Genomic DNA, 144,179 nt, shown 5'->3' on the forward strand with positions numbered 1-144,179 from the left:
TTGCCTCCCACCTCACTCTCTGGCCTGCACCTCTCAGTTCTCCCATCCCCAAAGTCCTCACTGCTTAGGGAAGTGATGGTGCCGATGAGCAGACGCAGAGCCTCGTGCCCCTTCACGGGCGATGTGTCTTGCTAGCATACCCACTCGAGTCTGCCAAGAGCTGACTCGTGTGGCCCTCACAGGATCGGGTGACAGTGTTGAGTCTAAGTCCCAGTGGACCACAGTAAGAGCACATAACCATAATTACAGCATGTGCCAACACTGAACTAAAACAACCAGACCCGCAAGCAAATGGTCCCCATGTCTGAGTTAATTGTAGTGAAAAGAAATGAGGGGGCTGAGCTGGCTGGCTATCAGTTCTCATAACCAGTTTGCACCTGGATGCTTTGAACAAGTCACTTCAGAAGGAATGTTCAGAGGAACTATTAATTATAATCATTAAACATAATTACAACAATTAAAATTTTAAGATAAACGTGGACTTAATCATTATTCAACCTGATTGGCACAGATCAGCCGTGAGACTAAGTTCTGACCCAGAGAATCAAGATTTTAAGTAGCAGATCACAGAATACAAGATCAAAGCCCTGGTCCCATGCTCCCTGTTACAAACAAAAACTAACTCTGAGAAACCAAACGGTTAGACACACATGTGCATGTGTGTACACACACACACTTCTCTCCCTCAGTGTCAAGAGCAGGTGTGCTTTTCCGTATCTGCACTCAATCTTGACAACTAGGCCACTCAGCATGACCTCATAACTCAGTGTTCTTTGCTCCGGGATGAACTGAAGTGAATGTCTAACTTGTTGTAATCAGCTCTTTGAAATGCTAACTAAAGCACAATTTAGTATCCTGCCCAACAGGTCACAGGCACAGAAGGAGGCCAAGACCAGAACATTCTCCCACGGCAATTACAACCAAATCCTAGAAGCGTATCTTCATGTGCCCACGTGGGGAGACAGCACATCATTTCAGAGACTAAAGGTGACCAGGAGCAAGCCTGCGCTGCCGGGGGCGTCACAGCTATTAGGAAAAGAGGCAGAGGCAGGGACCGACACAGACTGGAGGAAGCCATTCCCTTGAATGTTTTAGAGCATGTGGATTTCTCTGTGGAAGAATCACACTTGTGGTGCTCTTAGACACACCTGCTGTCTTCATAACCCATCGTGGTGGAGGCTGTGATAAACTATCCCTACCTCACTAGGCTCAAAGGCGGCTGGGACTCCAGAGTCTGTGGTGTAACATATCACCTATGAAAACAGGCGGATGACTTTCTCTGATTTGCTATCCAGTTTTCCTTTATCTCTCCTTGGGGTATGTGGAGACTTACTGCAGTTGTTTATGGTTTGTTTCAATCCAGACTCCACACTCCTCAGGATTATAGAGTTAAGATTCTCTTTCTTTCCCTAAATCCTCTCACAGGCACATGCTGCCTCCATAACAACAGCTTCCCAGTGGGCTTGTTCTCCTGCCATTGCCCGTAATGATGACAGGATCCTGCCTACCAAATGCCTAAGTGCCTCTGACGGGAGGGAGAAAAAGAACATGTTATTTTTCCTGCGCTCAGCCTCAGCTGTGGGCTCTGCAGACACCAACGACATCTTTTTCTTAGGCTGCTTCAAAGGTGACAGGAGACTAACCCAGAGCAAGAGCACAGGGGAGCCTGACACCTGGGAAGTAGTGCCCTCTAACCTGCCCCGTGGGGCTGGAGAGATGGTTGACTGGGTTAGAGTGATCACTGCTCTTCCAAGGGTTCGGTTCCCAGCGCTCACATCAGGTGGCTCACAACCATCTGCTACTCCAGCTCCAGAGGAGCCGACACCTTTCCTCTGTGGGTACCGCCCCCCTCCACATGTGAGACAGACTCTCTCTACCCCCTACACACACACACACACACACACACACACACACACACACGCACGCACGCACGCACGCACGCACGCAGGGGAGAAGGATAAAAATAAATCTTTAACTTGTCCCAGAGTCAGGCTCTGAGGTCATCACCAGGAAAACTTGACTAGGTTTATGGAAGTGAGTGGCTTTGGGAAGCCAGGTCAGTAGGGTGGTCACTGGACATCTCACAGAAGAAAGCTACGCACCAGGGGTCGGGGACTCCCTCCAGAGCTCTGGGATGGGGTGGGGGACTCCCTCCAGAGCTCTGGGATGGGGTGGGGGACTCCCTCCAGAGCTCTGGGATGGGGTCGGGGACTCCCTCCAGAGCTCTGGGGTAAGGAGGAACCACTGAACAAATTGAGTGAAGCATATGCAGGTGACCGCATCACAAGTCCCATCTGGAGCCAGAGTGGAGGCATCATGATGATAAACAGACATGAAGTGACAGGTAAGAGAAGCGATGCAGAATGGCAGGTTGATAGGCGGAAGTGATTACCGTCAAACAAACCCATAAACTCAGTTAGCAAGTCTGAGAGGGCTTCCCTACCCCAGGTTCTTAGTCGGAAACATGACCCACAGTTCTCAGTGAGTAACCGCTGGGGGTGGGGGTGGGGGGGTGTTGATGTCATGTTCTCGGGCGAATGAGCCATTTTCAGGTACAATTTCTTTTTTCTTCTCTCTTCTGGGTAGGGACGCAGCTTGAATGTGGAAATACAAGAACAGAATAAGCTGGGGACAAAGAGAAGAAAGAGCCCTTTCTTCTTGACCAATGGCAGCTTTGGCTCGGTTTTCTTTTGGAAAATCCCCATTTCCTGAAGCCAGGAACTCCAGAGAGGTGCAGCTTCACAAGGCAGAGGACATTGAGGGCAGAAGAGGAGAGGACTTGACTCTATGCTGCAATGTCTACAGTGCTTCCACGGGGAGTGTGTGTTGTGGCACCCTCAGCAGGGAGGCAGTGTAGCGCTGTGGTTACGAGGTTGTATCCCAGGGCACCAATAATTAGGTACAACTCAAGATCACCGTTTTCCAGCTGTGTACCGTCTAAACAACTTGACCAGCCACCTTCGGCTTCAGTTAACCCAGCTATAAACTGCAAGTTTCTGTCTATCTCAGATGGGATTACTATAAAGACTTAATGAGTCAATAATGGTTTTTTTTTCTGGCCATTTTCAATGGTAGAAAGATCATAGCATGGTCCTGAGATCCACTCTGAGTTTCTCGATGATCATCTGCTTTTCCACTGGTGGCATGATGTCAGTTAAGAAGAAATAAAGGAGGAAACAAAGTTATTTGTAGGGTTCCTGGATTCTTAGAGGATCCTTCCTGCCTATGACAGAAACCATTGTAACCATGTCTGAACTGTCCATTCATTATTGTCTGAGGCCTGCTGGTAGAATCTGAGCATTTGGGTGTTGTATAGCAATTTCCTCTGAACTGAAAAATTCCATCATGGAGGGAAGTTCATTAGTACTCAGGAAATAGTGTGTGTGTGTGTGTGTGTGTGTGTGTGTGTGTGTGTGTGTGTGTGCGTGTGTGTGTGTGTGTGTTCATGTTCATGTGTTTGCTACATGCAGGTAATGCTGGTGGCCAGGATGAGCCACCTGGTGTGGATGCTAGGAACTGAACTCCTCTGCAAGAGCAACAAATGCTCTTAACTGCTGAGCCATCTCTCCAGCCCCCAATACTTAGGAAGGTTTTATTGTTGCTGTTTTGTTTTCTGAGACAGGGCTTTATTATGTAGCCCTGGATGTCCTGGTATTCACTCTATAGACCAGGCTGGCCTTGAACTCACAAAAATTTGCCTTAAAGGTAGGCTATTTAAGACTTAGGAAATAAACAACTCAGAAGTCTCAGGAAGTCCCTGAAACTTATCAGATTCACAAGGCTCCTCCCTCCCATGGTTATAGAAGCAGTAGGGACTGCTGAGGAGAAGAGACTCTCTCATCTGTCGAGCTGGCTACAAGTTGTGCAGAAAGGTCCAAGGCCCCAGCTTTTGTGAGTTTTCATTCATGCTGGGGTAGGCTTTGGTGAGAAAGCTGCCTTTAAGTCATCCCTACTTCTATAATTACCCTTCACCCATACTCTCATAAGAAACCCCAATAAGCTCATTTGCTACCAAACTGGACTTTGGTAGTGTTGCTGCCTTGATCTGTCACCAGTTCCCTTTCTGGAGTGAGTAGACTTTTGTTCATGTCTCCCCAGAAATAGTTTCACACCACATCAAGTTTCTAATTTTTAAAGCACTGATAAAGGCAAATTCCTAGATGAATGATGCTTAGGTCAGAGCAAGCTAGACTGACACCATGAGTAACCTTGATGATAGAGAAATCAAGAAAGTTCGGGGAATTGATCTGAATCACTGATATGTACCTCTCAAGTCAACAGTTACTTCCTTTCTTGATAATCCAAAGAAGTGAGGAACTTGACAAGATCCACGGGAATTTATCCTTAGTGGCTGGGTCTTTTAGTAGCTGTTATAACTACACAGATAACTGGATTTTTGCCACTTTAAGCTTCATGGTCTTTTCTTTTTGCAATCTTCAATATCCTGTCATTTTCCAAATCTCTGGCTAGTCCTGCATATTCTCCCAGGTCACCTTCCTCCTCCAGGCACACTCCGAGGACTTCTTTGTTATAGGCCCAGCAGTAGCTCTTGTTCCTGTCTGTGAGGGTTTGAATGAGACATGTCCCCCGTAAGCTCATGAATTAGGACATTTGGTCCCCAGTTGGTGGTGCTGTTTGAGGGGTTATGGAATCCTTAAGAGCCTTGCTAGAGAAAGTACATCACTGAGGACAGGCTTTGAGGATATGTAGCCTAACCCAGCTTCCTGTTCCCGCTGTCTACTACCTGTGTGTGGACGACATTCGATTTCTCTGATTCCTCACTGCCAGTCCAGCCTCATGTTCTATGCTTTCCCCGCCACAGTGAACTCTCTCCCTCTGGAACTATAAGTAGATATAAATTCTTATCCTTTAACTTGCTATTTGTCGGGTTCTTTTATCACAACCTCAGGAAAACAACTAATGCGCCGTCCGCCAGGGAGCTATACCAACCTCTGGCTCTAGCCTCAGACCCACTCTCTGCCGCCACGATAGGTCACATGACCCAGACTTGAGTATTCCTCTGGTTACAGAGATTGCCAGATGAGCGGTTCCTGCCTCAATCAGGGACGCCTGGATTGTATCGCGGTGTGACAAAGCCAAGGGGACCTGAGTCTGGGGCTGTTGGTGACTTTTAGGCACTGGGACACAGAAACTGACTGAAAGGAGACATGGGAGGAAGATTCCGGTGGTTCTAAGAGCTTCCTGGACTCGTGAACTGTAACATGTTTCTTTACATCAGGCTGAACAGCTCCTGTTAATTGTTTTAGGGTTGCTAATATTGTAGATGTTTCTAGGGGATGTTGTCCAGCATGGTTCCCGATTTCTCTTTCCAGCCTCATTTTCCCCTCTAAGCTGTGCCCCACTTTCTACTCTGTGCTAGCAGTCCCTAAGCTCATCTAAGCTGCCCACCTTTATGTGGTCTTGACCTGTGGTGCTACCTTCCTGTGTGCCCAGACATGCCCCCACTTCCTGCTCCACCCAAGTCAATCACTAAACCCCACCTCGACTTCTTTCATGGTTTCTTTTATTATTATTATTATTATTATTATTATTATTATTCATTTTATGTGCATTGGTGTTTTGCCATGGGTGTCGGGTCCCCTGGAACTGGAGTTACAGTTGTGAGCTGCCATGTAGGTGCTGGGAATTGAACCCAGTCCTCTGGAAGAGCAGCCAGTGCTCTTAACCACTGAGCCATCTCTCCAGCCCCTCTTTCATGGATTCTTACAGAAGCCCCTTCTACTTCTCCCCTGCCCATCTGGGGGGTTTTGCTCCGTTTGTTTGTTTTTATGTGACCTCAACTCAATTCTTCAGTTCTCAATTCTGCTGACATTTTATAACATTTTATCCTCGGGGATAGCCTGGTAACATCAGCCTCAGGCTTTGCCCTGGGGCTTTAATGTGGAGACACATGTCTCACATTCTTGTATTCCAAAACCCAGCATCTGCCCACAGACCTCAGCCCTCTGCCCCCAGGCTCTGCTGTCCCTCTGCTTTCCAGTTTACCATCATCTGAATGTTGGTGTGCCCTGAAAATTCATGTCTTGGAACCTTTTGCAGGGTACAGTAATATCAGGGGGAGGTGGGAGGGGTTTTCTGGAGGTGATTACGTCAAAAGGTCTCATTCTCATGAATTATATAAAGAATCAGTGCCCTTATGAAAACGTGAGGGGGGGTGCCTGTCCTCCCCTACTATGTGAGGATACAAGTCACCGTCTATGAAGCCCAGAACTAGGCTTTGAAAACCCCTGAATCTGTGGGCACCTCCATCTTCACTGCTGGCCTTCTCCGCCTCTGGCACTGGGACTTCTGTTACTGTAAACTATGCAGTCTAAGGGTGCCTTCCCTTCTTCCTCCCGTCCTCCTGTCCATCCTGTCCCTCTTTCCCTCCTCTCCAGTCTCTCCTTCTTGTGTATAGGCTGCCAAGTGAGCACTAAGGTATTTTGTTAGAGTGGCCCAAATGGACAAAGACATAGCTTAAACTCTTCTTTCCTGGGAAGACCCTTCTCTGATGACCTGGGCAGAAGAGAGTACCCCAGAGGGTCCTGAGCAGCTTTTATGTTGTAAGCAAAGCTTTAAGGACATGGGGACCTGCAGTGTGCTAGGAAGCCTGTGTGTTACCAAAGCCAAAGCAGTCCTCCAGCACGTTCTCAGTCCCTCAGTGGGACAAGCCAGTGTAGCCCATGCCTCAGTCCTGCTCTTTCCTCCTAAGACTTGAGTGTTTGCCCTTTCTCCCTGACTCGCTAGCTGTACACTCCATAGCCTCCTAATGGTGGAGAGGAGTAGCCATTCTGTGTGCTGTTACAATATGCTAAGTTAAACGATAATGGTTTAAGATGATAGGTACAACCAGTTAAGCATTATACATGGTTCTGTAACATATCTCCACTTACTGAGAGTTACTCTCTGCCTCGAGAGCTTTCCTTGAACAAAGACTCAGGAGAAGATGAAGCATCATCATCAAAGGCAAAAGTGACTGGACAGACTTCCAAACATCAGTGAACTAGGCTATTAGAAAATGTTGACAAGTAAATACAGAAACAAGATTGAAATGTACTGCACATGGGCTCTCAAGTTGGCTGTTTCATTAATTTTTTTTTCACTCGCTCGAGGGATTTTCAGACTCCTAGGTAATTTTCTGAGTAGAAGATACCTGTTTGGAGCTGGTAAGATGGCTCAGCGGTTAGGAATATGTACTGATCTCGCAGAGGACCTGAGTTTGGTTTCCAGCACTCATTTTGGGAAGCTTACAACCATCTGCAGGACTCTCTTCAGGACATCCAGCTCAGTTTTCCTGACCTCCACATGCATCTGTTCTCTCTCTCTCTCTCTCTCTCTCTCTCTCTCTCTCTCTCTCTCTCTCTTGAAAAATAAAATGAATCTTTTAAAAATGCCTTTTAGAAGGACTGACCAGTGCAGGCTTACATTTTTTTGCTTGGGAGGGAGTAGAAGAAAATTTTTCAATAAACAACACTATTAAAATTGTTTCCTCTCTACTCCATATGCTGACAGAAAAGCATTCAGACCATTAAAACCCAAGTAGGAAAGACGATATATTTCACAGGAGAGGAACTTTTTATTTTAGTCTGCACATCTGTAGTCTAGTACAGAACCCAGCAGCTGCTAGGCATTCGAGTATCTGTTGAGTGGATTTCTATATATCAAATACAGTGAGAAGTCTCAGAAATTGAGAATTAAGGCATTCTTGCAGAAAGTGCTACCCTACAAAATTTTAAGCCACATGGTGTTATATTAATAAAAGTGCAGGTTAAAGGTTCCTTTTGAGTGGATTTTTTTAAACTAAGATCATAACTGAGATTCATTTGTAATTTATCTCTCATCATTGCATGTACACAATAAAATGTTAACTATTGATCATTATGAAAGTGTGTTGATCAGACACTCTACTAAGCCTTGAGTTTGAAAAAAAAAAAAAAAAACCCTAAGACTTAGACTAGAAGATGTTTCTCTAAAATTTAAAATGAGGGTTTTTAAGCCACATGCCCTTAATCTCAGCACTTAGGTTGTAAAGGCAAGTAGATCTCTGTGAGTTGGAGGCCAGCCTGGTCTACACTTAGTTCCAGGCTAGCCAGGGCTATCTAATAAGAACTTGTCTCAAACTAAGTAACTAACTAACTAACAAATAAATAAGTAAAAATAGTGTTTTTCCAAATCTCGGTGCTATGTGATAATTGACAGACTGAGTGACCAAGGTGGCGAGCAGAAGCATGTGGGACAGTCAGGGTAACAGATTCTTATTGTACAGGTTTCCAGCTAATTTTGATGGAAACAAATTTTGGTTGGATAGTACATAATTATTTTCACAAGAAGCCATCACCACAACTGCCAGTTTCTCCATGACTAACCCTGCCAGATGTTTCTTTGGTTTTGCTGAGTCACTTTTCCCCCCCACTCAGAACTCTGTGTTCTCACTAACTCCGAATTCCCTCTGGCTTTTTTCTCGTATTTTGCCTTTTACCTACATTTTGAGGGGGGAGGGGTGGTGGTTAAATTGTTCTTTTTTACCATTTCCCATGCATATAGCAGGTTTTTTTAAATTGCTCTCAATTTTACCTTTTATCATAAATCTTAACCTGTCCTTTTCCTAGGAAGACAGACATTTTGAGGAAATTACGCTAAACAGCTGTTCAGCCTGGTCCCATGACTGGGCAGATTCTGAATCACCCTAGAGTGTAGGCTGTTAGAAAAATGAACAGCTCCCAAACTTCTCCATTCTGCTCTGGAACTACCTCTCCTCCAGTTAGAAGTCCTGGAAGCCAGAAAGAGCCTCAACCACCTAGAGACCATTGGGGCTGGGGCTGGAGCTGGGGCTGGCTGCAGAGCGGGGCGGCGCCTTTTGATTTACATAGATTTGCATTTTCTCACCAATCCGACCATCTCACCGCCTGGCTGCTCCACAGGGAAACTTCAGTGACAGAGTCCATCTCTTGAATGTTAATCCAAACTTGCAGCTACATGCATCTCTGCACAGCAATCTTCGTTGATTTAAACACATAGCACCTCCCAAGAGCTGGTAACTGTGCTAAGGACTAAAGCGGGGGGACGTGATTTCCCCCACCACCACCAAAAAAGCTTGAATGGGGAAGATTGACAGGTGAGTGCATAATCAAAAGTTCATGAAGTACTGGATGAAATGGGTAAAGCTGTTAGCGTGCTCTATAAAGGTGCATAGGAAGGACTGAAAGAGTGTCCTGGCCGTTTGCAAACTCCTCATCAGCCACATTTCACCACTGCTTATGTAAAAGGAAATCAAGCTCTCTACGTGTCTTCATGCATGTGTGTTTTAAGGAATAGCCAACAGGATATTTCTGCCTACCAACAATGAGTTCCTCAAACTGCACGTGTTTTCCACGCCACTGCAGGACACTTTTGAGTGTCCGTGAATGGAAAAATTAATCATTCTTTCAACAGTTTGCTTGATGCAATCTTCATTTGCCCGATCAGGAGTAGCCGGCAAGAGAGAAAGCCCCTGGAGATGAGGAATAGATAGAGCTATGTTGTGCAGTTTGGCCCGTGAATCCACACGGACCCGCTGGCCTCAGGATTGGTACTGTAAAAGGATATCTAAGAGGTTCTGCCCTGTCTGTTCTCAGACACAATCAGGAAGCCTAATCAAAGGCACTGTGAGTGTGACAGCAGGTTAGTAACTTTTTACACTCCTCAGAGCCTACGAGCTTTCCTAAGCTTGACTTTACTAAAGGAAGTGAAAAAAAAAGTGTATGAAGCAGTGTTTTGCAACCTCGTGAGGGATTAAACGACCCTTTCACAGGAGTCCCCTAAAACCACAGGAAAACACGGATATTTACATTACGATTCATAACAGTAGCAAAATTACAGTTATGAAAGTAGTAAAGAAAATAATGTTATGGTTGGGGGTCACCACAACATGAAACTGTATTAAAGGGCTGCAGGATTAGGAAGGGTGAGAACCCCTGGTGTAAAGGAAGGAATAAGCTGAAGAGTTGACAAGGAATGAGGAGAAGAACTCTTTTGGCAAGATGCTGGACAAACACTACCAATATGACAAGTGACATTCTCAGACCTGACCAACTTCATAGTAAAACCTAGAAAAGGAAGCCAGGAAATAAGAACACCCAAGCTTGCAAGTGACACACCTGTTTGGGGGCTAGCCTCAGTGACAGAGGTGTGCTTGGAATGGGTGGGTTCCTGGGGCCATTCCCAGCATCTAGAATGGAAAACAAACAAACAAAACTGGAAGTCCGAATGTTATTTATTTTTCGGTTTCATTTTTTGTTTCTCTGTATTTGGGAGGAATTCCCTCTAAACCCACAGCTGTCTTCCTCAACGTGAGAACCATCCTTCCTGGAACCCCCTGGCTACAGAAGTCATGCTCAAATTCTCCCAGGCTTTAAGCTGCAGTCCCTCAGTCACCCTCGGAAGCTGGGAACGGGAACCTGGACGGGGTGGGTATGGGGAGGGGATGCCAAGTGGCCTTTAGATCTAATCCAGGGCACTTGTCCATGGCAGACACGTGTATTTACTGCACCGCCCTGCACAATGTACCAAGGGACTGGCCGAATGTTCTGCTAACTACTGGGTGCTCAGGCAGGGCCTAGAACTGCCCTGATCTATTCAGAAAGGTCCAGGGACCCTGATCCATCTTCTGCTAGGGGCGCAGACTACATGGAAAACACAGGGAAAGTAAGGCTCCCTTGACTTTCAACTCAGGTCCCTCCAACGCGACTCCTTTCTTCTTCGAAAGCCACTCAGGCTGGTCATCCAGGGATCGGCGGGACAGCCTGGGTCTCTGCAGCACCTGGATCCGCCTGGGCCGAAGGGGCAGCTCGGTGCTCAGCGGCGCGGTTGAATCACGGGTGAGTCACCCCTTTCGGGGTCTCGGAGTTTCCTACGGGAGGAGGCGGGGCAGGGGTGTGGATTGACCGGGAGCCGCCCACCGCGAAGGCGAGTGACCCGGGCTGGGGGGCGGGGAGTCGCTGGCCTCCGCGGAGGCGGCGCCGGGTGGAGAGGCGCCGGTGGCCGCGCGAGGCCCTTTATAACGCGCCCCGCGCGGACCCCGGCAGCCTGGGTATAGCCGGTACCCATCTCCCTCTCCCTCCGATCGCTTCCCCGTAGCGCAGCCTCCGCGCCGCCGCCGAAGCCTCGCGACCTCCCGCCACCAGCCCTTGGACATGGCGATCCCCGTGCGCCCGCGCCTCCTAGCGGCCCTCGCGCCCACCTTTCTCGGCTGCCTCCTTGCCCAGGTGACCGTGGCTGCAGGTGAGTGGCACTGGTCATGGGGATCTCGTGGCGCACCGGAGACAGAGAACAGATCTGGCTGGCTGGGGGCTGCTGTGGCTCCTTAGGGACGGACCCCAATGTGTTCCGTCGCACCTGTGGACGGGATAAGCTGCACTTGTCCTGAGGGTTTGAATGAACGTAGGGTGGAAGGTAGTTGGTGCCGGATCCCCCCGGCTTTTGTCGCCGCTGGAAATGCCTGCTTTATGCGTCCACCGCGGTTGCATAATGATCTGGGGTTCCCACTTTGACTTTGAGGAAAGAGCTTCCTAGGAAGTTGTGCCCTTGAAGGTGGCGGGCCCATGGGTCCGCCTCTGTCCAAGTTGGCGTGCTTTCCCTGGCTTTCATTTTATCTTTGACAAGGTGTGCGCCTTCCCGCAATGAGTAGCTGCTCTTGTGGCCTTTAGTTTTAGATCTGATAGAAGCAATCCTGTTGTAAACTCGGGCAAGACAGAGTGCATAGCCCTCATCTGCCCGATGTTTGAGGTGAGGCTGAGACGGAAACCGGAGGACTTGCAAAAAGAGACGTTAGTAACAGAGTATTTTAATGGAATGGCATCCCACCATGTGACAGGTGCCACGTGGGCCGCCCGTCTACCTTGCTCTCCGTGGGAGTTTCAGAGTAGAGATATTTTAGATTACAATCGGAAAGGTCAAGTTTGGCTTTTTTCGTTTATGTGCATTCCGGACTCGCCCCACTTGTGTGGGACGTACCCTCTTTTGAACTTACTCAATCAAATCCCTCTTTGCTGCCTCTACTTTGAGCTTGACCACGTCAGAAGGGTCTGGGACTCTCCAGCCCTGTGAGTGGACCTTGGGTGCTCCTTCCATGTCGTTATAAAGTGGGCTTTCCCTTGAACAGTTCAAACAAGAACTTCAGGGTCTTTAGCCGTTTCCACGGACTGCGGTGTGGATGTTGCCAGGAGGACGAAATGGGTCTAGAAAAAAATTGGACGGACACACACACACACACACACACACACACGCACACACGCACACACACTCTTCTTTATAAGTCAGCAACGTTTTTGTAACTGACATTTAAAACATGCTCTTTTTAAGGCTGGGAAAGTGTTTCGTGAGCACAGAAGTACATGCAATTACAGTTCTTTTGTGTTGTTTATAGGTACTCCACAGAAAGCATTTAATTTAACCTGGGAATCAGTGAATTTCAAGACAATTTTGGAGTGGAAACCCAAACCCGTCGATTATGTCTACAATGTGGAGATAAGGTAAGCTAAGTTAAAGACAAAAAGATAATATTTTTGGCTCTTCCAGCTCTTGTGCGCTAACACCGACTCTTTAAAGCCGATGTTAGGTGAGGCTATTTAGCAAATGATAGCGTTTTCATGGTGATATGCCGGCCACTGTCATGTCCCATCAAGGTGGAAACATTTCCATACTTTAAATGGATAGGACAGGAGCTGGGGACGTACCTCAGTCCGTTGAGTACTTACTTAGCACACTTAAAGACCTGGGTTAGATCTCCAGTGATGCATAGAATTGGCGTGGTATCACTCAGGAGATGTGTACGATTAAAAATCCACAGTCAGTCTTAGCTGTATATGGAGTTCCAGGTCATCCTGCAATACATGGGATCCTGTATCAAAATAAATAAACAATAAAAAACAAATAAATAAAATGAGATAATGTCTAGTTATTTGGGGCAAATTACAGGAAAACTATTGAGTGCATAAGCTTTAGAGGGGTGAGCCTGCTCACACAGGCATTTATAGTATGCTTTGGCATCAATGGTGGCTAATCTCCTGTAAGCACCAATGTGCCTTTCCGGTTGCTAGCTGTCTGTGTCTAGACTGGGCTGAGGTAGGAGGGATTTCAAAGTCTACACTGCCCTGAAGCGGTGTTTGATTCACTCATCTATGGACTCTGTGAATCAAATTTTGGTTGTACTCATGGTCTTGGTGGAGGCCAAGTTCCTGACTCACTGAGCTGCTTAGAAAACACTGCTGGATGGTCTATATCCTTTGCTGTCTGAGGGCTGTTGGGCTCCTTCAAGCCTGTCCACTGATTGACAGCTCTCAGGAACAAGTAATTCAGCACTTGAAATCTAAGTATCAGGGTGTGCCACGTTTTCCTCCGATGGTTTTCACGTATTCTTGGCAAGCCTTTGGTTTCTGATAGGGCCAAGGAGATGTGCAAGGAACTTGGGAAATCGAGGCTGCCTGGTGTGGAAATTATTTTAATAGCGATGCTGTAGAGACGTAAGAGTATCACTGGCAAAAGTCAAGCGTGTTTTTGCCTCTGTGTTCTGCTGCTCCAGCTTGTGCCGAACCTTTTGCAGTACTAGGATGCAACTCTCAGGTGTGGGTCTTTCAGAGGACTCTCTTGGTTTTCAAAATGAGCTTCATAACTATTGCCAAACCAAAAGCAAAAAGAACTTGAGTGTGAGCATGCACGCATATATGCATGTGTAGCTGTGCATAGATATATGCAGATAAAGACATTTCCTAATATGTAATTACCGTTGTGGTCCAACTTATCAGTTCAAAGGCTGGTGATATGGTTCCGTGGTAGGGTCCTTTTCTACCATATACAAAGGCTTGGATCCCATCCATAATCAATTGAGTTGAACTGGTAATGGTGGAACACACCTGTAATCCCTGCACACCTTGGTCGTATGAAGCACAAGAATTACGAGTTCAAGGCTACATATACATTCAAAGCCAACTGGAGCTACATAGTGAGACTCTGACTCGAAACAAACTAGACCTTGCCAATTCATATTCTAACAGTTGAGAGCTGTTAAAGTAATTAATTTCCTTTGTATAAACCTGGCATTTACCTTAGGAAGCACTTTCTTTCTAGATATGAAGATTAGATTTGGAGAGGAATTATTATCTTCTAAATATATAGTCTTAATTGGAACAGCATTGGAAATGTAGCTTAGATTGACTTGATTTTTGAAATATTAGCCTTTACCAGCTCTAAGTTTGGGGGAATTTTAAGGTGGCCATTATTGAGATGAATAGAGCTCATGATCTGCAAACACCATAGCTCAGGGCACAGCTTAGGAATGCTCTCAGACTTGGGTATCCTACGAGTCAGGTCACCCTCCTCAGGCCCTTGCTGCTCAGCTGGCTGATCCTGGAAGCATTTCCATCGGTCAGTGCCTGAGACCTGAGCTAGCCTTCACTCTTCCCAGGGGAAAGGGGATTCCAGGACTAAGGGAATCATAGCAGTCATTTTTCTCGATGAGACTGTTGCTCTGGGAAGCCAGGGACCTACCCTGACTGCTGCTGGTGAGTGCGAGGCTGCCTGGAACTGAGGTGTGCCACATCCTCAGGAGACTCTGTCAGTTTGATGCAAGGTTGGGAGGAGGGCCTCGCTCAGCTCATCACTGCTTCTCCTGGATCTCCTTTATTTTCTCATCTCCTCCCTAAGGAGGCAGCACCTTAACCAGGGGACCCTGTTCCCCACCTCCACCCATGCTGTTGAAGCTTGGCTGTGTGGTGCTGGCCCAAGGGCAGCTCTGGGGTACCAAAGCCCCTTGGCTGAGTCTCCACAGCATCTTCTCTGAAAATAGGCTCAGCGGTAGCTGGGAAGTATCAGAGGCCCAGCCTCAGCACCACGCCATAACTTGTGCCATCCAGCCCATAGTGTGTGCTGAATTCTGGAGCTGAATTTAGAAGCGTCCAGACACAGCCTCTAACTCAATTAGTGAATGTCTGTTTTCTGTTTGAACTCCTCAGGAAACTAGGAGGGACTTTTATTTCCAAATTTGGGGAGTTTTTCACTAACCTAGAGGGACCTTGAAGACTTTTAAAGTGGTTGTGCTCTTAGCAGCACCCAGAGGACCTCGCTGGAGAGCTGTCCTCTCGCTGACCTGCTGTCACGGGATGATGCAGCCCCTGCTCTAAAGTTTTTTCAGAGAGTACATGTTCCTACTTGTGAGCTGGGTGGAACAAAACACCACATCTCTCAGCTGTATGTCCTCACCCAGAGCCTAGCCCCCCAACGACCTGTTTGTCTTATCGGTGGAAAGAAGCCATCAAGAAGCTCACCACTGGCTTTTGATATGGAAAAGATGTGATCAAGGTGCATTTTAGTCATTCTGGATCCAAACAGCCTCTATACTTATCATAGAAGAAAATAAAAAAAAAAAAATACAAGAAGCTAAAATGTTCCCATTTTAATGCTAGTATGTAACTTTGAGGATAAAGGACATATGTACCCGGGTTCTTTCAATCTGGTTATGTTTTTGAAGAATCCACATTTGTGCCTCTTCTGTGTGGATTTAGATAATTGAATCTCTATGTAACACCCCTGCTCATTGAATCATATTCTATGTCTATGTTGGGTAATAAAGTCTATCAATAATAGATTCCCTACGTAATTATATTCTGCCATGATCATCGTGGATGGTTAGTCAACCACCGACTCTCATATATCCCAGATATTATGCTGGTCCCTTTGCACATGTTAACCCCATTTGGTATAATCTCTTTAAGGCGGTGCTGGATTCTTTTTAATGTGTGTGGTCGTAGGAAGTGTGTATTCACCTGGAACGGGCAACAGCCTCATACTCAGCACACACCGAAGCCACGCTGCTTGGTAGAGAGATGAAAATCAGAACTCTTGGTCCAAAGAGAGCCCTCATATTCAGAGCTCTCATAGCAGTGGGGTGGGGAAAAGAAAGAAAGATCTGTCCTCTGCCCTCAGAGGCTCAGACTTTGTTAAACCTGCATTGGCTCTCTCAGATCTTTGGAGAGGTGTGTTCTCGTTCTTGTAGTCCCAGTTAGCGTGTGGTGTGGTAAGGCAAACAAACCTAGCTCTACCACCGGTTACTGAGTGACTTTGAAAGTTGCTTTAGTGTCTCTGACCTTCTGTGCTCACATGCATTTTTAAAGGGGGCTGGAGAGATGGCTCAGTGGGTAAGAGCACTGGCTGCTCTCCCAGCACCCACATGGCAGCTCACAACTGTCTGTAAGCTCCAGTTCCAGAGGATCTGACACCCTCACACAGACAGACATACAGGCCAAACACCAATGCATATTAAATAAAATTAATTGATTAATTTAAAAAATCCAGCAGAGCCAGTGAACTTGCATTTATGTATCAAATGCTCAGAGTGGGAAATGCCTCTTCAGGTTTCCCTGTAGCTGCCAGTTGGCAGCACAGAGCACTCTGCTAGGAGGCCAGTCATCCTGGTGGACACTCGACCCTAACATCCCATTTCTTTTTCTCCTTCCTTCCTTTAGCTCTGGATCTAGTAACTGGAAAATCAAATGCTTCTTAACCCCAAACACTGAGTGTGACCTCACAGATGAAATCGTACAAGATGTGCGCCAGATTTATCACGCAAGGGTCCTATCTGTCCCACCAAATAACACTTATTTGGGGAACCCACCACTTACAAATGCCCCAGAATTTTTACCTTACCGAGACAGTAAGTAGCTTGCCTTGTAATGCCTTCATTCTTCATCTAGTCTTCTGTATATTCTTGTGCTTTGTGACCCCTACTGGCCATTAGATTAAACATATGTCTCTGTACACAGAGAGATAGATACGCATCTAATAAACAAGCTCCCGCTCTCTGCAGATGTGACGGGAGGTCCACAGAACGTGAACTTGTGTGTTGATCACTGTGCCATCTACGGTCTACCCTCAGTTCCTACCAGTAACCAGCTGGAGGTTGCACCAAGGCTAGGGTTGTTTGTGGTTTTTCCTCGGGATACTCTATCAAGATATTCGTCACACGATGGATTTTTCTATCCCTTCATCAGATCAGAGGTCCTAGTTGAGGATTTTCCCCAAACAAGCACAGGTCCGCAGGGAAGCTCGCTTGTGCCTATAATCTGGTGCGTTGGTTCCTCAACCAGCTGAGCTTCATTTGATCCCTAGATGAGCCAGTACGTGCCAGCTCTGGGCCAGCCTCCCTCGTGCTGGGTTTGAACCTGTGGCATGCATCCTTCCCCACCTTAGTCCCAGTGTGCTAGCCTCATAAGGAAGTGCAGAGAATTCCCCCCAAGTAGGAGATCTGCGAGGAGGCGGGGGAGGCTGTCAGGACTGTGGTTCAGAAGTAGACATTTCATAAGCACATGCAGCATAGGAGGAAGACCGAACTCCACTCCCTTTGCAAGGCCTGCTGGGTCAAACAAAAGCGTTGTATTTTTGGTGTTCCCATCTGTACCCCTCTGACAGCACTGTGACATGGATGGGTAAGGGACGATTGACCAGAATTTTACTTCTGGTATTTGCTCGGATGGTCTCATTACCCAGGTGAATGTGGCCGAATTCCTAGGGTCTCCATTGACAAGGCCCTCTCTCCAGACTCCTTTGTGTTTTTACCCGTGTGTTTCTGCTTCATCTTCATGCAGGCTCACTGACAATCATTCTCCCCCAGCCATGATTATCCCTTATAGTTCCTGAGCTTTCAGTAAGCCAGGCCAAATCCTTTGTGGTACATGGCAGAGCATATATGCACGTACATGTGCACGCGTGTGCGCGCGCACACACACACACACACACACACACACACACACACACACACACACCTCTTGGGCTTCCCAGCCCCTAATTTATTGTAGCTAAAATATGGCAGCTTGCAAAACTGCATTGGATGATGCACATTCCGTCATCCACACATGGCCACCAAACTCTAGAAATATGGCTAATGCTGCCAAGATGAAATATATGCCAGTTTTTGAAAATGTAAAATATCCATAAAGTGTGGATATTGATTGCATGTTAAAATGCCAATTTATTAATGGACCTATTGAAGTTTATTATTAGAATTAATTCCACCAGCTCCTTTTCAGATTTTCTAATGATGAAAGCTCTCCTTGTATTTCTAAAGGATGGCACTGTCATGTGCTGTCTTGGACTCAGCTCTAGGACCCCCCCCCCCCACTCCTGCTCCTGAGCTGATTCTGTACAAATGTTCTATCTGAACGATGGAGGAGCTGTCCATTATGACAACTAAGTGATCTTTTCTTTGTATTGATTGTAATTTCCAGCCAAGGTAATTTATTTTTTTTCCATCTCAGCAAAACTCGGACAGCCAGTAATTAAGAATTTTAAACAAGTTGGTCGGAAACTGAACGTGACAGTAGAAGACCCACGTACGCTGGTCAGACGGAATGGCACCTTCCTCACCCTACGGGACATTTTTGGCAAGGACTTGAATTACACACTCTTTTATCGGAAAGACACAAGCACAGGAAAGGTGAGAAATTTCTCATTCATTTTTATGCCTTTTTTTATAGACCCTTGATTCTCCATGGCCTGCTGCTTTCTTTCCTAGTTCAAATACAGAGGACTAGGGGTTGTCACGGTGATACGGACAACAGGTCCTCGCTCTCCTGTCACCTTTGAGTTAGTTGCCTTGTGCCCTTGGGCAGGTCCTTTCAGACATTCCAGTTTCTCCACCAAGGAGCTGGACCAGATAATCTCCGAGGGCTGGGGGGTGTGCACACATGTGTGCATGTATGCATGCTGCTTTGTGATGCTGGGGATTGTTACCCAGGGCCTTGTACACCAGACAAATTCCCTACCACTGTTACATCCCTGGCCCTCAACTGCAGCCTCTTCAGTGATTCTGTTTTGTTTTGTTTTTTCCGTTATAGAAAAAGGGGTTGAACTGAGTTGGATGTACCTAAGTTGTACCTTTTAGCCTTGGGGAAGGCATCCTTAGCAGTTATCAGGAGTTACTGGTCGGCCCAGTAACTTCTAATCCTCCTATGTCAATGATGTCTGCATAGACTTTGGTTCGATCCCAGGTTTCACCCTCCTCAGTGACTAAATAAGGGGAAAGAATTCGTGCTGAGCCTCGACGGAATAAGCACTCTTTATCTTTTCACAGAAAGCTGCCACTATAAGCACTAATAATTTTTTCATTGATGTGGATCAAGGAGGAAGCTACTGCTTCTTTGTCCAAGCTCTGATTAACTCCAGGAAAATTAACCAAAAGAGCCCAGAAAGCATCACTGAGTGCACAGACCAATGGAGAAGTATAATGGGAGGTGAGTGGCCATGACTGTCAGTGGCCTGGTGGGCCGCCCCACGTCGGAGCCAACATGGACTTCTTTGGTTCAAACATTCTGGGAGAAATGACTTTAGGGTGTTTTAGGGTTTCTTTTGGGTGATTCCATGTGGCCCCCTTGGTTAGCAAGTACTTTTCTGGGCACTCGCAATGGGTCCAATTCTGTTGGGCATTGGGTATGCAGAGCACAGTTAGGACTAAGTCTCAGGTCATGGCCATCTCTGCCTGTGTTTTCGGACACTATGATCTGGGGCAGTGGCTTCTGGACCAGCTAGCTCTGGACATGGCAGATATTTCAGCGCACCTGTGATGGCCTGTTGTTACAGGGTGTGTGTGTGTGTGTGTGTGTGTGAACACACACTCTGGGTGTTCAGTGTCATTCCTGAAAGCCTGTGGCTATCCCTCTGGGCCCCACAGAGAAGGGGCTCTGCATGCTATCAGGGAAGAAGAAGCAGGGGACAAGAGCAGTGGCCTGGCCCCTGTTAAGTTTCAAGTCATTATGTTAAGGCAAGTAAGCCAGACTCAGAAAGACTAATACCACAGTTTTCTCTTATATGTGGAAACCTAGATTTAAAATTATATACATGTGTGCATTTTGTGTGTGTGTGTGTGTGTGTGTGTGTGTGTGTGTGTGTGTGTGTGTGTGTGTGTAGGTCATGGAACTAGAAAGAGGACCATGAGAGAGAAGGGAGAGCTATAAGGGGGAAGGGCAATGGAATAGATGTGATAAGAAAGTACAGGGGTGGCCTATCTAGGGGGAGGGATTGAAGAAAGACAAAGGGATAAAAGCATAAGGGATGAATGAGAACAAAGTCTAATTACATGTATTTACGAAAATGCCATCATTAAACCCATTACTTTATATGCTAACCTAAAAATAATATTTTAAAATGCAAGAATACATTGAAGTATTCTGCCTTCTTACTCCTATTGACAGAAAGTTCTTTCCATTGGGCCCACACCCCTCTGGGCCAGCTCCTGAACCACAAGCCTCCAGATTCCCTTTCCTAAGCCCTACTCTAATTCTGCAGCCTCACCTCTATCCTCTGAGGTATTTCCTCTAGAAAGCCTCCTCATCTCCTGCATCACATTGGATCTCCTCTTTGCCCTTCCTATTCATCTTCTACTATGATCTCAGCCACCAAACTCAGGGTCTCTTTTGGCCACATTTCCAATGCCTGTTCTTACATCTGACTCCAGGGGGTCTTCTCTATCCTAGGAACATAGGGTGACTCATTTAACGCTATAGCCGTTGTCAGTTTCTCTCAAGCATATGAGGTTGGGTAAATTCTTTTTTAATCTAAAAATGGTAGAAAGAGTAGAAGAAATAGACTTCAAATTTCAAAAAAGCAGGATGGTGTAATTTGGGGTCACGCCCACCTGTGAGTGGGATTTGAGCCTCCAAATTGACTTTGTGTCTTTTTTTTTTTTTTTCAGAAACACTCATCATTGTGGGAGCAGTGGTGTTCGTGGTCACCGTCTTTATCATCCTCCTGTCCATATATCTGTGCAAGCGTAGACAGGGCAGAGCTGGGCAGAAAAGGAAGGAGACCTCCCCACTGCGAGTGGCGTAGAGGAAAGAGGCTGAAGCCACTAACTACCGAACGATCTGCATAGCACTGTTACCAAGACCTGATGGGAACAGAGGATGTGGAGCATGGAGCTTGAAGATTCTGCTTCAAAAAGGCTCCCTGTGACCTGATATTCCAGCCAACACTCTGATTCCAACACTAGCATTTGTCACTTTAAAATGTACTGAACGGTACAGACTGGTGAACACTACAGCGTCTTTTGCACAAATGCTTTAGATTGTATATTCTACACTCAGGAAGACACTAGGTCACTGGGGGACTTTTGGAAGAGCCTTGGAGAAGGGCTTTCATAGGCTGTAGAGCAAGTGGGAACTGGTGGACTTTTCTAACAGCTGTCCTTTTGTAAAGTGGTATGTGGTTTATTTGTCTCCCCTTCTAGGTACTTTTGGAAGTTCAAAGCAAGTGGTAGACTTTCATATTAATGTGTTAAATGCAGGATATTTCTGCTTGGGGCATCTTTCTGATATGTGTTACAATTTAGCACTTTAACCAACAATGGTGGGGATTAAACATTGATAGCCAATTCTATTTTTATAAGACTACTATATAAAGAAACTACATTGAGTTTTATGACTTAAGGTACTTTAAAGTGTCTATGGTTAACCTTGCATATATTTATATAAATTTTAAAGGTTTATGGGTTTTTCTATGTATATAGCTTCTATTTGTATATATTGAAATAATTTATTTAATATACTTTTATATAAATAAAGGTCATTGGGAATTGAGACTATTACATTTACATCTTCCATTTATTATTTACTACTTGGTATTTGCATTAGGTGACTTTGCTGCAGTAACACATGATCCTAAAACTCTTAGTGGCTTACAACAGTGTGTAGTTTTCACTGACACCACATTTGTGAGTCTTGGTAGGCGATGGCTCCTTGTAGTGTCTTCTCATTGCAAGACCCCAAACAAAGCAGAGATCTCTATTTGGATCAGAGCAAAGGTGAATACACACACACACACACACACACACACACACACACACACACACACACACCAAAAACCAAACACCAAACACCAAACAAATAAACCCAGGTTGCTGCACCTTCAATGTTTAAGCCACTTTTTAAAAATCACTATTTAGGTTATAATATAATCACATCAATTCCTCCCCTTGACCCTTGGTCTCATTCAAACTCGTGGTCTTGAAACTTCTGGTCCATACTTTGGTTCACATGGCCAAACAAGTCATGTGACCAAGCCTGATAAGATTTGACCTTCTGAGAAGGACCAGAAGTCACAAATTGATGGGCAGGGATATAATCTTACAGACAAGGAAGAAAATGCTGAAATCCAGCACAGACGAGAGATTTCTTCCCATAGTCACTTGCACTGTGGATAAGGCTAAGAGGAAGAAAACTGCCCTTGACTATTAATTATCTTGACAAAAATTAGATCCAAAAGGGAGTGAGAGAGATGGAACAAAGTCTCTAGACTGAGAGCTCTTTGTGGGAGACCACTGAGTTTAGCTCTTGGTTTAGACCTCATTTGAGGAGACTAAGACAAGGACTTGGTCATGCTGAGGTGACCTGGTGACTTATAAAGTGGAGAAACTGAGGGAGACCTTCACATGCAGCAAACTCTGCTGTACAGAAAGAAGACTGGAAGCGGATGAAGATGAAGGTCTTAGTTGCCTGAACCACAAACCTGCTTTGGCTTCCCTCTGGAAGGCTGGGGAGCTGCCAGCGGCCCATCTAACCTGGCAGGCTTTACTTATTTACTCAATAACTAACATGCTCAGTTGCCCACTGCAGGGGCCGAGCCTGCTTGCACCCCTGCAACGTTTATTAGAGCAGCAAAGGGCATGCGCAGCAGTCCAGAGAGAGAAGGGCCAGGCTTGGGTTCACGTCCTCAGAGAAGGGTGCCTTTGCCCTTATCTTGAGTTCCTGCTCACATGTCTTGCCGGGGACAAAGAGCTCCATGTACCACATGAAGGGCAAAGCAGGCTGCAGGAGCTTGTGCCTGGCCCTGCCTTTCTCTGCCAGGAATAATTACAGCATTATGTAATTCCCTTCCTTCATAATCTAAGGAATTTGAATTATCCACAGACTGAAAGCAGATCTGGATATAAATAAGGTACCTAGCTGTTCATAGAGGGAGGAAGGCTTCCCAGATCTGGTGAGGCAGTAATGCAAGGATCAGAGGGCTCCACTCCAAACGGTCACCACTGCGCACAGCCACACCACACCCCTTCTTATTGCTGACACTAAACAGCTGCTCCTTGATCAGCACGGCGATGGGCTCCACAGCTGAAACCAGACACCAGGATTTGCTGCCCTCTAGTGGACCAAACTGAAACCTCCTTACCTTACTACCCACTGATAAAGCTTACTACTAACTAATAAAAAGCACTTCCGTGCTTTCTACAGATACTTTTTCCCTCTTAAATTAGTTTGGCATATACGTAAGGAACTAGAATTTGTGAACTCTGAGGACAGTGACAGCTGATGGCTCTTAGTCTGACTACCTACCTCCTAAATAAATAATAATCTTGCTCCATCAGAAAAAAAAAAAAACTTGTTTCCAAATACCTACACGGTCTAGGACATCTGCATTATGTTCCTCCCACAGTTGGCTTCCTTTTTTTTTTTCCATTTAATCTTGGATTTAATACTGTGGGATTAATCCCATTTAAGGAGAGAAGCTCTCAAATGACTATCATGTAAATGTGTTTATTGCAGCAGGAACCCTCTCTTAATTTTACACAAAAGGATGATCTAACTGAGTGGTGCACATAGATGATCTGGGTAGCAAGATAAGAAGACAGTTTTGGGATGTGACACAGACTTCTGGAACATGCTTTACCACAAGTCCCCACCATGGACTTTTCACTGGACCTATTGTAACTAATTATTTCAGCAAGCTGGAGCGGGGTTTTCTGTTCTCTGTGATCAGGTTTCCTGTTCCTTGTAGTAAAAAACACCCAAACTAACACTATATAATCATTAATATGAAGGATAAGAATAAAGGAAGAAGCCACCCATGGTGATTTAAATGAGAATGGCCCCCATAGGTTCATGTGTTCCAATGCTTGGTTCCCAGTTGGTAGAACTGTTTGGGAAGGATTAGGAGGTGTGGCCTTGCTGGAGTAGGGTGTCACTTGTGGTGGGCTCTGAGGCTTAAATAGCCCAGCTCATGCCTTTCTGGGTTAACTCTCTCTCTCTCCTCCATGCTTGTACATCAAGACAAGCTGTCAGCTACTGTTCCAGCTCCATGCCTGCCTGCCTGCTACCATGCTTCGCACCATGATGAGACCGAGCCACAGATTAAATAGTGCTTTGTCACAGCAAATGAAAAGAAACTAAGACAGCACCTATAATGAAAACTTAAGAGGCAGAGCACTCCTAATGTAAATAAATTCCATTTCCATGAGCTCACAACTCTAAAGACTTTGCCGCTGAAATCCTCTTTTTCTAGCATGACGTCCTCCTCATTTGGTTATTCATATCATAATACAAACATACTATTTTCTCTCTCAAAAAACACTCCCCATTATGAAAGTCCTATTCCTGGGACACCATCCTCTGCCCTGCAACTGGTAAATGCTGAGTTGACCTAGTGCCTGAACCTGTCTCCACGAGTGGTTAGTTACTCTGGCATTCTGTCCAAGCCTATGGTCTAGTCTCGAGCACACAAGCTGACCTAAATGTGATGATGACTTCCAAACATGTACTGCAGCCCCAGCTTCATTCAAAGTTCAGAGCTGACCCAGCTACTTACACAATGTACTTGATATCTAACAGGGAACTTATTCAAATCATCCAAAGAAACTCATTTCCTACCCGCTTCAAGCCGGTTTCTCTCCAATCTTTCCCATTTCAAGAAATGATACTACCATTGGCTCAGCCCCAAACCCTGGTGTAACCATTAACTTCTCCTTCCTTTTCCCAAGCACGCTTCAGTCTAAGTGCAGTTGGCCAGCATGTGGGTTAAACCAGATCCCAGTTGCAGCCATCATCTCCAGCCCACCCCACTCCCACCTCAAGCCACCCTGCCTTCACTGCTCATCTCCTCACTCCCTGCTCCAGCCACAATCTTCACAACGACCACACAGTCTCAAGAGCACAGCAGGGTCACTGTAGCTAGAGTTTTCCTGCCTTGCCCACAGTCAGGACAAATCTCTGTCACCTGCCAGTCCCACAGCTGCTCAGACCCAACCAAGTAAACACAGAGACTTATATTGCTTACAAACTGTATGGCCACGGCAGGCTTCTTGCTAACTGTTCTTACAGCTTAAATTAATCCATTTCCATAAATCTATACCTTGCCATGTGGCTCGTGGCTTACCGGCATCTTCACATGCTGCTTGGTCTGGTGGCGGCTGGCAGTGTCTCCCTCCACCTTCCTGTTCTTTCTTTTCTCCTGTTAGTCCCGCCTATACTTCCTGCCTGGCCACTGGCCAATCAGTGTTTTATTTATTGACCAATCAGAGCAACACATTTGCCATACAGAACATCCCACAGCAGGTCACAAAGCCCGAGGACACAATTATCACAATAATATGCTGATTGTTTTCCTAAGACTTCATTTTAAATTTAGGCTCCCCCCTGCCTCCACTCCACCCCACCCCCACCCTTTTTTTTCCTATAGATGGCAGCAATCATCCCAGGCACTCTGGTGATTCCCCACTGCTGTGTGGGGTTTCCTGGAGGCTGTGAACACATATCCTTCCCTGCAGCTAGGACACCAATGACAGACCAAGGAAACAATTCCACCTTGAACTAGTGTGTCAACTTGACAGAAGCCACAGACATGCGAGAATAGGGACTCCCAGATGAGCAAACACCTCCAGAAGATCAGGCTGGAGACAGGCAAGGCTGTATGGCATTTCCTTAATAAGCGATTGATGGGGGAGGGCCCAGCCCATTGTGGGTGGGGATATCCCTGGGATAGCAGATCCTGGGTTCTATAAGAAAACAGGCTGAGCAAGCCATGGGGAGCAAGCCAGTAAGCAGCACCCCTCCATGGCTTCTGCATCAGCTCCTGCCTCAGGTCCACCTGCTTTGAATTCCTGCCTTGGCTTCTTACGGTGGACTGTGATTCAGGATATGTGAGCCAAGAAACCCTTTCCTCCCCAAGTTACTTTTGGTCATGGTATTTCCTCACAGTAATATTAACCCTAACTAAGACACACCTCAATGTAGTTTGCTAAACCAAAGTATTTAAGTGGGGTGACATACAGCGTGGGTGAGGGATTACTCACAGAAGCATGGCCAATTTGGTGGCAGCTTCACCACTGATGAACAGTGCCCATCCAACAATGTATTGTTATAGAGGGGAGGAGCCCGTGTACCCTCCCTCCCTTCCACAAGAGAGTGCTAATGGGCTCAGTCTTGTTAAGATCCCCTGCAGGCAACCACAGCAGCGCTAATTTGATGGCAACTGTCACATCATGCTCAGAGGGCAGAGTTCCACATGACACTCTCCCCCCCTCCTAGCTTCCTCTCCTCAATTACGGCTTGCTTGGCTCGGATGATCCTTTCCTAGTCCGAGGGTGGGTGGACGGAAGTGGGGCAATGCTTCTTATTTGATGCCACACTCTTTCCAGTTCTTGCCATGCCCTAGTCCTAACTACCCTGCCATAGGAGGCACCATTTCTAGCTGCCACATGCCTTTCTGAGACAAGGATCACAGAGCTGCCAAGTTGACTAAATGGGAGAAAAGTCAGATGAGCAGGAAAGCAGTTTCATATCTCAAAGGATAGCTATCACTCTACCGTTTAACAAAGGTAAGGATTTAAAAATCATTCACATCATACTTACCTGGCAGGGGAGATACCATGATCACGAAGGTGGTTTTCCCAGGGCGAGGCTTATCCATTGCACTCTGGATGTGCTGACCCCTGCTATTTCCCCAAATGCGGGAAACTCGACTGCATAATTTGTGGTAGTGGGGGACTGCGTTCACGCTCTCCCCTGGAAATAAAACAATTAAAAAAAAAAAAAGAAAAATCATTCACATCAAAATGCCAATTATAGCATGAATCTTAAAAGGTCTTATTAATAAAATCAAACCTGAGGCCAGGTATTGGGGTGAACACTGAAAGATCAGAGAGACAGAACAGGCCACAGCTACCTCACCTCACCAATTCCTCAGCTGATCCTGTTTCCTCAGACTGGATGCCTCTCAGCTGAACTGTGCTGCTCAAAAGCCTAAAAGCTTAACCAGCTCTAGTTCCTGATTTTCAAGCCTTATATACCTTTCTACCATCACTTCCTGGGATTAAAGGCGTGAGTCACCATGCCTGGCTGTTTCCAGTGTGGCTTGGAACTCACAGAGATCTGGATGGATCTCTGCCTCCCAACTGATAGGATTAAAGGTATGTGTGTGTGTGCCACCATTTTCTGGCCTCTGTATCTAGTGGCTGTTCTGTTCTCTGACTCCAGATAAGTTTATTAGGGTGCATAATATTTTGGGGAACACAATATCACCATAGCTGATGACTCAGAATATTTTACCAAATCCGTGCTCTTAGAATAACCGGAGTTTTAAAAGAGTAATGGTGGTATTGCATTCCTAGCTCAAAGCTTTAGGGGGAAAGGCAGGAGACGTCCTTTTCCTGCACCCAACTACATGCTACAGGCTGTCTTTCCAACAGCCCTGCTGTCCTTTGCTCTGAGTCCAGACATCCACTTGTCCACATTTTACCCTATTTCCCCCATATCAGAGAAGCCATGCCACTTATTTTTAAAGGAAAACTGCGTGCTGGCCACGGTGACATCTCATGTACATATTGACTACCTGGATTAATCCTGCTCATTTTCCAGCACGCTTCCATCACCTTCTTCCCATGTCAGCTAACTCACTGTGCTCCAAGTACAGTCCCCAGATGATCAGCTCTGGTGTCACCCCAGAAATACTTAATTCGTGGTCTGTTTTGACAAAAAGCTCTGAAAATGATTCTTACACCTCAAGTTTGAGGCCTCTATTAACAACTGCAATTAGCACAATGTTTATTACTTAATTCTCGAGGAGGCTGGGGTAGGTACAGACCAGAACAGGCATTCCCAACCATTGGAGAAGTCAGAATGCAGTCATTCTGAACTCAACACAAATTAAAAGCAAGAAAAACAAGACACGATTCTCCCTCTACTGATGGCACACTCCCTGTGAACATCTGTCTGTCACATGTGAAGCTGTGGGGACTGGCCCTACTGAATAGAAATGATCCTGAAAGTTTAACTGAAAACTGGAGGTCTGGGGGTGTGTGTGTGTGTGTGTGTGTGTGTGTGTGTGTGTGTGTGTGTGTGTGTAGAAGCTAGTTGTTCTAAAGATCTTCATCTCTTAGCTCAGTGGGTAAAGGCGTTGGCAACACAAGCTCCCTGGCACCCAAGTGAAAAGGTGAAAGGAGAGAACGGACTCCACAAAGTGGTCCTCTGACTGCCACGTGCACACCCACACAAATAAGTAACTTTAAAATGTTCACTTTTTAAAAAAAGACCATCTCCCCATGGGTGGACTGCCCCAGGCTCTGAGGAGGAAGCAGGGTCCTGCCCAGAGCCGTGACAGATTGAGTGAGACAAGGAGACCCACATGCAGGGCCAGGGCAGTTTGCCCCCAGGCTCTGAGGAGAAAACACAAGCCTGCCAGTGCCTTCTGGCTCCGGGCAGAGGGGCACTATTATGGTGAGCAAATGTATGATGTGGTATGGGAGAGAAAGTCAAGGGTGGGGTGGACAGAGGCATATCTGAAGAGGTGAAGCAGTGAGGAGGGGGCTGGCATGGGTGACTTGATTACCACCCAGGGCCATGGTGATGTCTAGGGCCCATGTCTGGGTTCATGGCTCTGATGCAGCCACAGTCTGTGTTGATGTCTGTGGCTTCGAGAGGATAGGACTGTACAGAGTTGGCCCCGCCCCCTCACTGGCTGCAACATTGGGGAGAATTGGTCCTGCCCCTCACCAGCTGAAGCACTAAGGAGAGAGGGTCCTACACCTCATCTGGGCAGCACAGTAGAGCTGACCCTGCTCGTAAGGGCATGGGTGAGCTGGCCCTGAGGGTTTGAGAATGAGAGTGGGTCTCACCTGCCATGTGGTGAGGAAAATATGCCTCCTTGTTGTGGAATATTTGACGATATAAAGATGTGTTACATTGTTTATGCTGCAGAGTATTACTTTAACTGTGTAAAGGTGTATTACATTTGTTTATGCTGCATTTGTTTAATTATGTAAAGATGTGTGGCATTTGCTTCACCTTGCCTGCCTAAGGTACCTGATTGGTCTAATAAAGAGCTGAATGGCCAATAGGTAGGCAGAGAAAGGATAGGCAGGACTGGTGGGCAGAGAGAATAAAAAGGTGAGAAAGGAGAAGAAGGAGGGAATGAGAAGAAAGAGGGTGACATGTCCAGGGCCAGAAGCCAGATAGCTGCCAGACAGACAGACATAGAGACAGCAGGAAAGTAAGATATACAGAAAGTTAAAAAGCCCCAAGGCAAAACATAGCTAAAGAGAAACAGATTAAAATAAGAGCTAAGGTTGAGCATTCATAACTAATAAGAAGTCTCTGTTGCTGTGGGATGATCCTTCTGTACACTGTGAATATGTATTTCTCTCATTGGTTGATAAAAAAGCTGTTTTGGCCTATGGCAAGGCAGGATAAAATTAGATGGTACAATCAAACTGAGGACTAGGGTGAAGAAGGGGGAGTTGGAAAGACACGAGGAGCCAGAGCCACTGAAGAAGCAAGGTGCCAGAGGACCAGTAAAGCCACAGCCATGTGGCAATGCATAAATTAATAGAAATGGATTAATTTAAATGTAAGAGCTAGTCAGTAATAAGCCTGAGCTATCGGCCAAGCATTTATAATTAATATAAGTTTCTGTATGTTTATTGGGACCTGGCAGTCAAGACAAAAAGCTCTGCCTCCTCTTACACCACTCTATGTCATGACTTGGGGGCTGGTTGGTGGCCCAAAAGAAAAAGGCTGGTATGGGAGCCGACAAGGACTCCAGTTTGTGGCTTGATTCCATCTTGACTCAAGGTCAGAGAGTTCTAGCTTGCCTTTGCTCCTTAAGGCTGGATAACAGGATGTTTGGCCAAAGGTGTGGTCACAAGGTGTCTTGAGAGTTAATGAAGTGTTTATGCTTGTTTGTTCCTTGAACCATGGTGTCCTTGAGAGGGGGAGTTCTTTTTCGCCTCCTTGCTTTGGGTATAAAAAGACTGAAAAATAAATTCGGGTAAGCCCTGAACTTTGGCATTATGCACACACTGGGCAACAAAGGATATAGCTACCTTTCCTAGAATTTGACAATTAACCCACAATTTTTCTTTTCACAATAAAGATACCTTCGCCCATAAATCCAGCAGGAAGCAATTTTAAGAACACAACGCCCACATTCCCAAAGAGGTGGTGTGGGACAGGTAGTTTTTTGGTCTTTTAATGGGTTTTGGGTCTGGGATAATTTTCATTGTTTAGGAGTGTTGGTTACAAGTTGTTGTTAAGGGTTAGGAAAAGGGTTAAGCAAAGAAAATTAGACTTAAGGTTCTTGTTTTAAATAAATAAATAAAAGATATATAGAAATGATAGAATAGAGGGTAGATTATTGAATCTACTTGGAAAAATAAAGAGAAGATATAGATACAATATAGATAAAAAGATAGATTGCCGGGCGGTGGTGGCGCACGCCTTTAATCCCAGCACTCGGGAGGCAGAGCCAGGCGGATCTCTGTGAGTTCGAGGCCAGCCTGGGCTACCAAGTGAGTTCCAGGACAGGCGCAAAGCTACACAGAGAAACCCTGTCTCGAAAACCCAAAAAAAAAAAAAAAAAAAAAAAAAAAAGATAGATTATTGAATCTACTTTTAAAAGACAATTACTAGTTTTAAATACTTCACATTGGATTGGATTTTTGTATATTGTATACAAATTATATATATTGAGATTGATATTGTTAGAAAATGCCATACATATATTTCTTTCTTTCTTTTTTTTTTTTTTTTTTTTTTTTTTGAGCTGAGGACTGAACCCAGGGCCTTGCGCTTGCTAGGCAAGTGCTCTACCACTGAGCTAAATCCCCAACCCTCCATACATATATTTCTAATCTTGTTCAAGATATTGTACTTATACCACCATTCATTTAACAATGTAATGCAATTTGCTAATCCTTGAATGTTATTATTACCAACTATTAGGATATAAAGAAATGAAAGTTAGTAGTTAGACATTACAATAGAACCTGTAGTCATATTAGGTATGTTTTCAAGATCAAGCAGATATATTTTAGATAGACAGGTCATCTTCAAACCCGTCAGAGATCTACAGAATATGGCATTTAAAATGTTGTAATAACTTAGAAATTTTTTCTTTTTTTGTGACTATGAGACATGTGGGCTTCTGGCAGCACCAATCTACTTCAGAGAAAATATGGGCATTGAAGAAACTGTATATGGAGTTAATTTTCATTGTGGCAAAAGTTAGCCACTGGACAACAAAGTATCCTCGAATCAACTGCTGACGAACAGGACAAAATGGACAGACAGGACACGAAACAAAGGACTACCAATTCTTGCCAAGACAAGTGTGGTTGTGGCTTTAGCAAGAGGCATCCTCTGAGGCCAGGACAATATGGCACCATCCCTGAAGTGGCCTTTACAATCCAGAAAAGGTACAGTGCCCCTTTCTTTGAAGACAGCTGAACAGGCAGTGGGCTGATGGCTTCTGGTGTGCAGTGGAACAGTAGCTGAAACAGTTATTCTTGAAAGAGTAACTCAGCTGATGGAGTCTAACCTCTCAATGGTAGACCGGCATTTAATAAAAGAGTTGAAGCAACCCATAAGCTGAGAAGAACGGGATGCGCTGAGATGAAGCCACACAAAAAATATAGCCAAGAAGAATGGACAGCTGAATTCAAAAAACATCAGCAATTTCCAGAATTTAAAATCCTGAATCATGACAGGACACTGGTGGAATTCAGGTGTTTCTGGCACATGGATTCCTCTCACCAAATGTGAAGTCGAACTGTTGGCCTTGTGTACATCCTACTCACAAATGAGTCTGTCAGATACGCTAAGCCTATAGGCTGAAGATGACGCCCCAACACTGTGGAGAAACCTTGGGTGACTGTCCAGGCAGCTGGCTGTTTCTGTCAACTCAGAAAGTGCTTATTTGCACTTCCTGTTTTATTAAGTTATATTATTTCCTTTTTAGGTCTCTGAGGGAGTTGAAGATTAGATAGTTATAGTTATAGTTGAAGATTAGATAGTTATAGTTGAAGATTAGATAGTTATAGTTAAAGATTAGATAGTTATAGTTTTTCTTGTTAAGAATTTCAGAAAAGAAACTCACTAAAGAGGTGTAAGTGTATAAATTTGAAAGACATTATAAAATAGTCCTGTTAGTAATATAAGTTAGGATAGAAAGTGCATCAGGTACATTTTGGACTTACCAAAATGGGATAGATAATGGAATTATTTTCTCTGAGTTTGTCAAATGCAAATGGGCTAGACATTGTTTAGGTATTTATTGCTTGTATATATTGTATATAATTATTGTACTTTTTGTATATAGTTTTTCTTATATTAGTTATAACTTTTTTCCTTTTTTCTTTTTATTAGAATAGAAAGGGGAAATATGGTGATATTTTATTTGGGCTGAAATGTGATTTTATTTGTATGTTAATAAATAAAGTTGCCTGGGGGTCAGAGCTAACAGCAAGCCATTTAGCAGAAGTCTGGCAGTGGTAGTACATGCCCTTAATGTGATCACATGGCAGGCAGAGTCTGTGTGTTCAAAGACACAGCCAGCTTGGTGACACACGCCTTTAATCCAAGTACCAACCGTAGAGACCTGGAGGTCTGTATAGACAGGCAGTGACAAAGAAGTCATGTGGTTGGGTTTAGAACCAATGAGAAGGCAGAACAGAAAGTCAATAAAAAATACAGACACACAGGAAGTAGGTCTCTTTCTCAGGGGAAGGACGACAGCAGCTGGTAAGCTAAAGGCTTCGCTAGTGTTCTGACCTCTTGGGCTTTTAACTCTTTATTTGGCTCTGTGTTTCTTTGTAGATGTAACCAACCTTCTTATTAAATAAGAAACACAGAACCAAGGCAAAGAAGAAAGTCAAGAGGTCAGAGCTATTAGCAAGCCATAGGAAAGCAGGGCAGTGGTGGCGTATGCTTGTAATCCCAGCACTTGGTAGGCAGAGCTGGGTAAGTCTCTGTGTGTTCAGGGATACAGCCATTATTGGATACACATGCCTTTAATCAATACCAATCATGGAAAACCTGGAGGCCTATACAGACAGGCCGTGAGGAGGCGGTCATGTGGTTGGGTTTACAACCAATGAGAAGGCAGAACAGGAACTCTATATAAAGACTTTAACACAGGGGTAGCTCTGGTTCGGAGAGGTAGGACCACCGCAGGAGGAAGGGTAAGGTTTTAGCTCTTAGCTCTGACCTCTTGGTTTTCTTCTTTGTATTGGTTCTGTGTTTCTTATTTAATAAGAAGGTTGGTTACATCTACATTTCTTATTCAATAAGACCGTTTAGAATTACATCTACACTCAGGGCTGTTGCAGTACTGACCAAGAGAGCCCTCCTGGAGCTATTTGGTGTCTCCGACGTTTCTCTTATGTTTCTGTTTTTCCTATCTGTTTTTTCTCAGGCTTCACTCCCCTATTCAGGACTTTTTGACAGGTTGGGTGGGATCCAACAGGCTGGTACACCTCCCTTTGCCCTTTACCACCTCCAGGAGGTGGATGACCTGACCCAACCCCTTACCAGCTACAGCACTCAGAAGAACAGGCCCTGAGCCTCACCTGGGCACCACAGTAGAGTTGACAGGAATGCAGGTAAGCCAGCACTGAGGGTGAAGAGGGTTACAGCTGGTACCACCTCCGTCGTCTCTGGTGCAGTGGTGGAGGTGAGGGAAAGATGCCCTCCTTCTTGCCTCTACTGCCTCCAGCTGACAAAGGAGCTGACCCTCCGCTTTATCAGCTGCAGCACTCAGGAAAGTGGGCCCTACATCTTGTCTGGGCAGCACAGTAGAGATGACCCTGTTGATGGGGGCAGGAGTGAGCCGGTTCAAGAACATGAATGTGAGAGATCTGGTCCTGCCCCTCATCTGCCATATGGTGGTATGGGTAGGGGAGAGATGCCCCCTGCCCCTTGCTGCCTATGGCACATGGGAGAGCTGGCTCTAAGGTGCTAAGAGTGGAAGAGCTGTCCCTGCCCCTCACTAGCTGTAACTCAGGAGGGTGGCCCCTGGCCCTCACCTGGGCAACACAGTAAAGCTGGCCCTGGTGGTGTATAGGTGTGGAAGGGCTGACCCTGAGGGAGAACTGGCCCCACCCCTTGCTCATTCCTGCAAGGAGTGAACTAACTAGCCAGGGCAATACTGAAGAACTCACCCTGGTGATGAGGACAAGGGAGAGCTGGAGGGCTGCTCAGCCCTGCAAGTACCCAGGCCCAGAACCAGGGTTATGAATTGGTCCACCCCAACATCCACCCCATCTATGATCTGCTGGAGCATGAGAAGGGGCTGGTCCTGTTGTGGAGACACACAGAGGCTTCCTAGTGAGAACTTACTCAGGGTCAGAGAATCTGGGCTTGCTTTACCCAGCAGGGATGCATAAGAAGATGATTTTGACCATGGGTATGTTTACCAGGTGTTTGGAAGGATCTACACTTGGCTGTATGGTGTGCTTTGATCTTGGAAGTGGGCAGGGTCTTTTGCCTGTAACTGAAGTTTTCTCCAGTCCTGCCTGGCCCACGGTCAGGACAAATCTCTCTCACCTGCCAGTCCCGCAGCCACTCAGACCCAACCGAGTAAACCACAGAGACTTATATTGCTTACAAACTGTATGGCCGTGGCAGGCTTCTTGTTATCTAGTTCTTCTATCTTAAACTAACTCATTTCTATAAATCTATACCTTGCCACATGGCTCATGGCTTATCAGTATCTTACATCCTGCTCTTCATGGCAGCAGCTGGCAGCATCTCCTGACTTAGCCTTCCTGTTCCCAGAATTCTCTTCTCTGCTTGTCCCGCCTATACGTCCTGCCTGGCTACTGGCCAATCAGCATTTTATTTATACACAGCGATATCCACTGCATTTGCCTCTCCCCTTGGTATTGTTATAAAAAGCCCTTTTGAATAAACCTCTAGGCTGTTGGGTATCGACCCAGGCCCTCCAAAAGCTATCCTGTGTCTCTGTCTTTCTCCTTGTCTTGGTCTTTCTATCTGATATTTTCTCATTCCTCTCTCCTCCACCTAAGAACCCTTCAATAGGTGAGAGCAGGTCAGGGCTGGACTCCCAACAGTCCCCCATGTCCTGCAGACCCAATGCTGCAGGATCTCCATGACACACAGCAACAACAGGATATCCAAGAGGAGTCTCACTGAGGGCCCAGCATTAATAGTGTAGCAGAAACCAGAGGCCTCAAACCAGACCAATGACTCTTTGCAATGAACACTTACAAGTAAAGATATGTGAATAAAAGGGTTTACTGTGTGACTCACTGTGTCACACTACAGCTTCCATGATGAGATTTGATTTTTCCCCTTTTTTTTTGTCTCTTAAATTTTATTTTATTGGAGGGGGGTTTGCAAGGGCAGAGCATAGATATGAAGGGACAGGGGAATGAATGGGATTAGGATACATGATGTGAAAGACACAAATACCAAATAAAAAGAAAGTTAAAAAGAATAAATCAAAAAAGGCCATCTCTTTTTAAGCTCAATTCTGTGACTATATATTAGGAGTGTATCAGTGAATAATTTAGTCAGTCTTTTCTGAGGAAAATTAAACCACTGAAAAGAAAATCCAAGAATTGTAAGTGTTAAAAACTGTGATCATTTTAAATTAAACAGATAATTTTTTTTGAGACAGTACTGTGGGATGGTCTGTATGTCAAGTGTGTTGCTGATTGGTCAATAAATAAATCACTGATTGGCCAGAGACCAGGCAGGAAGTATAGGCGGGACAAGGAGGAGAATAAAGCTGGGAAGTGGAAGTCTGAGTCAGAGACACTGCCAGCCGCCACGATGACAAACAGCATGTGAAGATGCTGGTAAGCCACGAGCCATGTGGCAAGGTATAGATTTATAGAAATGGATTAATTTAAGCTGTAAGAACAGTTAGCAAGAAGCCTGCCACGGCCATACAGTTTGTAACCAATATAAGTCTCTGTGTTTACTTGGTTGGGTCTGAGCGGCTGTGGGACTGGCGGGTGAGAGAGATTTGTCCTGACTGTGGGCCAGGCAGGAAAACTCTAGCTACAAATGGCGCCCAACGTGGTGGCAAGAGTTTCCACCTAAAACCTGAGAAAATATTCTAAAACGGAGCTAAAAACAGTTCCTAATTGTCTCTCTCAAATGAGCGGCAGCTGCCGGTTTGAGCTACTTATGGGTTCCTAGCGTGCGCGCTCGACCTGCAGTATGGCGGGAATGAGGTCTCTGCAAGTGGCACATTAAGCTGCATGGTGGATTTAGCCTTTGCTAGTACAAAACAAAAAAAGAGGTTTTGGGCTACATGCTGCTTGGATAAAAGCATAGAGACCCACGATAGCTCCCAGAGCTGGTGGAAAATGTACCACCACCATGTTGGGAAGCTGAGGTGGGCGGAGCCAGCAGCCACAGCTGCTGCAGTTTAAAGCAATAGATTCACAATAAGACAGATTCAGATGTAATAGTTTACGATTACAGATGTGTGTAAAATATACGTAGGCTTGAAAGAGACAAAAAAAGGTGATATATACAGTTATAGAAACAAATACATAGTTTTAAAAAATAAAGTCTTTAAAGAGACAGTAAAATTAATATAAAAAATAAGCCATGTAAAGATGAATATTACACAGAGAATCTGGATTGTTTTGTCTTTGGGATTTTTAACTGCAGAAAAACATTTGATTGTAAAAGCTGTTGAGTTATGCCAATGTGTATATTTTAAAGGTATCTTGACTTCAAAATTTGGATGTAAGGATGTGTTGCTTTGGAAAGGAGACTCTGCTTTTGTTCCCACAGAAAGCCAAAGGCTATGGATTTGTTCCAGATTAAGATACATCAGGTTTGTCCAGCCAAGACCCCCTGAAAGGTCTCCAATGACACCATGGTCCAGATGATCCAACATCCAGAATGGCTTGAAGGCAACTGGCTCAGACGATACACCCTCATGGACTATTCCATAATCCTAAAATTTTCTTTGTGTCCCTAAAAGATACAGCGCCCCCCTCCAGCAGGAAGTAGTAAGAGAAGCTACGCCCAAATTCCCAAATTATATGTCATTTTACTTTGTTAAGGTTAAAACCTTCCTTTTGGAAAAAAAAGAAAAAGAAAAAAAAAGAAAAGGGGAAATGCTATGGGATGGTCTGTATGTCAAGTGTGTTGCTGATTGGTCAATAAATAAAACACTGATTGGCCATTGGCTAGGCAGGAAGTGTAGGCGGGACAAGGAGGAGAAGAGAGCTGGGAAGTGGAAGGCTGAGTCAGAGAGACACTGCCAGCCGCCATGATGAGAAACAGCATGTGAAGATGCTGGTAAGCCACAAGCCATGTGGCAAGGTATAGATTTATAGAAATGGATTAATTTAAGCTGTAAGAACAGTTAACAAGAAGCCTGCCACGGCCATACAGTTTGTACGCAATATAAGTCTCTGTGTTTACTTGGTTGGGTCTGAGCGGCTGTGGGACTGGCAGGTGAGAGAGATTTGTCCTGACTGTGGGCCAGGCAGGAAAACTCTAGCTACAGACAGGATCTTACATGTAGCCCAGGCAGGTGTCAAACTCATGACCTGTTACTCCAGTCTTCCCAGTTTGGGAACTGCAGAGATGTATAATAAACTTCTAAAAAGAGGCCTAAGAAAACATCGAGTGGTTCCTGACATAGTCTTTATTCACCCTGATCTTCAAGCACCACCAACAAAACATTGCTTTAGCACAGTGAGTCATCTCTGACAAATATCTCAGGTCATTAAAAGGAGACACAGCCCCCAGGACAGCGGGCACTTTCCCCTCGCACAGATTTACAGCATGTCTTCATCACAGTGATGGAGGTGCTCTCTATGGGTCCTGTGGGCAACTAGACAAGAACATTCAGGCTAGATCACAAAATTACTAAAAAGTCCATAAATGAAAGCAAAAATGTTACACCTGTAAATGATTACAAATGAAGAATCATGAGAGAAGAGGAGGCCAGAATGACCAACTAAGATTATATTCCCCAGGTTCCTGTGACTTCTATGGCCCATAGCTAGAGGTGTCACACAGTCTAGGGACAGCCTCTTTAGCAAACTAGTTGGAAAACTAGTTAGAAGTTGGAGTTCGTGGACCCCTGCCGAACCTATGGAACCAGAATCAGAATTCTCCAGATGCTGTGAAGTACACTGAAATCGAAGGGACTGTTCTCTGTGATTTCCCTAACCACTTAGCCCACCATTCCCGATGTCATTCACAAAGGTTGGGTGAGGGACATGGGATGGAAAAGGACAGAGCTACAGACTTGATGAGAGGAACCATTTATTAAGCCCCAAGCAAGCTGTTCACGCATGCTCACAACTGAGCTGTGACCCTATCACCAGCTACTTTCCCAGAGACACACAGAAGACCTCTGCCCTAACCCATCGCTGTGTGAATGGCAGGCTTCCCTGATCCAGTCCCAGGGGTGGGTGCCCTGCTCCTGCCTGCTTGTTAAATCGAGGCGCTTTCCCCTGCTACGACCCTCCTCCCCACTTCCTGCATCCTCACTGTGCTCGAACAACTCTCACTGCTGCGAAGACAGCTGTCCAGCTGTTGCATCTCTTTTATAGACCGCAGTCCCCTTGGCAAGAGCCACACTTACACATTCGGATTACTCACGGATTCACTATCCTAGACTAACCCTGTGTGCCAGACATTATGGACTTTATTGTACTATGACAGGAATCTTCTCAGTTCTTACAGAACTTGCATAAGTGTTGGGTACAATGTCAAACAAGCCATTGGAACAGTGTGCAAATGCTATGACGGAGAGAGAGTGAAGGCGCTCACAAGAGCCATTTACCTTGAACTTGTAAGGATGTTATAATATCTCATTCTGAAGATGGAGTTCACCAGGAGAAAGGGAAGAGGGTGCAAAGCGTTTCAGGAAGAGGGAACACCTGACCTGATGCATCTGATCGGCACCTTGGGCACAGATAACACACATGTAAACATGTCTCATCAAATCTGGGCTTGTGTTACTCTGCACATTCCTAGTCAGACACTGCCTAAGTGTCTCCAGCTAAAAAACCTAGTGGGGCCAACTAATATGTCAAAAAGTGGCAAACAACAAAATTGGGGAAAATGTAAGTATTGATAATTTTTAAAATTTAGGATGACTTGATTTTTTTTTTTTTTTAGAAAGAGGACCATAGTGTCCACATGAGACCACAGAGCAAGCTATTCCAATCTAAGAAATGACATAAGCATCCCAAATCTATGATGCTCTAAAGGACATTCCAGAATCATGGCCCATTATTTTGAGTTTTCTTAAATATGCTAAGCTGTAGTGTTATAATGAGCACCAATTTATGAAAAATATGAATATAGGAATTGTCAAGTACTTCCAGCTAAAAATGAAAGACATTTGTGTTTTCTTTTCCTTCTAAGACCCCCACAAAAAGGATACCAAGCAATATTAAAAAGGCTTGAGTCTACAGGGCAAACAGGGAGGGAAAGGGACTATTTATCTGCAGCATACATGTAAGAAAGGGAGAACAATTTGCCACCACTGAGCTAACAAGAGGCTGAGACACCGAGACTTGCCGGATGAGCAGAGAGCATTCTTGGAGTGGGGGGGGGGGGGGAAGCACAGAGGTGGGGATAAAGGATGAGAAAAGGCAGTAGGAATTGCCACATGCGAAGAAATCGGAACATGGCTCTTCTCAACAGCAAACTCAAGACAACCATGACCACAAATATTCAAGGACGGGCTGCAGAGCTGGATCAGCAGTTAGGAGCACCTGCTCCCCATCAGGTGGCTCACAACCACCCGATAACTTCAGTCGCAAGGCAGCCAATGCCCCGGACTGGCCTCCATGGGCACCCGCACAAAGGTTGTGCATACACACACTCACACAAAAATAGTTTAAGGAGAGGGGACTGTGGGGAAGGCTCAGCAGGTAAACTACTCGCTAGGCAAGCATGAGGACCTGAGTTTGCTACAACAGCTGGGTGTGGTGGCGTGTGCATGTTAATCCCAGTATCAGGGGCACCGAGACAGGAGGACACCTGGGCAGTCACTGGCCAGCCAGTCTAGCCTAATGGTGAGCTTCAGGTTCCAGTGAGAGACCTGCTCTCAAAAGCAACAACAACAAAACTAAAAACCCCACAAAAATACCAAACCAGGGGAGGGGAGGGAAGGGGTGTATGGCTCAGTCAGTGAAGCAGCTTGCCTTGCACGAAGGACTTTAGCTGAATCCCGAAAACTCACATTAAAATAACTGGCGGGACAATGCACACATGCGATCCCACACTGGGGAGGCAGAGACAGGAGGATTTTTGTAGTTTGCTAGCCAGCCAATCTAGCTTAATTGATGGTCCTCAAACCAACAAGAGAGCCTGTCTCAAAGGAGGTGAATGACTTGACTAAGGATGACCCCAAGGCTCTCTTTTGGCTTACAACACACGTATCTACACATAAGGACACACACATAAATACATTACAAATAAAAAAATAAGATGAACAGCTTTTTAGGAATGATATCCAGGGCTGACTTAGTACACACACGCTTATTCTCACACCTGTGTGCACACACATACACATTTTCTTTCCCCAAGAAAGGGTTTTTCTCTATATCCTTGGCTGTCCTGGAACTCACACTGTAGACCAGGCTGGCCTCAAACTCAGAGATCTGCCTGCCTCTATCTCTCCACTGCTGGGATTAAAGGTGTGCGCCATCACCACCCAGCTTAAAATAAATTCTTACTAAATTTATCCCAGCTGAACTTTTCACAAGTATAATGGAACAGTTATTTTTAGACATACCTAGGGAGCCATGTAGGTAGGACATGTTCTGCTAAATGAGAGAATAAACCAAAAAGAGGAAATAGAAGATAGGGAACTTTTTTTTCTTTTTGTTTTTTCGAGACAGGGTTTCTCTGTGTAGTTTTGGTGCCTGTCCTGGATCTCTCTGTAGACCAGGCTGACCTTGAACTCACAGAGATCTGCCTGGTTCTGCCTCCCAAGTGCTGGGCTTAAAGGCTGTGCTACCACCACCTGGCTAAGATAGGGAACTTTATGTAGCTTGGGCTACAGCACCACTGGCCTAGAGGGCAGGAGGATGGGCAGCCTGAAAGAGCATCCCGAGGGTCACAGATATGTCGAACAACTGCTTAATTGTCTTAGTTAGGGTTACTATTGCTGTGACGAAACACCATGACCAAAAGCAAGTTGAGGAGGAAAGTGTTAGAATTCCTAGCAACTCCCCCAGCTACATGACCACACTCCAGTAGCCAGGCAAGATGCTTAGTCATCCTAGGGCCTTACATCCTATGTAACCTGTGTGCGGTGTGATCACATAATCTGCACGAAGCGTGGTCATGCAATCTATGCACATGCATGGCATAGCTATGTAAGTCCATATGTGCATGTGTGTGGGGAACCTATGAAAATTGGTTCCACCTATTCCTCCCCTCTCTTCCTGCACGGTCATTCCATAGGCCTATGCACACCCCTTCTATTCCCTTCCCTTAATAAACTCTTATAGTGGGTTTCGTTGTACCTTGTGTCTTTTCTCGCTTAATAAATAACATTACACTGCTTAATAAATAACAGAAATCGTTTATTTAGTTTACACTTCCACATCATAGTCCATCACTGAAGGAAGTCAGGACAGGAACTCAAACAGGGCAGGAACCTGGAGGTAAGAGTTGATGAGGGGGCATGGAGAAGTGCTGCTTTTTGGCTTGCTCTCCATGGCTTACTCCGCCTGCTTTCATATAGAACCCAGAACCATCAGCTCCCTTCCCACCATGGACTGGGCCCTCCAATATCAATCACTAATCAAGAAAATGCCCCACAGGCTTGCCTGCAGCCTGATCCTTAGAGATTTTCTCAATTGAGGCTCCCTCCTCTCAGATGACTCTAGTTTGTGTCAAGTTGACATAAACGTAGCCAGCATAATAAAAAATTAGTACCTGTTGTAATGATGGCTGACAGGACAAGGCTAACAAAATGGTGGAATCAGACTGTAGAGGGAGGTCAGCAAGAAACACTGTGTTCTATTTGGCTCTGCATGCCCCACAGGATTGTTCAAAGGCTGGAAAGGGGTTTAACCACACAAATATAACTTCTGCTGCAGTCTACTGACCATAGAAGTGAACGAGTGGGCCAGGGATGGCCCCACACTGTCTATTCCTCCACAGTGGCCTAGCACCACTAGCTTGCTGGTATCAAATCCAAATTCTCATATATCAATAGATAGTGCCACCCTGTCATGCAACCCTGTCTACACGCCATTCAGATAAAACTTGTATGACAAGCCCCTCCTGACCTAGTCTCTTTCTGCATCAACACCCAAATCTCCAAATTTATCACAATAAGCTCTACAAGTTCAAGAGGTAGCATGGACTCACCTTTCCATGGATGATGCTGACACCACAGTGTTATAAAGAGCAGATGGGATGGGACAGGACCATCTTTGAAAAATGCAACTCACCACTAAGATGAATGTATAAAAATCAGCGGCACTTTTTTTCATGGCAAAAATGAGAAAATGAAGTGTTAATAGCCAAGATACATAAGTCTAGATGCTAATCAACAGATGAATGTAGCAAATGTGGTATATATGTGCAATGGAGTTCTACTCAGCAATAAAGAATGAAATTATATCATTCTCAGGAAAATAGAAGGAATTGGAGATGGTTATGATCAGTGAATGTCAGACTCAGAAATACAATTACCATGTTTTCTTACGTGTAATCTAGAATGGATAGGAAGCAAGGAAAAGAGAGAGGGAGGGAGGGAAGGAGGCAGACAGAAGGGGATATTTGTGAGGAAAGGACACAACTGGGAGAGCAGCTGGGTGGAAGAGGGTAATGGGGCAAAGATGAGCAAAGTACAAAGACACACATGTATGAAAATGTCATAATAAAACCCATTATCTTGTATGCTAAAAAATAAAAAGATACAATTGATACTATCATCAACAAGTATCAAATGCTTAGGAATAAGACTAAGTAAGGAGGTGGAATATATCTACACAGAAAGCCACGAAACACTACTGAGCAGAAAGTAGTCCTGAGTAAAAGGACTTTACATGTGTTTCACGATTGCAAGAATTCTCTATTAGACCTAATATGTCTATTAGGCCTGGTTAGTCATGGTCAAATGGGGTTTGTATGTGGATTCGGGAGGGTGTATCTTCACTTCTATTAGTTTCCCTCACAAATAGCTCAGTTGCCCATTTTTTGCTTTATTCTATCATGTTTTAAATCAGTATTATAGGCACAAATGGAGAATTGTTACACTTCACTGTTACAGGATCGGCTGTTTTATTAAATGTCCCTCTTTACTTATAATCTACTCTGTCTGATATTAGAGCACTTAATGAATTAAAGACTCACACAAGAATTCACGGGAGAAGCTCTGAAATATCAACAGGACATGTTATTTCTGGAAGGGGCCTGAAGTGAACCCTCCCCCAGAGGACGTAGACATAGCTAGTAACTATGAAGAGTTCAACCTCACTGGTGATTGTGGAAACATGAAATGAAGACATGATGACCTACAGTCCATGGCTAAAGACACACAGTGAGAAAAAAAACAAAACAAAACCAACAACAAAAATACTGACCATTGTCAAGGACTGGGGAATGTGATTCTACACTTACGTGGAGGCATACAGAAGGCAATTTCAGCAGAACCTAAAAAAAAACAGGTAAGCCCCACTCCAAAACGCACCAAAAGACACGCCTAGGAATGTCTATAAGGCTTATGCATAGTGGCTCCAATAGAGCCAACCTAATGCACTGAGGGCTAGATAACAAGCATCCAGATAGTTAAGGATGGCCCAGAACAGGAACTGCTACCGCACCAGCAGTCAACCTCACAGCACTGAGAGAATAGAGTCCTGTACCAAAGGGCACCTTGTAGGTACAAAGTCTAAAAACCGGGAAAATTACACTAGCCAAGTAGGGAGCTAATCATTGGGAAAAGATGTAAATGAGGCTTTTGAAGGGTGATAAGTTTCTATTTCTTGGTTTCAAATGACTGCTTAAATTTAAGGGTTTTTCTGTACATATTCTGCAACACAGTATTTATAAGGTTTTAAAAATGATTTAACTATATGGGGAGGAGGATGTAGCAGGAAGGTGAATGGTAGGAACTATCCAAAGCTAACAAATTATATGATACACAACCTGTAATCCCAGTACTTGGGAGGCAGAAACAGGAGGATAGCTGCGAGTTTGAGGCCCACCAGAGCTATGCAGTGGGGCCATGTCTCAAAACCAACCAACCAAACAACAACAAAAAACCTAGTCATAATGTTTAAAAAATAAGGATGAAAAATGGTCACCCTTGGGGGCAAAGTGTATTGGCTGAGTTGGTGCTGGTGAGTGAGTGTGTATGTTTCATTTTTTTGGTACTAACATTCTAACGTGACACACACATGACATATTTATAGAGAAGGTCAAAACATTTCCATCTTTCATAAATGAAAAAATGAATGATAAACGTGTTTAAAATATTGTGAGCAGCTTCTTAAAATTAGTAATGTCAATCTGACAATGGAACTCAGTTACTAGGTGCTAAGCTTAAAGGCTTAAAGTCACATTAAGAAAACGGCCCCACAGTACTGACCCCATAGTTATAAGGCAACTGCCACTCACCAGCAGACACACACTTCACACCAGCAGTGCGTAGCAACACTGTTTACACACGTTCTCTTTAGATCAAAAGAACTTCAGGACACGGATCAACATACCTGATTTGCAGAATGCAATCCATAAAGTTCTTCCATTCACTTTCTGACTTACTGTTCAGGTTAAACTAGCACTTTTCAGTGTAGTTTGTGATAACTATGCAGAGAATGACTGCATAATCATCACGTTTTGGAAACACTGCTATAGTCAGCCCTAAGAAAACCATCATAATGTTAGAATACACTGGGATTCTCCTGGAAGACTTTCCTCGCTGCCTCAAACAGTGAGGCATTTTGTTATTAGATTAAAAGAAGGAAGGAATTCTGAGGCAGACAAGAGGATGGATACTTCTGCTGGCAGCCAGGGAGTAGCCAAGAAATCTGAAAACTTGTAATTTCCCTATGCCTTAAAGCCTTTCCCCGTACAGACCACTTTTTAAGGTCTCTTGGCTAGCTGGTAGCATTTGTGAGGTATAAAAACCTGGTGAGGATTTTTTTCTAAGTAATAAAAACACATTAAAAAGTGTACATTAGCTAGACAGGGTGGAGCATGTCTTTAATTCTAGCACTCAGGAAGCAAAGGCAGATGGATCTCTGTGAGTTCAAGGCCAGCCTGCTTTACATAAAGTCCCAAGCCAGACACAGCCATATAGTGGGACCCTGTCTAAAACAATAAAACAAAAAAATTTAAAGGCCATTTAATAAGGTTCTATAAAGAGGTCATCTGGGTGCTAAAAGCACTTTCTGAACATCAGCATTTAGGCACAAGAAAAAAAAAAAGGATAAAAAAGGACAAGTAGAAGTTGTGTAGGTTATCCAAATTTTTTTAATCTGAACAGAAAATAAGTACACAAGTTTGCTAAGGAGATACAGTAAAACTGAATGTGATGTATTTCTGGACTCAATACATCAAGGTTATTTTGGTAGCCAGTGATTCTGAGTTATGCAGAAACAAGACTATCAAATGCCCCTTTCCGAACCCGTTTGGTAAAGCCAACTTTATGACCACTTATTGATCATGTCCAGCCTTGGCCCTCCTTGTGCAAACAACACGTGTAGTCATTAATGGTGCTCGGGAGCCAGAGATGATCTCTCACATGGTAATCCAGATACAAAAGTAGTCGTAGAGGAGTCAGAGACAGCTCCTAGGAAATGTCATTCACTCATGTGCATGATAATGTTTACCATTTTTAAAAACAAAACCCAGTCAAGGACAGCAGTAACACTGCGTGCTCAGTGTGTTGCTCCGTGTAGTGCCTCTACAGTCACATGGCGTTCACCACTACACAACCACATTTCTGATGAACCTGTCCAATTCTTTTCACAAAAATCTAAAATTCTTGTAAGACCTTGAGCTTGACACAGGAGATCATGCCTGGACACCTCAAACATTGATAAAACTGGGCGTAACGTGTATTAACCACAGGCTGTAAGCACGACTACACACCACCACAAAGAACCTTCAAAACAACTCAGTCCATAAGACTGAGGGGGTACACTGATTATTTAGCTAAAGAAAACCCAAATGGCTCTCTTGGAGTCAAATGTACCTCAAGGCTTGTATGAGGAATGAGTATAAATCAGCAGCTAAAGAAATCTGCCACTGGGTAATAAGTGCTATCCTGTATTGATGGTATACATTTTAATAATACATTGTGATTGGTTGGTTCCCAGTACCATGGGGCACATAGAAATGAAACTCAAAGACTATTTTGTTAGGACAGAACAGCTAATGACCCCAGTTTTAAATAGGGTTCTTCATTAAAAGAAAAGATAGAGCCATAAAAGTCAAATTAGCTGACTTCAAATGGTTTACATCCCAGGATGAATCAGGTTACACTGATTTAAGCCCAATTTAATTCAGGCAGGTTTTTTAACCACAAGAATAAGGACATTCTTAGTACATAATTAATAATTAAACCAACATATACACAATTAGCAATATCCTATACAATATTAAGTGTTTTAACATGTTTCAATTAGATCCTGTATCTAGTCAATTTGTTGCTTTGTTTTTTTAAAAAAACAAGCTTAACCTTATTTTATAATGCACTTTGCATTAACAAATGCATTCTTGTTTCATCGAAGCAGGTGAAGTTCTTGAGATGGTCTTTACGATCCGAACTCAACTGTATCTTCTGTGATCTTTTTGAATTCATAATTGCCTCTACCGTCCATATGCAGGTAGTACTATGGGAGAGAAGGGAGAGTCAGTAACTACCAACAGGTCCCTTTGCACAGGCATCCCACAAATGAGGAGGCTTCCAGAGTTCTGGACTGCAGCTCAGAGCTACCAGGACGACCCGTGCCAGAGCCTGGGCAGCTCACCGGTGCAGAACTGATGCTTCACTGGTCAGCTACCAATCTCCACTTTCAAGTCTTTTGTTTAGGTTTAGCAGAGATGAAAAGGAGCCATTCATGTGCCTTCTGAAGACACAGAACAAAGCCTCCTGTTTTTAGTTAGTGAACTTTGATATATAAAGATTTGTTTTTTTCTGTATTGCGATTTCTGGCTGCTCTTTGTGTCCCCCTCCCCTCTCCCCTTCACATGAACACTGCTCTTGCCTAGCAAATCCAAGGCCTAGGGCTAGATCCCACGGGCACAGGGAGGGAGGGAAAGGGAGAAACAAGGGGGAAGTTGGAGGAGAAGGAGAGGATTAGAGAAGTGGAGGGAAGGGAAAGAACTTGTTCTCAACATTACCCCACCAACCTCTGGACACTACCCAGAATACACAGCGCTTCTATACTATGCAAACCTCAGCACAGTATCTTTGTAAATCACCGTGACTGATGACAGATCCTACTTTATTACATTCCAAACATGGCTGGCATTATGCCATCTCTCCCTTATAGTTCTGACCTTACTGAAAATGCTCCTAAGTTTCTGCCATCTAACTTTAAGACTTCCTCTTCTTCTGTCCAACCTGAATGACACAGCTCTTTTACCCATAGCTATTACACAGCAGTCACTTAACACTACAGAACTAACTGCTCGCTAATCTCAGTAGAGATAGAGTTTATGTATGTTATAGCTTTCTAAACTGATGGAATAATACTGAACAAAGTCCTACTATATACTATAAAACTCAAAGTCACCCTTTGCCTTAAAGGGGTAAGCCTATATAGCAACATTCACCATGAAATCCAAAATCAGTCACCAAGATCCACATTTTTATGTGAGATAAACATTCATCATCCCATACAAGGAAAGAAATACAAACCTCATGGTGTTTCCAAAGGGATTTTCTGTGTGAAACAGTAAAGAGGGTGATGCCAACCTAATTCGAAGAAAAGGTTTACATTTACATCAGTAACAGTAAGCCACAAATTACACACATTTAAGTTGTTAGAATAACATGGTCAGTGGCTAGTTAAGAATTAATGTCAAAATACATCCCCCTACATTTGATTTATTATGAAAAACAGTAAGATAAAAATAGCAAAAGGTAGCCAGGCGGTGGTGGGGCATGCCTTTAATCCCAGCACTTGTGAGGCAGAGGCAGGAGGATCTCTGTGAGTTTGAGGCCAGCCTGGTCTACAGAGCAAGTTCCAGAACAGCCAGAGCTACACACAGAGAAACCCTGTTTTGAAAAAACAAAAACAAAACAAAACGAAAAAAAGTAAAAGGTTAAAATCAGGACTAAATAGCATAAATGGTCTACAGCCAATTTGCTTTCAAATGCAGTGTCATAATTCGCTATTGCAGTCTTATTTTGGGATGTGCCTTGGAATTCAGACACATTCGGAAGTGTGATTATTCCATCTGTTCTAGAAGGTTCTAAGGAAGAATTCTGCATGCGTCTACAGTAATGTGTACAAATACTGACATTGAGACAAAAAAGTTTAAATCTTTTTGTAAGTTTAGATCAGGTATTGCTATGCAATAAGCCTGCTATAAAATTATAAAAAGATGTTCAGTCTTGGTCCAGCTTTCAGGATTTCAACTGCACTTCAGATTTTCAGAGAAGCATCAATAGACTCAAACAGCAATGGTTCTCAACTGAGGGGAGATCTTTCTCTGGTGGACACTGTGGCTATGACTGAAGACAATACTGCCATCTAATGGACAGACTCCAGAATTGTTGCTAAACATAGTGTAATGCCCAGGACAACCTTTGCACAGACTGCCTAGGAGTTATCCAGCCAATACATATGAGGGTGAGAAACACTACCTGAGGTCATATCTTCAACACACACGTCTTACGTTTGGGAGGTTCGGCAAATGTAAATCTACCAGCTATACAAAGTGCCCTCAGAGGCCAAAGAGGGTGTCCTATCCTTTGGAACTGGAGTTATAGGCGGTTGTGAGCCACCATGTAGATGCTGGGAACTGAACCCAGGTCCTCCTGGAGAGCAGCCAGTGCTCTTAACTACCAAGTCATCTCTCCAGACACTAATTTTATTTTTATTTTGTAATAATTTTAAAAAATTAACCTAAGTAAATTCTGGATAATTTCCACCATGAAATTTTATGACTAAATTATTCTGCTGGCACCCAGTGATATCACTGAAACTGTGTCTTAAGTTTGGTTCCCTTGTGCAAATTAGTGAGGACCTTCGTAAGAAGATAAGTACATTATCAGCTTTGTTAAACACACAGTTCAACTGCATCAAAAGCCACTTAGATATATTTTTCTGTTCCTGATTTTATAATTGGATTAGACCTTAATTAGAGTAGGCATACTGTATATTAGAATTACTTAAGCCAAAACACAAAAGCAAAGTTTAAATGCTGAGATCTGAACACCAGATGCTACCTTTCCATAATTAAATCTCATGCTCACGGCTTAGTTTTGGCCAAGCAGCACCACTGTTCTCTTTAATGTTAAACATTCTGAATTGAGCTTAAGTGTTGCTTTATTCCCTTGTAAATTTACACTGGTTTTGTAGTTAGAAAAAAGTTCTTGGCCTGGCAAGAGGCCTTAGTGGTTAAAGACCCTTGCCACCGAGGATGAGTTTAATTCCTGGACTGGCGTGGTGGAAGAGGGCTGGCTCTCACGGTTTTCCTCTGGCCTGCACCATGAGCAGCACGGCATGCAGACAAATACGAAATCAACAACAACAACAAGGTTCTAAACTTAAGGATCCATTCTCTCGGGTTCTGCTTCTTTGTATTCAGTGCTACTTTGACAACGTTAAATTATCACTGAAACCCCAAGTGAGTGTCCTCCCTCAAATGGACTGTGTTCTACAGATTTAGAGATTCTTAAAAACGTGAGAGGCAACAGAGAATTGACAGGGAGAAGCCTTTAAGTCCAAAAACAGTCTATATGGTCTTATGCATGAAAACACCACACACATTTCTAATACCTTTAACATTGAAAACCACATACAGATTACTAAAGGGGATTCAAAAATAAAAAAAATAAGTCATTAAAGAAATACAGTCAATGTTCAGACCTTCCTATGGAGAAGACTACTGAGGATCCTTTTATTATCACACCATACTTTTCAACCTTTCATATGCATCTGCATGGGAATTTTGCTAATATGCCGTTCTACTTGGCAAAGTTAGAGACTGTGTATTTCTAACAAACTACCAGGAACTGCTAATGCTGGTGATCCATGGCTAGCCTCAAAATGGTCGGAATTCAGTGTGAGTGTGTGAGTGTGTGTGTGTGTGTGTGTGTGTGTGTGTATGTGTGTGTGTGTGCATACAACATGACTATTTTATTTACTGTAAACTCCCCAGATATAGACAGAAAGTGTTAAAATATTCCTGTAACTCGTTTACTTATACAGGACCTCTAAAAAGGAATCTATTATTATTTTTCAAATCTAGCCAGAGTACAGATGGTTGCAGCAATTCCTAAAAACAAAAAGCTCACCAGGACTAGTGAGCAAGTACTTAAAGAATGGCAGGCAGCTGGCCTCCTATTTGTCAACTAAAAGAAATTTGGTAAAATACTGTGCAGATAAAATAAACTAGATAAATTTATAACTACTAAAAGAAGGACTGGAGAGAGAACTCTGTGGATACAGCAACTGCTTTGCGAGCACGAGGACTAATTTTGGTTCTCTAGCACCCATGAAAAAACTGGGCAGGTGTGGTGGCCCATCTGGAATCCCAGGGTTCGGGATGGGAGATAGGGCAAGCCAGCTAGCTAAACTAACTAAATCAACAAACTACAGGTGCAGCAAGAAGAAACCCTGCCTCAGTAAATGAAGGGAAGTGCGATTAAGGATACCAAAAATCAGCCTGTGTCCTCCACACGTACCCTATGCATGCACACCACCACACATGCAAACATACACAAGCATAGTTATGTATGCTACCAACACATACACACACAAAATGAGAAATTGAAAAAAAATTTAGATTGCCAAAAATCAACTATTGACTTTTCTTGATTTAAAAAGTGATATATAGGTAAAGTTAATGGGACAAAGGAAAGCTAAGAATTTTTTTTGTTAAGTCTAAGTAATGAGGTAAAAGGTGAATATATTTAAATACTGTACCATGTCTAAGAAATTGCTAAGGAGTTCTACTTAGAATGCAAGGATAATTCCTTGTATTCTGTTCATATCTATAAAGTTGTATTTAGAATACACCAATAACTGTTTGTACTCTGTTCATATCTATTAGTTACCAATTTAAAGATAATATAGGGCATTATCTTTTAGTAGCAATCTTGTGGCTTGGAATTTCCTTTAGGTGTAGGTTTGTGTTTGGACATGGCACACAGACACCCCAATGAAGCACCTGTGGCGTGACACTCACCTTTCGACAGTGGCTGTAAATGTAGCCTTCCACATCCACACTGACTGCACTTGTGCATTCATCCAAAATGGCAAACTGGGGCTTGTGATAAAACAATCTTGCCATCTAAAGCATAAAAGGAGATAGTCTGTGTAAACAGAGGCAGGCCTAAAGATAAAACTAATAAGGAAAGATAAATTTGCTTCAGTTAAATATGTTTTTTGGCGTCTTATAAAGCTAAAATATGAAAATTATTCTAACTAAAAAGCATCATTCCTAGAGATAAAAATAATATAAATAAAACACACTGTTTTTACTGTCATCTTAAACAAAGAGAGAAATATAGTGTGTGGGAAATATTTATTGCTAAGAGAAAAACAAAAACTGCTGTGAGATGGGACTGACTTTTAAAATAATGAAAGTTCACTAGACAAACAAGTTTTGTGTTTGAACTAGACCTTAAAATTCAGATCACAGATCTTAACCAGGTGCTGTTTAAGTAGTGGCACCTGTTAGAGCTCCCGCCAGTATCCTTTAGCACTGCCAAGCCTCTGCTGTCGGCCCCAGGTGTGCGCGGTCTTTGAAAGCTTCTGCTGATCTTGAAGATGGACTCTTCATCAGCAAAGCTGTGGGACCTCTTCCCTTACTTCCACTCCGAGTGCACTCTGCTCTCTGGAACGGTCTGTCCTTGTCTTGGACAGTTATTCTGTCACTTGCCCCCAACAGAGATCATCATGTCACAAAGCCAGGCAGGAGACATGCTCCTAAACCCAATCCACTTACGCTGTGTGAAACATTCCACTCAAACCACTCCCTTCTTGAGGGTAACAATGAAGCCACTGGAGTCCCCGCTCTCTGCTGCTGTCTTCTTCCTTTGAGTGCTTTCCCACGTGGCCATTAAGCGTGTGTATGAGGAGTTCTCAGAACTAAATCCCAGATCCTCTTTCTTCTGAATCTTCTTGGCCCTGTCCTAACCCTCTCTCTCAGCCACTCCCCTCTTCAGAGTTTAAAGTCCACTCACCGTCCCTCATCTCTGCCGTGCCCTTATCCCAGAGAACACTCACTTTCTCCCAGGATTACACAACCTTCAGCTCGCTCTCTGCTTTCCTCCATTCTCTGTGTAACCAGGGACAATCTATCACATACGCAAATCAAAGAACCCCACCCAACTTAAACCTTCTCCACAGCTTCCCCTTTCTCATCTCCAAGGTCCTGTGGAGTCTTCCTCCTCCTGCTCCGATCTCGACATCCAGCCAGCGCTCAACTACTAGGATAAGGCATCCCAGGCCTTAGAGACCCACGTGTCACCTTCCTTTCCCTTCTTTCCTTCTGAAGTAAGGCATCCTAAGCCTTAGACTCCGCATGCCACTTTTTCCTTTCTTTTCTTCTGATTTTGCTGTTTGTTTCTGTTTGATAGAGGCTCTCATTCTGTGCCTCTGGTGGCCAGAACTCACTATGTAGCCCAGGTTGGCCTAAACTCATGGCAATCCTCCTGCCTCTGCCTCTGGAATGCTGGGACCATGCCTGTGCTATCACTTCAAGCTTATTCTTTCTTAAGTCCCAATGTCAGACTCTGGTCCAGACATCTTTCAAGTGTCTGTTCAATGTCATTCTCTCAATCCAAGTGAACCCTTTATGGAATTGCAACAGTCTGTATATGGCATCCTGGAGTTTGCATGTTTGCCTAAGCTGTAAGATTCACTAACACAGAAACCATGACTCCACCACTACAACACACCTAACACTTACACTGCTGTTCTAGTCAAATCTACACCAAGTGGATAACTGAAACAAACTGCTTTCTTGGGGTTCACACGCATGTGCATGAGGTGAGGAAGAGGAAGCAGCAAACAGACACGATCACATAGATACAGTTCATCTGACAGCATTTACCAAGTGCCTCCCTTTTCTTATCATGCATCTATGTGTGTGTCTCCATCTCCCTCCATGCTGTCAGCTATTTGTTGCCACAAAACAAGGAAGCTATAAAGCAAATGTTCAAGCCAGCATGCTGCCTAAGCTGAGCTTGATAAGCCACCGTTCACCAGTTCTAACATCAACCGTCGGCTTGGCAAGCCCTAACCCACTCAAGTGCAGTTTCCTTGGTGGCTGGGATAGTCAGGATTACTTAATAGGACTGCTTTAAAGATATAATGTGTTAGCCTTTGGAATCTGCTTGGCATATTGGCTATCATCTACTAAGCACTCAAAAATTAGCTGTCATTGACCTGGATAACAGCCTCTCTTTTTCAAGTATAGAACGAGTTCTTCTGCTGAGAGGTACAGTGGTATGGTAGAAAACTGAAGACTGGGGCTGGGAAGATGGCTCGGTGGGTAAAGTGCCAGTTCTGCAAACATCAGGACCTGAATTCAAATTCCCAGCACCCGTGTTAAAAAAAAAAAAAAAAAAAAAAGCTGGGCATGGTGACCTCCACCTCTAATCCAGTGCTGGAAGGCAGAAAAACGGATCCTGTGGCCTTACTGGCCAGCCAGCCCAGCCAACTTATGAGCTCCAAATTCAGTGACAGACTCTGTCTAAAAAAGTAAATACACAAGGCATCTGATGTAGACCTGTGGAGTCACCAACAGTTGTGAGCTGCCATGTAGGTACTAGGTATCAAACCTGGGTCCTCTAGAAGAGCAAACAGTACTCTTAACTACTAAGCCATCTCTCTAGCCTATTTTCTTGATTACTAACTGAAGTAAGAAGGCCCAGCTCAGAGAGCCTGCATGGAACCGAACTAGGCCCTCTGAATGTGGGTGAAAGTTGTATGGCTTGATGTGTTTTTGGGTCCCCTGGCAATGGGACCAGGACTTATCCTGGGCACATGAACTGGCTTTTTAGAGCCCATTCCCTATGGTGTGATGACTTAATCAGCCTTGATGCAGGGAGGAGGGGCTAGATCCAGCCCCAACTTGGTATGCCAGCCTGTGTTGACTACCCAAGGGAGGCCTTACTCTCTATGAGGAGGGGATGGTGGTGATGTGGGGGTGAGGCGGGGAGCAGGAGAAGAAAAGGGAGGAGGAACAGGGGTTGGTATGTAAAAGGAAAGAAAAACATTTTTTAAATAAAAAAATAATCAAAAAAAAAAAAAAGAAGGCCCAGCTCCCTGGGGCAGTACCATCCTTGGGCAAGCAGTAAGTAGCATCCTTCATGGTTTCTGCTTTAGGAGCCTACCTTGAGTTCCTGCCCTGACTTCACTAGCCGATGGTTTGTAACACGTATGCTAAAACAAAGTTTCTTCTCCAGATTGGTTTGGACATGTGTTTATCACAACAATTAAAGCAAACTGGGACAGAAACTGGTACCAACAGTGGAGTTTTGCTACAATGGACCTAACCATGGTGTTTTTTGGAAGGATAGTGGAAGCATTTGGAACTTGGAGCTGGAAAAGCCATTTGCTGCTCAGAGTTTAATGGGCTGCTCTGTGGGAGCTTGGAATATAATAAATAATGAGGGGATGGTATACTGGAAGAGTAAGTGCTGGGAAGCAGGGGGAAAATCTGTTTTTTTCCAAGGTAACTTTGTTATTTTATATATATATATATATATATATATATATATATATATATATGTGAGCTATTTATATATATATTTATATATATATAAAATCAAACAGTGTCTTTCCAATTCTTCTTTACACTAGGAAAGTTTTAAGTTCTAACTAACATTAGAAGCAGGTCAGTAAGTAGAGAAACAAGTCACAGTAACAGTGAAGGAGGACAATGGCAAAGGCCAGCATGGAGAACTCATGTTTCCAGCGTTTCCAGCTACTCAGGGAGAGCAGTCAGAAGAGAGGAGCGTGCTATCTAGAGGGAAAAGCTACAGAAAGATGGAACCACGATCGTCATCCTCACAGGGCCAATGTCTAGAAAAATGAACTGGTGGGATACAGTAGATCTACAGCTTTCCCTTTCACAGAACAATAGCATTACTGATACATTTTTCAGAATTCCAAATTTATATGATGTTAAACATTTCCTAGCACTTTTATTACAATTTAAACTAACTAATACTTTAATAGTTGCTGAGAAAAGACAAAGCTCTGTGTTCGGATTAGCCAAACTCTGGATTCTAACAGCGACTCTAAGAAGTACTTGGTACCATCCTCAGAGGATACTGACCGCCATCCTTTGTTTTTCTCCTCCGCTGAGTACATCCATCCAGTCCTGAACACTGTCCCAGCCTCCTTCCCGTTCAAGGATATGACCCAACTGCACATTATCCAAGTACTCCTTCAGCACCTTTATACAAAGATGAAAGACCGAAAAAGTGTTTTAGAAGCTAGTGACCTGTCTCACCTTATTGTTAGACTAGCTCATTAACTCCATGGCCAACCACGTGGACAGGTAGGTGCTCTTCAGAAAAGAAATGGCACAAAGTGACCTGAACTGTCAGTCTCTAGCCATACTACCCTTAAACTGTCTGGTAGCTTAAAGACGGTAACGGTATCATACAACTGAAAAATGAGGGTAATGAGGATACAGCGCTATGACAATGGTTAAAACATGCCATGAGTAACACTGAAGTGAAGCAGCTATCCTCCTGCCACCGCCTGGAGAGCTGTAACCATGGTTTGGAAGGCTTTAGGTTAGGCCACACTATCTGACATCTAAAATGACAAAGAACCGGAAGTGGGCGTGCTTGGTGAATGTAGGACGGGATCACCCCTTACTTGGTCAGATATCCCCTTCTTCTTCTGATCCTCTTTTCCGTCTGGATATATCACTTGGTCTCTCAGTGTTCCCAGGGTCATATAGGGTCGCTAGTAGTTATAATGACATAGCACGAGTCATTAAAAGTACATTTTGAGATAGTAAACCAAAAAGTCTTAAAGGTTACAAAACAGCTCAAAGTCTTACCTGAGGAACATAAAATAACTTTCCTCTCTCAGGTTTAGTAAGACGTCCTCCAAAAAGAGGCCATAACTATGAACACAAAGAGAGGATAGAAGTGACTGTGACATTCAGAACCTAACAGCATTACAAAATAAGATGGTAAATTTTGGAAACCAGTATGCACATACTTCACCAAGAACACGGAAGAGGGAACTCTTTCCACATCCATTTGGACCACAAATGAGAACATTGGCTCCAGATCGAACCTGAAAGACATTAAGTCTTTGAATTAACTAATTAAATAAATTAAGCATGTGCATTTCCTTAGAGTCAAAGGGGTCTCTGCTTATTATTAGCTTCTCATTTTACCTGTAAATGTGGTGTCAGGTACAACTATGGAGTGATGTGGGGAGAAACCTTTGACTTCTGCTTACTTTCAATTTTTACTGTTTCCTTTTTCTCTTAAAAAAAATCACTGATTTAGACTGTTCAATGTGTAGTCTTAATCAGAATGTAAAATTTGAAAGCTTAAAAAAATCTGAGGATTCTCGACAATAATAATTGTGTATATTCATGTTTATTAACATATTTTTTAACTGAACTGTAGACTATAATCTTTTACTTAGAGGTCTATATTTACTTAATAGTATGTCACAAATATTCCTCCAGGTCACTGTATTTATGTCCCTTTTGCTCCTTCTTTTAATGCCTGTAGTACATACTAAGAGTGTACCATTTTACCTAAAAATTCCCCAATGATTAGATATGTAGGTCCTATTTTCTTTTGCTCTTTTAGATAACACTGTGCATAACTTCTATGTCAGCAAGAATATATACAAAAAATAAGCTAAATTGTATACTACAGACTCAGTACTGTGGAGAAAAGCCACAGGGTAAAAAAAAATACCTCACTCAAAGTGAGAACTGAGAAAACTTCCAGAGATGTGTAAGGAGCTTATCATGAGAAAACTACTCCTGGCCACCCATAGCAAACAGGCATGAGGACAGGAATGAGCCTCATCTCACAGGACAGACAGATTGCTTCTGCTGGAGAAGACAGCAAAGAGAACAGTAGCACTGACTGAGCTCAGAGAGGTAAGAGGTAGGAAGAGGTAGTGGTCAGCAAGTCCTAAACAGCACAAACCAACTGAGGGCTCCTACTGAGATAAAATAGACTGCCATCAGCATTATTTAAAGTAGCCAAAAGGTAGAAACAGCCCAAGCAGATGAGGGGTAAACAGAATGTAGTCTATGCACACAATGAATACTATTTATCTTAAAAAGGAATAAACTATGACTGTACTGAGAGCTCATAAAGGAGGAGGGTTAAAATCTTAGCCTGCAGAAAGCGCATTGTTTAGCTATAACACAACATGCAAACAAGTAGGAAATGTGTGCTTTCCGATGGCCAAGGCGGCCTTATGACGACTTCCCAAAGAAAGGAATACTGATTTTCAAAAGTGAGTCAAGATGGGCACAACTAACTGGAAATGATAAAAAATTGAGGAATGTTTGTTCCATAAAGAAACTCCATGTTGAGGAAAATCCTGGGAAGACAAACAAGAAAAGACCAAATCTAACCTAGAGGTGAGGCAGAAAAGGGATTCTTAACAGCAGACCAAGAGAACAAGAAGACTGTCTCCAGAGAAAGAGAAACAGGGACCAAAGGAAGCTAACAGGTGAGTCAGGAACACGACTATGAGGAGGAGAAAGAGGCTACGGCAAATCTGGGAAAACTAGGGCCTCAGACAGACTTGACCAATGAGACTAGAAAAGCAAGCAGCAGTGAGCAGACTGTCTGAGTGGAGCTCAGGGCTGCTGGCAGGAAGAAGGAGCGGCTGCCTTACAAAGGAAGCAGCCTGCGACTGAGAGGCGTGCTCCTCACCCAGGCCTGCCAATAGTTACCAACCACAGTACAGTTTCTACTTCCTGTTACAGTGCCTGGCTGTAAAGGAGGCATGACAATGATACAATACTCACTTTGCATAACTAACATTTTCTAATTCTTAGTTACTTAAGACAGTAGATATATTTAGTAAATATAAATTAGTAAGAGCAGAAAACTAAAAAATTACCTAAGATTATAAAAGTTTAAAAACAAATCTAACAATATTCTTTATTTTATAAGCTATCAGAAAACATTTCCGTGAAAGCAGCTAAAAAACACACAAATGCATTAGCACAATGGGTACACACAAAGGAGGGTTCTAGAGCAAGACTGTCCACCACTGTCACACATGGCTATTTAAATCAAGCTAATTAAAATTAAATACACTCTACAACTGAGTCTGATGACTGCACCTGCCACACTTTCAATGCTCAATACCCATCCTGGCCACAGAGCGGCCCAGAGTTCTCCTGGGCAGTGTACTCTACAGGACGGTATCTGGAACTTAAGAGACCATTTGTAGGGTAAGAATGTGTTACTAATTTTTAAGACTTCGAGCTCAGAAAGTCTCAACAGACAAATAACCTAAAAACAGTAATCCTCAAACTTCAAGATACAAATCACACAAAAACAGTCACAGACAGCCTTTTCATTTTACCTATCATATCACCAGTTTAATTAGGAAAACACAGTGCATCAATATCACTGTTTACTTGACTGACAGCCTACTGGCTACACGAGCTGCAGCTGCGCTGCTAGTTTTTCAGGGACTATTGAGATGGCTCAGGAGGTAAAGATGCTTCCTGCCAAGCCTGATGACCCGAGTTCAACTCTTGGAGCCCATATAGTAGATGAAGAGAACCCACTCACTCAAATTGTGTTCTGACCTTGACATACTTAATATGACATGTGCTCCACCCCCAACATACAACACACAAAATATATAAATAAAATGTAAAGAGAGAATGACCTTGTATTGTTTGTAAGGATATAAATCTTCCTGCATAAACACCCCCCAAGAGACTTTTGATTTAGAGTTTTTTATTTAAGGCGATTAAAGTTGTATTTGCATGTTTAAGTTTTCATTATACATGGTAAATCTAATTAGATGCACCTTTTTGTCATGGATTTATTTGCAAAAAAATTTGTTTGAAGATTATTTTTTCATTTGTGTATGTGCATGCCCGCATAAGTTTATGTGTACTATGTGTGTGCAGGAGCCTGCAGAGACCAGAAGAGGATGTCAGATCTCTTAGGACTGGAGTTACAGACAGTGGTCAACTGCCATGTGGGTGCTGGGAACAGAAACTGGTTCCTCTGTGAGAGCTTAAGTTCTAACTGCTGAGCCATCTCTCCAACAAAACAAATTTGATGCAGTAGTAATCCCTGAAATTTTTAAAGCCCAGTTAATTTTAAGAAAAACGAGATTTCTAGATGGTTCAAAGAGTTAGTTTCAAATGTAATAGTATGGGTTTAGATAGAGACAACTCAAACCTTACATTTAACTTAAATATTCAAATTTCCAGTTCATATTTTGAAGATAATTTAAACTCTTCTATGAACATTTAAAAACTTACTTCAAAACTAAGATCTCGGATCAAGATATCTCCATTTGGTGTTGCTAAAGGTACATGATCAAACCTAAAAAGGACATTAATAAAAAAAGGGAAATTAAAAACAAGTAAGGAACTCAAATAACTCAATACCCCAAATAGAAATAACTCAACACAGTAAACGAACATTCAGACACTTCATAAAAGAATACATTCAGAAGACAAAATGCAACTGAAAAGGGTCTCGCGATCTTAACCAGAGAACTGCGTCTCAAGACTGCAATGAGTGTCACCCTGTTAGGACGACAGTTATCACGACGAAGGTAAGTGCTGGTGAGATGCAGAAGAATGGGAACCTTTAACCACTGTTGGTAAGAATGAAATTAATCAGCAATGAGAGGAAAACAGCATGGAGGGTCCTCAGAAAAATAAAAACTGAACTGCTATAAGTTCTCTGCTTCAGAGAGACAATCCTATTCCAGAGAGATAACCAAAGGAAATAAAATCGTCACAGAGTAGTATCTGCACTCCCATACACACTGCAGTATTTATTAAACAAACCAAAAGGGGAAACTCACTTAAAGTCTTTCAAATGATAAAAAGATAAAGAATATATCATATATGTAAGCACACACTCATACAAAGGAGTATTATCCAGTCTTAAAAAAAAAAAAAAAAAAAAAAAAAAAGCTGGAGAGATGGCTCTGTGGTTAAGAGCACTTACTGCTCTTGCAGAGGACCCAGGTTTGGTTCCCAGCACCCATGTCAGGAGGCTCACAACCACTTGTAGCTCCAGTTCCAGGAGACTCAATACCTTTTTCTGCTCCCACATGCACCTGCACAAACTTGGTACACATACAGACAAGCAGGAACACACATAAGCACGTAAGTAAAAATCCCCTTTAAACTCTCAAAACCACAACGTATTTTTAAAAGAACTCAATCAGTCATTTTTGATGATAGAGAGCATCACGGTAAACAAAGTAAGACAGAAAAAGAAACACAGTTCATACATAACTTATATGCAGAATCTAAATCATTAAATTCATAGAAGAGAGTGTTGCTAGGGACTGAGGGAAGGGAAAATGTAAGTGGTGTCATTTAGAAAGTATGAAGGAAGATGAGTAAGTTCTAGAGGTCTAACCAGCAGCACAGGGACAACAGTTAAAAGTATACTGTACACACATGAAATGGCATGTACATACACACATACATACACACGTTCAGATGAAGAGACAAGAGATACAATTTGCTGGAATATGGACACTGTTTTACAGTGTGGATGTAATATCAAAACATCAAATTATAGGCCTTAAATATATACAACTTTTATGTCAATGATACCCCAAAGTTATTTAAAATTTTTAAAGTCAATTTTACATTACACATGTAACTTCAAGCTGATGAGAAAGACTGTCATGAAGTGTAATAAATGCATATAGTACAGCACAGCCTTTTCCTGTACATACTTTATAATGTTGTCTGCATTGATGATTTCTCCAGTACCAGGTATCAAGGGACTAACTTGTGCTCCTTCAGCACCTTAAATGGAAAACAATTATTAAAACCTCATATAGTAGGAGCAACTAAAAACTATGACTACAAACTGTGGTGTTTATATTTACCCTTTTCCTGCTGTGACACCATCGTGCGTTCGTATTTGCCATGATTTAAATCCTTTAGTACTTGCATTAATTCTGTAATCCGAGCCGTAAAACTAAAATTTAACAGAAACCATAATCAAAGTCCAGGGTATTACTACATCTTTTATATAAACTGAAATGTCTAAAATTATAACTTAGCTTATGGGACACAAAAGAAGTCTCATCAGCATAAAATATTAATGATAACACACGTGCCCTATTTTGCTGCAGTAAAAGAGAAAGAAAAAAAAGGGGAGGAGGTTTCACAGGATCCTCTTCTCAACAACACCCCATTAAGAGGCAAGACAACAGTGTCTCCCTTTGTCAAGCATTCTTGTTAGTACACTTTGCAGACCCAGGAAGGTTGGGTCCTGAGCTGCTGGAGTGACTTCTTGTCACATCTAATACTTTCTATCAGAAGGAAGGATTCACTAAAGGCATACTACCTCTCTCTAAATGGAGAAACTGAAGCTATTTCTGCTCTCATACTCTGAAGAAGGGAAAAGATGAAGAATTCTGAATATATGATGGAGTTCATGGGACAATAGAAATCAATCCAGTAGCAAGAAGTTGGGGAGTATAAGAAGGTCATAAAGGTCAAAGAGAAGTTTTCTTATCAGAGAAACAAAGGGGGATAGTTATTTGTTTGTTTATTTGGTGTAAATAACAAGCAGAAACTCCCAAAAGGAAACCTTTGGAGGTGACAGGTACAATTACACTCTTGGTGTTGATAGTTTCACACCAAGAGGCATACTTGTTCTTATATTCATGATTTTGTGTGCATTAAATATGATGTTTTTTAATATACCAACCACTCCCTAATAAAATGTATTTTTGTGGGGAGAAGAAAAAAAGAACCCCTGCAAGGAAAACCGACATGGATGAACTCATACAAGTCTGAGGAAATTACTAACGAGTACAGCACATAGCAGCTTCTCAAGAACAAGGCCTCACAGTGTTTAATTCTGTCTTGTTATGAAGACCCTAGCAGCTATGACAGCAGAGAGAACACAGGAACAGATACAGACCTACGCCTACGAAAGAGCTGAGGGCAGCAAATTTCCTTAGACAACCCAAAGTCTGTGGCACTTTTCACACCCTGGTATGGTTTGAGGTTTCTGCCTTCTATTTCAGCTTCTGAGCTGTTCAATCCCATCCCGTGATCTAAAACAGCTTTGCTACTGGGTAACATATCTACAACTATCCACAGATGCCACAAGGTAATTGGTTTATTACATTAAAATCAACCTCTATTCATTTATTTAGCTAAGTTGTTGGTATAAACCCTTAGGAAAGCCGGGCGGTGGTGGCGCACGCCTTTAATCCCAGCACTCAGGAGGCAGAGGCAGGCGGATCTTTGTGAGTTCGAGGCCAGTCTGGTCTACAGAGTGAGATCCAGGAACGGCGCAAAGCTACACAGAGAAACCCTGTCTCGAAAAACAAAACAAAACAAAAACAAACAAACAAACAAACAAACAAAAAACCCTTAGGGGTAAAAATCTATAGTTGAGAACAAAAATGTTCAAATGTGAAACTTCTACTCACTAACTTAAATTTCTGTAAGAAAGGGCTGCCAAGAATTATCATTTTCCAACTTATTCAAGGCCAGAGTCTGTGAAACACAGCAAACATAACACTATTCTGGATAAGATTCAAAACAGCTGTCCTCAGGAAGCACAAAAAGTTCACTGAGAGAGGTCTTCCTTAATTTTCTACCCAAACCAGCTTCCTAGAGTAGGAAGGGTCAGCCGCTCCCTCATCTTAATCTCAACTGGGTACCACATTATAAGAACAATATATATTTACAACTGATTCAATGCATTGCTTATTATTACAAATCTTACCCAGCCAGTCTAGTCATTTCACGCCCAGCCAAAACTATACGGCCCAGAGCTTGAGACATTCTCAAAAGCATTCTTCCACTTTGGTAGTAATCCTTAAAGAGAGACGAGCATTAGATTTTGCTCACATTTCTAAAATAAAAGCAAAGCCTTAGTGTGACTTTTGCCCTCATCAATATTATTTTTCACCTCTAGGAGCTCTGAATGTGTGCTATGAAGGTGCCGAGGATGCGACAGATCTAGGAAAGGGCGACTGACAACCAGGTACCCGACTACAGTGGCAACATCTGGAACGAAACAGTTAAATTAAGTATCATTACTTCACTTGCCCCACAAATCATGTCGCACCATCTCTTTTAAAACATACTTACATTTGGCAATGATGCTATCAATGAAACCCATAGAAAACCGAAAAAAAATGAAATTATGTAGGTGTTCCACCTGAAAGAAAACAAAAGAAAAATGTATTTTTTTCTTTACAGATAAAAGAACTAATTTTCCCTAAGGATAAAGCACAGTTAATTTACAAACAGGTACTGAGTAGCTATGAGTCATCTCTCTATCAGACACCAAACAATGAGCACAACACTGAGAAAAAAGCAGGTTCCAAACACACACCCCATCAAAACACAACATATTACACATAATAATATAATGCTAGAGACATACAAACTCATCAGTCACTAAAGCAAAGAAGGAGGATGAGAATCCATTTCAAATAGGCTTGTCAGAGAAGGTAAAGCTGTAATAAGCTGTTAGTATTTGGGCTGAAAACCCCTAGGCTGAGAAAAGTCATGTGAAAAGCTGGTCAGTGGACAGCAGTCTTAAGGAAAGGAGCTTTAGATGCTCTCATCAGTGAGCACTCTAAAATCTCAAGTTACATTAAATGGCAAAAATATAATTTTTGAAATAGCCCAAGACAACGTTTTAGTATTTGTAAAATATGTACTTAATATCACAATTTCCATTAAAATATTAGCTCCCTAGAGACAGGATTTCATCTATCATGCTCACCACCTAATTATCATTAGCACCTAATGATGGCACCTACCAAGCACCCTAGCTGGCACTCAGTATCTGCTGAATGAGTAAAACTATTTGAATTCAAAATTTCCAAGCATCAAATAAAGAAAAACTGTTTTTAAAAAATCTCTATATGCCAAATCAAAGGTCACTTGCATTATCAATCAAGTTTTATTAGCATAGCCACACCCACTCACACATATATTATAGTTCCAACAGAGACTATGTGAGCAGGAAATGTAAAATATATACATAACTATCTTGTCCTTTTTAGCTTGCTGATTCCTGTTCTATAAAATACTCTCCACTAATCTGTGGGAGCTATTAACTTAATCACCCAATGAGACTTCTTTAGCAACTACTGCAAAAATGCACAAGACTATTTTAGTAAATCATCCCATTTAATAAATGGAGAATTTAATGTTAATGCAATAGTTTTAAACTCATTTATAGTTTAAAACACAGTATAAAGACTTGCTATTTAAAATACATCTTTAACTATGTATTCATACCTATATAAGTGTACACCATGTGATCCTCAAGTGTTTTGTTTTGCTTTTTTTTTTAAAGATAGTTTCTCTGTGTAGCCCTGGTTGTCCTGGAACTTGCTCTGTAACTAGGCTGGCCTCAAACTCAGAGATTTGCCTGCCTCTGCCTCCCGAGTGCTGGATTAAAGGTGTGAGCCACCACCACCTGGTTACCCTCAAGTCTTTATCTTACCAGTTTTCGGAAGACTGAGTGGATTGTCTGCTTTTCTCGTTTATTCCCATTGTAAAAGGCAATTTCTTCACTATTAAAGAAAATAATTCAGCAATTAATGTCAATGTTATCTCACCCTGAAATGTAACTGAAATGCGGTGTTCAATGAGTGAACATTTATATTTGTATGGACATCTTGGTCCAGTGCGATGGCTCAGGGGGTAAAATGCGTGCTGTGCAAGCCGGCCAACCTGAGTTCAATCCCCGAAACCTACAGAAAGGTAGAAGGAGAGAACAAGCTCCACAAAGCCATCCTCTGACTTCCAAGAGCACTCAGTAGCAAGCCGCCTCCTCAATAATAATAAAACAAATAATAATAATAATAATAAAGAGAAATAGCTGTCACTAAGAGAATGTTTGGCATAAGCCAAGCCAGGGACTGTACCTGAGATCCAGCTTCTAGCAAAGCTTTAGGAGTATATGGGCACACACCTGACTGGATCACAGACTGGACTATAAGCTACCTGTATGTAACCTGGTGTTAAAGATGAAGTGAGCAAATGCTCACAAACTGTAACTGAGGCAGAAGAGGAAGACACTTTGATATAAAGGAAGATTACGCTGGGATGGACATTATAGACCACATGTTAAATTGCAGACCTAAACCAGAGAGAGGGGATAAAAATACAAGTAGTGCTATTTTGATATACAGCCTTTGAAAAACTGAAAAGCCTAAAGTCCCGACAGTGCTGCAGTGCCCTCAGGGCTAGATGCACCAAAGCTCTTCTTACTCTCGCACTACACCATTCCTCAACAACTTCCTGAGAGTGTGAATGGGTCCACAAGGGCCAAAAGATCTTCAGCAGGGAAAAACCAGTTCCATACAGATGAAGAAAGGCTCAGTATAATTAGATAAATTCTTTAGAAGCCAGTACCTTACAGGTGAAGAAAGGCTCAGTGTAGTCATACATTCTTTAAAGTCACATAACCAGCAGAGTTCAACAGCTAAAATTATCACTCTTGTCTAAACTAAAGCTTATAGTCTTTCTACCCTGTAAATATGATATAAACTGCCCAAGACTTCCGGAGTTACAGATGGTTGAGCCACCATGTGGGTGCTGGGAATCAAAGCCAGGTTCTCTGCAAAAGTAACAAGTGCTCTTAACTGCAGAGCCATCTCTCCAGCCCCCACAAAGTACTTCTTACAGCACCAGAAAGTAAATATCTACATGGAAGCCCAAATACCACAGCTTAGACACATTGAGAATATGTGTGGGGGCTGGTGAGATGGCTAGGAAGCACTTGTATGCAGGTTGACAATTGGAATGCCATCTCTGAACTCAAGGTGGCAGGAAAGAACTAAGACCACCACATGGGTACTATTACTCACCTATGCACACAATCTGTAATCAAAGTGCACACAAGAGCTAACCATTGGAAAGGGATATGTGGTGGTCTGAATGAAAATGGCCCCCATAGGTCCGTAGGGAATAGCACAATTACGAGATTTGGTCTTATTGGAGTAGACATGGCTTTGTCAGAGAAAGTGCATCACTAGGGGGTGGGCTTTGAGGTCTCAGGAGCTCAAACTAGGCCTACTGACTCAATCAGTTAATTCCTGCTGCCCACGGATCCAAATGGAGAATTCTCAGCTACTTCTCCAGCACCATGTCTGTCTGCATGCCACCAAGCTTTCTGCCATGATGATAATAAACTATAAGCCAGCCCCAATTAAATGTTTTCTTTATAAGAGCTGCCATGGTCATGGTGTCTCTTCACAGCAATAGAATCCCTAACTAAGACAGGGTGGTATGTAAGGCAGGACAGAGCCAAGAGGATAGCCAGCAAGAGCCACCACTCCAATCCCACTGTGCCCTTGACTGCTGTCCTAAGGATTCTTGTGTGACACAAGCAATGTCTCCACTATGGGAGCATGTTTGTTTTCTAGTAAAAGCTTCCCATAAGCAGCTTTTCACTAACTGTACCTATTATTCCCCCGCCCCCCTAGAGCAACTCCACATATAAAATTAATAGGATTTTAACAAGGAAGCAAGAGAAGAGGACAGTATTTTTTTGATTGTTTGTTTGTTTGTTTGTTTTTCAAGACAAGATTTCTTTGTATACCAACTCTGGCTGTCCTGGAACTTGCTCTCTAGACTAGGCTGGTCTTGAACTCATAGAGATCCACCTGCCTCTGCCTCCTGAGTGCTGGAATTAAAGGCATATGCCACTACCACCTAGCTGGAAGAGAAACTATTAAGAGAGAGATCTCCTAAGTAATTCTGTAACTTCCTATAGAGTAGCCTACATAGTATTACATAGATACTAGGACCCTCAAAATTGACTTAAAGTTGGCAGATGGACACAAGAAAATTTACAGAGCATCCTAGCTCCTGATCAAAACCTAAGCCAAAAGCATATGTAGAGTTAATCCTCATAACAACTCCATTATCTATCTACGAGAAAGTGAAGCTATGAATAACTTGCTAAAATCACATAATCTAGAAAGAATTTGAAACTATTATGGATGGCTTCAATACCTACATTTTTTTCTTCATATTTTAGACCTCAAAACTGTCCAGAGGTCTAAGGGCATCACTTCAATGGAAGAGTACCTGCCTGAATTCAAGAGACCCTGAGGCTCCCCTTCCCCCCACAAAAAAAACTGTCTGGAAAACAGAATCACTGAGCACTGCAAGACAGTCGCAACTTTAAAATGTCTATGGATAAGTTAAGGCAAAAGTTTCTTTGAATAAATACAAACAAATTTGAACTATATCAGGACTAAACTTTAAGACGAAATTCACAGAAAATCAGTCAACAGAAGATATGAAGAGGTAAATCAAGGAAACTACATGGCTAACAGAAAGAGGGCTTGAAACATGCAGGATTTCTACTTTATGAAACTAATATTCTCCATAAAGCTTATTTTCAAAACAAGTAAACACCACACTATTTCAGTAACTATATTGCTAGACTTTCAATATAAATAACATCAATATCCACAAAAAGAAATTTTCTTTATAGTTCTGGAATGTTTCTCCTTACCTATTTGTGATAAGTCGAGAATTAACATATCTATATTCTCCTTCATACTTCTGCTCTGTTATTGTCATCTTGCCAATGGGTCTTCTAAGTCGAGTTAGGAATAGCCCAGAAACAAGCAAGTAGGCCATCATGCTTGCTGGGCCCTATGGTTAACGAGAGAGAATGACACACGGAGCTCAAGGTCACGGTAATAAAAGCACGGGTAGACGGTCTGTAAGTAACAGACTGACAGAAGCTGAGCCTTGGCTTATTTTCCTTTCTTTCTGGGAAACAGAACACTAGTCTCTACCTTTCTGTTACTATCATCCACCACAACTCCTGTAGCTCCCCTCCCCAACAACTGTTCACCTAAAACCTCTCCCGGAACTTACCTTCTCAGTCATCTAACACTCTTCCACTGGAACCATCTTAATGTTCTCTCGAGTCCACAAACATTCTCAGAGCTCTGTTTTACATTCTATTTGAATGTTAATATTCCCCTAGGTTCCTTCCTAACTCTTGTCTCATCCTAAATTTATACTTCTAGGCCTATCATTTTTAGAGTACAAGATATTATTGCCAAGTATGTGCATACACCCTTACCTGAACAGGGTATACGTGCCTCGAGGACACTTCGTTAAACAAGCTATCAACCTTTCCCTGCTTGTACACTAAGTTTTCGTCTTCTATACTTTACAACTCTGTAAATGACCTCACTGTACACTGACAATCTTAGACGATGCAACCAGTTCCCAAACCACCCTTAATTTCTACACATCTCTCATATTCAAATCAAAATTATCCCAAACAAAACTGTTTTCCTGAACATGTCATTCAGAGGGGCTGTTTTTACATAAGTTTAACATAACCAATGGATATCTAAGTATCTCTTCAAAACAGTCAAAAGTCAGCTCCAATTGTTCCAGGCACTAAATACTTCCCTGAAACTTCCATTAGTGAACATTCTCACTTCATTATAATTGCCTGAATATACTTTTTTAAAACATTGTAATGTTTAAACTTTGGCAGGAACTGACTCAACTTTCATGACTAGTACAATGTATATGAACATATGTACCAAGATTTTTCAAAATTGTACCTGAATGATTCAAAACACTTCAATAAAAACAGCACATGAACAGAGGTGTTAACTGTATTTTTTAAATGCTGATGCAGAATTGTACATATCAATATGTACAAGAAATATAAATTACAGTATAGAAACTAGAAAAATTAGGTCTATTCACTCTTATGGTGCAGTCAGCTAGAGAATGAGTAAACCTGAATCACAGGGTAGTGAAGAGAAAAACAGGAAATTCAAACAGGGAAGCAATAAAAATAACCAGGCAAATTATTAATCAACCACAAAATGGATATAAAAATACATATACATAGTTACATAAAACCAACACACAGTTATATGATTTGCTATATATATGTAATAACTATGAAATAATTATTCAAGTTAGACATCAATAAGACTCAGAAAGAAAGATTCTTGTCACCACAAATATCAGAGACAAGAGGATAAGGCTCATGGACTAGTTAGTCAATATTTATATTATAAAACACTTCTGAAATGAGTATTTCATTCTGAGTATATTGATGATTTTATTCTAACTTTTTATTAAAATTATTTCCTGCCAAGTCTCTTTAGATGTTACTTTGGAACAATAAGTACATGTGTGTTCAATGTATGTAATATGTGCTTAAATATTTCTAGCTATTATTGTGAGAAAAAAATTTAAGTAACTAATTTAATAAGCATTAAAAAGCCAAATTACAATACTTTTAAAGCCTCCAGTATAGTATTACTTTACAACCAGGTCATATTAGGTATAATGTAAAGATGTTCCCAAGCTTAAAAATTTTTTTTTCTTAGACCTTCATGATGATCACAATATAGTACTGTAGATTTTAAAATGTAGAACAGGGGTAGCTGTAGGATGACTCATCACTAACAGGCTTGAGGGCCAGCCAGCCCAAACCAGTAAAAAAGATACTTGAGAGCCAACCTGGGTCTGCTTAAGGGCCTTAGCAACAGCAGCTGAGACGTGATCTGGAGATGACCTGGACCAATGAGAGGCAGCCATGTCACACCAGCAGATGCATATTCACCAGACCTTCCCCCTGGGTCGAGTGGAGGGTATATAAGGCTTGCCTCTTTCTGAATAAACTGAGCTTGTTGTTTTGACATTCTCCCAGAGTCTGTGTCATTGACTCTGCACCTATTTGGCCCCCTCCCCCAAAGAACAACAGCACAGGACCCTGCCACAGGTAGCAAGATGGCTCAGTGGGTAAAGACAGTTTTTGCCAAGGCTAAGCTCAATCCCTGGGACCCTACATGGTGGAAAGAGAATATAAAACTCCTATAAGTTCTCCTGTGATCTGTGTGTGTGTGTGTGTGTGTGTGTGTGTGTGTGTGTGTGCACATGCACAAATGCATCTATACAAATACAAATGAAAGAAGAATAAAAGTGGACTCACCTGAGCTCCAATTGCACTTGTTAACTTGAAAATATACAAAACTATGTCTAAAAATGGCTGTAAAATAAACATTAGAATATACAGAATTAGAGCTCTTGAGTTTTGGGGTTTTGTTTTTTTGGTGTTTTTATTTATTTATTTATTTTTTGGTTTTTCGAGACAGGGTTTCTCTGTGTAGCTTTGCGCCTTTCCTGGATCTCGCTCTGTAGCCCAGGCTGGCCCCGAGCTCACGGAGCTCCGCCTGGCTCTGCCTCCCGAGTGGAATTAGAGCTCTTGAAATGGAGGTATCTCAACAATGACGACTGACTATCAAGTGGGATGCTTCTCTTCATGACTAAGATGGCTCTACTAGGATAATTACCATCAGTGACACAGTGACATTAAAGATCACTTCAGTTACAATTCCAGATCTGCTATGCGTTTTCCTGGCTTTGATACAACTTCATCTGTAAAATGAGAGGGTCTTTCTTCTGTAATACTGTTTGAGTCTATTACTTTATTATAACAATTACATAAGTGAAATAATCAAGTGAGTCTCTGGCGCTTATCTGATGATCCAATACTCAAGTTTCTACATAGTAAAGTACTGCTACTCACTGAGAACAAATTCAACCAGGGTTCTGACAGTAGCATGTATTTTAGCTCTTTTCAAGAAATCCAAATTGTGTTCATTTATTTGAAGTCTAATACTTGAGTACTAATACAAATGGCTTGCTTTATTAATTGGCTCATACAAAAAATGCACCTTTCACTTTCTGTCTTGCCCATTATAAAGAGCTTAAAATATTTTAAAAATTCAATTCAAATATATGTAAAGGTTACTGGCCAAAAATAATATTCATAATTTAAGTCAGGAATTAAATCATGTTTAAAACAGAGAATGCACTATAGTGCATAGAAACACTATAATTAATTTCAGAACACTTCTCTATTGCGTGTATGACACTTTATAAGCTACAGATTTGCTCAAGTGCCAAGAGGAAAGCATATGTAACAGTTTCTCTACAAAATTAGTTCCACAGATCTAGTTATATACTGAAGAGAGAGGTGCTAGGAAAACGAGTCAGTGGACAAACTGTTTGCCATGAAAACCTGACCATCTAAGTTCTGATCTCCACAACACTGCAGCACAAGCATCTGTAATCCCAGCATGTCCCCTCTGGAGATGAGAAATTGAGACGGGAGAATCACCAGAAGCCTGTGGGCTAGCCAGCTTAAACCTAACAGTGAACACAAGAGAGATGCTATCTCCAATACATGTGGAAGGTAAGACCTGACACCCAAAGTTGTCCTCTGACCCTTCACATGCATGGCATGGCACCTGACATATGAACACATTCAACACACACACACACACTTTCTTCACATAGGACGATACTGAAAACAGGAAGTCTTGTCTCATTTTATGGATGTGTACTTTGAAATATAAACTGAAAAGTCAACCTGTATCAAGTGCTAGAGGTAAACAGGCAAGAGACCCGATGGCTGAAATTAGTCCACAAAATTCTTATAAAACTTTTGTAAGACACTACTTTCAATTCTAAGTCAAATACTTCACAGAAATAAGATTTTTAAATTATATAATTAAAACAATTATAATTATCCTAATTTTCTTTTAAAAGAATTATTTATACACTGTAGCTAGAGTTTTCCTGCCTGGCCCACAGTCAGGACAAATCTCTCTCACCTGCCAGTCCCACAGCCACTCAGACCCAACCAAGCAAACACAGAGACTTATATTCCCTTCCACCCAATCAATTTTATATGAATTTGCTCAGATTCTAAATTCCACAAATTTAACAAAATTTTTTAAGTAGGTAAACTTACCTTACTAAGATTTGAATACAGGTCAACTACACTGTTACAAAATTTTTCTACATCTTGTGTGAGCAGCTGGTCTGGATTTGCTATTCTGTTATCCAGGTTGCCCATTTTATAATAGGTGAAAGCTCTGAAATAGCAATTAAAAAGTGATTTCAAAACAAGCAATTACAGAAACCATGCATTCATATACCACCCATTGCATAAACACAAACAGACCAGTCTCGATACCCTAAGAGTTGTCCTAACTTAGTCAGCCATGGGGAAGCAAGCTCAGAGAAGGGTGATTTGATGGCTATTAGGAGAGCTAGGACTAGTGCCCAGTCACTGACAGGTCACTCCTCCCCATGTGCCCCTAGTCTAAGAGACATTTTCTTGAAAAACAATTCAGTAAACAAGAAAAACATCTGATATCATAAACATTACTGTCCAACTTAAATATTTGAAAATAGGGCTTCACTTACTGGAGATACTCCTCATAGAGGTATCTAGTGAGCCTCACTCGGAAGCACAGTTTGAGTTCGTTTAAACCATACTTCAAGAAGTTATTAACCAGAGAGATCTAAAACAAACAAGCAAGCGTTACTGGTTTTGCTTCAACTTCTACTTACTAAATTGCAATTTACTTCTGTATCAGTTTCTGTATCTACAAGTTCTGATTTTCATAACTCACAAGCCATAGTGTACTTCAGTTCTGTTTTGTTTAGGTTTTTATAAAATGCAAAAATAATAAGCTAAGCCACATGCACTTAATTACCCTATCTGGATTCTTAGTTGGAGCTTAATTTTAATATATTATTATGAGAGCCTTTCTGGGTAATCAAAAATGCAAACCTTTCCGATTTCTACCTGATAGAGACTTTACAAGTTCAGAAACTTGTATTTCTACACTCTGCTCCACTACCAATACTACAACCTGGACCGCAGGTTTTTGTTTTCAAAGTGTGAGTTTTATATGCTACTTTCCAGATTATTCTAGAGCCACTTTACTAATCTATCCCACCATTAAATCAATCCTTCCAGTTCTGCTTAAACTCATTTTATTAAAAATGCTCCCACATAGTGCTTCCAACCTTTGATACCTGTTAGCTATCTTAATTTTTTAATTAAAAAAATCTAAAAATTATGTATGTCCATCCTCAAGTATTAAACTAGAAATTAATTAGATTTCACAAGCAAAGTTCTCCTCCTAAATCTGGACATTAAAAGTCTTATATGGCCAAGAAAATAAAAATAAAAACCAAGGCAAGAAAATCATTTGGTTTTTAGGTTAAACTAATTGCTAAGTAAATTCAGATAATAGACTCCAGTTTAACAGTGGTTCAAGTTGCAATTGTTTATGTTTTAATCAATAGTTCCTGGGTGGTTTGCCCATCTTATTCCCAATATCACAAGCTGGAAATGTTTTCAGTTATCCCAAGTGGGAGAGGGTTGCGATTGCCACTTAAGAGAATGTGGCTAAACACTTGAGAAAATCTGGTCAGGAGAGCGTTGAAAAGAAAAGAGAGAAAAAGGAAGGGAGGGGGAGAAAGGAGAGGAAAGCAGAGAGAGAGAGAGAGAGAGAGAGAGAGAGAGAGAGAGAGAGAAACAACAACCAGAAAACAAGAGAAAGAAAAACGTGTGTGTGTGTTATATTACACACACACACTAACATAAGTAAGATCAAATCAAACAAAATTTTTTAGTTTTCAGTTAAGTGTAGGTTTACACTGAAATATTAATCTATAAACTACAAATTTTAACACAAAATTAGAATTTAATACCACAAATCTTTAAAGTTAGTAAGTACAAATTCAAGATTTAATAGGTGTAAACTTCTCCCAAATAAGAGTTCAAAAGAAGTGCACTTACAAGAGGCATGGCAGCGATGAAGTTGAACAAGTATCTCTTGAAGTCTTTACTGCTACGGCCAATGATGCCACTGCAAACCACCACATGCAATGCATTAGTTGCAAAAGAAGCCCAATGTAACACTAGAAAGCCTAGAGCTCTAAAACCATTCTTGGGAATTTCTACTGAGTCATTAAGTAATAAGAAAAGAAAAGAAATCCTGGAAATATGTTTGCAAGTTTTGCAACCTTTTAACAGCTTGCTTGAACTTGACTCTGCAGATGATAAAATGAAGTAAAAATGGTAACCAAGGGCTACAGGTGTATTCGAGGGAAGACCTGTAGAACCTGTGCTTAGTCAGCACCTGCAAGGTTCTGGGTTACGGCACGCCGGAATTCTGGGATATTACAAATAAACCAAAGTAGTATTTGCTTGTTTTAAATATTTTGGTATCCTTGATTCTCACTGGAATGAACTAATGACAGTAGAAAGACTAAGAGGGTCTATTTCAGTCAGCTTGAAAGAGCAGAGGTAAGAAGTGTAGGCTTTGTGGGTCTTGTTGCAACTACTCATTGCTTCCACTAATGGAGTATAAGTAACCTAAGACAGTCTGACTAGACTCTAATAGAGTTTTGCCAAAAAATTTAAAAAAAAAAAGACAAGAAAAGGAAAGACAAGAAAAGGAAAAAATGAAACTGAGTGTGGTAGTACACACTTTAATCCCAACACTCAGAAGCAGATAGATCTCTGAGTTTGAGGACAACCTGGTCTCCATAATGAGATTCAGGCCAGTCAGGGCTACATACTGAGACCCTTTTTCTTTTTTTTTTTTTTAAAGGTGAGTAATGAATCTTCTCCTACAGGTTCTGTCTGGTCAATCTTGGGACTGGCTGACACATGAGAGAAGCATCAGAATCAGTCTGTAAAAGCTTCAGGTCCGGGCTGGAGAGATGGCTCAGCAGTTAAAAGCACTGGCTATTCTTCCTGAGGTCCTGAGTTCAATTCCCAGCAACCACATGGTGGCTCACAACCTTCCTTAATGAGATCTATTACCCACTTCTGGTTTGCAGGCATACTTGCAGACAGAACACTGTATACATAATAAACAAACATTTAAAAAATAAATAAAAAGCTTCAGGTCCCTCGACACATTCAACAAAAGCAGCTTTTTATCTTTTATCTGCTTTTGGTCTGTTTTATGTATTTATCTGCTTTTAAAACACATATTAAGAATCTAAAATAAGGGTTCTACTACTTTATTTAAGAGTTTGAGAGCCAGGGCTGGAGAGATGCCTCAGCAGGAAAGAGCATTGCTCTTCTTTTTGAGGACGTGGGTTTGGTTCCCAACACCCACAAGTAGCTCATAACTGTCTGGAACTCTCTTCTAGCCTCTGGGGGCACTAGCCATGCATATGGTGCACACACATTCATGCAGGTAAAACCCATATACATAAAATAAAAATAAATCCTAATAAGAGTTTGAAAGCCATTATGATAGTAGTATACTATGCATATGTATTTATTAAAGAGACAAAACATGTGGTCACAGAATTTTCTTCTCAGAGAATTCTTACTAATATTCCCTAATATGATTATATAAATTTTTTCTTTTTTTTTTTTTTTTTTTTTTTGGAGAAACATGGCAGCAAACAATTTGCCTAGATCTCCCAAATACCTGACTAGTATATGATAAGGAAATAATTTATTTTTTATGAAGGAATAGGTAAATAAATTTGGGGAAATCTGGATTAAACAAAGCTATCAAACATCCTTACAAAGATCTTCTCAAAGATTTTAATATATAAAATCTAAAAGGGCTTTACAGCATGCTCTATTTCTTGACAAAACTTTTAAGAAATGGTACCTTATACTAATGGAGAAAATAAAATATGCAATTTTTCTATAATTCTTGAAGAGAAAGAAATACTGGTCTTTTTAAAAGCTGAACTAGAAGGAAAACATGGAACAGTACCGACATACTCTTCACAGCAATGATTCTACTTGAAACATGAAGCAATTAGGACAGTACAAAAGCTTCTAAGTCTCAGTTAAAATTGACTCGAACTGCAGAAAACCAAAGTGTTTTAGTGCTGCCCAAGCTGTGAAGCACTTGAAACTATCTATAACATTTTGGCACATGCCATCCACCATTGTGCACTATTTACCAATGGAGTAGCTGCTATAAATTTAAAAAATGGTTCCTTGAATAAAGCCATACTTCTGCTTATTATTCCACTGCAAAAGAAAAATAATTAGCAATGAGTAACCTAGTTACTATTACTCCCAAAGACATAAAGACATTTATGAAAGATTGTTTTGTGTTTTAAAAATAATGCTTAAAACAAAACAGATGAAAATAAAATGCATCTTTATGGTTGGATAAAGCAGCCACAGTTAAGAAGGATCCTCTTCCACACTGTGGCATCACTAGTTTCTACCTTACTAATGTCTGGCCTATTACAATTTAGCCATTCTACACATTTTTTGGCCATTACTAACAAATAAGTCTTAAGTATGAAAGAGAATAAAATGTAGCACACTAATAACACTAACAAAGCTCCTGGAACTCTAAACCTACTTAGAAGAGCCAAAAAGAAAAAGACAAATAAATTCATTCACAATGTAACTTTAATATTGATACAAAAAACTTAATTTTTCAAATGAAATTGTCCTGCAATATTAAAACTACTTTAAACTATACAACTGATAAATATTTGTATTTACCAAGTGTCAAAGTCCCATACATTCCTGATGCTCGAGTATACTGCAGAGAAAGCTGTCCTAGTTACTCTCTCCTGTGAAGGGATGCTCTCAGCGCTAACTAGAACAGTGTAGGCACTCCTGAAACCTCAAAGCCCACTCTCAGTGAAAATTATTAAAATGTATTTTTAGACAGGGTCTTGTAATAGAATGCAGGCTGGCCCCAAATTTGCAGTCCTCCTACCTCCATTGCCTTAAAGCTGGGATCACAGGTATATGCTACCAACACCCAACTCCTAAAGAATTGTTTTAAATAAAATAAAACTTCAAGAAAACTTGCAGAAAAGAATTTTTTAGTTTCACAATTAAAGTGTAAAACTTGATACCCAATAGGCTGACTAACAGAATTATAAATTGGCTCATATCCATCATCATCCATTAAATTACATACTACCCACTCTCAGCAATGCATTTTCCATGTTACTAAGTATGTAAGAAAATCAATTCAACAAAAAATAGAAATGTCTAGTACATAAAAATTACTGTTTTGGACTACAGAAACATGAATTTATAATATCTGAAAAGAAAAAAAACTTTAAAAGATAATTTTCCATTTTATTCGCTAAGAGATAAAGTAATATTCAATTCTGTATCATTCTTTATGTGATTCTATTCAGATACTTAATATAATATTTGTAGTGGGCATAAATTGTATACTTTTACCACACACAAATACAGTATCATTTGTGAAAACGGTAATAATTAGAGAGACTCTTAAAATATAGATAAAATTATTAGAGAAAAATATGGAAGTTTAGAAATGTCTTCTGTGTATTTATCATATGAAGGCCTCAAATTACTTGGGCTTACAGTTTATATAAATATAAAGCATGACCAAAAATATTATTGCACATGCACACACATGCACACACGTAAGACTCCTACAGACATCCTTCAACGGAAATCAGATGATCAACAAGCCTTAACTGTTTTTTAAGGCCTTCACTCTTTTTTTTTTTTTTTTTTTTTCAGATTTTTGTTTTGTTTTATTTAGTTTTTAATAGAAATATCTGGCAGTAGTGAGACCTTTATTCATTTTTTAAATAATTTATTTTTATTTTTATTTATTTATTTTTTTTCTTTTATTTTTTTTTTTTATTAATTTATTTTGCAATACAATTCAGTTCTACATATCAGCCACGGATTCCCTTGTTCTCCCCCCTCCCGTCCCCCTCACCTTCCCCCCAACCCCCCCCCCCATTCCCATCTCCTCCAGGGCAAAGCCTTCCCCACTTAATTGTGAACTCACAGCCAAGAGTCAAAAGCTGCTTGAGAACATCCTCTAACATAAGCAAAGACCATTAAAGACACAGAAATAATACTGGCAACTAAATGACAAGACAACTAAGAAGAAAATAAGGTAATAGCTTCAGAAATGAAAAAGTTCCTTAAGTGAAAGTATGCCTACTATAAAAATGAGGATCCCCACAATAGATGGTTCTTGGAAATAAAGTTCTAAGTGTGGAGAAACTTTCTAGCTAATAGAATTAAAGACATGATAGGTAGTTTTCAATCTTCCTGCAAATGAGAATCACCCAGGATGTCTCAAACAGCAACAGCTAATTAAACTGGAACTCCTGAGTGAGACCTAGGCATCAGCAATTCTTAAGATGGTACTGAAGAGTCTACATCCTGCAGCCAAGGTGAGAATTAGAAGCCAGAGAGTGACACTTTCAAAGTCTGATGACAGCTCAATCATCAATTGAGTGTGTGAGCATAGAAGACATTTTCAGAACCACAAGGTCTCAAAATTTTACTCTCCTTGGCCCTTTCTCAGAAAAAGACTGTGTCTACCAAAATGAGGAAGTTAACAGGGAAAATAACAATAAAAGATTTAGGCACACAGGAAACTACAGAGGCATGGGGTGGGGGTGAAAACAGGGATGTAAAATTAGATTGCCTGGTGTGCTGGGCAATATTACATTAAACATGCTGTAAAGATTTTACAGTACTGTGAAAAACCTTGTGCTGAGTCAAAACAGTGGGCAAACAAAAACCTGTAATTAATAAATGGCAGGCCAAACAGCATGTTTTCAGAAGAGCAGCTACCAAAGCATAGCCTGTAGCTTAGCTCCCAGCAATACACAGTATCAGTAACCAATAATTCCTGACAACTGAACACCAGAGAATGACACCATAGAGACAAGCCAGAGACTTCTCTCCTTCCAAAGATAAAACCCTAAATCTACACGGCCCACAAAAAGAAATGTACATACATTCAGGGAGATCACTGTCGTGTTTGAAAACCTACATAATTTACCCATATATGTTTACAAAGGGTTTTTATCCTAGGCAATCACAATTCTCCACTTTCCTTCATAAATGAGTCAGAAAACATGGGCATAGAGCATGCTTCCTACAGATCAAGGATATAAATGAAAAACATTATTTTAAAAGATTTCGAAAGTTTGGGTATATTATTCAAAAAGGTACCTTAGATATATATTTTAATACATATCTGATAAACATTGCTTACTACAAAAAAGAATTCCAACAAAAATTTTCACTTTGTCATTCATATACTAGTAAATTCTTTAACAGACAAATGAGTGCTGCAACAACTTGAGATCCCAACTGCCCTTTTTAGTATTAAATCCAAAATTTTCAATTGCAGTGATTAAGTTATATCAGAAATACAATAAAAACCATGAAAAATTAAGTTTAGAAAAGAAAAGCTTAAGATTTTCTTCCTATTAAAAGGAAAAAGGCACACTCCATATGATTCACCAATTTGACACTTTCCTCTAAATTATCTTATTAATTTAGACACTCAACACTTGCCTGCTGCTTTTTTTTTTTTTTTTTTTTGAGCTGAGGACCGGACCCAGGGCCTTGTGCTTGCTAGGCAAGCGCTCTGTCACTGAGCTAAATCCCCAACCCCTTTGCCTGATCTTTTAAGCTTGAATATAGCACCTGTTAGACTGCATTGCAATTCTGGGCTTCCTTGTCTGTTCTCCTTGACACACTGTCAGTTCAGCAAGGCTGGATACAGAATTTCTCCTGTTCACTGGTACACATCCCTACCATCATGTACCACAGTGCTAGCAGGAAATACACAGGAAATACCCCAGAAACTGTTTATGTAAATGAACAAACACGTAACTAGACTTCAGTATATTTGAACAAACACATAACTAGACTTCAGTATATTTGAACAAACACGTAACTAGACTTCAGTATATTTTACTCTATTTTTTTTTTTTGCTTATAAAGGCAAACTACTATTTCACACACACAAGAAAAACATGAATGAACAAGTACCTTTCAATGAGCGTCCCATTTTGAATCATCCAAACATCACAGTATGTTCGAGATACCAGCATAACAGCAATAAGTATCAAGTAGCCTGTCTAAAATAAACCATGTAGAGTAAACTAAATGCACTTCAGAATGTTAAAAGAAACAATAACTTGGTGAAGTTTTTGGTTTCAAATTTCCAAGTTTTACTCTTACAATATTTATTTACATTATATGTATATTTTATCTATAATAAATGTTAAATAAAGTTTAAAAGGAACTTAAAATTATACCACACAAAAAGACAATGGTGGAAACTAGACATGTAACTTAAGACTATCTGGCTTGGCAATTTGTGATTTTCTTATTTATTTTTAATATACTACTTTAATAAAGAACACTGGCAATGGTTACTGTGTTAACTAAACAATAAGCACTGAAGCTTAAAATTTGTACAAGCTAAACAAATGAGGTTCAACTTGTTAAATAAAAAGTCTCTTAACACTGTCAGGGTTTCTTAGGGCTTTCAACTTGAGTGTTTAAGGCAAAAGTTATACATAAAAATCAACAAACTTAGTCAGAGTTGTACAACTTCATGGAAGTGAGAAGATGGGAAAGTCTAGAATAGCAGAAGTAGCTGTGGCAGGAAAAATACATTAAACAGACCAAGGGAAACAGGAAAGGATGGAGACTAATTGCAGGAAAAAAGACTAAAACCACATGGAGCATGAAGGTGCTGATCCGACAGATCAGGATAATACAAAATTATCATAAACTTCTACTAGGTAAAAACGGGTGTTAAAAAGTGATGAGCAGGCAATGGTTACTTCAGCAATACAGGTGCTAATTTAGAGACTAACAGTCTTCTTTACGTACACAGAAAACATCTTATGTGAATTGCTCTGAATTATTGTTCTGAATACTTGTGAATATGGAAAGTTGAACATACAGTATTATAATCTCGTAAGACTTACCTCTTTACAAAATGTTCTAGGGACCATGATTTTCAGAATCTGTGAGAGCCTTGATAAAAACACTTTGTCCACCACAGCTCGCTCTTTCTTTCCTTCTTTCTGCATTTAGGGAGGAAAAAGACCATTTTAAGATGATGGCTGCAACATATGCACAGTGATTACAGGGTCATATTTAAGAAAGCTGCAATAAATGCACAATGATTACAGAGCCACATTAATATAGCTGCAACAAATGCAAACTAATTACAGAACCACATTTAAGAGGGCTGCAACAAATGCAGTGATTACAGAACCACATTTAAGATAGCTGCAATAAATGCAATGATTATAGAACCACATTTTAGATAGCTGCAATAAATGCAATGATTACAGAAACATTTAAGATAGTTGCAGCATGGGCTGGAAAGATGGCTCAGAGGTTAAGAGCACTGGCTGCTCTTCAAGAGGTCCTGAGTTCAATTCCCAGCAACCACATGGTGGCTCACAACCATCTATCATGAGATCTGGTGTTCTTTTCTGGCCTGCAGGCAAAACACTATATACATAATAAACCAATCTTTTAAAAAAAAGATAGTTGCAGCAACACACAGTGATTACGGAGCCACATTTTAAGATAGCTGCATAGACAAGCATTAAGATGGACAGATAAATTTAGAGTACACACTTGAGCAGCTCTCTATTCAAACAGATTCCAAGAAAACAGAATTACCTAGAAGAGAAATGAGGTGTGCTCTCTAAGAGAAGAGCATAATTGAATAAGAAGTAAGTGAAAACAGCACAGCACGTCAAAGTACTCCAGGGACAACGAAGTGGCCAGCAGGGATGAAGGTCTGAGACGTGCAGAGCAGTCAGAGTATTTCCTGACTTACTTTTTGTAGGGACAGGTACTGAAACCAGGACCTCACGGTAGGCATGTACCCCCCGCCCCCACTGTCCTACAACCCTAGCCTCCACTTCTTGATACACAGAACTTTCCTAAAAATCCTGACCATGATTTTCCCTAGTTTAAAGAAACTTCTGCCAGGCAGTGGTGGCCCATGCCTTTAATCTGGAGGTAGATCTCTAAGTTTGAGGCCAGTGTGATCTATAGATCGAGTTCCAAGACAGCCAGGGTTACACAGAGAAACCCTGTCTAGAAAAACAAAACAACAATAGAACCAATCAATCAACTAACAAAAAAAAAAAAGGAAGAAGGGAAGGGGAAAATGGAAGGGGGAAGAGAAAGGGGGGGATGGAGAAGGGGGAGGGGAAAGGGAAGGGAAAAATAGAAGGGGGAGGGGAACGTGGAAGGGGGAGGGGAAGAGGAGGGGAGAGGAGAGGAAAAAAGAGGTGGGGAGGGGAGGGGAGAAAAAGAAAGAGAAAAAAGTTTGGGTTACTAGATTTATCACCTAACCTTTCTAAACGTAATCTGCCAATTCTTCCTCATAGACTCCTAAGCTCCTCACCACATGCAATTCATGTCTAGGAAAGGCAGCAGAGACAAAAGTAAATTAAGAAGTAAGTAATTACAGCTCAACTAGCCAGAGTCAAGAGAAAAAGAGTAATTTGGGCAGGGAGACACCAACATTTAAACTGACAGGATGAAGAAAGAAGAGCACAAGGAACATCAAGCTTTCGTATCCTATCACTCAGAGGCAGAGATCTGTCTGGATTTCTGTGAGTTCTAGGCCACATTAGAAACAGAGCCAGGCAGTGGTGGTACAAGCCTTTAATCCCAGCACTGGGAAGCACACATGCCTTTAATCCCAGGAAGTGATGTCTGGACAGAGAAAGGTATATAAGGTGTGAGGAAACAGGAATTCACTCTCTTTAGGCTGAGGATTTTGTAGAAGTAATAACTAGTGGCTGGCTGTTCTGCTTCTCTGATCTTTCAGCTTTCACCCCGATATCTGGCTCTGGGTTTTTTTTGTTAAAAGACCATCTAAGATTCGAACAACAGTTTTAATACTGAATTAAAACAATAAACTAGGGGCTGGAGATACCACTCAGCAGTTAAGAGCACTTGTTGCTCTTACAGAGGACCTGGCTTTGGTTCCTAGAACCCACATGGTAGCTCACAACTATCTGTAATTCTAGTTCCAGAAGATCCAATGTTCTAGTTTGTGTTCTGTGGGCATCAATCATACATATGATACAAACACATTCATGAAGGCAAAACACGTAAAATAAGTAAATAAATAATAAATTAAAATTAGTTTAAAAAAAAACATAAATTACCTTCTCAGGTGGCATACTGTGCTGAGTGCATTTACACACACACACACACACACACACACACACACACACACACTCACTCTCTCTCTCTCTCTCTCTCTCTCCAGCAGTTATTTTAAAAAGGAAGTCTGGAGGCAATGTGTTTACCGAGTTAGAACTAGGGATTTCAGATTCAGATTTTTGTCTTTCAGAGGAAGCTATGGTGACCCTTAATGCTGTCAAGGTGACAGCATCTAGAATCACCAAGGAGACAAGCCTCTGGGTACATCTGTGAAGAAGTCTCCAGATCAGGTTACCTGGGTTGGAGGGACCCACCCTAACTGTGGGTGGCACCATTACATGCACTGAAGACAAAGAGAAGGTGAGCTGAGGCCTGTCTGCTTCCTGACTGCAGGTGCAGTGTGACCCGTGCCTCAGACATGCCACAGGACTCCTCTTTCTCTCTCTAGATAGATGATCTACCCTCAGACTGTGAGCCAGACTAAACTTGTCCTGAGGTTGCCATTGTCAGGTATGTTGCCATAGCAAGAAAATCCACTCTCAAACATCTCCCAGTGAATGGCAGGCCCAGTCTACTTCATTCACACACAGCTGCATTCATTCCCTCAACATTTCCTCCAGGCACTGATCCAAATGATGACGGCCTATTAGCAAAAAGGACAGATAAAACCCTACTCAGTCTATTAGTTGAGCTAGAGCATTCTCTTGCAGCCAAACTTCGTAACATCAACCTAAGTTTCTTTGTATTTCCCCAGACTAAGACAAGGCAGGCAGAGAACTACCTCACCACCCTAAGTGAAATGACTACTCTCAAGTCCTGCTTCCACCACCGGCCTCTCTCCTCCGCTTACAGTCAGGGCAAGCCTTACAGAGTTATCTCAATATCCTCGGCCATTTCTAACTTGAACTTGAAGCAGAATTTTGAGTTAAAATGACCATCTACCTACAGAAACTTGGGAATACCTATTTCTAGCTGACCCTAAGAAATGATCTGGTATGATGAACGAGCTAAAAAAATTATGAGAGTAATAATGAAGCACTTTAAGAATATTAGTAGCTAAACTAATTAGTTTGCACAACTGAGAGAGACAGAGACAGTCAGACACAGATTTAAGCCCGGTGTGATGGTGAATGCTCCCAGCACTCAGGAAGTTTGCTGGCAATGCTAAATAAAATTTAAAAAAAATGCCGGGCGGTGGTGGCGCACGCCTTTAATCCCAGCACTCGGGAGGCAGAGCCAGGCGGATCTCTGTGAGTTCGAGGCCAGCCTGGGCTACCAAGTGAGTCCCAGGAAAGGCGCAAAGCTGCACAGAGAAACCCTGTCTCGAAAAACCAAAAAAAAAAAAAAAACAAAAAAAAAAAAATTAAAAAAAAAAAAAAAAAAACCTAAACTAAAAAGTAGTAGCTAGCTGGGCAGGGACTCACTGTGAAGCCCCAGTGTTCTATCACTAATATATACCTTCACCTATTTTTCAGTATTAAAAAAAATTAAACACTTTGGTGATGCATTTAACATGGGAATCATAAAAAGAAAATAAAAAATTAGATAAAGATTACTTAAGAAGTTGAAGTACCACATTTCACACAACTAGAAAAATAAAAGTAAAGTCAGGAGGAACAAAGTCAAGGAGCAATGAGAAGCCCCTGCTCACATTCACCCAACTTAGAAGAGTAAACTATAAAACTGCAAATAGTGTTTGACACACAGAAGTAAGAGGTATTTGGGTAATGACTAAAGTATTCCTGTACATTGTTGTAAACATGTAAATTGCAACAATTATGCATCAGTTATCAAAATGTAAAATAAACCAGCAAATTTATTTTTAGGAATTTCTGTTGTGGAATAATCTTTTTGTACATTATGAAGATTTGTCACTTGGATTGGTTTAATAAAAAGCTGAATGGCCAATAGCTAGACAAGATTTTGGGGGGCAGAGAGGACAAGGAAAAAAGGGCGGAGATAAGGAGAAGCCAGCCAGATATGGAATGAGTTGGACACACAAACTGGGATAGAGATGAAAGTAACGTGACAGAACATAGATTAATAGAAATAGGAGTTAGTTTAAGTTATAAAAGCTAGTTAGAGCCGGGCGGTGGTGGCGCACGCCTTTAATCCCAGCACTCGGGAGGCAGAGCCAGGCGGATCTCTGTGAGTTCGAGGCCAGCCTGGTCTCCAAAGCAAGTTCCAGGAAAGGCGCAAAGCTACACAGAGAAACCCTGTCTCGAAAAACCAAAAAAAAAAAAAAAAAAAAAAGCTAGTTAGAAACAAGCCTAAGCTACCGGCCGAGCTTTCATAATTAATAAGAAGTCTCCGTATGGTTATTTGGGAACTGGCTGGTAGGACAAAGAAAGACTCTTACAAATTTAATTTCCAGATATCCCTATACATACATTCAGCAACATTAATGAGGAAAGCAGCATAGTTTATAATACTATAAAATTAAAACAATCTAAATGTACATCACTACTACACAAGTTATGGTGACTTTGTTGTAAGAAGGGGAAGCAGTTTACATTCCTACAACAGAACATGAAATTACAGAGCAGTGACACAGAACAGAGAACTGACACACTGCTAAATTAAGTAGATCTTACATTGAGCACAATGATGCACAACTGTGATCCCCATGCTCTTGAGAGCCAAGGAGGAGGATCCCAAATTTAGGGCCGGCCTCAGCAACACAGTAAGTTTCAGACCAGCCTAGGCTACAGAATAAGACTTTATCTCAAAAACTGAACAAAAAATTAACTAGATTCTACTGTTTTCAGCATGGATGAATCTAAAAAGCATTATACAAGAAAAAAATAAAACGGTGTGTTTTTCACTTTAAAAGTAAATTTATAAAATTCCTAAATATGTAAAATAATTCTATATACATTGTTTGTAGGTATACACATACCCACACACTAATAAACACCCAGAAGAATGCTAAATACCAATCACAGCATAGTGTTCACCTTCATACTGCGCATGACACCAAATTAAATAAAAATAAGTATTTTAAAATAAAATAAACTCTGTACTATTTTCTAACTATCTAACAGCTTTACACCTTAAATTTCATCTTATGAAAACTGTCTTAGTTTTCCTCATCCCGGAGTATGATACGAAAAAAATATTTTTGTTTTCTCTTCTAAATAACAGTCACTGTAGAAAACTTTTAAATTCTGATCAGCAAAGTAAGAAATCTGTACCTACCACCTGGAGTTCTCAACTGTTGATATTTGGGATGTTTCCTATCACATTTCATTTTAGCATATCTGTGTGCTTCCTAACAATTTGCCAGTGCAGTGCTGTAGTGGTTTGAATAAGAAATGTCTCCCATAAGCTAAGATATTGGGAGAATTAATACCTAGTTGGTGGTACTGTTTGGGGGAAGTTATGGCATCTGCAGGGGGTGCAGCCTTCACTGAAGGAAGCTTTGAGAGGCCATAACACCTCAACCCATTTCCAGCTTGCTCTCTCTTGGATTCCTATCTGACAAAAACATTATCAGTCAGCTTCCTGTGCTGGCTTTCTGTTGCTATACCATCTTGCCATTACAGACTCCCCGCTAGAACTGTAAGCCTACATAAACTTTTCCTTCTAGAATTATCTTGGTCATGGCCTTTTATCATTGAAGAAAAAAAAAAAGCAAACTGATACAACTGTAACTATTTCCATTACCAATGACTTACCTAACTTAAATCTACCTTGATTACACTATATACAACCTACAAATAATTTATTTTATGTTAACACAAAATTGTCCAAAAGGGGGGGGGGGGGTACAAAATAAGTGGAATCAAATTAACTGTCCTAGAACTTATAGACACATTTCAGATGGATAATTTAGATGTGAGAGATTATAGGGACAGAGTATCAGAAGACCAGACTTAAGCATATAGTGAGACTGCATCTCAAACAAAAACAACACAAAATTAAAAGAGGGCAAGCAAGACAGTTCAGTGGGTTAAGGCACCTGCAATAAATTTGAACCCCACAGGACCCACGTGGTGGGAAAAGAAAACCATCTCCCTCAAGCTGTCCTCCTAACTCCATCCTTCTCTTAAAACATTTACAGAAGGTCAGGCATAGTGGTGCCTGCCTCTAATCCCAACACCCAGGAGGCAGAGGCAGACAGATCTCTACAAGTTCAAGGCCAGCCTGGTCTATATAGCAAGTTCCAGGCTAGTCAAGGCTACAAAGTGAGAACCTGTCTCAAAAGAAAAAAAAGAGGGTGGTAAAGAGTGACCTTAATGGAGAAATACAAGTTGTGCTACAATTAGATACAGTCACAGTGGACAGGGAGACAAACTGAGATAGAGAGAAAGGGTGGGGAGAGCTTAAGGGATGTAACAGGGTAATAATCACTTTGATGTTTAGTCAATTCTAGCAATAATTTTAAGGAAGAAAAAGAAGGCAAATTAAACTTGTATGTAATAGCCTGTATTAACATACTAGGTATAAGAATTACATTCAAAACTATACTAATAGTACAGGCAGTTAAAGCCAATAAACTGACACAGGGATAAATACATTAAAAAAAAAAAAAAGTCAACTGAGTTACTATATAATCCTAAATCCCCACTAAGTTAAGGGTCATCCAAGAGAAATAAAAACACCTCAAAACTGGTATATGTTCACAGCTGCATTATCCTAAGTGTTTATGGTTATGTTAACAACGTAAAAGTCCCTCACCTGGTGTTACACCTATACAACAGAATACTATTCAGCATAAGAAGGAACAGAGTATGGATACAGCAACAACATGAAGAAATCTTGAAAACATCATGCTAAGTGAAAGGCCTAAAGGACCACACATACTGCATAAGTCTATTAATATGAAATGCCCCAAAGCAGGCAAACCAATAGACAAACAGTAGATCAGTGGTTGCTAAGGGTTGAGAGAAGATCCTAACAACAAGTGAATGCTACTAAGCATGAGATTTAGGGATGGGAGTTAACAAAAAAAGTCTTTTTAAGTTGTTGCTCTTTTACTGTTGATCTGATCTGGCTGGCTTTAAGGAGAATAACATTCAGTTTCACAAGCTGAATCCATGCCATCACCTCAGGCACAAGGACAGTCAAGGTCATATGCTATTATGAATCAAAGCAACTTCATCACACTCTCTACTTTCCAGGTTATACACACTCTCTAAGTAATAGGAAAAGGTGATTTTTTTTCTTTAAACTATAAGTACAATGAACATGGTATATGATTTTGAAAATCATTTGCTACATTAACCTCAAGATACAATATATCCTAAGACCATTATTTTAAAGGAATGGATCCTTACAAGTCCCAAATAACTCCTATACCATGAAGTTGGTTTAATTTTCTTTTTTTTTCCCTTTCAACAAATGTGCACCACAATGTTCCAGTAGCAAGGCTGATGTCATGAATATGAAAGCTGCTATTTGCAAGGTACTACATCTAGAACCTGGGGACACCAATTAGACAGAGTGGGTGCCATTCTAATTAGATGATCAGGTGACATCACAACACAGTGGGATGCAGCATCAAGACTCCCTTAAGTTTCTATTTTCTTGATGATCAGAGGTCCCACGTTGTCACCAGTCTCTTTATTGTGTTTTATGTGAGCACCATTGCAGAAAGGAACTTTCTGGACCTCCTGTGGCATCTACCAGATCTTCCATGTTGAAGGCATGCACGACCTTGGGGTTGTCTTTCTGGATCTGAAGGTTCCCATAGCTTTGGTGTGATGATCTTTAACATAGACCTTTTTGTAAGCCAGGTAACCAAGTATAGCTGTCCCCACAGCAAGTGTGGTGACTCCAATCCACTCAATTGGCACAGCTGAGGTGGAGCTGAGGCACATATTTGGGCAGCAGGAAGGTGTGGCAGAACTACTCAGATGAGCAGTGGGGACTGTGGAGATCCATCTGGGCAAGACATGACCTCAGGGCCCACTTGGTACCACCAATAATTTAAGAGAGGGGTAACAACCATTCAACTCTGTGATGAATATACTAATAACTGACTTGCACACTTAAATGATGACTATTAAAGGGGTGTAAAGCTACTATTTAAAAAAATCAATTGGTGAATATAGAAATAGAAGATCTGTTATCAGAAAGATCATCAAAAGATACCTAAAGATTATAGTTTACCAATAACTTGTGAAAAATAGTTATAAATAAATAATATCAATGTTAAGCTGAAAATTATCAATATGGTGTTCACATCAAATTTAACAGTGTTGATGTATTTTATGCTAGTTAAACCTCCTTTGGGTAACTATATTCTATTTTAAGCACAATGTCTTCTAAATTCTAGGGTAAGTCCAAAAGCATATATATAGAATTTTAAAAAGATAAAAATGTCATATGATAAATATTTAAAGAAAGTTTCTTATCATAGCACTACATACATGTTAAATCCTACACTAAGAAGGCTGAGGCAGGAGGATAAAGGGTTTAGGCCATCCAAGACTATACATATAGTGAGATCCTGTCTCAATACAAATAAGAAAAACAAAGCTACATGGGCAGTCAATCTCATCATGGGCTAAATCTAACAGAGCTAAAACTGCCTCCTTAGAAGACTGCTTTCCATGAACAGATACAAGCAATACTTGTCTAGAAGACACTAGATGGGTGGGACTCTTAAAAGAAAATTTCTATAGTTCTATCCAGCAGGTTGGAAGGGATACTTTAAAAACTGCATTCTAAAATTCTGACTTCATCTTAATTCAAAAGTACCCAATAAAATTAACTAAATAATGCAAACACCCCCAAAAGTAGATTTAATTTTTTTACCTCATTGTTCTGTAATGGTGGTTTTCCACTTTTCTTACTGCAAAGGAAAAATAAAAGAGCTTTATTTTATATGCTATATGCTTCCATAGTTAAAATTATTCTAAGACATCAAAAAATACATCAAACTCTCCCAATGGTTGTTTTCTTTTATTGATAATCTAGAAAAGCAAAATTCATTCATAGTTCAGTTGCTTCTTTACAGGTGGGTGTCTGCTGCATGAAATGCTTGGGCCTAGTAGTGTTTCAGATTTCATAGTTTTTCAAAATTTGTTACAAAAACAAAAATGTTACACACATTTTACCAGATGCCAAAACCCAGGGTGCTCAAAAAATTGCATTATTTCAGAAAATTTCAGGGCAGACATGTTTAATCTGTAGTAAGTATTGTTTAGAGAAAGTAATCAATAAATATTACTTTACTAGTATTATGAACAAATGCACTCTGTGTGTGTGTGTCTGTGTGTGCACGTATGTGTGTAAACTCCCACACATCATGTATACTTTTTCCTATAAATCTTCCCACAGAATGGTGACAATTTACCTCTCCATTCTTGAATAAAACTTGGCCACATTAACTGTTTTAGCCAATAGTACTTTAACAAGTTGACACAAAGCTACATGTGCTGAGACTTAAAACACTGGGGGCTAGGGGGGAGCTCCAGGGAAGACTTATTTTGTTTCAGAGTTTCAGAGGCTTCAGTCCACCATGACAGCAGAGCAGCATGCATGTGAAGATATGAGAGGGCCTGTGACAGTGAACTTCCTTCTACCCCTTTACCCCATCTAAGCTTCCAGTCTGTTGGATGGTGTTTCTTACATTCAGGACAGGTCTACCCACTTAGTCGATCTCCTCTAGAAATGTCGTCATAGATAGTTCTGGATTCTATGAGTGTTTCTCTACCAGTCACGCTGTCAATTGAGATTAGCCATCACACTAGAAAAACCTTTCTACTTTGTGTTCTCTCGTGCTGCTCATCACCCCTCGATCACATGAGTAACCAAATCTACACTAGATGTCTCAAGGAAACAGTAGCTCAGCTTCATGATCTGATTACCAGTCCCTGTTCACACAGCATCATTAGCTTGGCTTACAACCTATTGTAACACACTATCCTTGTGCTTCTTCAATGAAACACGAACCACATTTTAAATTCCTGTTTGGTGTGTTTCCTTCCAGAAAAGTATTCTGAAGAGATGAGAAGTTGATGCAGATTGGTTTCCTGAAGTTGAGGGTATAGCATATTTGGAATATGAAATCTGTATCAGTGAACAGAAGGGGGAAACCAAGTTTAGGCAGAACTCAAACACACCCAGCAAAATATCAGCCAGTCAGACAGATATTCTTAGTGGTTTGAATGAGAACTATCTCCTGTAGTTTCAGGCATTTGAGGACTTGGTCCCCAATTGTGGCACTATTTGAAAGGGCAACCTTGCTGGAGGAAGTATGTCCCTGGGGGCAGGCTTTGAGAACTTAAGGCCTCACCTGCTAGCAATTCACTTTCTGTTTCATGCTTGCCATTCTAAATGTAAGCTCTCAGCTCCCTGTTCCTGTGCCACCACACCTGCCGCTTGCTGCCATACGTCCCTCCAGAACTACAAACCCAAATATACTCTTCTGTAAGTTGTCCTGACCATGTTTTATCACAGCAGTAGAAAACAAACTAAGACATGTTCTCAGTAAGTAATGTCAAGAATGCCCTGGGGTGAACTGAAATGTCTTTACACCTCTGCTTTGCTCAGGCTTATCCAAATGTATGCTGCTCTTGTTAAGTCATGACCTGGGGGGTCTGTGTACTTGAAGTAGACTCTAAAGTATGGGCAGAGGGGGCTGCCTGGCTTACACACTCCTCAGAGTAGGCAGTAAGTCATTCTTTAAAGAGGAATCTTTGTTGCACATCTCCAAGTCTTTTGCAAGGGTCATGTATACTCAGCCTTCCACTGTCAATGCCTCACTGAGCTCAACCAATCGGTAGACTTCATGCTCAGCATTAAGATACACAAGACCAAGCAAAGCTAGAAAGACACATCTAATGACAAGTCAAGGATGTTCCATTTGTTAAAATGCTTGAGTTGAGGCTGGAGAGATAGGTCAGCAGTTAAGAGCACTGGCTACTCTTGCAGAAGACCAGGTTTAGTTCCCAACACCCACACAGTGACTCAAAACTGTAACTCCAATTCTAGAAGATCTGGTGCCCTCTTCTGACCTCCATGGGCACAAGGCACACTTATATACATGCAAGCAAAACATACACATAAAATAAAAATACATAACTTTTTTTAAAAAACAGCACTTTAGGTTATTATTGTTCTTAATTTAAGTGTATTATAGGATTGTTTAAAACACATTACAAACTATAGAACTGTTTCAAAGTGTCTCAGCACAGCAAAGGTAATAATCAACAAAAGTGACAGCATCAGAATGAGAGAAAATATCTGCAACCATTAATTTAGTAAAGAGTTAGCATTCAAAACATAAATAACTTTTTTTAAAAAGCAAGAAAACGCAGGGCGGTGGTGGTGCACATCTTTAACCCCAGCATTTGGGAGGCAGAGGCAGGTGAATTTCTGTGAGTTCAAGGCCAGCCTGGTCTACAAAACAAGTTCCCAGACAGCCAGGGCTACATAGAGAAACCCTGTCTCGAAAAAACAAAAATGAACAAACAAACAAACAAACAAACAAACCCAATTCAAAAATTAGCGATGATGCCAGGCGGTGGTGGCGCACTCCTTTAATCCCAGCACCTGGGAGGCAGAGCCAGGTGAATCTCTGTGAGTTCAAGGCCAGCCTGGTCTACAGAGCAAGATCCAGGATAGGCATCAAAATTGCACAGAGAAACCCTGTCTCAAAAAAAAAAAAAAAAAAAAAAAGCAGTGGACATTAGTCACTAATCAAAATGCATACAAATGGCTAGTGAGCATATCAAAAAATGTTCAAGTCTCTATGAACAAAATGCAAATAGAAACTACAATGAGAGTTGGAGAAATGGCTCAGCAGTTTAAAGCATTTACTGATCTTTCAGAGGGACCAGGTTAATTTCTCACAGCCCACCTCAAATGGCTCACAACAATCTGTATCTCTACTTTCAGGGAATCTGATGCCCTCTACCCTCCCCATTTACCTGCACAGACATGGTACACATAAATTCACAGAGATACACACACATAAATAAAAATGAATCAATGAATAAACAAATAAATAAATACCTTTTTTAAGGTTACAATGAGATACACCTAATATCAAGTAGGATCTCTATTACCAGAAAAACAAAAGATAACAATGATGGTAAAGGTGTACAGAAAAGGGAACTCTTGTATAGCTAAGAAGAATGTAAATAAGGTCATTAAGGAGAACACACAGATTCCTAAAAAAAAAAAAAAAAAAATTAAAGAATTATCACCACATGATCCAGCAATTCTACTTGTGGGTATTTAACCCAAGAAAATGGAATCAGGATCCTGAAGGAGTGCCTGTACTCTGGTTTCACTGCCCAATTGGCTCTCCCTATGCCTGACTCTCATGTCTACCGCCAACAATAAACCTGTCAACCTTAAGCAATAACAATCCGTGAGCTAGTTATTTAGAAAATAAAGCACCGGGTAATCCAATACTAAAAGGAAGAATACAGGCCATGTAAGGCTGTGCCTGCCTTCTAATTCCAAGACTATGGAGACTGCGGCAGGACCAGGAGGCCAGCTAGGGGTACATAGTGCCTCCCTCAAAATTAAGAAAATAAGAGGAATGTAAAAGCACAAGACAAAAGCCAATTAAAAATTTAAAACAGTAAGTCTCTGGATTTCTTATAAAGTAATTTTTAAAATTGGATGAAATGCCTAATTTCCTAGAAAAACATAGTTTTCCAAAATTGATCACCTAATCAAGAGAGAAATAAAGAAAAAGAAAGTGGATTGAAAGGATGGGAAACTGAGAAAGTTGTCAGAACCATCTCCGACCCATCCCAAGGAAAAGCACCACACCCAAAGGACTTACAAGGAAACTGCCCAAGAACGGATAATTTCAAAGTTACTGAGCACAAAGCATCAAAAAGTATTGTCTGCTTCATGGAAGGCATCACTACTAAACCTAACAAAAACCAGATTGTTCTTACTCCTATCAGGAGTTCTGGTTTTTAGTTTCAATTTCACATCATGAGAATGTATAGTTTGCAATTAAAACCTTAAACAGTTTTCAGAACAAAGTCCAAATTCTATGGCATGGTACTGAAGCTGCTCAGGATTTGGCTCCAGCCCAGTCAGGCTCATCTGCCACTGAGCACAGACTCTATGCACTGATGGTACTGTAACACTAGTTATGTTAAACTGGGAAATGACAAGTATTTGACCATCTCCATCTTAAATGGTGTTGATTTCACATGCTCTCACACCGCGTTCTGTCTTCACGTTACTACTGCTGACTAAAAGGAGTCCTTTTAGGCAAGAGTCACAGCTCACGCCTGTAATCCCAGGCTGAGAGTTCCAGGCCCACCTGGGCTATATAATGAGAGCCTATTTCACAAAATAAATCAGGGCGGGAGAGAAGGCTCAGCTGTTAAGAGAACTTGCTGCTCTCGGGGAGGACCTGGCACCCACGTGGCCACTCACAACCATCTGTAATTTGACTTTCTGAAATGAAGTTTGGACGGATCCTTCCTTACTCCTACTGTGCTGACAAAATAATTAATTATACCTTCCTTCAGTCTTAAGCTGTGCCAATCAGGATAACAAACTATCCAGCAACTCTATCTCAGAAGTTTTCTTTGTCCACTTTTTCCCTCTCAAGCAGAGAATATCAGGCATCTGCTGCACCATTCACAACCCTTACAGTGCATTTATTGCTCACCAGCATGAGAACAGGGCCCTGTCCTGTTCATCTCCATCTCACTAAGGCCTAACACTATGCCTGACACATGGTACATACTTTTGAAACTTCTATTTTGTTTTCTCCTTTAAATTTAGTTTCAGACCAAGACTTTGGGAATCTGCCTAAGAAGAAAAGAGAAAAATCTAAGTGACCAGATATACAAGTGGCTAACTCTGGGTAAACTCCAAGAAAAATTCCAGAGCCAGTGAACAAGTGAGCAGCTTCCTTCAACAAGACATCCGCCTAGACAAGGACACCAATTTTTTAAAAAAGCACCATTTCAAAGTAAAGCTCAACTACAGTCACAGCCACGTTCACTTCCTCCCACCACCTAGCATTTTCCCAATTAAGCTGTTTTTATCTCACTGTGAAGCATTTTTGTAGAATACTTAATAATGCTTACTGTTATTCTTTATTATGGTTGAGGAATCGCTGCCCTCCACTCTTCTCAGGGCACACTGTCTCTGGGAAAGGAAAAATGTTTTATTTTGCTGGGCATTAGTTTGGAGTTAATGGTTTCCCCTGCCTTTACATATTTCTGAGTTTGTGCCCCTTTCTCCCTCTCATTTCCATATTAATTCTCAACTCTAATCTGTTCCTGCTGTCATTTCTAATAATTTTCCTGGCCTTTCTTCCTATTTATTTAGCTACTGTCTTTGTTAGGTGTTTATTATGTCTGACTTGGGATAATCACTTTATATACTCTAGTGCATTCTCACTGAGGGCAGAGGTTTCCTCAAGTATCATCCCCACTCCTAAACACAACTACCAGTTCTTCCTCACACAGCCACTGACCTCTGCATCTTCACAGTGTTTGGGTCTGTTATAAGCACTGTATGTGTTTTAGCTCATGGTAACTAGTGATGATATTATTTCCATTTTGTAGACAGGAAAACTAGCCACAGAACAATTATATAAGTTGCCCAAAGTCACACAGCTAACACATGGTGTCACTGGGATTCTGATCCAGGAATTCCCTCTCGAGCTGTAACTGTGCATACAGCTAGAATCTGAACATTTATCTCTAAAATGAATATATTTTTCTACCTTCTTATGAAATAAATTATTTTGCTCACAGTGTTCATGGTATTATTTACTTCCAACCCCCTTTAAGTCACCTTCACACTAAATCCTGTTCAATTTTAAGTCTCAATTTAGATTTTTCATGTTTCTGGAATAAAGGCTTAGTAACAGTAGTTCCTCTTTGTATTTCAAAGCACTTTGCTTAGATCTAATATGTGTGTAATTTTATAGTTCTATCAGTATTTTACTCTAGCTAGATTGTAACCTCTTTGAAGGCAAGTACTATTCCTGTTAACCTATGAGCCTGTGGTATGGCGTAAGGTCTTTCTCAAAGCTTATAAGATGCTTGTTTTCAACTTTTAATTGCATTATATATACACACACACACACACATATTTCCTTGACCTTAAAGTTATTTCTTTCTAAAAATGATTTTGTTTTATGTCTGCTGTAGGCGTGGAGGTCAGAGGACAATGTTCGGGAATTGTTCTCTCCTTCTACTGTGGGTTCGGAGGACGGAACTCAAGCACTTTACCCACTAAGCCATCTCACTGTCCCTAAGTGAGTGTTCCTTAGTAGAAAATGTACTCTCCCGTACTAAAGTGGGAAGAGCTCTTCTGGCACGTACCTATCTATTGCTGACCTTCCTTGTTGCCACTCCACTGTTACGCTGGCTTCCCTTCTCTCTCCTTTCACCTTGACAACAAAATTTTGAAGAACACAATTTTGATTCCAATGGATCAAAGTCAAGCAAGAAAACTGGTGTTTAGATCCCCAGAACCCAAACAGATGCCCAGTGGGTGTGGCAGAGACAGGAGATCCTTGGAGCAAGCTGGCTAGCAAGCCTAGAGAGAGAGACAAGCCACATCAGTGAGCTCTGGGTTTGATTGAAAGAGGTGACTCAAAGAGTAAGGTCAAAGAGTGATGGAGAAAGATACATACACACACACGCCTATGTAACATTCTCTGTCTCCTTCCATCCCTCTCTACCCCCTCACTCCTATGTAAAATCTGTATCTCCCTCTCCCTCTCTCCACACACACAAACACACACACACACACACACACACACACACACACACACACACAGAAAAAAATAATTCAACATTGTATTTTAATAATGTAATAAATTTAATAATTAACTTTGTTTTGTATTTAATATAAAATTTTTTAGACCATGAATGAGTCTTGACCATTCTTTTGAATCAAAGTTCATTTAAAAGAATTTGAGTAAAAAGCTTTATTCTTTACACTCCACATCATTAATTCAATCTTAACTGTTTGTAGATTTATGTTTTTTATGTGTATGAGTGTTTTGCCCACACGTATATGTGTACCACATGAATGGCTGGTGCCCAATGAGGTCAGAAGGCAGCAGATCCCCTGGAACTGGAGCTACAGATGGTTGTGAGCTACCATGTGGATTCTGAGAAGCAAACCCGGGTCCTCTGCAAGAGCAGTGAACACTCTTAACCACTGAACCACCTCCCTCATACCTATGTTTTTAAAGCTCTTTGATTCCTCAGCTGCAAAAGGAAAATAGTAAGACTACCCCAAACAACTGATGCACGCCATAAATGTAAGATATGCATAAAATATGATGAGTATTCAATAAAAATGACAGTTTTACTGTCTCCAATTTCACGTTCCTGCTGACCCTTCTCAATGTCTTTGCTCAAGCTGTTCTCCATACTTGGAATACCTTTGACCTCTTATCAAAAGAGATTAAGATTGAGCTCAAAAGTGGAATCTATCCATGTAACAAGCACATTAATTAAATCTTTCTAATTCCATGCTCTCCTAAAAAACCGCATTCCTAACAAAGGTCTAGGAATTCTGGATTTTTTAAAATTATTTATAGTGTCATATTCAATATGCTAATCTCACTCTCTAACATACCGAGAAACAACAAACATTCAGTAAAATGTACTGGATAAATTTTCTATTTCTCTCCATATTGATCCCACTTTCTCCAAGGAGAAGCTTGCTATTGCTGAACCCATGTTAATCACACGAACTGAATGCTATGATTTATCCTACATTGGCTTCTCCCACTTCCATCTCTCTACTAAACAGCCTATCTTGGGCATTACTAATAGAAAAAGTCAAAGGAACCCTATAGTTGAAAATACCTTAAATCTATTTTTAATACAATATAATTGTATTCACAGGTAAATAGAGAATGGTACTCTAAATATAATATTACTAGAGGATTATTTTAGTAGGGATGCTTGAGGTTGAACTAGAAAAGTAGTACTGAAATGTTATACTGCAGAGTTCTCTTTTTTTTTCTTTCTGCATGTGTACTTGTGTGTGATACACATGCATGTGTTATTATGTGGTTGCAGTGAATATGCAGGTGGATGTGGGGGCCAGAGATTAATGTCAGTGTCTTCCTTGATCACTATATTCTCGTACATTAAGGTTCAAAGGTGGCCCATACTCCTCAGTTCTCAAGAGGATCCCTTGATCACCTACTAACAGGCTAAAACCTCAGCATCCTTTGAGAAGTTTTTTGTTGTTGTTGTTTTTTGAGACAGGGTTTTTCTGTGTAGCCCTGGCTATCCTGGAACTCACTCTGTAGTCCAGGCTGGCCTTGAACTCACAGAGATCCGCCTGCCTCTACCTCCCGAGTGCTGGGACTAAAGGCGTGCACCACCACCACACAGCGAGTTGTTTTTATATCTACCTACTGATCTCAGGCCAGCCTGCTTCCTCCAACTCTTGGTCTGGAATGAGGAAAATATATGATTCTATTACAATTTCTTGTTTTCCTAAGCTTATGATATACTGAAGAACAGTAATAACATTAAATTTAGAGTCCTCCACATAAGCTGATACAGTATTTTTACAAACAAGATAAAAACATGCATAATAAAGAGGAAATGCAATAACCTAAGTACTGTTCTAGTCAAAACTAAGATACATCAGTTGTCTTTTGCAATTTAATTTCAGAAATTAAAATGTGAAAATGGATGCTATAATGTGAAAAAAGTAATTTTAGAATCAATGAACTATAATGTAACAGTGATAAATGATAGGTGCTTTCTCCTTTTCTTTTTAGTATTCAAATTTAATTTTTGTTATTAAAAATGTTTAATATTTGAAATACAAAGCATTAGAAGAATAATTTTAAAACTACTTCTTGCATCTAGTGCTATTCACTACGTTAAAATAAAGCATCACTTCCTCCTTTAGAGATACCATGTTACTCACTTCATAGGGTTGGTTAAGTTTCATGAATACTTTAAAAATGAAAACATACAGTGGACGACACATAAACACAATACACTATCTAAACTATTACATACCTAAGAGGATGCTCTGTTCTACATAGTACATCTACATGTTAATGCCGACAGATACGAAATATTAAGATAGGGTGGGTAGCACATGTCTGCAGTCTCAGCACCTGAGAAATGGGGAGGCAGGAAACTCAAGAATTAAGGTCATCCTTGGTTACACAGCTGAATTCAAAGCCAGCCTGGGTTCCATAAGGTCTTGTCTCAAAATGTGTGAACAAATAATAAGTATATTAAATTGTGGTCTGAAAAAAACACACCATTATGCATTGCTTAAAAATAAAAAGAAGTCATCAAAATAGTTTACACATGGAGTAAATTATACAGTCCACTTTAATGTCTGCCTCACGCTATCAGTACAATGCTGAGGCTTCTACATCTATTTATAGGCACCATTCTAGATGATGATGCTCTGATGAGCTTCAATTTCAATTTATATTTTGTTCAGTTGCATTCACTCAGGCCTGCTACACTAGCAAAAGGATAAGAAATGTTATTTTCTTTTTAAATACAAAGCCGTAGTAGCACATGCCAGTAATCTCAAAATTTAGGCGATAGAGACAAGAGGCTCAGGAGTTCAAGTCATCCTCAGCTACCTAGTGTTCAAGGCTAACCTGGACTACACAAGACCCTGCCTCAAAAAAAGTGGCCGGGTGGCAGTGACGCACGCCTTTAATCCCAGCACTCGGGAGGCAGACGCAGGCAGATCTCTGTGAGTTCGAGGCCAGCCTGGTCTACAGAGAGAGATCCAGGACAGGCATCAAAACTACACAGAGAAACCCTGTCCCCCAAAAAAGTTTAGCATTAACAAAACAAAATGCAAAACAAAAACAAAACATTAATAGACCTGTAAAAATATCCTAATGTGTGTTACAGTCTCCACTGATGAACACAGTGAACACAGCCTATGTATTGTGTCTTTATGCTTACCTCTTGACACAGATGTCTACAACAAAAGTGACTCTAATAAGAACATCTTGATTTTTTTAACCAAGGCCTAATGCCTTTGTACATAGTACAAATTCCATTTTAAACAACCTCTAACAATTCTTAAAACTGTCCAAAAGAAGCCGGGTGGTGGTGGCGCACGCCTTTAATCCCAGCACTCGGGAGGCAGAGCCAGGTGGATCTCTGTGAGTTCGAGGCCAGCCTGGTCTCCAAAGCAAGTTCCAGGAAAGGCGCAAAGCTACACAGAGAAACCCTGTCTCGAAAAACCAAAAAAAAAAAAAAAAAAAAAAAAAAAAAAACCAAAAACAAAAACAAAAAACTGTCCAAAAGAAATAACATTCTGAATAAATTTGAATTTAATTTGCTATATATAACTCCAAAGAAGACGTAATCTTTTCTTCCCCATGATTGCAGATTAAAGGTGCAGGATAAACATCAGATCCTAGATGAATGATCCTGAGAAAGCATTACAATGTATTTCTCTAAAGGTACAGTATGGCCTGAGCACTTCAGAAGGGTTTAGTAAATTCTAGGATTAAGCATGAGCTCACTTGATAGACTAAGACCAATATGGTCTCTGAAGGGATGGTGGCAACTCTAATGTTAGACTAGATGGGGGGGGGGGGGGTTTCTCCCTCTCCAAGGTCAAAGGACCACTGGCTCTATCATGTCTTCATGACAGCTCCATGGCCAAAACTGAAAGACCTTTCCCTCTGGCTTCATGAAAAATATGCTACAAGAGCACTCTGCTCAAGGAAGAGACAGATGGTGGCAGGTCTGTTACCAGAAAGTGCTGGTAAATTACAGATAAAAACCAAAACTATTTTCAAAGGGTGTCTATTATCAAAACGGTCACACCTTACCTATTCATATTCTAATCTGATCCTTTAAATTTACTAGGAAAATATGCAGAAAGAATACTAATTAAGAATAAAGAATCAAAACAGTTTTAGAGGAAAGACACACAGGACCAGCAACGATCAATACTCAAAGTTCAAAAATAACAATAATAACAAAGGAACAACTTGAAGAGAGGAAGTCAGTGAAGAATATGTGATTGTCATAAAAATGAATGCAACTTCATGCTATTTCAACAAAAGCTTATAGTCTACAAAGTAGGTCATAGTTCTTTCTGCCCTGTGAGACGACACTTTGAATACTGTGAGTCCAGACCACCTCTTTATCAGTGGAGAAATACCGAGTATCCTATTTAGGAGATGGCAACTGGAAACATGTAAGACCTGAAACTATGTCTCTGAAACCAATGTAATACTCTAAAAGCAAATCGATCTACCAATTTCAAAGCTATTTAAGGACATTTTCATTGACACATTTGACAGCATTTTCTGGAAGCCTCAATAGTTTCTGAGAAGCTAACAGAGGGATATTTTGTCGTCTTTTTAGTTTTCTTTTAGCAGGCATAATGATGGCTTCTGAGTTGAGCACTGGATTAAGATGTTTTCTTATTCAATCTTTACATAAGTGATGGCTTAAATAAATACTATTATCCTATTCTTCTGAGGCTCAGAGAGGGTGGGGAAATTGATGAGAAGCCATAAATCTGAGGCATAGCTAACTAAACCTCTGAACCCTTACCTGACCTCAAAGACGATGTCCTTTAACTATATCAAACTACTTCATGATCATAATGCTGCTGAATGAAAATAAACAAAACCTCATTCTTGCCAACCTATAAAACACATGTAAACTAACTTTTCAACATCGTTTTGAACCTCTAAAAGACAAAAAAAAACCCTCAATGGTAAATTATACTAACATTCATAGCATTACAAATTTTCATGACCCATTTAAAAAAGTCATGTCAATTTGCATAGTTCAGAATGTTCACACCCCTTCCGTCATGATAAAGACATCCATACATTTCCATTTATTAATCCTATTTCTGCAATTTAGTCCAAAGAAATTATTCAGCAGAGATATAAGTATTTACTAAAAAAATATACTATCCATATACTATTCATAAAAATCTATAGGCATGGATCAGTGGTAGAACCCCTCTAGATTCCATTTCCAGCACTACAAGAAAAAAACAAAATCTTTCACAGGCAGTCAAAATACACAACATGTAAGGATAAAATAAAATAGGATAATGTCATGCAAACTATAGTCATAAAGGCCATATAGAAAAACAGAATTTATGCCTTAAATGAAAACTATGAAATATGAAGTTATAACTGCAAAAGGCATATAAATACAGAGTAAGCAAAAATAAAATGTTTATTAAATTCATGGTCACATGAGCAATTTTTAGTTTATTTAATTATCTTTAATATTTCCACTCCTTAACTGCCAAAAGTTGGTTTTAAAAAATTCATAAATTAATGCTATCATTTATATTAAGTTTCTGAACCTACAAATAGCATAAGAGGTCTAGTTCTTAAAGAGATGACATGCTTAAGATAACATATACATTTATAACAAGAAAACTGTTATTTAAATTAGCAGTAGCCGTGCCCTAGGAAATTAGCATCTCACAGGTAAATCACTGGACAGTATTTTCTGAGTACACTGTGCCAGGTGCAGTTCTTCCCACTAGGGCTATCCCAATGAATAAAACAGACGAAAGTGTCTTCCTTTGTGGAGTTTAACGACATCCCAGCAGCACAGACGCAGGCACAATAAACAACGCATTTGATAGTATTAAGTGCTACGGAGGAAAGTATAGCTAGGAAGAGACACAGAACATGTACACACAAAGGCTGTTATTGAAAACATAGGGCAACAGGTCTAACTGTGATCTAACTGCTCAATGACTGAAAGGGGAAGGAATAAACAATGTGACATCCATGGAAACAACATTCCAGACAGGGGGAAGAGCAAGTGAAGAGCACTGGACAAGAGTGGCTGTCCGAGGGGGCTGATGTACCAAACCTGAGAATTGTAATTAACTAGACAAAACTTACCCAGTAGCCCCAGCAGACCACAGACACGCTTCTCACAACTCTGCCCCAACTGGGTTCAGTACACAGCTGCTGTTGCTGACATACCCTTTTTTAAAAATGTATGTTTCCTTAAGTATCTCCTTTTAGTCTAGAAACCCAAATAGGGCCAGCCATACAGCTCTACTCAACAGTTAATTCTAAGGATGTCAATTCAGATCCAGTCCCTCACATGGCTCATGCTTATACAAAACCCTCAGTGCACGTGTAAAACTAAGAAAGGTGAAGCCAGCCACTAGCTTGATTTGAAAAGGACAGACAGATATAAGGAAAGGATGAATTAAGTTTGCAGGGAAGCTACCAGGGGTTAGACAAAGAAGTGCAAGAAGTAACTGCTAGAAGGGAGCACATCCAGTGCTAAGGCAAAGGTCTGGCACAGGCCCTGAAACTCGGGCTGAGGAAACAGCAAAGAAATTTCCAGTGGTGGGGATACACAAGAAATACCTGAAGTAAAAGAATCGTGAGGTGTTAACTAAGCTGAGACACCACCTTTGCTACTAATTCCGATTTTCTAACAACTCTTCTATAAACAGCTGCTTTGGGGACCATGCTTAGGGTGTACAGAAAGCAATGCAGGTATGAGACAGGCTCAAAAGACAAGTGAGTGGGATTTAAGACAGCACACGCCGAGATGGGAGTAAGAGGAATACAAGCTGCCTGAAACTCTGCAGAAGCATCTGGGGAGGAAGATGTGCCCCACCACTTATAGACTAAGACTTTAAAGGTGTACTTGACACACCCAGCTGGATTACACCCAGTGAAGCAGAGTACAACAGTCAAGGCACTGGAATGACGGGTTAAAAGCAGGGTGGGATCACTGAGATCATCAAGAGCAGCTAACTACTTCATGTCAGGGTGACCCTTCTCTAGCCCTGTAAGTATGTTAAAGAACTGGAGAACAAAGGAGACAGAGAAATTACAAATAAGACTGAGCACATGGGTAAAGGTCCAAAGCCAGGAATGAGGGTAGCCTGCTCAGAGAGAGAACAGAGCAGAAACTGGCCTATTTGGAACACAGAGGACCAACTGGCAGGCCAGACTACAGTAAGATTAGCCAGGTAAGACGACACTAGATGGAGGAAAGCTCTGAAACCTAGGATGAGAAATCTGAACTTTATTTCACGAGCAGTGATGGGAAGGGAAACTGCTTTCTTCTGTTTTGACGCTTTATTTAGTTCGCATAGTAAAATACTGTGGCAATGTAGACTGGTCCCCTTCCCTGCATTAGAACTAGCCTGATTTCCCACTATTCAGGTCACACTGCAGACTCTCGGGTACACTCATGACTTCTATGAAGATAAGACCTCTATTTGCTTCTCCAACACCTGCCAACTGTTCTCAAGAGTTCTTCCACTGCTCTGCACCACTTATTCCCTCTGTAACATTTACTGAGTATCTATCCTGGGACATATCCAAATGAGGGATTTAAATATGACTCAAAGTCTCCCTAGTTCAGTGGTAAATCCCTTGCCTGGCGTGGACAAGGCCTAGGTATGATCCCTGGTACAGCAAAAATAAAAGTTAAGTAAATGGGAAAAATAAGCATGACTCAGTCCAAAGGCCAAAGAAATTCAGTCTGGTGTAAGCAGAAGCCAAGAAAACAGACCAGTACAAACTAATTGGTGGGTGCTAGAGAAGAGGAATCTTACAGTGTCAGAAAAGCAAAGGACAGATATGTCAGTGTGGGGTTAGGAAAGACAGAGAACACCTAGAAATCTTTCTTCTGAGCTAAGCTGTGAAGAAAAATAACACAGTGGGGAGAAGTGGTTGAGATGGCACAAATCCAATCAGACCCCCAAAGGAAGCCTACTCCACCCAACAGACTCCAAGTTAATTGCACATGGCTGAACAAAGCACAAAAACCAAAGCAAGGACCAAATCACCAGCATGGGTCAGCTAGGACTGTAGAGTGGCTGTACCCTCCACTGTAACATCTTACACTTTCAACATTTCATGTGTAACTCTCTTTTCCCTAATAAGAATGTAAGCTCCTTAAGATGGCTTACATTTTTTAAATGTTACACATATCTCTCCTACAGCATGGAGCACAGAAGTACAACATCCTAAACAAACAATTCCTTTTTAGTAATTCAGTGACTTTTGCCCATTGAGTTAAAAAAAAAAAAGTCAATTGTTTAAGGAAGAGTAAAGTGGGAAAACAGTGGTAGGAAATGATTAGAAAGAAATACAAAGGAACCTTCTGGGGAGATGAAGATGTTCTAATTTGTAAGATAGAAATATAATACAAATGTCTCTATTTGTTTGAAAAAAGTGCAACTAAGAATTGCACATTTCAATGACTATAAGTTTTACCTAAAAATCTATAAAAAGGATCAGGGCACAAATAGATATGGATGAAACAATATGGATAAAGTTAATGAGGGGTTATTATATTCTACTTACTCTGTATGTATATAAAATTTTCCATAACAAAAGTGTGTGTGTGTGTGATATTTAACAGGATGATAAAAATTACATTAGCAGAATTGTAAAGCAACAGAAATTTTATCCACTCTAATATTTAGAATAATGTTGCAACATAACTCCTGAAGTGGTTTTACTTGCTCTGTTACCTATCCAATTCCAAAAGATTTTTTTTTTTTTTTTTTTTTTTTTTTTTTTTTTTTTTTTTTTGGTTTTTTCGAGACAGGGTTTCTCTGTGTAGCTTTGCACCTTTCCTGGAACTCACTTGGTAGCCCAGGCTGGCCTCGAACTCACAGAGATCCGCCTGGCTCTGCCTCCCAAGTGCTGGGATTAAAAGCATGCGCCACCACCGACCGGCCAAGAATATATATTCTAAGACAGACCTACTATTCACAAGATGGACAAAATAAGGACTAGCAACCACCTATCCCTTAGTTACGCACCAGACATTAAAATAATTAGCTCTGTTGCCAAATACAAACAGTAAAATAGAAGGTCAGAATTTTCTAACCTCCAAACTGTGAAACCAAAGGTAGGAACTGAAAGATAAACATAAGATCATGGAAGTACACAATATAATATATATATTAGCTATATATATCACTAAAAATTATATATCTATGAATGGTATATACATATCATTCTTAGTGATTTTTGAAAGTTTATTTTATCTCAGGAATTTATGACGCACATTTATCTGTCTATAATCTGCATTTTCACCTCTCAAAATATTAACACCTAAAACAAAGATTTTGCTACTCATCCCAATATGAAAGATTAGCAACTCTATTTTGTTCATTAAATTACCTGTTGCATAATTCTATCTCCAGAAAGTTCACAAAGTTTCTTAAAAATATCTTTGGAATGTTAGATGAACAGTTTCAATTACTTAGGAAGATAAATTGTATTATACTATGTCACCACTATTGCTACTATTTCCCATTAGATTATGTTTAAACCCCCCTGTACTCAATAATCTACAACATTATAAATCAGTGGAGCTGTTGGCTTGGACTGTGACTGGAAATGGACACGAGGGGTTTCTAGGATGCTGATAATATACTGCTTCTTGACCTGGGCACTGGTAACACAGGTGTGTTCTACTTGCACAAGTCTAACAAGCCTGACATTGACGCTAGATGTTGTTTTCTGTATGTAATGTTAATGTCCTAGCAAAGAGAACTGTTTTTAAATCGTCAGAGCTGTTAGTAGTCAAGTTCCCTTCCTATTAAAATGCCTGTTCTATGCACTGAAACGCTCCTCTGCAAAAAAAAAAAAAAGAAAAAGAAAAAAGAAAAGTAGTTTAAAGCATTTAATATTTTCTATCAGCACATCCCCAAATAATTGATAACTTCTAATTGCAAATGGGCGTTCAAAAAAGACACAACCTAAGAGAAAAATATTTACGAGTTAATCCTTTTCTCCCACCTACCCCCAAATAAATACTTTTTTAAAAGGCAAATAGTTAGTGTATGACGGTGATGCAGATCATTATTTTGTAAAGCCGCTGTAGGAATAAAAAGTATCCTGCAGACAACAGGCAAGTCAACGCAGACAGAAGGACAAAAAATACTTCATGGAAAGGGTACTAGGAACTCCGTGCTAGTATGTTGGACCACATTCCTGATAGTTCAGGCAAATCAAAAGCAGGAGACAACAGTACCTGCCCAGCGGGTCAATGAAATAAAATGCTTGGAAGCATTACTCTAAGACTGAATATTAACTATCCAAAGACTAGCAAGAACGCTTAGGCGGTAACCTTTTCTCCTTCACTCGCTGAAATCGAATGTGCGACAAGAAATAGAACTGTGCCTGCAATCCCACTACCAGAACCCAATTCTCCTCTTCTCTCCTCATTTCCCCCAAGTTCAAAGCAAACTTGAACGTTCGTTCTCTCCAGGCGGGAAGCAGTATGGTGTGATTAACAAGTGCTCTTCACCTAAAACACACTTTCACCTTTCACCTACAAAGCCGAGGGAGGGAACTTTGTCCTCCACACACCGCGGTGCCAATTCAGCTTTTCCAAATGAAATGTCAGGGCGTTCGCCGACCAGGTCGGGCCGGAGGCGAGGGCACCCCTTGGGAAGAAAACCGTGCCAAGTGGACCTAGAACACCCCCCTTCGGAACGCCCTGGCGACTCGGCACCGCCACTACTCGGGAGTCCAGCCCAACCTGGTCCCAGGGACTCAGCCAAGTGCGTCCAGCGAACAAATCCTTTCGAGCTCTCCGTAGCGATGAGATGGCAAAACCAGAACGCACCCAGAAAGTTGGCATAGAGGAGGGAGGTGGGGGGGGGGGGGCGCGGGGACACGGCGCGCCCTCTTCCCTCCCACAGTCCGGGGCGAGCGCGGTGACCACCCCCAGGCCGCCGAGGGCCGCGGGGACCCGGCGGGGCGGGGAGGGGACCGCCGGCCTCGCTCCGCGGGCACCCGCGCAGCTCGGGCCCCGGAGGAAAAGGGCAAGGCGCGCGCCCGGGAGCACCGGCTCGGGCCCGGGAAGGCGGCGCGGCCGCGAGCCTCACCCGTGCAGGCCGAGGGCGCGGCGCCGCTTGTGGAGCAGGCAGAGCAGCAGGAACGCGGCCCCGGCCAGCGAGGAGTTCCGCGCCGTCAAGTACTTGCTGAAGGCCGCCATGGCACCGGCAGGGCGAGCGAGCCGCGGGCTAGGGGACGCGCCGGCGGCGACTGCCTCAGTGCAGGAAGCGCGGGGGAAACTGGGAGGAGAGCTCGGCGCCGAGCGAGGGCGGGGCCGGCCGCGCGGGAACGCCCCCTGGCGCGCGCCGCCGCCGCCGCCGCCGCGCCGAGCCCCCCGCGGACTTTGGCTTCTCGGGCGCGCGCGCCCCGGCGCGGGGAGGTCGAAAGGTTCGCCCCCCTCCCCCCCCCGCAACCACCTCCCCCCCGGGGGACGCTCTGCGCACGCGCGGACCCCCGCGGACTCGCCGGAAACGCGGCGGGCAGCCGCGGCGGGTCCTCGGGTGCCGGGTCCGTGGCCGCCCCCGCTTCGGCCTTGTGAGCTCCGCGTGCACACATCCTGGCTTTCACAAGACCTGGAAGAGCCGGCCAGGCCTGCGCCGCGGACTCGGTGAGTCCGGCCCCTCCGCCATCCCCTGGATGAGTCGGTGCCACCTTCTTAAAGAAGCCGGGGAAGGAGGGCAACGGCCCCATCACCGAGCCCGGCAAGGCTGGAGGCGCGGTCATCATTTGCAACTTGAAAGAGTGAAGGGAGACCTGGGAAGAAAAGACGCCAGCAGATCAAATATCGTATTCCAAGTCGTCGTGGGTTATGATCTCTATAGAGTTCTGTAAAAATCGGTTTAGGAGAACGGGCCCATCATTCAGTCTTTAAATACTATGTAGTAGAAAAGAGTGCGTGACAAAAAGGAGTTTTAAGGGAAAAAAATTATTCTTTTTGTATAGATATGTACCAGGAATGGCGATTTAAAAAAAAAAAAGTATTTCTTTATGTTAGGTCTGGTCAAAGAAAGTTTGAGAAACACTGTTCTTTGCAAAGGGACATTCAGAAATAACAATCGTGCGTTGTATTAATGCTGGCCTTACTCCCAGAAGCAGAAGGGCTTTACAGATTACAACATTCTTCTCCTGTCCCACCCCTATCATGCAGGAATTGTTATCCCTGGCGTTTAGTCTCGCGCATGCACAATAACTTAATGAATGGTTGGTTTCAGTTGAGGGAACCGTAGAGAGGCAAGTGTCAGTCAGAAAGAGAGCTTATAAAACCTCACACAATACATACACGTTTGAAAGTTGCCTACGAGTTTAACCAATGACACAGTGGTGCCCCAGGTGTTCTCTCTGTGTGCATGGTTGGTCGTTTAAAAGGTTATGAGAATGGCAAAGACCAGATACAGTGGCGTGTGCTGTGTACAGTTGCTCAGTCGGTCAAAAGTCTAACTTACGCAAAAGTAAAGCCTCTACCAAATCCTCCATCTGCCATTCGTGTATTTCCTATTACCCTGGGAATCATTTAGGTAATTAGGTGTGCTTGGCCCAGAGAATACAAGTATGAACAATCAATCCCTTATTCTCCAGAGGCCGGTACAGGAGAAAAACATGAAGAAAAATATGGATGAGTTAAGTGACCTGTTAGAAAAATGAACTAGGTACTATGAGAATACCAATAAGAACATTTAGAATTTTTCTAGAACTTTTCATTAAGGCTTGACAAATACGATGATTTCAAAACTACACCCTAAGGCCAAAGGAGTCTACCTGCAGATGGAAAGAGGGGAGTGCTAGTTCACTAGTGAACTGCAGTGTAATGTAAAAGTGCTGGGGACCTGGGTGGAAAAATGAGTTTGTGATAATGAAGGGGGTGCTTCTAAAACTGATTGAAAACATCATCTGTGAGGGAATAGACTTCAAAACATTCAGGAAAAACAAACAAAAAAGACAATAATCCACAGACAAGATATTCTACAAAATATCCTTGCTCAAGAAGCATAGAAGATTTTAAGGGGCAGGAGGAGAAAGGAAGAAAGGGAGGGAGAGAGGGAGGGAGGGAAGGAGGGAGAAAGAAGGGAAATTATACAAGCTGCACTGTTTTCTAGTTGTGGATATGCCCATCTGATAAAAACCACCGAGAGTTAGTCCAACAGAGTCAGCTTTACCAAACTGATGCAAAAAGCAACACCGCACAGCAGAAGGATTGTGGCCCTGATCCCCAAAAGAGGATGAAGAAATTTCTGCACTTAGTATAAAATCTGAATGAAGTAGTGCTTGAGAGGCTCAAAGCAAATCAGATCTACTTCCAATAGTAAACCTGAGATGAAAAGTAGACTCCAGGTTCTATTCCTTTGGAAACATAAATTTTAAATCAGTGCAGAGTATTGTTTACCCCTTGTCTTTAAATTTTGGCCTGTCTTAGTTTGGGTTTCAATAGCTGCCATGAAACACCATGACCAAAAAGCAAGTTAAAGAGGAAAGGGTTGATTTGGCTTATATAGTCCTTCATTGAAGGAAGTCAAGACAGGAACTCAAACAGGCAGGAACCTAGAGACAGGAGCTGATGCAGAGACCATGGAGGGGTGCTGCTTACTGGCTTGCTTGCTCATGGCTTATTCAGCCTGCTTCCTTATAGAACCCAGGACACCAGCCCAGGTATGGCACCACCCATGATGGGCTGGGCTCTCCCCCATCCACTAATTAAGAAAACGCTTATAGGACTGCCCTTGTGAATCTTAGAGAGGCATTTTGATAACTGAGGTTCCTGCCTCTCAGATGACTTCAGCTTGTGTCAAACTGACATAAGACTATCCAGCACAGGACTACTTCTCAAACTCAGGTCATTCAAATCCTCCAAACAAGAAGGCGTTTTTTTCTCCTCTTAGTGATACAATCTCAGAACCCACCGTTGAGGAGTTTAGAGGGGGAAAACGTTCTCCAGCACTATGTCATTTGATAGGCAATTTTTTCAGATTCACATTTCATCATGCCAAATACATATAAGAAAGAAAATGGGATTTTATTAAGCAGTCTGCGGGAGACCTGACCTTTAGAGAATTTGAGCAACTGAGAACAGGGGAGATAGGAGACAAGTGGAGTTGGAGAATCAAGAAAGCGCCCTGGGTGGCAGGGGAACTGTGGCAGCCAATCTCATGGTTGTTCTCCTGAGCTTTGCCTCCTGGTGCCCTTGCCTTTGTGTCTCTCCTTCAGAGCTGGTAGGAAGACTAACCTATGTGACTCTTGACTGAGATCCTAACAAACATCATGACTTCTGCCTTGATCTCCTGCACTGCTTTCTATAGAACCGTGGTTCTCAGCCTGTGACAGGTCATGACCCCTTGGGGTCCCATATCAGATATTTATATTATGATTCATAACAGTAGCAAAATTATAGTTATGAAGTAGCAATGAAATAACTTTATGGTTTGGGGGTCACCAGAACATGAAGAACTGTATTAAAGGGTCACAACATTAGGGATGTTGAAACCACTGCTATAGAGGGAGCCAGCTGCCATGGAGAATTCTCTGGAAGCCCCAGAGAAGCCAGCACCAGCCTGACAGTCACTTGAGAAACAGACCTCTCTCTGCAAGCAAACCTTCAGGAAGCTATAGTCTCATGAATGATCCCATCATACAACTCAATTAAGATGCACCTAAACTCCTGACTCACAGAAGCTGTGAAAAATAATACATGTTTACTGTGCTAAGCACTAAATTTGGAGTGTGATCTTTTTGCAACTGATTGATTTGCATCAACCCTTAAAAAAAAACTGGGACATTTAGAAGAAATAATGGAATCAAAATCACAGAAGCAAAAATAAAGGCAGATCGAGGAGGACGGTGAAGGCTGAGGTTGGAGGAGGGGTGTGAAGTGAGGGGGAAAGGTTGAAATGTTTAGTATCAACTTGTGGAAGACGCTAAGTGCCAAGGTGAGCTTTGTTCTGCATGTGAGGATATCCAGGATATCCATTCTGTACATCATGTGGAAGTTTGGGGAAAGACTAGGACCTTAGCTCTGATTTAGGGCAGAGAACATGCTCATGGAGCATGATGGGTAGACTGAAGGAGGAAACACCAAGCTGAGAGACCAGTTTACACACTTGTGTGAAATATCTGGGTAAAAAGGTAATGAGAACTGAGTCAAGGCACTAAGAAGCAAATAGCAAGAGAAGGATTCTGTGGGTTAAATTTGGATGGGGTAGATGATGTTGCTGATTAGTAGGAAGAAAACTTTTTAATTGACTGTGATATCTCCTGGCTGAGAGAATAATCATATTTACCCACAGCCAAGGGCACAGAAGTGGTGCGTACTTGTTAATGAAGGAGAATGGGAACCAAATGAGCAACCCCCTTACTGTTCTCTCACCGACAGGGTGAACTCCAGGGTCCTCAACACCCACAGGAAGCCAGGTGCAAGAGAAGCTCTGCCTACCTTTCCAAACTTCCCACTACCGCAGGAAATAAGTGGAAACTCCAGTCACTTCCTCCCTGGAACGTACTCTTCTTTCTGCCTTAGACACCAGATCCTTTCTACCCTAATACCCCTATTTCCAACTCAGTTCATCCTGCAAGACGAAGCCCTCTTTTCCAGATTCTGGTAGGATCCTTTGAGTCATGTCCAACTTCAACGTCTGTTCAAGTTTTGACAGAAAGTCATGAAGCCTTCCACCCGTGGAGGCAATGATGTATGGAGCCTGTTCTCCAAACAGGTGAAAAGGAAGAAGAAAATGTTTAATATCTCAAGAAGTTATCTGGTGAGTCACGCATTGAGAACACACCTAAAAGTAAATAAAACAGCCCTGCCCGCCTGTAATTAACAATGGGAACAAGACGGCAATCAAAAAGGAAATGTTATAAAAGCTGTGCTGGGTGTATAATCAGAATTATGTATGAATGTGCAAGAGGAAGAACCTAACCCAGGCTAGGGACTTGCAAGGAAACAAATTCATTTGCCAGATGTTTACTGTCATCTTTGCACGTGCTCAGTTTCTCTCATTTGTGAACTGTGCAGAGCAAATTGAAGTTAGTCTTCATGTTCTGTCCAGCAACCCAATGCCCAGTCATCCGTCTGTGTGGTCCAGCCAAACATTCCTTATAGACCACAATAATGCTCAGCTTGACTAGCTGTTCAGTTCAACATCACCGTCCTCTTTTGAGGGCACAAATTGCTAAGGTGAACCCACCTATGACTGGATTCTTCCCTGTGCTATGTCAGGTCTCCTTCCTAGAAACAGACCTTGGCACAATACCCTCCTCAGGCTGAATCTTGCTCGACCATCTTCATGAGGCACAGGCCCAGTATCTGACTCCCACATTCTCCACCACTACTCACTAGACTAGAAAATTGCGTAACTGAAGACAGTCTCACATGGTCTAGGCTGGCCTTTAACTCACTGGGTAGCTGGGGATGACCTTGAAACTCTGACCCTCCTGCTTCTAAGTACTGGAATTACAGGTTTGCACCACCATGCTCAATTTATATAGTGCTGAGGATCAGATCGGGCTTTCTGGATGTTAGGAAAGCACTGAGCTACATCCCCAGCCTAGAAAAAAAATAAATTATGATGCAAGGTAGTTTTAAAGTAAAATTTATACAAAGTCGGATGGACTCTTTATTATTTTCACTTTTATAATATAAAACCATATTTTCACCAATATAATTGCATGTTATAGTAATATGTTTGATATAAGAAACATATAAATTGTCTTACATGATGAAATATGTATATACATTAACGCATACTGAACTATCTGCTCTATCTGGGTTATAAAACATGTTAAAGACTTGTTGGTGGCTATTGTCTTGAGAGAGAAAAGACAGAACTCCACAGTAGATGAAGAAATCAGAGGACATCTGAGAATGAGTGTGGTAATAGAGTTGGTAGCAGCCGAGGGTCTTGTTACATTTTGATTCAGGAAGAAAGCCTTTTATCTCGATTTGCCCTAGGCTTAAGTGTAGTGGGTAGCCATTCCAGCTTTGATCTGGAAGTTCCAACCCCCATTGAGACTTCGGTAACTGTCATGCCTACAAGGTGGGGCCAAGAGAGGGCCCTGAAGACCCGAGATCCGGATGCACCATCTCTCTTGGTTCCTGGACCCTGGACGCTGGAGGTAGACCGAGCAGAGTTCTCAAGAGAACACCGCCAGACTGCGCTGCGTCTTTCCCAGAACCCGCAACCTACCTATCCCTTCATTTGTAAGTTACACCACTAAATAAACCTCCCTTTTAACTACGTGGAGTGACCTTAATAATTTCACCAATACTTAAGTTCCTAGGACCTGGTACTTTTCTGTAATACAGAACCTGATCATGTCAGGCTGGCATCTAAAATCCTTCAGCTACTTTCCATCATGTTAAGAATAAAATACAGGGCTTGGAAGATGGCTCAGTGGGTCACATGCTTGCTGGACAAGCGTGAGAGTCTGAGTTTGCATCCTCAGACCCATGTAAAGCAGGACACAACAGCACTCCTGTAATCCTGGAACTCCTACTACAGGCTAGGAAGTAGAGACAGGAGAATACCCAGAAACTCAAGAGACAGCTAGTCTGACAGATACAACAGAGAACAGAAAAAATATGCCCAACCTCCAACAAGGCAGAAGGCAAGGACCAATATCCAAGGTTGTCCTCTGACCTCCACGCGCATGCTGTGACAAGCAAACGCTCTCACACACGGACACACATACACACACATAGAGGTTAAAAAAGAAAGAAGAAGAAATGCAGCCAGGTGAGGTGGCTTATGCCTACGGTTTTAGCTACGTGGGGACCAAGGCAGTAGAATCTCTTGAGCCCAGGAATTGGGCCAGCTTGGGCAATGTGGTGTGACTCTCAACTCAAAACCAAACCAAAAGGAAGGAAGAAAATACAAACTTCTCAGCCACTGAGCAACATCTCCAGCCCTTACATGCTGTGGATATCACTCTGTATAAATAAAATGCTGATTGGCCAGTAGCCAGGCAGGAAGTATAGGTGGGACAAGCAGAGAAGAGAATTCTGGGAAGTGGAAGGCTGAGGCAGAGAGACACTGCCAGCCGCTGCCATGACAAGGGAGATGTAAGGTACCAGTAAGCCACGAGCCATGTGACAAAGTATAGATTAATAGAAATGGGTTAATTTAAGATAGAAGAACTAGATAGCAAGATGCCTGAGCCATTAGGCCAAACAGTTTAAATAATATAAGCGTCTGAGTGATTATTTTATAAGTGGGCTGCGGGACTGCCAGGCTCGGCGGGTCCTGGAGAGAAAACTCTAGCTACACTTACAGATGTTTAATCTGGCCCCCGGCTTCCTCTTTCCCTCCAGGCACAGGAGTTTCTTACTCAGTAGCCCAGGCTCGGCCAACTGTTGCATTCTAATGAAATAGCTTCAAACCTTAATCTACTGCCCCATCCCAGTACTCTTTGGCTTTCCATGTTTTACTCGGTTTCTGTATGTTTTCGGTCTTTTCCTATCCGCTTGGCTCCTCGATAAAGCAATTAGAGTTCTGTGCTATACTAATTTATTAGCTTGACTTCTGCTCCCCTCAAATAGTGAGTTCCTTCATGGAAAGGGCTGCAGATTTTGTCTACAAAGGGACAACTAGTTAATAAGTTGGGCTGTCTGAGCCAGAGAACCTCTGTTATAGCTGCTTGGCTTTGTCAGTGAACAATGAAAGCAAGCATAGGCAATAATGTACATGAACAGGCTGTGTTACAATAAAACTTGATTACAACAAAAGCTTGAATTCAATATGGTCATTGTGTATGATGGAATATGGTCATCGTGTATGTATGGTGGGATATGGTCATCATGTATGATGGAATATGATCATCATGTATGTATGGTGGAATATGGTCATCATGTATGATGGAATATGGTCATCATGTATGTATGGTGGAATATGGTCATCATGTATGATGGGATATGGTCATCATGTATGGTGGAATATGGTCATCATGTATGTATGGTGGGATATGGTCATCATGTATGTATGGTAGGATATGGTCATCATGTATGTATGGTGGGATATGGTCATCATGTATGTATGGTGGAATATGGTCATCATGTATGTATGGTGGAATATGGTCATCATGTATGTATGGTGGGATATGGTCATCATGTATGTATGGTGGGATATGGTCATCATGTATGTATGGTAGGATATGGTCATCATGTATGGTGGAATATGGTCATCATGTATGTATGGTGGAATATGGTCATCATGTATGTATGGTGGAATATGGTCATCATGTATGTATGGTGGGATATGGTCATCATGTATGTATGGTGGGATATGGTCATCATGTATGATGGAATATGGTCATCATGTATGGTGGAATATGGTCATCGTGTATGATGGAATATGGTCATCATGTATGTATGGTGGAATATGGTCATCATGTATGATGGAATATGATCATCATGTATGTATGGTGGAATATGGTCATCATGTATGATGGAATATGGTCATCATGTATGATGGGATATGGTCATCATGTATGATGGGATATGGTCATCATGTATGGTGGAATATGGTCATCATGTATGTATGGTGGGATATGGTCATCATGTATGTATGGTAGGATATGATCATCATGTATGATGGAATATGGTCATCATGTATGGTGGGATATGGTTATCATGGATGATGGAATATGGTCATCATGTATGGTGGAATATGGTCATCATGTATGTATGGTGGGATATGGTCATGTATGTATGGTGGGATATGGTCATCATGTATGGTGGAATATGGTCATCATGTATGTATGGTGGGATATGATCATGTATGTATGGTGGGATATGGTCATCATGTATGGTGGAATATGATCATCATGTATGTATGGTGGGATATGGTCATCATGTATGTATGGTGGGATATGGTCATCTTGTATGATGGAATATGGTCATCATGTATGTATGGTGGAATATGGTCATCATGAATGATGGAATATGGTCATCATGTATGATGGAATATGGTCATCATGTATGGTGGAATATGGTCATCATGTATGGTGGGATATGGTCATCATGTATGATGGAATATGGTCATCATGTATGGTGGAATATGGTCATCATGTATGGTGGAATATAGTCATCATGTATGGTGGAATACTGTTTTCCAGTCGTTGCTGTTTTAAGTTGATTGAAAAATGTAAAATTTAAAAGCTAGATGTGGTGGTGCACTCAGGAGGTGGAGGCAGGAGGATCAAGAGTTCAAGGTCACCCTTGGCTACATAACAACAAGTTCAAGGCCATCCTTGGCTATGTGGCCAGATTTGGCTGAACAGCAATAATTTGCTATTTCATTAGGGACACGGATGAATTGCATATGAAACAGCTATCAGTAACAACTATTGACCTAGATGTCTGTTGTTTCCAGCCTAGCTGCATGTGACTTTTATAGACTGAATAATATTGGGCAAGGTATGTCTCTGTATTTGTTTTCTCATCAGTACAATGGTACCTATTTCAAAGAGGTGTTATTAGGATTAAGTACTTTAGTTTGTATGACAGTTGAGCAGTGATTAGCACATAGCAAACCCTATAAATAAAGGCAATGACAACAAACGCTTTGATAATATCTTGCCCCAGGAGAGACACTCAATGTATTTCTCCATATATAATATATTAGAAAGTATTGAGAGAAATTGTCCAATAAGCAATTGCCTAAAAGAATACACACACACACACACACACACACACACACACCAATTGAAGGCATAAAAATATGTGCGATGGCTGGAGAGGTGGCTTAGTGGTTAAAAGCACTTGCTTTTCTTACAGAGGACCAGGATCCAGTTCCCAGAAACATCTGTAACTCCAATTTCACAGGATCTGACGCCCTGTTCTGGCCTTGGTCGGTACTGCACACATGTTGTGCACAAACAGAAGGGCAAAACACTAATACACATAAAATAGATTGATATTTCTAAAAATATGTGAGGTAGATAAGAGTCAAATAAGAATACCTTTAGAGTCAGGGAAACTAATATTTATGGCAACTTGATTTTATATTTGTTCTCAAAACTCTAGTTTCTTCCTTTTCCTAATATTGTTTGCCAATGTTACCCTTGTTGTAGCCTCTTTTCCAGCCCAGTGACCTCACCTGGCCAGCTTTCCCACCACTGCATCTCAGTGGGTACTCCTGTTCCTAACAGACCAGTTCTCCAAGTAGGCCATACTCATTTATAACTTTCAATCATGAGACTAGCCGTGCCCGCAAGGTTCTTCTTTCAGACCTCTGCTGTCTAAATCTTACCACTGGAGAAGGGTGAGATTCTCATTTTCGGCTTAAAACCTTTCTAAGGTCTTCCCTGTATTAAAGCCAACTCCTTGCCACGGCTACAAGGGCTTTTTGGTCTGGTGCCAGGCGACCCTCGTTGGCTCTCCTTATTGGTATGTGTTAGCCTCCTTCCTGTTCATCTGCTTGTGTTTGGGGGATGGAATAAGTTAAAATGTCTGTAAAGTGATTAGAAGAGAGTTTAACACATGGTAAATATTTCCTAATTTTGGTGAAATGAGGTAAAAGAAAATATATACTTTCTTGATTTTGTTTGTCTGGAGAATACTGACTAAAATAAACCCTTTATATAAAACATTTGTAACCTCACCCTAGAAAAGCAATGACAAAATTACCTAAAATAATAAAAGATTTGTAAAAAGTAGTAGGATATAAAATGAATATGCAAAAAGCTATATTTACAAACAAGTTAAAAAAGTAACATGATAAAGCCTCATTTAAATAAATTTTTTTTCAAAAACTGACAACAAATGTTCAAAATCTATCTGAAGAAAATTATAAAATATTCCCTATGGTGTCTCAGATTAAGGCTAAAGAGAAGTGGCAGTTAAAAGTAGTAGTTGACTCTAAATTGGAGCTTGATTTGAAATGAGCATGGGGACATTATTGAGTCAAAAACTAACAAAATTGAGATACTACCATCACAGCAGTTTTATCCAAAACAGCCTAAACTGAGAAATGTCCCCAGTGTCCTTTAGCAAGAGAGCGGGTACTTTATGGTACATCTATGCAATTACAAGACCATCTGGTGACGCCGAAGTGCAAGACCTCACAAAATCAGTCTATGATAGAAGTCAGGAAGTGGTTTCTTTGGGAAAGAGAAAAATTCTCTGAAAAGCAGCATGGCAGAACTTTCTGGAGTGATGGAAATGTTTTAGAATATGTTTGTGGGGGCAGGATTCTTACAAATGCCACGTAATCAAACTGGGTATGCAAGATCTATGTCTTCTGTGGTTCGTAAACTCTAACTCTGCCTAAGGAATGACTGAGCAGACAAGGTGACTATGCTTCCCCTCCATGCCATTCTTTTCTCTAATTATTTATAATTTGTAACAAATTATCTATCTGTCGAGATGGTGAGGATTGAAGCTAGGGCCCCAGGCATGCTAAACAAGCGCTTTAGCAGGAAACTATATATCCAGCTCACTAACCATGCGTTTGAAAAGGAAAAGGCTTAGAGCAAATCAAAATAGGTATGTTAAGACCGTTTGCTAATACGTTTATGCTCTGTGAGTACTTAAAACTATGGAAGAGAAATTATTATCTTAAGAAAACATGAGAAAAAAGCAATCTAGCTTAGATGTCCTTCAAATAACCTTTAAAATAGTTAAGAATGCCCCATGGGATGTACAGTTAATGTCAAAACACTTTCTAATCCAAAAAGATGCCTGCCATCAGGGAAAGTGCATAAGGAGTGAGTGGCCGTTCTCCCTAGAACTGAGGCTTGTCTGGATACCATTGTGTGTTGAGTGTGTTGTCTGGGCCAGCCCACGCTGGGTATCAGGGCTGTGACTATACATGTTAGCAAGCTTCACTCCACTCCAAACATGGCTCCTTAACAGCACAGAAAGGGGTTTATTTTACCCAAACAATGAAAGGAATATAATACAGAGAAACAAGATTGCATATGGTAGTGTGTGTTTAAAACCTGTGCTATCAGGGCTTGAGAGGTGATTTAGAAGTTAACTGGTCTTGTGGTCTTTTAGAGGACCCAGGTTCAGTTCCCAGAATTCACATGGTGGCTCACAATCATTTAGAAAAAAAAAAATCAGCTGTGCTATATTTCAAGTACCCTTGGCCATCTCCATGGGCTAGCTTGACAGAGAGCAGTAGGCTTTTCTCTCGGGGCTGTGAAGCTGAAAACTGACAGGCCCTGGCTGGTATCCTGCCTAATCATGAGGGGGCTCCACCTGCAATGCCAGAAGGCCACTGTTCCCTGTCTCCCAAAGCTACCCCTTGCTATCACAGTTGCTAAACAAATCCAGGACTTTCTCCCTCCATCTAGTCTTCAGACTTGCACTTTCAAGGGCATGCATCTTATCAGCAATTCCTGTTTAAAAAATAGAACTGTTATTTTACGTGTATGAATGTTTTGCCTGCATGTAAGTGCACCGTGTGTGCAGTGCCAGCAGAGGCCAGAAGGGGGAGTCAGATTCCCCTGGAGGGTGCCGGGGACCTGAACCTCTGCTGGAAGAGCGGCCAGTGCTCTGCCCCTGAGCTCTCTCTCTCCAGCCTCTCCTATTTCTGTTACAGTTCTAGAACGCTGCTTTCTTGCTAGGACTTTCATAAGAAAATCTTTGCTGAGGCCTTCTGGCTGCTAGGACCCTTGTTACTCCCTGCTAAATTCCTACTGCAGCCTGGTTGGAAAGGGTTTTTTGTTTGTTTCTATCTATCAGGTCTGGGGCTGTTCTTGTTTGGGGTTTTTGTTTTGTTTATGTGTTTGCTTGCTTGCTCACTGGCTTAAAGAGCTCTGGATGGTACTAGGTGAGAAGTGAAAACATTTGAATGGAGATCTCCCTCCAACACATAAGTCCCTCCCTCTGTAACTACAGCAGCTGAGGTCACCATATGGTACTTTCCTGCTCTGCGCTTTCTAAGTTTCATACCCACCCACAGTTGGTCCTCAGATTGCTCTGAATGCAGGCCCTGAATCACCGAAGTCGGAAGAATCATGTGCCTGAATCTTGAGTTTAAATCCCACCTCCAGATTTGTCATGGTAACTATATGACTTATTTTGGGGGGGCTCTGAACAGTACCAGGTGTAACAGAAAGGCCTCAGTATTAGTCACTTTCCAGAATCAGTCTTAGAATACTTGGCTCCTGGAAAGGCTTGTGGGTGGAGAAGTCTAAGAGTGGGCACAAGAACTCACCCGTGGGCATCCAAGGCATCCAAGCAGATAAACTCTCACATATTCACATGCAAACACCATCTAAGGGATGTTTATCTTCTGAACCATACATTTCTCTACCATTAAACAAAAAAGTGTGCATTACTTTTATATCATTAAAAAAACAAAATTATAAAATACAAGCATGTTAGACAAGCTGATTCCTAATGCCCTTTATAGTTGAAATCTCTAAAGGAGCTATCCTAATGTGCTGGTTTGAACAAGAATGGCCTCCATGGACTCATACAAACTGAGTCCTCAGGGAGTGGCACTACTTGAGAAAGATTAAGGGGTGTGGCCTTTTTGGAGTAGGTGTGGCCTTGTTGGAGAAAGTGTGTCACTGGAGGTGAGCTTTGAGGCTTTCAAAAGCCCAACCCAGGTCTTGTAGCTAGAGTTTTCCTGCCTGGCCCACAGTCAGGACAAATCTCTCTCACCCACCAGTCCCAAATCCACTCAGACCCAACCAAGTAAACACAGAGACTTATATTGGTTACAAACTGTATGGCCGTGGCAGGCTTCTTGTTAACTGTTCTTATATCTTAAATTAATCCATTTCTATAAATCTATACCTTGCCACATGGCTCGTGGCTTACCGGCATCTTCACATGCTGTTTGTCATCATGGCGGCTGGCAGTGTCTCTCTGACTCAGCCTTCCACTTCCCAGCTTTATTCTCCTCCTTGTCCCGCTTATACTTCCTGCCTGGCCACTGGCCAATCAGTGATTTATTTATTGACCAATCAGCAACACATTTGACATACAGACCATCCCACAGCACTTCCCCTTTTTTTTCTTAAAAAGGAAGGTTTTAACCTTTACACATCTCCAAAGTCAGCTTGGTATATTTGGGAATTTGGGCGTAGTTTTTTTACTACTTCCTGCTGGAGGGGGGCGCTGTATCTTCTGGGGAAACAAAGAAAATTTTAGGATCATGGGGTAGTCCGTGAGGCTGTATCATTTGAGCCAGTTGCCTTGAAACCATTCTGGATGTTGGATCATCTGGGCCTTGGTGTCACCTTTCAGGGGGTCTTGGCTGGTCAAACCTGATGTATCTTAATCTGGAACAAATCCATAGCCTCTGGCTTTCTGTGGGAACAAAAGCAGAATCTCCTTTCCAAAGCAACATATCCTTATATCCAAATTTTGAAGTCAAGGTACCTTTAAAATATACATTTTGGCATAACTCAACAGCTTTTACAATCAAATGTTTTTTTGCAGTTAAAAATCCCAAAGACAACATAATCCAGATTCTCTGTGTAATATTTATCTTCACGTGGCTTATTTTTTATATTAATTTTACTGTCTCTTTAAAGACTTTATTTTTTAAAACTATGTATTTGTTTTTATAACTGTATATATCACCTTTTTTGTCTCTTTCAAGCCTATGTATATTTTACACACATTTTAAACTATTACATCTGAATCTGTCTTATTGTGAATCTATTGCTTTAAACTGCAGCCGCTGTGGCTGCTGGCTCTGCCCACCTCAGCTTCCCAACATGGTGGTGGTACGTTTTCCACCAGCTCTGGGAGCTATCGTGGGTCTCTGTGCTTTTATCCAAGCAGCGTGTAGCCCAGAAACCTCTTTTTTTGTTTTGTACTAGCAAAGGCTAAATCCACCATGCAGCTTAATGTGCCACTTGCAGAGGCCTCATTCCCGCCATACTGCAGGTCGAGCGCACACGCTAGGAACCCACAAGTAGCTCAAACCAGCAGCTGCCGCTCATTTGAGAGAGACAATTAGGAACTGTTTTTAGCTCCGTTTTAGACTCTTTTCTCAGTTTTTAGGTGGAAACTTTTGCCACCACGTTGGACGCCATTTGTAGCTAGAGTTTTCCTGCCTGGCCCACAGTCAGGACAAATCTCTCTTACCCGCCAGTCCCACAGCCACTCAGACCCGACCAAGTAAACACAGAGACTTATATTGGTTACAAACTGTATGGCCGTGGCAGGCTTCTTGTTAACTGTTCTTACAGCTTAAATTAATCCATTTCTATTAATCTATACCTTGCCACATGGCTCGTGGCTTACCGGCATCTTCACATGCTGTTTGTCATCGTGGCGGCTGGCAGTGTCTCTCTGACTCAGCCTTCCACTTCCCAGTTTTTTCTCCTCCTTGTCCCGCCTATACTTCCTGCCTGGCCACTGACCAATCAGTGATGTATTTATTGACCAATCAGCAACACATTTGACATACAGACCATCCCACAGCAAGGTCTGGTCTCTTCTCTCTCTCTCTCTCTCTCTCTCTCTCTCTCTCTCTCTCTCTCTCTCTCTCTCTCTCTCTCTCTCTTCCTGTTGTCTGCCGATCCAGATGTAGAACACTCAGCTACTTCAGCTACTTCTCTAGTACTATGTCTGCCTGTGTGTCTCCATGTTTCCTGCCATGATGATAATGCACTAAACCTCTGGAACTGTAAGCCAGCCCCAGTTAAATGTTTTCTCTTATAAGAGTTGTCGTGGCCATGGTGTTCCTTCACAGCAATAGAACAGTGGCCGAGATGTTCGGGACTAGATGACTAGGGACTTTAGGAAGACGGAACTGCTCTGTTTGATACTACAGTGGTGAAAAGAATGACCACATCCTTAGTAAGATGTTCAGATTGCTGTACCACAAGCAGTAAAGTTTACCATAGGCGAATTTAAAAAATAAATCAGGCTGTTGGAACTCTCAGGATGGAATGTAGACTACTCAAATTAATCTTAACTGTACAGACTCACGGAGTGAGGGAAGAGCTGACAAGTAATTTGGGAAAACAGTGTTTGGGTGGTTTTTTTTTAATTTTATTTTGTTTTTCAATTGTAGGGTTAAAGACAAAAAGAGCTGTAGACAATACTTGTATTCTACTCGTGTTTCACACACAAATACAGTTAGCAATTAAATGTCTATACCTCTTTACAAATGTGCAAAGACTGAGCATAGAAACAAACAAACAAACAAAAGAAAACTGTTGGTCATGAAGTCAGGCCTCTCATTGTCAGGGAAAATAAGTTATCAATCAGCAGGAAGGTAGGAGGAAACATGCAGGGCTGGGACTGAGTCTATCTGTATGAACTCAGGTAGGGTGATAGCTGGCTAGGTGATACAGAAATTAAAAGTGCCTTCATCAGCCACGCCTGGAACCAAATCAGCAAGCTTAAATGGGATTAAACCCAAAGAATGAAATAAATGTACACCAATCCGTATTGTTAAGGACATACACATAAGTGATGGAATAACAATTGAACAAAGGGAAAATTCTTTGTCACAGCAATTTAAAAAGCATCAGTTGACAAATGTAGACCTAACTAGGGCAATCGAAAACCAGCATTTGAACATATTGGTAATCATTATAAAGGACAAGACTTATAAAATAAATACTAAAACTAGTGAGTCAAACTTTATCAAGGAATAGAACAGTTGCGTAGCCTCAAAGTCTATACTAAAAGTTTTGCTGACGTTAACATGGGTCTGCACATTCTTTGATACCCTCCCATCAGGAGGTAACGCAGTTTGTGTTTGTCACCTTTTGTCACGGTGAGAGAATATTTTCAAACAACAATATAGGAGGAGGGATTTATTTTGGCTCACAGTTTTAAAGGCTATAATCCATGGTTATCTGGCTCCAAGGAAGAAACACCATGGCCAAAGACCATGGTGGGAAAGTTGCTCACTTCATGGAAAGAAGTAGCCAAAGAGAAAGGGTCCAGGGACAAAAATATACCCTTCAGAGGCACATCCCTGATGACTCACCTCCTCTGACTAGGCCTTCCTTTCTAGAGTCCATCCAGCTATGGATCCATCTATGGGTTAACCCACCAATGAAATTACCACCCTTATAATCCAATCACCTTTTAAAGTTTTCCTGTGTCCCAGCCGGCCGGTGGTCAGGGTAAATCTCTCCCACTCACATCCCCCAAGTAAACACACAGAGGCTTATATCAATTATAACTGCTTGGCCATTAGCTCAGACTTATTACTGACCAGCTCTTACACTTAAATTAACCCATAATTCTTATTTATGTTTAGCCATGTGGCTTGGTACCTTTTCTCGGTTCTGCCTTGTCATCTTACTTCCTCTGTGTCTGGCTGGCGACTTCTGACTCTGCTCTTCCTCTTCCCAGCATTCCTTTAGTCTGCTGACCCCACCTATACTTCCTGCCTGGCTACTGGCCAATCAGCATTTTATCAACCAATCAGAGCAATACATATTCACAGCATACAGAATGACATCCCACAGCACAGATGTTCAACACAAAGCCCTTTTTTTGGTGTGGCACTTTCATATCTAAAACGACCCAGACCTGGAATGTTAACTAAGCTTAGTACCTCATTTCTAATGAATACAAAGTACAGAAAAGAAGAAAGTGTAGTCATTTTATTGTTGAGGAATCCGGCAGACCCCACTTTAACCAAGTGATCAGGATTAGCATTCCAAACTGAACAGTGGTGGTGCACACCTTTAATCCCAGTGCTGGGGAGTCAGAGGCAGGCAGAGCTCTGTGAGTTTGAGGGCTACACAGACAGAGAAAGAAAAAAAAAAGGAAGATTGGTGTTTCCAATAATAACTTGATAGCTACATATTGTTATTATGTATCACTGACACCCAGCAATGAAAAGGGTTCTTCCCTTCTGTGCTACTCTGAAAATCCTTTAACTCCCGTTAAATCACAAGAACATATCACATAAATAGAAGCTCAGCAATTTTTATAAAGCATCTGACTAGTGATTTTGAACAGTGTTAGGCTGATGAAAAGAAACACTTGCAGATTGGAGGAAAATAATGGCCTCATCATGACCAAATGCAATATAGAATTCCACTGAGTCCTGGAGTCAAAATAAAAATGCAAGAGGAAAAATTGGAAATTTTAAATAGTTTGTGGTTTAGTTAGCAGTCCTGTGCCGATGTCAACTTCTTGAGTTTGATAAACCTAAGTACATCTGGTACAATTGTAACATCATTAGAAGCCAGGTGAAGGAGATGCAAGAATTCTATGCAGCATCTTTATAATTTGTCTGCATATCTAAAAATAGTTTCAAAATCAAGTTAGAGAGATGTGTTAAAATGCTTTCAGTAAGCTGGGTGTGGTGGCACACTCCTGCAGTTCCAGCATTTGGGAGGCAGAGGTAATGAGTCTGAGGCCAACCTGCTCTAGGTAACAAGTTCTGTGTCAGCCAGGACTATGTAGTTAGACTCTGTCTCAAATTAATAATAACAAGAGGAAACAACTAAAACAAAATGCCTCCAGTGTCCCAATAAGTTATTATGTCTAACCAAAAGCCTTATCTTTGGATCCAGAAGCCAACTAAGAAACTGGGGAAAATAAACCCTAAAAATTAAAACACAGAGAAATAGAGATCATTGTGCCCTTTTTTTTTTCGTTGAGCATCCGCCTTGTGCTGCTGTCTCATGTCAATCAACAAAACCTGGGAACATAACTTGCAAATCGTGTGAGATTAGAAGTCGTTATTTTATCAGTTAGCTAGCTTTTCCCATCTCTGGAAGAACCTCAAAAGACGTGTTGTTCTAGGCTGGGAAAGCATATTGTTCGTATCTAGGCCCCAAAACCATAGGGGGAAAAAGTCAGTGTCAGCACAAAGTAAGTTGTTGTCTTTGTCTGTCTTTTTTCCAGAGATAGAAATGTGTGATGTTATGTTCATATAACTTTAAAGACCCAAAGAATCCACATAAACTTGTTCCAAAAATACAAAAAAAAAAAAACCACAAAAATATTTTATTCCTACTAGGAACTATTTATAAGAAGGAGGGGAGGGATGAGGAAGAGGATGAGAGACCGAGGGAAGTCATGTGTGGATGGGAGTCGATGGCTGGTCCTTGCTGATCGTCACAGTCAGGGAATGCGGGTGGATGATGCAGCTGGGAAGCAGCCGTGAGAAGATCCTGAGCGTCTCTACTCCACGTGGCAGTGTATGGTGAGTGTTAAATTCATAGTGAGATTTTCTTGTCAGGTGCACAGTGTGGAAGGGAGAAAGTGGATAATCATCGAAGCTTCCATTTATAGTGGTACATCTCACTTTATTCTCACAGAAGCCTGAAGTGGCAGGGCCTATTATCATCCTCAGTTTTATAACTAGGAAAGTGGAGCTAAGAAATATCAAGGAATTTACCCAAAGTCACACACAGGTCGTAACTAGGGAAGGTAGGAATGGAACCTTGGATCACTGTGGTGGCTAATCTTGGCTGTCAGCTCGACTGCATGTGTAATTCACTAAAACACGAGTTTCTGGACACTCCTGAAGGATTTTCTTGATCAGATTATTTGAAGCAGGAGGACCCACCCTGAATGTGGGCTACACCTTCTGGTAGCAGCCCAGATAAATGAACATGGAGGAAGGAAACTTTTCTCTGTTCCTGCTTGCTCTCATCCTCATTGGCCAGGCCATCTAGCCTGCAGTCGAGACTTTCCTTCACAGATTCCAACGTAGACTGAAGACCAGCAGCTCTCCGGGAGTCCTCAGGCCTTCAGTGCCAGACCGGACTGCTGAGACATCTAGCCTCTTTCTTAGACTGAGCAGCTGCTGGATTCTCGATCTCTCCAGTGTGAGATAGCCACTGTTGAACTACCCAGAGTGCATCCTGTATACCAACCTAATAACTACCCTTTTAATATACGTTCATTCTGTCAGTTCTGTTCCTTTAAAGAACCTTGACTAATAATACAGTGATCTCAGAGTTTGTGTTCTCAGTCATGATGCAGAGTCAAAAGCTGAACAGATTTGGGAACCAACATGGAAAACGTGGGTGAGCACAGTTAACAGGAGAGATTAGCGTGTGTGTGTGTGTGTGTGTGTGTGTGTGTGTGTGTGTGTGTGTGTGTGTGTGGGTGTGTGTGGGTGTGTGTGGGTGTGGGTGTGTGTAGTGCCTCAGATCCATGGGCCGACCCTTTTTTCGATGAAGTGTCCCATTCTGAAGCCCAAGCCAGCCTGGAAATGCTAAGTATCTCGGCCTGGCCTCAACTCACAGTGATCCTCCTGCCTTCGCCCTCTAAACACTGGGATTACTGCCATGAACCAACATGCTTCCTTCCTGAGATCTGCTCTTCCTGGCTAAGATTGGATTCCAGACTTAAAAGTTAGAGCACACAAGAAATTAGTAAGGGGGAAAAAGAAGTGAAGACCCAAACTGAGTGCCCCGTATGCCCACTCTCACTTCCCCTCCCCAGCTCTGCTGCCCTGCCCAGAAGACAGGCCAAGGGCATGCTAAAGGCAGATAAGTCAAAGTGAGGGGCAAGTCACAGAGATCTGCAAGGTCGTCTGCTCAACATGTTTCCCCAAGCATATAAAGAGCCCTGCAGAGAAGGGAGAGAAAATATCCAAAGGGAAAAAGGGAAAAAAACTGATGTCGGCAAGGATTCGGGTAACCCTGAACACAACAGGAACGCCAAAACAGCCCAGGCAGAGAAAGCCGGGGATGCCAAGGAAAGCATGTGCGTTTTCCGTACCTGCACTTCCGGGGACACTACAGCTTGAAAGAAGATTTTAATCAAGTTTTACAAAATTGCGTAGCTTTATTTCACTTTTTTTTTTTTTTTTTTTTTTTTTTTTTTTTTTTTTTTTTTTTTCCGGAGCTGAGGACCGAACCCAGGGCCTTGCACTTGCTAGGCAAGTGCTCTGCCACTGAGCTAAATCACTTTTGTAAGCTATCTTGTTGACGCACAGAGCACTCCATTGTTTTGTGGAGAGAGGGACAGATGTTATTCACAGAATGTCACCAGAGCTGGCTCAGTGTGGAGAAAACGTCTTCCCTGACTAGTTTTTAGAGACTTCCTTTTGGCTCCCAGAAAGGGAGAATCCCTGAGGTTGACACACGGAGCCACCTTGGCACGAAATGCCTTGTTGGTGTGGGAAAATTCCAAATTAAATTTTATGTTCTCTTCCACCTCCATCGTAAAAATCTGCTTAACTCCCTGAAAGCCAGAACGCGGCCCGGACCTGATTCCCTGCAACTGATTTTGTCCATGGTCAGGCAGTCCAGGCTCCGCAGTGACATCATAGAGATGGTGACCCTCAAAAGAGCAGCTGTTCCTTTTCTAAGAGATTGTGGGTCTTCGGATCGATCATTCTGTCATTGTCATTTCACTTTCTGAAAGTCTAAACCGGCTTGTGGAAGGTGACTAAACAGCACACTGAATGTGAGCTGCCAACCCGCACGTTCAGCTTCCCCAGTTAGAGCACCAGATGAAGACATCATTAGATTTTTATAGCTCCTTTCTGATTTTGACAGTCTGCACAAGAAGGAGGTTTAAAAATTCTTTCGTACTACTAATGATTGTCTGCCCATGTGCTTCCCAAAGTGCCAGGGTTGTTAGTGAAAAGTATCTTGAATAAAGCCAGATAACAGTTTAGCACGAAACAAAACCAAAAACCAAAAAAATAACAGAGGAGTCAAAAACAAAATGTGCTCTTCTTCTGTCTCAGTCTGTCACTGTCACGAAGGCACACACATAAATCCTAGCAACCAACAGATTAAGTGGAAATGGAGCTGCTAGAGGCATCCACACATGCCTGCAGAAACAGATCCTAGCTGCTCTAGAGGCGAGCCCTCTGATTGGCTCTGACCTGCCCAGGCCTGGTATCTGGCAGAGTCTCCTCTAATAGAGTTAGCCAGAACCCTTTCACCTTGAAGGAGTGGTACCCGCAAGGCTTCGTGGCTCTCACACCTGTGGACTAAAGAGCCAGTGATACGTTTGTCTCCATGAGAAGTCTTCACCAGCTAGTCTAAAACACCAGGGTCCCCCATTATAAACTCTGCTATTGCCCATCCTTCTCTACAGCAGGTTTTATTGTAATAATTAGCAAGTCGCTTGAACTAATTTATCTGACTCCTGTTCCCTTGCACTTATCTAGGTTTCACAAAAATGTATCTTTTTCTTTTCCTTTTTCTCTTCACAGTGCCCCTTCAGTTTCAAGGTCAGTACTTAAGAGAGATGCACAACACTCGGACTGAAAAGGAGCTGCAGGAACATGAAGCTCCCTGCCTATGTAGCCACAGCTGGAGAAGGCCGGTCTACCTGACCTTCTGTACTGTTCCCAACACCAGCCTACCAGGTTGTCACAGTAACCACATCACCCAGTTTTGACTAGGTCCTTTCTCTCGGGTTAGCTCCTACCTACCTCCCAAGACAGGCTAACAATACTAATCAGGATCGAAGTCTGTAGAATTGGAAACTTGTAGTAAAGAGAAGTTTGGATGTTCCTGGGTTGTGTTAGAGAATGGGTTTTGTGTGCATACTTTATTTTAGAGAAATGAGGTCTTATTCAGGGTGGAAAGGCAGCAGTAGGTGCCGATGGGGAACCAAGAAGGGCTGGTGTCGTGATATTTTGGTTGTGCTCTAACAAATAAAGCTTGCCTGGAGATCAGAGCTTGGAGCCAGCCACAAGAGACTGGGCAGCACTTTAATCCAGCACTTGAGATCTCATGCCTTTGATCCCAGTACTTGGGAGGAGGAAACAGGAAGTGATATGGCTGGGTGGAGAGAGGAAGAGAGAAGGCAAGGAGGAGGCAGGAGCTCTGCCCTTTCAGTCTGAGGATTCAGGAGAGGTAAGAAGTCTCTCTAGTGGCTGGTTTGTTTACTTCTCTGATCTTCCAGCATTTAACCCCTATATCTGACTCCAGGTTTTTATTATTTAGACCAATTGTACTGTCCTTATTTGCCTCTTCAGATCCGTTCTCCATCCTTTTCTACTCTGCTCTACGCCAATGTCTTGACCTTTATCGCCAGTGGTAACTGGTTCAGTTGGACCTGACCAATGAGAAGCACTGACTTAAGACATGGGCTTCAGACAATTAAGCAAAAGAGATGGGAGTGAATTCCCATATGGAATTCGCTAGTACAAATGTTGGCTTTATTCTGCTCTGAGGGAACCAGACTCTCTCTGAATAAAAATTTACTAATCACTAAACGTTTCCATTTGTCTTTTTCATCTGGAGGTTGACAAAAGCCAGACTGGTCTTGAAGAATGAATGTGGATTTATACAAACCTAAATGGGGTGAGTTCTGTTGTGGTCTGCTTTCTGCTGCTGTGATAAACATCATCACAAAAAACAACTTGGGCAGGGAAAGTATTTGTTTCAGCTTATACTTCCAGGTACCAAACAGTCCATCACTGAAGGAAGTCAGGACAGGAACTCAAGGCAGGAACCACGGAGAAAGGCTGCTTTCTTAGCTTTCTTCCTGGGTAACTCTAGTTAAGTTTGTCAAGTTGTGTCAGGTTGAAAATAAAAACTCACTAGGACAACATCATTTTTGGTCTGGAACCTGGTATGCAGATATTGACCTAAAGAATTTATTTTCCTATTATCAAGTGTGATCAGAAGTAAGTTCCCTACATACTTCAGGGAGCATAGCATACCCACATGGTCTTGTTTCACGGCTATGTCAGCTCTATTTTCTCTCATAATAGAATTCATAGAGACGCTGTGCAGTGATAGCACATGCCTTTAATCCCAGCACTCGGAGGCAGAGGCAGGCAGATCTCTGAGTTTGAGGCCAGCCTGGTCTACAGAGCAAGTTTCAGGACAGCCAGGGCTACACAGAGAAACCCTATCTCAAACAACCAAAATAAAAAGAATTCATAGAGAAATAACTATTCTATTATCTGCCAGGATGTCACACTGGTTCATTGAATTGGTTACACAATACTAATTGTGCTTGTTGAGAAGGAAGAAACAGCACCCTAAATGTCTTAGTAAAACATATATACACTAAAGGGTAGAAGGTGAGTTCTGAGGAAAGTTAGTGGCCTGGTATACCAGTGATACTTCTGGGCATGATGATCAAAACATGTTAATATGTCTTCTCTAAAGTTAGAGACAAATTGTTGTACCCAGCAACTTCTCTCTCACTCTCTCTGTCTCTGTCTCTCTCACACACACACACACACACACACACACACACACACACACACCTCTTTAGATTTTGGAGGCAACCTATAGTGTCTTAAGATACATTCCTCAGGTTCTTTAAACAATTAATGCAGAACACATTCAGTTTTGAGAAGTGTCTGGAACAAAAAAGATTCTGCCTCAAGTACAGACTGAGGACAAACTGTGCTGCTACTTGGGCCTTGTGACTTTATAGACCCAATGTGTAGAATATTCCTTTACACTGTGTAAATTACACTGTAATTTATTTAATAAAGAAGCTGACTGGCCAATAGCTGGGCAGGATAAGGTTAGGCGGGAAAACCAGACTAAGGACACTGGGAATAAAAAGGGCAGAGTTAGAGGAGTTGCCAGCAAGACACAGAGAGGAAACAGGAGGTCCAAGATGAAAGAGAGGTACTGCCACATGCCAGAACGTAGGTTAATATAAATGGGTTAATTTAAGTTGTAAGAGTTAGCTAGTAACAAACCTAAGTTATCGTCCAGGCATTTATAATTAATATTGAGTCTCCATGTCAGTTATTTGGGAACTGGTGGGCAGGAAAGAAAAGTTCATCTACATAATTGCACTTCTGTTAGATATAGATGCTCTCTTGGTTGTTTTTTGTTTTTGTTTTTGTTTTTTAGGAATTCAGCACAAGCTTACAGTTATCCCCATAGAGAAACCTCAGCTGAAAAAATGTATCCATCTGTGTGGAGGCCCACAGGGGCTTCCTAGTAAGACCTTACTCAAGGTCAGAGAATATGAACTTGCTTTACTCAGCTGGGCTACATAATGGGAGTGATTCGGCCACATGCGTGAGTACCAGGTATTTTGATGGGTCTACATTTGGCTATACATTGTGCTTTGATCTTGAAAGGGGGAGGTCTTTTGCCTCTTCCTTTGGTAGTGTATAAAAAGCCCATTAGAATAAATCTTGAGGCAACTGGGTACTGACCCAGGGCTCTCCTGAAGCTATCCTGTGTCTCTGTCTTTCTTATCTCCTTCTATCTTTGTAATACTTCCTCATTCCTCTCTCCTCCCCGAAAGAACCCTTCAACAGCTTGCAGATGGACTCTAGTGGACTCCCACACATCTGTAAGCAAGTATGTGGTGGGAATTCTCTTGATTAATAATTGATGTAAGATGCCCAGTTCACTGTGGGGCCTGGGCAGATGGTCCTAGATTGTATAAGAAAGCAGGCTGAGTAAGTCATGAGTATCAAGCCAGTAAGCAGCATTTCTCTATTGCATCTACTTTGGTTCCTGCCTCCAGGTTCTTGCCTTGAGTTCCTGCCATTTTTTTTTTCAGTGATGGAGTGTGACCTGAGAGATTTAAGCTAAAATAAACCCTTTCCTCCTCAAGTTGCTTTGGTCATGGCGTTTTATCACAGCAGTAGAAATCCTGACTAACATAGATGCCTATGGCATCTCCTTGTTGACTAAGATGATTCCACACTGGACTTTTCTTTCTGTGACTTGAACAGTTCTGGTTGAATATACATATGCCAGTAGGCCATGTCACAATAGCAGGTGGCAACTGAAGTTGTAGGTGTCAGCCCACCGGAAGAATAACTCTCTGATGGGTCAACCTCACTAAGCAAGGTCACGAGGCTACAGACTCCAGAATGTCTTTCGCTTCTGTTGTTCCTCCACATGTTTGCTGCTGCAGTCTTTCCCTGGAATCTGGCACAGTGTGAGTGGATGTAGGGAGTCCCCCACTGCCTGTTTTATAGTGTGTTTATCTCATGAAAACATCCTGATCAGTCGACTGGGCATTTTTAATCTATGGGTTGTCAAGAAGATGATTCCCCCTTAAGCTGTACTGTCTAATTGATATTAACAATGTTAGCTTATACAGAGTTTTGATGAATAAAATAAATACAAAGAATGCTACACACTCAGGATCTATGAGTCCCCTAAGGAACTGCTTCAGATCACAGCTCAAATTGATGATTAACTATGAACCAGACTGGCTCAAATTCCTTTCACTTTATTTCTGAGAAATGTGTGCACCATGGCTGAAACAAAGCTTCAGAATAACTTTAGATTAGACCAGATACCTTACTAATGGTTTTTAAGATAAACAACCCCAGAAAAACAATCTCTAGTTCACAATCTCTAGACACATAGCTGAGCTGTCTGGGTAGGTCGTAACTACAAAACCGTTCAATTATTGCTAGTTGAAGCTTGATTAATTCCCCTGCACCCATTCCTGACCACAATTTGCTGAAATGGGTATGCACCCTGAAGATTCGAAGTTCAGCTGACGGAGTGTTTTTCATGTAAATCTAGAAACAGAAATAACTTTGGTTCAGGGCACTGCAGGAAAGGAAATTCTGACTAGTCAAGACTACAAAGGGTAATTTAACCCTGTAGCCCCAAAACAGGGATCTGCAGGTTTCTTTTGTGGCCCACATGGAGCAGAAAATACATTTCAAGATTTAAAGCCTCGTAGTGCCATAGTATCTTAGAAAGTGCCAACTGAGCTGATGCTGAAAGAATTATGGTAGCTTAGGGAGGTTGACCTGAGCCTGAACTAGAGGATTTATGATATACCGAGAGCCTCTATGTCCAGAGACCTGGCACTCTCTGGTGACAAGCTACTTAGATATATTGCATGTGAATTGTCGGGATGACTCTGTTTTTAATCATGTCTTTACCTATAATCATTCCTTTAAGAAATGGAATGTAACCTCTTTGTGACTGCTGTATTGCCTGAAAGAGTTGGGGTATATAAGCTATAGAAAGACATGAGAGAAGAAGAGCATAAAAGAGAATCAAAGAAGGAAACCATCAGGAGAGTGTTTGAGTGTCTTCATTCCCTAAGCCCCTCAGATAGAAAAGTCCTAGTGTGCCGACACCATGGATTTCTTTTGAACCCTGTGTTGCCGTGGGGCTGGTTCCCACAGGTGGCAATACACATATTTCAGTGAATTTGATTGAATGTGTGTTTTCAGCCTTGTTCTCCCTCTCCTCCACCTCTTCATCACTCTTCCTCTTTCTGGGTAAGTATATGTTACACATTTATTATGTGGCAGGGATTATGTTAGTCTATTCTTTGAGTACTTTTTGTGTACGTGTGTGTGTGTGTGTGTGTGTGCAGGTGTACATGTGTGCACACAGGTATATGTACTCATATGTGTGGAAACCAGAGGAAAATCTCAAGTATCATCCCTTAGGAGCTATCTACATTGACTTATTTGAAGCAAGGTCTCTTTCACTGGCTTAGAGCTTGCCAAGTAAACCTGATTGGCTGTCTAACAAACCCCGGGAGAGTCTCTTGTCTCTGCTTTCCCAGCTCTAGGATTACAAGGATATACCTTGATGCCCAGACACCCAGCTTTTTACACCGGTTCTGGGGGTCACCCTCAGTTCCTCATGCCTCCACAGCAAGCACTTTACTGACTGTGCCGTCTCCCCACCCCCCACTACCACATCCTCGGCAGTCTTCTGAATTAGGAAACACATTTACTCAAAAGACCGTTTTGTAAAAAGATAACCCACTCATAACAACACTGTGGTTAATTTAAAAAAAGAAACAGGACCTTGGGCCTTCCCTTCAAGATACTTACAGATTAGTCGCCAAACAAGCGGTGTGTATCTGCACACTGAGAACACTTAGAAGGTATGTTAAAAGAGTGGCTGAGACTTCATGGCGAGTGCCAGTTGTTATTCCTAAACTCTGCACCGTCTGCTGCAGTGATTAAGTTGTGATTGTCTCCTACTACGTGTTCTAACTACAGAGGACACAAAGTACTTCTGTCCCAACCAGCCTGCTTTCCCATAGGCAAGATTAGCCCCGTAGTCCACAGTGCTAAGATTTAGACCTTTCTCTTGGTTACTAATCCTGCCTAACACTGACTTGGCTCCCTACACTGCTCCAAATTCCATAATTTAAGGCTGTCTTCACCTCAGTCCTTAACAATCTGGGGAAACCCATCCATCCCAGTGTCACTTAACCGAGGACTCAATTCCCTGTCATCAGGCAAATGTTCAAGATGGCAAACTAGATTCCTTTCCATGGATGCTATAAACAGTCCTAACGTATAATAAGCCCAGATAGCTTTTCTTAAGCTGCTTACAGAACAACTAAATTGCTGGAAAGAATATTTTGGGGGCAAATTCAGCAAATTCTTCAGTCTTGGATGTTTTTAACTAAAATATACATGATTGCTTTTCTTCCTTTAGCTAGATTTAAAATAAAAAGACTTTGATCCAATAAATCACCAAGGACATGGAATTCTACATTTGCTCCATTTTCCTCACATCTCCTCACCTATTTGCATCCATAGGCACCCAACATTGCTTCAGGATTGGGAGCTATCATAGCCGAGGGCTCCTTTTCAAGGTCGAACTTCGGGAGTGACCTGGGAGAAAACACCTAACTCTAATTTCAATGACGAGTTTGCGTGTTTTCCCTCTAGTCAAGATCTAAAAAGTGAATCCTGCCCCCTCTGTTTGTTTTGTCAGGGTCTCCCGGACAGTCTTGAGTTGTGTCCTGACTCCAGGCTTTCTTAAGTGTGAATAAAACATAACCCGCATAGATGCTGGGAGATCCAAGGGATAATCTTCCCATTTGCCACCCTTTTTTATGGGATATTTAAGAAGCTTGCTTGTATCCCTTCATTTTTCTCTGCTAAAATGTTGTCTTCTTTTACACTCAGCCTTAACTTTCTAGACATCAACTCGTCTGGAGCTATCTGACAGATTACAACAGACATCAGCACCTCCCAAAGCCTCCCTTATCATTTTCAAGATTAGATGGACTCCAAACTGACAACCTTGATAAGATCTCAGCATTGCTCCAAAGGAAAATAGTCTTGTTCTGGAAAAAAACAAAACAAAACAATGCAGGGCCACAGGCATTGCAGAATTTGGTACTATGCCTTTCCGAGATCAACGTGGTGCCATGGGTGAGGATACTGAGGTATTAGATCAGAGACGGTGGCAGGAGGAAGAGAAGTAGAGGCATGAGGTCCTTGTGCTCACAGATAAGCACTAGGGAAACCAGGAATGTTAAACACACAGGACTATCTCTTTAACAGAAGAGATGTAAAGCTGCCTTCTGCCCAGAAGGCTGGGAATGGATATAGTTAATAGCCTAGTGACCTGTGCCGTCTATGGGGCCAGGCCACACCTGAGTCTCCCAGACTGTTGTGTTTTTCCTAGGTTCTTCCTCCAAGACCTCTATCTTGAGCATTGCTTCTCTGTCAACAGAACCCATCTTTAGAGGAGGTGTCACATGTACTTTCTAGCTTGATGACTTGTACCATATCTGTATGAGACCACACAAGATCCTAGGCCCTTAAACTGTAGAACTCATCTTTATGGGAGAGGTCACATGTACTTTGCAAAAGAGTTTCCATGTAGTTACACTTTAAGCTTTACTGTGCACATGGGATTGAGATAATTGTAACCAGGAAACTTTTATCCCAAATTACACTGTACTTAAGTTTCCAACGGTACCACCTGCAGGCTGAGTCTTTCCACCTAATCAAGACAGTCCCTCACAGGCATGCCAGAGGCTAAATCCAAAGGATCCCTCCCTCAGGTGTGTCCAGAGGCTTGTCTTCCAGATGATTCCAGGTCCTGTCACATTGACAATCAACACTAACCATCACTCAGTGCTGAAGAGCACTGTTAACTGAGAGCCTCTGTGAGAACTCTCCTACAAGGCTGAGGCCAAGAGGGAAGGATGCTGTGAAACTGATGATAGGAGAGAAGAGGTTTCCAGAATGGCAAGGGTTACAATGGAAAGCCTTAACTGTTAGGAGAAAGGGAATGTGATTGTTGTAACAAAGCTGGAAGAGAGATTCTGGTCTATCTGTCACCCTAACCAATCATGGGGTTCTGAAGGGTGATGGGGAGTGAACTAGAAGGTTATTTGAATTGTCAAGAACTTGTGAACAGAAACCCTCACTGATTTTCACTGCATAGAAAATCATGCCTGCTGTGGAATAATCCTTTTGTACACTGTGAAGATTTGTTGCTGTGATTGGTTTAATAAAGAAGCTGACTGGCCAATAGCGGAACAGGATAAAGTTAGGTGGGAGAGCCAGACTAGGAGAACACTGGGAGGAAGAAGGGCAGAGTCAGGAGTTGCCAGCCAGATGCAGAGAGAGCAAGACATGAACATTCCATGTTAATAAAGGTACTGCTACATGCCAGAATGTAAATAAGAAATATGGGTTAACTTAAAATGTAAGAGCTAGTTAACAATAAGCCTGAGCTATTGATTAAGTGTTTACAATTAATATTAAGCTTCTGAGTGGTTATTTGAGAGCTGCTGTGGGCCAGGAAAGCTCTGCCTGCACATGCCCCATTCAGTTTTCAGATAAGTCACTTCACGGGCTTGGAGCCCGTTTACTGAACAAGAGATGAATCTCTTCAAGGAAGGACATACATTGCAACATATGTGATAAATACTCCCAGGGTCATCCCTGCCCCACCCCACTCACCCATCCCTTCACCCCCTTCATCCCCCCACCCCCCTACCCCACCCCACCCCCGCAAAAGATCTAAGACTATTTATTGTGGAAACATGTACTGGCAAAAGAAAGAAAAATCCTCAGACTTCGCAGGAACATGCAGTGCCCATGGCTGTGTCAATACTGGGATACCTGGAATGCTCCCGTTATCTTTTGTTCAGAGGACACAGAGAAGCCAGGCGATGATGACATTTTAGTGCAAGCTCCCACCAGTGAGTTCAGTTGAGCTGTTAGACCCATCTTTGGTAATTTCCCTACTTTATGACTATACAATTAGAATAGGGCTAATAGTCGGCAAGGCTTCGCCTGCCTGTGGAGGAAGGGTCACTGTGGTCAACTTGAAAGTGTCACTCTCCTCAGTGATGTCAATATGTCACAGGAATGGCATGTACTGGGAAGCTCTGCAGAGGTCAGAATCACCATTGAAGACTCTACAAGCGCAGAAGCAGGCTGAGGAAGCACTAGTCAGCCAAGTGTTGGCTGCTCAAGATGAAGATCTTAGTTCAGAGCTCCAGCACCCACCTGAAAAGCTAGGCATGAGTGTAATGCCAGCTCTGGAGAGGCAGAGATAAAGTGTGCCCCTGGAGCTTGCCTGGAAGCCAGCTTGGGTGAACTCCAGGCTTAGTGAGAGAGCCCTTGTCCCCAAAGATAAAATGGAGAGTGACGACCGAGGATGACACCAAGCATTGGCCTCTGCCCTCCGTGTGTGTGTGTGTGTGTGTGTGTGTGTGTGTGTGTGTGTGTGTGTGTGTGTGTGTGTATGTGTGTGTGTGTGATTTTCAAGCAATCACTAATGTAGACTCTGGACAAACTAAAAACTGTGGACCATGCTGGTTATTAGAGGGAAATTAACTAAATGATAGTTTATGTCATATCTGCTATTTCAGGTTTGGTGTCTCCCAGAAAAGAACAAGACATCCTTTGTAGTGGGTAGCTGTTCCATCTTTGACCTGGAAGTACTACCCCATTGAGGCTTCGGTAACTGTCACACCTACAAAGTACTTCCAGGTCAAAGATGGAACAGCTACCCACTACAATCCTTTGTAGTAGGTGTGCAAGTTTATTTCATCTCACCCTCCATCAGTAAGGAGAATCGAAGCAGCTCACTTTCACATGAGAAGGATAGTAGAACATATTTCCCTTTTATACCTGGGCTCCAGGAACTCTCTTTCTTAGAATCTGCTGGGACTTTCATGATCTTAACATTCTACAAAATATAACTCTTAAATTAATGACATCATGCCAATTAGACCTGCTAAACAGACAGCAGAGAAACTTGGAGATGTACTAGAAAGACATATGAGTAAAACCTAGGTTGACCAAGAAAAGGATAAATAGCTGAATAACAATAATGAGATTAGCTGTAGCCATAAAATCCATCAAGGTGAAAGTGGTGTAACTTATTAGACCATTTTCTATGTGTGACTTTAAATTATCTCTGGCTGTCTTAGTAAGGGTTTCTATTGCGGTAATAAAACCCCAGGAGCAAAAGCAACTTGGGGAGGAAAGGGTTTGTTTCAGCTTATAGCTCTACATCACAGTCATCATTGAGGAAAGTCAGGTGGGAACTCAGTCACAGCAGGGACCTGAAGGCAGGAGCTGATGGGGAGACCTGGAGGAGAGCTGCTTACCCACTTGTTCCTCCTGGCTGTTCAGTTGGTTTTCTTATCTACCTCAGGACCACCCACAATGAGCTAGGTCTTCTTCACACATCAATCACCAGTCAAGTAAACGCCCTACAGACTTGCCTACAGGCCCATCCTTTGGAGGCATTTCCTGGGTTAAGATTCCTTCTCCCCAGGTGACCCTAGCTTGTGTCAAGTTGACATAACACTATCCAGCACATCAGCACACCTAGTCATTATTGCATCAACCAGTTCTGGACAGGCTTCAAATGACTTTGCACAAAGTTGGGCTGCTAGCACTTCACCCATATCTCTTTAACTGTTGCTCCCAGGACTGGAGAGTCTTTTAATGATCAGGTGTGAGATATGAATAGGAAGCCACTTACCACCCATGAACACAATGGAAATGTAAGGTTGTTAATAACCATGAGTCTGGGCCCATCTTAATATGGTTAGAAGCCAGAGGGTAATGCTTCCCTCTTTCTTCTCTCAGGGGAGCAGTTCTGAGATACATCTCCTAAGCTGACTCCTCATAAGGTCTTTCCAGAACTGAACACCAGATAATCATAGTGGCTGTCAAATTAATAACTGGTTTTTTCCTTCCCTGTTTTAATTCACTCCTGTTCCATATGATGCTTTTCTTTAAAATAGTTTATTAATATTATTATTGTTGTTAGCATACAAAGGAATGGGTTTCATTGTGGCATTTTTTAAAAAGATTTATTTATTTAGCCGGGCGGTGGTGGCGCACACCTTTAATCCCAGCACTCGGGAGGCAGAGCCAGGTGGATCTCTGTGAGTTCGAGGCCAGCCTGGACTACCAAGTGAGTTCCTGGAAAGGCGCAAAGCTACACAGAGAAACCCTGTCTCGAAAAACCAAAAAAAAAAAAAAAAGATTTATTTATTTATTATGTATACACAGAAGAGGGTGCCAGATCTCATTGCAGGTGGTTGTGAGCCACCATGTTGTTGCTGGGAATTGAACTCAGGACCTCTGGAAGAGCATTCAGTGCTCTTAACCTCTGAGCCATCTCTCCAGCCCCTTATTGTGGCATTTTAAAACACATATATCATTGTATTTTTGTTGTAGAATATTATTTTAAGATATGTTACATTTGTTTGTGCTGTGGAACATTTGCTTAATGATGCAAAGATGTGTCGCATTCTTTTATGCTACATTTGTTTAATTCTGTGAAGCTGTGTTTCTTTGCCTGTCTAAAACACCCGATGGTCTAATAAAGAGCTGAGCAGTTAATAGGGAGGCAGGAGAAAGGATAGGCAGGGCTGACAGGCAGAGAGAATAAATAGGAGGAGAAATCTGGGAGAGAAGCAGAAGGAGCAAGAGAACAAGGAGAGGAGGACACCAGGGGCCAGCCACCCAGCCACCCAGCCACACAGCCACACAGCCACACAGCCACCCAGCCACACAGCCACCCAGCCACCCAGCCACCCAGCCACACAGCCACACAGCCACACAGCCACCCAGCCACCCAGCCACCCAGCCACCCAGCCACCCAGCCACCCAGCCAGCCATGGAGTAAGAATGAAAGTAAGATCTACAGAAGTAAGAAAAGGAAAAAGGCCAGGGGCAAAAGGTAGATGGGCTAATTCAGGTTAAGAAAAGCTGGCAAGTAAGTCTCTATGTGTATTTATTTGTTAGCTGGGTGGTAGGCCCACAAAAGAGTCCAAAGAATAAAAACGACCAACAACATTTTGGTGTTCCAATGTGGGCCTGTAGACAGCTGAACAACGTATTTTGTTCTTACTCTCCTCTTCATTCCTCTCTCCTCCCTTCTTACTATCCCCAGCCAAACAGGTAAAGTAGCATTGCCGTGGTGAAAGTCTATATCTACTTGGCAAAATTTCAATTGGATGGTTCCACAGAGCAAGAACAATCAACCATTTCTATGAACCATGGTATTTTCCTTTCTGTAGAAATTTAATTTATTCAATAGCCGTGAGGAACAGATCTTATTCTTTCCCTTCTAGAAATACAGATTTGCTCACATTTAAATAGATGGTCAGTGAGTGGAAAAACAGGCTTTGAACTGGGTGCTTTGTAACTTCAAAGTTCATGTTTCCTCTGTGCTGTGATAAATTATGACAGAAGTACAGAGAGCTTCTGGAGTATAAATAAATTAATCCTAGCAGGGGGACTCCGGGAAACCTTCTGAAGGAAGCAAGATATAGGTCTGGTCTTTTGAAGAATTTATGGGTGACTATGGAGACAGAAAAATGTTCCAGTGGAGAATTCATGTGCGAGTCAGAGAAGAAGCAATGGGTGGGGCCAACTTTAGGGAACGTGGCTGCCACAGTATTTACCATCACAGGCCAAATTCTACCCAGTCCTAGACATCCCAGAAGGCATGGTGAACTCTGCCTTCTATAATGTGGATGCTGGGCCCAGAGTTGCTTCTATGATACATTCTGTAATGTACAAGACATTATTGTGGAAAGGGGGACTCAATTTGCCATCCCTTAAGTACAGAAACTAATAATCTTGGACGGCTGTCCTTTCCCAGGTAATATACCGGTCGTCACAGGTGGAAAGCCAGCATTGTTTGGCATGCCTCCACCTGGCCTGTGCTAGCCAGCTTCCTTGTTCTGTTATCAGCCCCCGAGAGGACAGTGATGAGCTCCTGCCGCTGTTGTGGCCACAGAGATCTTTTCAGTTAGGGGTGGCTTGCTTTGACGCTGGAGAACTAATCACTCAGCAGAGAGAGCTGACTTCTGGCAAGTGAGTGGTGACCGGGGGAAGCCAGCACAAACTTCTGGCCTCAACCTGGATGATGTGTGTTCGGCAGATTTTATCATCAAGAAGAGTTCACAGAGAAGCGGGAGGCAAATAAGTAGCTTATCAGGAGTCAGAGAGTGCCAGATCTCTGGTGAAAAGGACTGGGCACTGCAGAAGGCAGCCATCACCTCTGCCCAGGGTGATTCCAGGGAGGCGAGGGGTTCGCCAGCTCACTGGCCATTGTGAGTGATAGCTTGAGTAGGCTCTGCAAGCTGGAAGCTGCAGAAGCCATCATCTCCCAGTTACACTCTTGGAGCACCTCCTGTCTACAGGCATCGCCACCTTGTTCCTCCAGGACTCCAGCAAGACTGGACCTCTTCTACTAAACGGAACGCCAGTGAGTCTGAAAGCTACCTCCTTTCAGCCCCAAGCCCCCCAACCACTGATATTTCATGGCTGGCTTAAGTGAAGGGTGGAAAAGCAAAATGAATTCAGTCTTTTTAAAATATTTTTCTTCTTCTGAGACAAGGTTTTTCTCTGTGTAGCCCTGGCTGTCCTGCAACTCGCTTTGTAGACCAGGCTGGCCTCAAACTCAGAGATTCGCCTGCCTCCTCTGCCTCCCAAGTGCTGGGATTAAAGGCATGGGCCACCACCAACCAGCTAGTTTTCTTTTTTTTTTGTTTTTTGGTTTTTTTTTTTGGTTTTTCGAGACAGGGTTTCTCTGTGTAGCTTTGCGCCTTTCCTGGGACTCACTTGGTAGTCCAGGCTGGCCTCGAACTCACAGAGATCCGCCTGGCTCTGCCTCCCGAGTGCTGGGATTAAAGGCGTGCGCCAGAGAGAAAGAATATGAGGAGAGGAGAGAGGATGAGGAGGGAGGAAGGCTAGAAGCAGGGAGGGAGAGAAGGTGAAGGAGAAAGGAAAGAGAGAGGAAAGAAAAGGAAGGTAATGGGAAAGAAAGAAGGGAGGGAGGAGAAGAAGGGAAAAAAGGGAAGCCTGGAGAAAGGACAGTATAGTATATCTGGAGTATCGGTACAGTCTATCCATACCCGTGGCTATGGAATTCAGAAGGCCGAGCAAGCATGTTCCACACGAAGCTACATAAGTCCAGAACTGGGCCTGCAGTTTTCCATCATTGTGCCGTCCCAACACAGCAAAGCACCTGACATGCAGAACCCTTAATGTTTATTTGCTATAACAACAGACTGACGATAAATCTAGAAACATGGCCGAATCAAGACTCAAAGGGCTGGTAAGGCTAGGCTGGGTTTGACCTTTATCCCATGTGTAATAAGAAGCCAAATGAAGGTCACTAAAAGAACAGTCTT

General features: G+C 41.9%; 2 protein-coding genes, 2 long non-coding RNA genes, 1 other non-coding gene and 1 pseudogene across 7 annotated transcripts; 3 read left to right on the plus strand and 3 right to left on the minus strand.

Moving 5' to 3' along the window:
* Positions 1-10,234: 10,234 nt before the first annotated feature.
* On the minus strand, positions 10,235-12,076 carry LOC128105899 (uncharacterized). Its single transcript, XR_008216530.1, has 2 exons — positions 11,219-12,076; positions 10,235-10,888 (listed from the first exon to the last, which is right to left on the minus strand). It is a non-coding gene; the product is annotated as an uncharacterized LOC128105899 (long non-coding RNA).
* F3 (coagulation factor III, tissue factor) lies at positions 10,743-21,599 on the plus strand. 2 transcript variants are annotated; one of them, XM_052731209.1, is made up of 7 exons: positions 10,743-10,856; positions 11,116-11,259; positions 12,404-12,509; positions 16,497-16,684; positions 18,285-18,463; positions 19,100-19,259; positions 20,717-21,599. In XM_052731209.1, the coding sequence occupies exons 2-7, from the start codon at positions 11,172-11,174 to the stop codon at positions 20,851-20,853; spliced, it is 858 nt and encodes a 285-aa protein (XP_052587169.1). In that variant the 5' UTR covers positions 10,743-10,856; positions 11,116-11,171; the 3' UTR covers positions 20,854-21,599. The 2 variants fall into 2 exon arrangements, with proteins under 2 accessions (XP_052587169.1, XP_052587170.1); XM_052731210.1 differs by having other exon boundaries at positions 10,748-10,856; positions 11,121-11,259.
* Positions 21,600-26,634: 5,035 nt separating this feature from the next.
* LOC128106762 (U1 spliceosomal RNA) lies at positions 26,635-26,798 on the plus strand. The gene has a single exon (XR_008216821.1). It is a non-coding gene; the product is annotated as a U1 spliceosomal RNA (small nuclear RNA).
* An 18,697-nt stretch (positions 26,799-45,495) lies between these two features.
* Positions 45,496-108,248, minus strand: Abcd3 (ATP binding cassette subfamily D member 3). 2 transcript variants are annotated; one of them, XM_052729955.1, is made up of 23 exons: positions 108,028-108,248; positions 89,992-90,028; positions 81,015-81,113; positions 80,065-80,153; positions 74,065-74,134; positions 72,678-72,775; positions 72,220-72,343; positions 70,393-70,449; positions 67,927-68,069; positions 64,900-64,969; positions 63,528-63,597; positions 63,346-63,443; positions 63,160-63,251; positions 61,298-61,389; positions 61,142-61,214; positions 59,697-59,760; positions 56,420-56,497; positions 56,256-56,321; positions 56,069-56,158; positions 55,518-55,637; positions 51,414-51,518; positions 47,914-47,970; positions 45,496-46,882 (listed from the first exon to the last, which is right to left on the minus strand). In XM_052729955.1, the coding sequence occupies exons 1-23, from the start codon at positions 108,135-108,137 to the stop codon at positions 46,805-46,807; spliced, it is 1,980 nt and encodes a 659-aa protein (XP_052585915.1). In that variant the 5' UTR covers positions 108,138-108,248; the 3' UTR covers positions 45,496-46,804. The 2 variants fall into 2 exon arrangements, with proteins under 2 accessions (XP_052585915.1, XP_052585916.1); XM_052729956.1 differs by lacking the exon at positions 108,028-108,248 and adding an exon at positions 107,679-107,699.
* On the minus strand, positions 88,732-89,191 carry LOC128105099 (CDGSH iron-sulfur domain-containing protein 1-like; annotated as a pseudogene).
* A 44-nt stretch (positions 108,249-108,292) lies between the features above and the next one.
* On the plus strand, positions 108,293-114,198 carry LOC128105100 (uncharacterized). The gene is made up of 2 exons (XR_008216212.1): positions 108,293-108,584; positions 112,338-114,198. It is a non-coding gene; the product is annotated as an uncharacterized LOC128105100 (long non-coding RNA).
* Positions 114,199-144,179: the final 29,981 nt, after the last annotated feature.

This window comes from Peromyscus californicus, unplaced genomic scaffold (genome assembly GCF_007827085.1).
Source record: "Peromyscus californicus insignis strain IS unplaced genomic scaffold, ASM782708v3 Scaffold_9__1_contigs__length_137607984, whole genome shotgun sequence".
In the NCBI taxonomy this organism is placed as follows: domain Eukaryota; kingdom Metazoa; phylum Chordata; class Mammalia; order Rodentia; family Cricetidae; genus Peromyscus; species Peromyscus californicus.

Bases quoted from the DNA above. Each gene is read 5' to 3' on its own strand.
- Abcd3 (XM_052729955.1), bottom strand. From the start codon at position 108,137: ATGGCGGCCTTCAGCAAGTACTTGACGGCGCGGAACTCCTCGCTGGCC. The intron at 56,159-56,255 runs GTAAGACTTTGA...TATAACTACTAG, and splicing joins AGTTATTTTATGTTCCTCAG to CGACCCTATATGACCCTGGG. The intron at 46,883-47,913 runs GTTTGTATTTCT...TCTCTCCCATAG, and splicing joins CCCTTTGGAAACACCATGAG to TACTACCTGCATATGGACGG.
- F3 (XM_052731209.1), top strand. From the start codon at position 11,172: ATGGCGATCCCCGTGCGCCCGCGCCTCCTAGCGGCCCTCGCGCCCACC. The intron at 11,260-12,403 runs GTGAGTGGCACT...TGTTGTTTATAG, and splicing joins CCAGGTGACCGTGGCTGCAG to GTACTCCACAGAAAGCATTT. The intron at 18,464-19,099 runs GTGAGAAATTTC...ATCTTTTCACAG, and splicing joins AAGACACAAGCACAGGAAAG to AAAGCTGCCACTATAAGCAC.